The sequence below is a fragment of the Gopherus evgoodei genome, chromosome 6 (genome assembly GCF_007399415.2).
Source record: "Gopherus evgoodei ecotype Sinaloan lineage chromosome 6, rGopEvg1_v1.p, whole genome shotgun sequence".
Lineage (NCBI taxonomy): Eukaryota > Metazoa > Chordata > Testudines > Testudinidae > Gopherus > Gopherus evgoodei.
The window spans coordinates 20,955,840-21,100,018 of record NC_044327.1 but is presented as its reverse complement, the minus strand read 5'-3'; the positions used below and the strand labels follow the sequence as shown (position 1 = coordinate 21,100,018).

The 144,179-nt window shown below is 40.6% G+C and overlaps 4 protein-coding genes across 6 annotated transcripts; 1 reads left to right on the top strand and 3 right to left on the bottom strand.

The window, feature by feature from the left end:
- Window positions 1-4,722: 4,722 nt before the first annotated feature.
- On the bottom strand, window positions 4,723-39,843 carry CAAP1 (caspase activity and apoptosis inhibitor 1). The gene is made up of 6 exons (XM_030567013.1): window positions 39,553-39,843; window positions 37,415-37,615; window positions 35,044-35,128; window positions 32,941-33,019; window positions 13,731-13,804; window positions 4,723-6,304 (listed from the first exon to the last, which is right to left on the bottom strand). Exons 1-6 carry the CDS (start codon window positions 39,682-39,684, stop codon window positions 5,967-5,969), a joined length of 909 nt encoding a protein of 302 aa, XP_030422873.1. The 5' UTR covers window positions 39,685-39,843; the 3' UTR covers window positions 4,723-5,966.
- Window positions 39,844-47,196: 7,353 nt separating this feature from the next.
- PLAA (phospholipase A2 activating protein) lies at window positions 47,197-75,776 on the bottom strand. Its single transcript, XM_030567038.1, has 14 exons — window positions 75,494-75,776; window positions 69,310-69,503; window positions 66,326-66,426; window positions 66,106-66,226; window positions 65,602-65,769; window positions 64,233-64,368; window positions 63,551-63,720; window positions 62,658-62,815; window positions 61,476-61,695; window positions 59,840-59,908; window positions 58,987-59,061; window positions 57,597-57,698; window positions 53,912-54,076; window positions 47,197-47,930 (listed from the first exon to the last, which is right to left on the bottom strand). The coding sequence occupies exons 1-14, from the start codon at window positions 75,640-75,642 to the stop codon at window positions 47,365-47,367; spliced, it is 2,394 nt and encodes a 797-aa protein (XP_030422898.1). The 5' UTR covers window positions 75,643-75,776; the 3' UTR covers window positions 47,197-47,364.
- A 440-nt stretch (window positions 75,777-76,216) lies between these two features.
- IFT74 (intraflagellar transport 74) lies at window positions 76,217-141,596 on the top strand. Of its 3 annotated transcripts, none has more exons than XM_030567176.1 (20): window positions 76,217-76,305; window positions 81,548-81,688; window positions 83,020-83,155; window positions 86,413-86,461; window positions 87,267-87,365; window positions 87,554-87,614; window positions 91,906-91,965; window positions 93,385-93,446; window positions 104,361-104,499; window positions 105,406-105,468; window positions 107,236-107,379; window positions 108,122-108,162; window positions 117,568-117,647; window positions 122,883-122,936; window positions 125,701-125,798; window positions 128,155-128,281; window positions 132,049-132,212; window positions 133,267-133,392; window positions 137,309-137,369; window positions 140,571-141,595. In XM_030567176.1, exons 2-20 carry the CDS (start codon window positions 81,572-81,574, stop codon window positions 140,684-140,686), a joined length of 1,797 nt encoding a protein of 598 aa, XP_030423036.1. In that variant the 5' UTR covers window positions 76,217-76,305; window positions 81,548-81,571; the 3' UTR covers window positions 140,687-141,595. The 3 variants fall into 3 exon arrangements, with proteins under 3 accessions (XP_030423036.1, XP_030423038.1, XP_030423037.1); XM_030567177.1 differs by having other exon boundaries at window positions 76,227-76,264; window positions 140,571-141,596; XM_030567178.1 differs by lacking the exons at window positions 137,309-137,369; window positions 140,571-141,595 and adding an exon at window positions 136,789-137,300.
- On the bottom strand, window positions 95,265-103,479 carry LRRC19 (leucine rich repeat containing 19). The gene is given in 5 exon segments (XM_030567179.1): window positions 95,265-95,593; window positions 97,017-97,211; window positions 97,477-97,981; window positions 99,794-99,894; window positions 103,437-103,479. Coding segments are annotated over 5 exon segments (1,173 nt in total).
- Window positions 141,597-144,179: the final 2,583 nt, after the last annotated feature.

The window sequence follows — 144,179 nt, the reverse complement described above, 5'->3', positions numbered from 1 at the left end:
CTGCTACACATTTCATGTGTGATCTTGGGCAAGTCCATTAACCTCTCTGTGTCTCAGTTCTCTCTGTTAGGTGAGTATAATGCTATTTCCTGTCTTACTTTCTGTCAATCTAGATTAGAATTTTTTTTAGGGCAGAGATAGTCCTAGGGCTTCTGTACAGTTTTCGTATTGCTTTAACTATAGTTGTTTGAAACTGGTATAGTTAAAGCAATACAGACCCCTAGTGTGGATGCAATTCTCCTGCTATAAAAAATGTTTGTACCAGTGTACCTTATTCCTATATATTTAAGGGAATAAGTTATGTTGGTGCAAGGCATCTTTATAGTAATGTAACTACCTCCACACTGGGAGTTGTGCCGATTTAACTATTTTGGTTTAAAAACATATCTGTAACCTAAATAGTTAAATCTGGTACAAAAACTGTAGGCCAGGTTTTACCATACCTGTACAGTGCATAGCACAATGGGCCTTAATCTCAACTGGGGCCTGTGGTAATCTAACTTGGAATATAAGTATATAAGGAACTCCGGACTCCAATAGATAAAGTGTTAAACCCACAAAGGGGCAAATTTAAGTTTAAATTCAGAGTAACTATATAAAGGTGGGTGATTTACATCACTTTAGCAGAGCAGAATTTAGCCTTGTTTACTAGTTCTTTCTTCTGATAGCTCAAATTCACCCACACATCATGAATAAAATTAGGCTGCATGGAGCCACAAAATAGAGGGAACTGCAATTATATAGAAATAGAAACTTTTACAAGCTAAAATAGTTACCAAGAGCAACTTTGCAGGGCCACCAGATGCAAAAAGCAAAAATTCAACTTTTAATTTTGACAATAGTCCAGGCAGATCCTATGGAAAGGGAGAGACTCTTACCATGTATTTAAAAAAGGGATGGTCTACCATATGAACATGCATTTTTTAACAGAGATGATTACTTGTCTTCTACAGTTTAATAACCATGCAATATTTACAGTTATGCTCTTTGGTTCTTTCTCCCTCTGACTAGAGTCAGTTTGATTAACTGGTATGCAACAAAAGCCTTTTTACAGGCTTCAGATTTTCTTTCACCTTTTATGTATCCAGTTTACATATTTTAATATTAATGGCAAGAAAGGACCATAAAACATGAGACTTGACACAAAAATTGCAGTATTTTAACATTTAAATTTGGCTGTAAATAAGGTAACCATAATAAACTTTTTTCTCCACATATTGCAGATTGACTTAGCAATAAACATGAAGGTTTATATTACCGTGACTAAACTGCAGGACTTCATAATCAGTTTTTAATTTGGTATTTGTGCTCCTAAACTCATGTTCCTTTTCTTCACGTTTCTGCATCGATGACTTAACCAGTTCATCTCTCCTCCCTACCAAATTATCTCTTGCAAAACTCTCACCTGCAATTATTTTACATCCATAAAATGGACACAATGCTTACCTACGTCAGTGATCTTATAAAGCAAAAGCAATGCTTGTAAAGCTTAGTAGTGCATATAAAATACTATGTCTGCTACTAGGTTCTGTGTGCAAAAGCCACTTTTTTAAAGAAGAAACAGCTTTGTTTTTTAAAACCTTAAGATACTCACACCATGAATGATATAATGATATAAAAATTAGTTCGGATGAGAACCTTTGTAGTTTGAGCTGTGCTTAGCAACAATGGGCATACATGATCTTTATAGTCCTGAATGATTTCAGACCTAATTAGCTGAGTGACGAGCTGCCCGACCACAGCAGCAAAGAACTGTAGGCTTCCCTTGCTGCTGCTGTTCATAGGAGTTGTACTCTCTTGAACTGCAGGCAGGGCACCCACAGTCAAAGGGGCCTCCCCCTATAGAAAGAGTGTTCTGGTTCACCAGTTTGGTATGATTTGGAGCAGAGTGCTTAATATGGAATTAACAACCACCACATTACAATGAACGCATTTTAACCAAGTCATCTATGTGGGTGACCTGCTTTTTGTGTGCGTGCTGCTTTTCTAAATCCAATGAAGTAAACTGATGTTAGTCATCAAACCTTTAACACATTGTGATTAATAATAATAATTATTTCAAACAAATCCTCCAAGACTATCGTTTCCCAGCATTTTAGGCAAAACATTTCCTTGCAAGAGCAAATACTATAATAAAAAGAAAGCTACAAACAAATCTGAATTGTTCAGTGGAAAGGCCTGTCATTTTTAAGAGAAAAATTATATTCTGAAGTCTAATTATTGTTCCCTCTATCAAGTCACCATAAAAAATACATTAAAGCCTCTCACCAGGAATAATTGGTACTTTTGACTCTCTGGGGAGTTGCACCTTTTTATTTATATACTACAAATATAGTCTTGCCAGCAAAGAGAAAAAAGGAACTCTTAGGGCAGCAAAGATTCATTTTAATAAACTATTTCTCTGGTCCTCAGAAAGTTGAAGCAGGTCTTTTCCTTAATAATGACCAATGTCCAAGCTTCCACCCTACTAGGCTATGATTTTTTTTTTTAAAATCCTGAATCAGCTAAGGCTTCCAACTTGCTAATCAAAAAAACAATGTAAAATTATTTTAAGAGTATTCCATAAATAATTCAGAACTGTATTTTCCAAACCAATTGCCATGGCCTCCAATGTGAAATACTAAAATTATATTTAAAGAGAAAAAACACATGGAGACATTTAAAAGTGAAATAAAATATGGTCTAGTATGCATTTAAAATACACTGAATAGTTTAATTGCACAGTGAATAAAGAGAGGATGAATCAATGCAGAAGCCTGTGTAATGCGGCTGATATATATCCCTAAACCATAGCAGCAACAGCTCAGTATCCAAAAAATGAATTAGCCCCTGAGTAATCAATCACATGTGGTCTCTTTTACAATACACAAAAACAATCAGGCAATTATTTCTTTGTAAACATCTTTATTTAATTTTCCTGGAACCCTTCCTCTTCTTTTTCATTTCAAGTTCAATTATTTACCTTCTTTATCACATGCATAGTAAACCTTTTTCTCTGTTGTACATTAAACAAAAGCTCAGACTATGGGATTTCTTGCTATAGACCTTGAAATAACCATCTTTAAAATTAAAATATCAATACACCATAAACTGAAGCCTTAAAGGTGACCTGAAAAGCCAATATGAAAATGCAGTTGAGCTCAGAAATCAGTGCTTTAATGCCTTCACTAACCAGACAGTGGGAAAACTGAGTAAAGCAGTATTTTAAGTTACCATTAAAGAAGGAGTCATCCCTGGAACTACTCCTGGCAGTACTTCCTGGTTTTTTAATAACTCAGAATGCATCACTGATACCATGGATTGTGTGTGGAAAGTTGAACCTCATGGACTGAACGCTCTAACCAGTCAGATCATAACTGACTACCTTCAGCATGCATTTCTGAGCTTAAGTCAATTTACATTTTGGCTTTGCAGAGCTCTTCTGAGGTATGCCCTAGTCAGCAAAGTTTGCTCTGTGAAATAAGCTCTCATGGTTCGATGGCCTGGCAGATGTATCCTGGAAGCCATGGGAGTTGCGGCATGGAAGGAGCCACCCTTCCTGTGGTGAGGATGTGGTTGAGGAGTGCCAGCAGGTAAGGGAGGCTGTGAATCCATAAACATTTGTCAGCACACAAGCTGATGGGGTGCAGCTATCAATCTCATCAACAGAATGAACGGTCATGTGATCAACACAGACCCACAAGAGATTAACCACTGATATATTACCGTTCATTTTTCTCCAGTTTTAAGAATAAGATGTTTTATTGTTTATATTTTCTGGGCTTTTGTCAATACTATGGAGAATAGCAGGAAGAATTGGCAAATGCAAACTAGAAACAGATAGCAACAGGAGCAAACACTAAGGATCAAGTTCTCCTGTCAGTTATACTGGTGTAATCTTGCAAGGTATATGTGGCTGCACTAGTATAACTTAAGAGAATATCCCTACAGGTGAGATGCTCAACTGCCATGCAAAGGGGCATAAATGAGGTATTCAATGCCTTAATTGTGGGAATTATACATTTACAGCAATAGAAAAACAAATAGATTTTATAGCAAAACAACCTCACTCTCCTGTGACTTTACAGTCTAGGAAGCTCCCAGGCAGATCCAGGTCTCACCTGCTGTCCTTCTGCCATATCCTTTTTCCTCATCTGCAAAGAAATCCCAAATTCCCCCCAAAATAAGATAAAATTACAGCACTAGAGCCTGACTTGGTAAGCAGGATTCTTTGTAGTAACTAATTGGTTAGGTCCATTCTCCCTCACACATACATTCTGATGAACATCCTCCAGCTGCTACGTATAGTAGATAAAAGTTAGGGTCATCAATATGGTGACTAAACCAGATGCAATTCACTCAAGCCTCTTCTGCCCTTTGAAGAGTACTCACCATAAGAATCCGCTCAACTGCATTTAATAGTGTCCTTATTTTACAAGCAAATTTATTGCTGCAGTAGGTTGGTACTATTTTAAACAACAACAACAAAATTAATCCTGCTTCATCTTTAAGACCACACAAAAAGAACTTGCTACTAAAGTCAATGCCCGCATATTTACCAACTAAGGGAAGCTCTTTCAAGTCCTGTTAGAGCATTCTGGGCATTGTGCATCACTAAAACAAGGCCTGCAGATGTAAATAATGGAAAGCATTTCAAATACAGCATATAGGAGTTACTAGTTTGTTTTCTTACTATTTAATAAACATCTCATTTGCTTATTTACATAAGAAGCAAACAGAAAATTCAATATAGCAACAGGTAATGAACCATTTATTTTATTTAACAAGATTTAACAAGAATTAGACTCACACCTGGGATGTGACAAAATCAAAAGTTTCTTTTAAATATACTTTCAATTATAAAAATAGCACCACTTCTAAACAATCAAAATTAATTTGTTGCAGTTACCAAATTATAGGAAAACAAGTTGTATAAAAACAATTATTTCTAAAGAAACATCCTTAAAATGAAGAATGAGTTTATGATTTTTGAATCCTTACAAAAATGCATAAAAATAAATTACACCGTCTTTCTAGAAAGCTATTTACAGGGTAGCTGAAAAGATTAAATCAGTTAAATATCAAAAACTGGAGCTCAAAATCAGAATTTTTTTAAGTTTCTGATTCGCTGCATTATCCAATCTCACAAGATGATGTGCTGAATTAACAAAATCTCACAATAAGAGAAATAAAGCATTCATTTTCCTGTTTTCAGCTGAGATGTACATGATAAAGTAATTGTGGGAGGAGACTAGCCAAATAAAATGACCAGCAGTATAAAAACACCTACTAGCATAGTTTGTCACTGGAATTACTTTCTCTAACAATAATTAACTTAGATTGCTTACTGAAAAAAATTCTTCTTAGCAATTTTAGCTCTCTAAAAATTAAGCATGCTGTTAATCTCCCAAAGTAAATCATCATTCAATTTTAACTAGTTCATTTATATTCCTAAAAGCTGGGGCCCAATGAGAAATAAACATCTCAAATCATATCAGAGTGTTGCAAGCAGATGTGAGCACTGTCACGCTACAGAAGACCTCTTCAGAATAGTACCTTTTTAAGAAGCACATGGAAATCAAGTTACTTAAATTGCTAACAAGTTCAGGAGGAAAAAAACCCAAACAAATTAGCAGTTTAATTGCTAACTACAGAAATTATGAAGAACCTACAGTGTTAGTTTAACCTTTATTAAAGGCACCCAGGACCCTGGCATAGATCTATGACTTCTTCCCGATTCATGTCAAGTGATAACCCAGCAAAAAGAGACACTGATCTAGTGCAGTGTCAAACCAATCCATTTGTATAAGTCACAGAAGCAGCATGCCAAAGGCAATGAAAACCAACTATCAACAATTTAAGGTCAGGATACACAAAAGGGTTTGAATGAGGAATGTCATGCCCAATCCAAATGCACTGTAGCACTGAAGAGAACAGACATCACACCCTTCAAAAATAAAAAATATTAAAATGAAGCAAGCTTAGGGCTATTTTTTTACATCGCCAGCCTTCATCAGAGCCTTAATAGCCCTGGCCCTCATCTCAAGCTCCAGGAGCTCCAGCTGCTGTGCTGATGGCTGAACATCTTCTGACGGAGCAACAGCCAAGTTTGCTGCTTTAGACTCCTTTGGGCTTGATTCTGCCAACCCCAGTATCTCATTCACGCTTTTCTCAATGTCCTTCTGAAGGTCATCTATCTGACCAGCTCCACTTCTGACAGCACTTTCTGGCACATCTGGACTCTCCTCTTCATTGCATGGGCCTTCTATGTCACTATCATATGCATCTGCATTTATGCTGAGGACATCACTATCTTCTCCCTTGCCTGTAACACAAATGTAACAAATAACCATGCAGTGCAGGGAGCCGAACAAAAATTTCCGTTTCATCTTAAAAAAAAACTGCCTCTGCATAAAAATGTTTCTCTTCAGATTCAGAATATGACAAAAACCATCTCTAAATTACAGACAAGTATTTTCTCTTCTTTTCCCTCCCCCAACTTTTAAGACTGATCTAATTTAGACAAGTTTTAATGCAATTTTTATTCCAATTTAGAAAAAACATGCAATATACCAAAGCAGCAGTGCCTGAAAAATTTATTCCATCATATGGAGTTACATGACATTTTTAATTAGGAAAATAGATCATAAGGTTTTATATTACAATGAAGCTTCTGCATTACAAAATCAAAGTTGATGTGGGGAATAGTTTATTATTTTAGAAGTAAATTTAATTCTCAAAATGCAGTTTAAAAATACTTTGATTACTTTATAAATTACCATAAAGGAAAAATACCAAAGCCAATGAAGATGGGGAAAAAAGTCATACATTACAATTATCTAAGTCTTTTAGTGAAGTATTTCAGATGGATTTGGGTCAGCTCAGTAAAATTATAAGAGAAACGCTGGTGATGGTTTTTATTTTTCATTAACAGCAGGGGTTTATTAGGAAGAGTTTAATTAGAAAAAGCAGTATAGTAAGTAAAACTAGCAGAACCTCCATCACCAATACTCACAACTTCACTGTAAAGAGAGAGATCCTATCACTCCTGACACCTTGCCCCTGCAACTACTTGGGCATCGTTTTTCTTTGGATACACTTTGATAATATTGCTTATTGCTTAAAATAAATATTTTTATTTATTGAAACAAAATGGCAAAATTGCTGATTCCAGGGGTTCAAGAGTGGCTCCTGGTAGGGTCATTATACAATAGTTAAGGTTGTTAATTCAGAAATAGTCTTAAAAAATGAAATTATAGATTTAAATAACTGCATTTTAAAAATACAAATGACTTCACTGTGTACTGAAGATATAAGGTAAACGGTACGTTCATACACAGTAAGGTCCTGTACTGCATAATGACAAAACAAAATGATAGTTTTAGAGCATATCAGTATTAGGATATAAACATCTAGATAGCATAAAAATGCTTAGTAATTTTCCTTTTTTAAAATTAGCCTTTTGCCAACTGCTTTAAAAATGTTTTCTTTCCGTGGATGACTTTTAAGAATTACTAGTTTTCTCCATCTGTTCTTTTAGCTCCTAAATCTCAAATCTCCAAGGCTGGGAAGCATTATTGATCTGCCAGTATTGCTCATCAACAACAAAGCCACTGATATACTGGAAACCAATGCAGTACTTCCTCTGTGAATTGCTGTTCTTGGACACCAGGCAATTTGAGTTTTACTAAAGCTCAGGTTATAAAGAATACATTGATAATGAAGTGTAATACAGCAGGGAGCCAGGGTTTGATGCCTTTAACTAATTGTCTTTGTATCTCTGGGATTTTCCCCAAGATGCTCACATTTAATATTTTATTGTTGCAAAACTTACAGAAAGGATTTTGCTAATCATTCTAAATACTAATGACAATTCCCTTGAGAGCATGTTTTAGTCCCAACATGAACCATTCTCCCTCTCTCTTCAAATAACAGCACAGTATGCATCTTTGAAATTTTAGAAGTCTGTCTTTAGAGATGCTTGTTCATATTTTGGTGCCTTTGGTTGTAAAGCATATCACCAGAATGCAGTTACATGGGTGAGAGGCATTTCTGGAAAACAGGAAGAAGAACTGAAAAACTCCCCATACCCATAAGAGGCCATATTCCCCTTGAACTTTGCACAGAATTCCTTTCATTCGATGAAAATTCTATGTGAAGATTAACAGGTAGGATATGGACAACTGAAATTAAAATGTCTGGTTCCAAAATAAGTTTAAGCAACAAATTTTGCCAGAGATCATTTTTTCCTTTTAAGTGAAAAAAAAAACGCATTAGAAAACTCTACCCCTTCTATGAAACTCAGAATAAATGCTTTTTGGTGTGTGTGCATGTTTTCTGAGGAGCATGGAAGGAAAATCTTTAGAAAAACATATTTTTCTTGGCTTTTATGACATAACTTATCCTGAGAAGGTGAAAAATCAATATTGAACACCAAGAAAAGTATATAATAAATGCACTTTCCTTGCTTAAAAAAAAAATGGAGGCGGAATGGTATTTCATCCAAATACCTAATCAACAATAAGTTTCCTTAAATTGTTTTATAAGCACAAGAGGCATATTTAAGATAGCCTGGGTTTTATTTACCCTAAATAAAAACTTAAATCTGAGTGCTGGTATAAAGAGAGTTCAAAAGAAACATACACATCCTTAATTCTGGAATTTTGGTCCAGATTTAAGAAAGCACACAAGTCCCTATTTGGGACTTAAATGCTGTCCAAAATAGGGATGCTTTCCTGAATTGAGGCCTTAGCTACTCAACACGTGCAATCCCAGATTTGTAACATCAACTACTGAACATGGATGCAAGCACATACTAACACATAGGTAAACAGCATACGATGTATAAAGCATACACACAGCCACACGTTTCCAAGATCAAGATCATCATAAATTTAGTTAGGTTTGGGAAAATTGGTCAAATCCCTATAAACTCTCGCTTCTGGAGATTAGCATTGTTGATTGCGTTGATATATAGGATTTTTGATCTGTAGCACTTATTAGGTGAATTCTGACTTTTTTTGGAGTAAAATCTGGTTATATTAGTTAAAACAGTTTAACTCTGTGAAAATGTATCCTCTTCTGTGGCCGTTAAAAAAGCTAATGCAGTTTTAGGATGCATCAGGCGAGGTATTTCCAGCAAAGATAAGGAGGTGTTAGTACCGTTATATAAGGCACTGGTGAGACCTCACCTGGAATACTGTGTGCAGTTCTGGTCTCCTATGTTTAAGAAGGATGAATTCAAACTGGAACAGGTTCAGAGACGGGCTACTAGGATGATCCAAGGAATGGAAAACCTGTCTTATGAAAGGAGACTTAAAGAGCTTGGCTTGTTTAGCCTAACCAAAAGAAGGTTGAGGGGGGATATGCTTGCTCTTTATAAATATATCAGAGGGATTAATATTAGGGAGGGAGAGGAATTATTTAAGCTTAGTACCAATGTAGACACAAGAACAAATGGGTAAAAACTGTACACTAGGAAGTTTAGACTTGAAATTAGATGAAGGTTTCTAACCATTAGAGGAGTGAAGTTCTGGAACAGCCTTCCAAGGGGAGTAGTGGGGGCAAAAGACATATCTGGCTTTAAGACTAAGCTTGATAAGTTTATGGAAGGGATGGTATGATGGGATAGCTTAATTTTGGCAACTGATCTTTGATTATCAGCAGGTAAGTAGGCCCAGTGGTCTGTGATGGGATGGGATCTGAGTTACTGCAGAGAATTCTTTCCTGAGTGCTGGCTGATGAGTCTTGCCCACATGCTCAGGGTTTAGCTGATAGCCATATTTGGGGTCGGGAAGGAATTTTCCTCCGGGGCAGATTGGCAGAGGCCCTGGAGGTTTTTCACCTTCCTCTGCAGCGTGGGGCATGGGTCACTTGCTGATGGATTCTCTGCAGCTTGAGGTCTTCAAACCACAATTTGAAGACTTCAGTAACTCAGAAATAGGTTAGGGATTTGTTATAGAAGTGGATGGGTAGGATTCTGTGGCCTGCTTTGTGCAGGAGGTCAGACTAGATGATCATATTGGTCCCTTCTGACCCTAAAGTCTATGAGTCTCAACATGGAGGAGTTTGCAGTAAGCACTGATATATAAGGCTCATCAGTCCCCTACTAACATCTTCAATACCACAGAAGTGATGTTATGATCATAAAATTGGAAGGGACCTCAGGAGGTCAATCTAGTCCAACCCCCTGCTCAAAGCAGGACCAATCCCCAGACAGACTTTTGCCCCAGATCCCTAAATGGCCCCCTCAAGGATTGAGCTCACAACCCTGGGTTTAGCAGACCAATGCTGAAACCACTGAGCTATCCCTCCCAATGTGTTTGAGGTAGTTTGCCCTGTCTCTAAAATGCCTTCATGGCAACCTCAAAAACTGCATTTTTACCTTAGATGCAAGTTTCACTCATCCGCTCCCTGCCTACAGAAAGGGATCAGTGGACTCTGAACAAAATCTTACTAATTTTAACTTCCCAGAAAGACCACAAGGAATGGGAATCATTAAGATTAAGGAATGGAAATTCTTCTGTCTTGCTACGAAGCACCAGTCCATGTTTACGTAGCACGACTGCATTTCCATGGGGCAAGAAAAACTGTATTTGAGGAGCCTAGTTCAAAGTTCAAAAGTTAAACTCTGAGCATGCTCAGTCTTACTGCCAATCTTCACTTTGGAACTGATCATAAGGAGGGGGTGGAAAAACCTGAACACTACTAACAAATTGAGTCATTCATTCCTGTCCCAATATCTGTATAGAATAGGGAGCTGCCCAGCCTTCAGAGGTACAGGCTGTCCTGGGTTCTATCGAGAATTAGGAGTCTCCATGGCAGCATAATACACAGTAATCACACAACCACTGGCCTACAAATGTTGTTTAATTAGCCGATGAGCTTCATTTCCCTCTTTTGCCGTTGTAATTTTACACAGTAATAAAAGTCTCAGATGGCATTTTTCTCATTATCTTTTTCATTTAGATAGCTTGTACTTATTCCTTCAGCTACAGTTGTGAAATTCATTTCAGCACACTTAATTCCCTTTTTTAACCATATTTTACTCACTTCTGCTTAGCCTGCTTTGTTTTCTACCTCTTTTTTTCCTGTAGCATCATAGGCTCCAGCATGGAAGAAGAATGATTACTAAGTTATATTTTACAATTTATGCCCATATTCTCAAAAGCTCTTTAAAGCTAACATCTTGAGAAGTGCTGCTGTCATTGCCCAAAGCCATCATGATACTGTGGTTGATAAAGTCATAAAAAAGGACAATGAAGCAATCACCTGCAGCAGTCATCAATTCCCTGAGATAGCACAGAAAGCGTGGAAGAGGTCTGCAGGAAATCTGTCAATTCCGAGGTCATTCCATATAGTGCAACAAGCAATATTTAAAGCGTTTCTCACAAAGTCATGGCATCCTGCTCCTAACAATTGTGTGGCTTTTATGACATTCCTGCCTCCTCCCTCCATTTAAATCCCCTCACTAGCTACTTCAAAAAAATAAACCATTTGCAAAGCAGTTGAGATAGGACTCAAAATTGTGAAATAAAAGTTGCAGGAAGCAAATAATATTGGCTCCTCATAAGAGGAATACAGTTCATGAGAATCTGCAGCATTTACTGATTTTAAACTTATTTCTGACATTACTATGTATAGTACGTCCCAATGAAAATAAACAGGCTGAGATAGAAGCAGCTTTAATTCTAGCGTCATATATAAAATAATACTGGCAGTTGTTACACAGTGTTCATGAAGTAGCCATGTTAAAAGAGAAGCTGATGCAGGTTAAAAGCAGCTTCCAACATACAATAGGGAATCAAAAGTACATCACTATCTGTCTTAGTATTTTACCCAGTGCCCATCACAGCAGTACATGAATGCTTAACCCAGTGCATTTCTGTCTGTCCTAAAAAAAACAAAGACCCTAGAATCACCAGAATGATTCTATAATGATTGATTCCATAGTGATAATGAAAAGCTGATTTTGTACCTGTCTTTCCTGGAGGATACAAAATAAGAAGGCTCATCTGTCCCCACCTGATCACCAATAGCTGCCATATTGGTGCGATCACACGAAATACTGGCTTGTTTGTATTTCTACTCTCAAAATTTGGGATATCAAGAGTATTGCTCAGTTTGCACTTGAAGTACAGAAGCAGCTTTCTTTTAGATAAGGCCCTAAATAATCACTGCCTTTAAAGAGATATGCACAATACAGGCTTTTCCTATGTACAGTTTGAATCTGCAAAGTGAGTAGCACTTTCAGCAACATTCACTTTAAGTGAAATGAACTGAATTCAGCAAAGAAAGATCTTTGGCAGCAAGTTGTAAAGGGATTATGTCAAGTGGTGGAATGCCAACTATGATCACACCAGCATCAAGAAAAAGGAATTTGAAAGAATCCAAAGGAAGGTGATCAGTATTTGGAAAGATTTACATCCAGAGAGAGAGAGAGAGAGAGAGAGAGAGAGAGAGAGAGAGAGAGAGATGATCAAAGTTCCTGTTCAGCTAGATGGCCAGAAGTGAGAAGCAGGAGAGTGGGAGGGCCTGCAGTCTTGCTTGCCCTCTGCTATACTCCCTTCTCCCACAGCTGAGTTATTAACTGTGCTCCTGCAGAGCTGCAGTAGTGCTCCCCTAGCAACAAAGAGCTCCAGTCCTGCAGAACTCAGAGGGGCAGGAGAGGGATGGGAACCAGGATTGCAGATCCTCTGAACCAGCACACAGCCTTGGAGAAATCGGGTGGCTGCTTATTTTGAAAGTAAAACTCTACTGCCATCTCTTCTCCTTCCGCTGGACCTGGGCTCAGTGAAGAGGCTTTAACAATACCTGCTGGGAGCAAGAAGAATGCCTATAGGAAGGCAGGACCCCACACAGAGTGTGATACTGAGAACTGCATGGACCCCACACTGAGGCAAGATTTGGGTTGGTTTTCAAAAGGTTTGTTTTTTGCTTATAGCTACTTGTTTTAATTTATGGATCTGAAGATTTGCTTCTGCTGAAAACTGCTTTGTCAGTTCATCCCACTAGTTAACAATGGACTTACAGTCTACTTCAGGACAGTTACTATTATGTTATTAGGATTTGAAGTTCTGGAGGAATTAGGAAGAGCAATGAATGGCTAGTTGCTTATACAACAGATTTACCTAATCTCTTGCTGCTGCAAATGGTTATCATACTGAACGGATTTGACTGGCAAAGCGAAAAGATAGCATCAACTTCATGATAAAAATACACTTCCCCAAAATCTTTTAATTTAATTTTTCCTACGAAGCCTAGGGAAGAAGCAGGAGGATCCTAAGAAGATCCTGGTTTACTGATCCAGCACCAGTAGGGTCTAAATATACACAAAACCCACCAAACTCTCTTCTGCCACTTCAGATCACTATGGGTACAGTGCAAAATTGAAGAGTGGGGAGGACTTTTGAATGTTAATATTTCAGCATGAAGGAAACAAATACCTCCATGTCATTCAAAAGAACATTCTGCTCCTACTGGAGCATCAATGGGAATTTTGATTGCTCAGCACTTCTGAAAATTAGGCCCATGTTTTGGATTTTGTTTTTTTGTTTTGTTAAAAAAAGTGATTAATCATTTTTTCATTTCTATACTGTCTAGGTGGCACAGATCTCTGGGAGCACTTGATTCCACTGAGGATGTGTCACTGTTATTATTACTACCAGTTCAAGTATCCAAGCTGACAGTCACTGACTATTGAAACTGATCACTACCAAGAATGCAAGACTTCAGCTTTCTCTAATACATACCTTGTTTTGACTCCAGGCCTTCCAGTTTGCTATCTTCCCTCAGAGAAGAAGTAGAATCTACATTGTTGTCTTGTCTGGAAACAAACAAGAACACATTTTAATTTGCACACTTTATTATATAAAGTGAAGAGGACTGTTTCAAAGAAACATTTCCTTTACATTAGCATGTAGTATTTGTTGATAGCCTGAATAAGGCAGGTTCTGTATGAAAGAGTTTACATATAGTTTATAACTATTTTAAGCACTTTACAATGCTATAGTATTTTTCTGCTTTCCTCAGTGACATACAAGATCAAAGTTAATTATCTCATTGCACTAGTCCTACAAACGAATAATCATAATTGGCAGTATCTTCCCAATATGAGTTGCTTATTTGCAAAATGCAGCATAAACTGTCACAGGCAGGAATTTCAAAAATCTAGTTTCAGTTGCATTCAGGGGATATTTACTGTTTACTTTTAGAATTAAGTAGCTATTTTGACCCTCACCAGAAACTAATGTTACCACTGAAGAATTGCTTTTAAAAAGCAAAATTCAGCCAGACTACTGACCTGGGTTCCATATCTATTTTCCCTACCTTTAAAGAGTCACCTTTTTTTAATTCTAAGATTCCTACACCCTCCCCCTCTAAGGTGTCAAGCCTGGAATTACTTCATGTTGCACAGCAGCAAACAAAAAATAGCCGAAGAGCCATGGAAACACATTTGTGGCCTATCTCCCTACAATTTTCAAATGACATTATTTATACAAAGCAGGGAAGTATAAATGAGAGATTGTTAGATGCGCCTGAAAAGGGCAGACACTGCTTACAGCAAGATCCTGAAATCATAAGAGAATCCAATTGTTGAGTTTAATGAGCATTTGGGCAGTAAAATTATTTTATATTCATCTACCCAATTTCATACCTCAGCTATTTTCCTGTCTAAAGTTTGTGTAGTATGTATTATATTAACATGTAATCAAAGCAACCAACCTGCTTGTAGGTATTAAATCGGACCATAAAAAAAGAGATAGTATTATCATAGATCTTACCATATTCTAATTTCACAGTTTCAATACTCAAGACTTAGTTACTTTTCAACTATGGCCTTATATAAGTTTTTTCTTAATAAGATGACTGCAGACCTGTTTTTTATTAAATAACACTGGGCTACAATTTTTGAGAAGTCGTCTGCTTCAGAGATAAAATGTGCTATTTATTATGTATTTTGATGTGCTGAATTCAAATATGACAATTAAAAACTGATTGGCTACTGTTTCTAAGATATTTAAGTTTTTACATTTTATGTCTATGGATATTGTGTAGATAGTAGAGTTTTAATCATAAATTATAAACCTAGGTCTTTTCATGTGTTTATGGTTGCTTTACATGATAATATTTCACCTGTCCTGTTCATGTAACACTTTAAAAATCAGCAAAAGGGTTATATAACTAAAATTTATTATGAAACAAAAGGCAAAAAACTATTATGTATTAGTCGTATTCAGTGTCTACTCGGCGCTTCTTGGCTTGTCTCTTGTATTCATTAAATGGAGCATCTCTTGTCACTGTCCAGCAATAGTCTGCAAGCATTGATGGGCTCCATTTGCCCTGACAGCCTGCCAGGAGATTCCACTGCTGTAGTCTGGAGCCCAACAGCTCTGCCTTACTCTTGGGGAGTTCCAAATCCCTGACAAGGTCATTCAGTTCACCTTGTGGTATGAGGTGTGGTTCAGAGGAGGAGGATGGGAGAAAATGGGGGTCCTGTGACACTGATGGTTCAGGACCAGAAGTTTCATCCTCTTCCTCGTCTGACTCAAGTGAGAGTGATTCTGGTGCATCAGGAACCGGCAGTCCTTCTCTGTGGGGTACTAGGCGTATAGCTGATGGAATGTTTGGATCATGCACAGTCCACTTTTCTTCTTTGACACACCTTTCCCAACTGGAGGCACCATGCAGAAGTAACAATTGCTGGTATGATCTGTTGGCTCTCTCCAAATCATTGGCACTTCAAAAGGCATAGATTTCCTTTTCCTGTTCAACCACTGGCCAAGATTTCTTGCACAAGTGTTGCAGCATATGTGTGTGGCCCACCTCTTGTCCTGATCTCCAATTTTGCAGCCAAAAGAAAGGTGATAGGCTTTCTTAACCAGAGTGATTATACTGTGCTTTGTGATGCAAAAGTCACTTCACCACAAACATAGCAGAAGTTATCTGCACTGTTCACACAAGAATGAGGCATCTCTGCTCACTTTGGCTAAACAGAAATGTGTCCCTTTGCAAAATCAAACACTGACAAATAAGAGAGCACGACACTGTATGATTTCTAGAGCTGATATAGGGCAATTTGTTCAGCAGAGTGATGTAAGCTTCATTATGATAGCATCATCCATGACTTCTAGGAATAACATGATGCAATTCATATCATGTATGACGCAATACCAGCTTCAGATTGCAGCATTCATTGTTTTGCCTAAAAAGCAAGTACTGTCCAAACCCAGTTATAGATTTATTCATAGATCCAGTCAAAGATGTATTTTAGTCATTTCTGGTTTAAATTGAGATCCCTTCCCTTTATAACTCACTTATCCTCCGCCATTCCCAAGTCAAGGGTCGTATATACTGACCCAATAGCATATCTTGAAAACTAGAGCCAATCAACAATTTTAAGCATCATTTTCGTTCTCAGTGACCCAGAATTAGTAAAGTTGGACTACATTTATTTCAGAAGCATTTTGGCTGTAGAGCAGTGTAATCACAGATGCGTTTCTGTTTAGAATGTCAGGCTAATAGAACAACTGGGAGGGAATCTCTTCATTTTGTACAGTGTTTCTAACCAGCCCAAATTTTCTACACACATGCAAAAGAGGGTACACCTATTTTGATGGCTACTTTCCTCACTAGTAGAAGACATTGTAATCAATTCTGATTGGCCCTCCATTTTTCTCACAAGTTTGCACACAAAAGCATGCATATAGTTATCACAACCATGCAAACAAATGCTTAGGAAGGTGACTGGGCATTTGCACACACAGAGGCAATAGTTACTCAAAAAACTGAATGTTTGGCTTGATAGCACACACCCACTTTGACTTAACCTGTATCTTTTGCAAGAGACTGGGTGAGGATCATGCATTTCCTTCCTTTCTCTCCAACTTGCTGAAGCTGGATGAGATGTTATTCCAAATAGCAAGGTTTCAATTCTGTTGGGCTCTCCATTTCCAGCAGAAGGATGGCAGAGCGGGTAGAGATAAGAAAGAAAAGAGCCCAAGTGGGGAAAGAGCTATGCTGAACAGGGAGCCTGTTTATGTGAGCTTCCCTCGTCCTAGGAACCATCCAAATGTTTCCCCACAGAATGACTTTTGCTTGTCTCTGGAAGGTCAGACATTTCAGGCTGTATTAGCTCTTAGATGCTATCTCCAAAACCAGAAATTCTAAGAGAAAATTAATTTTGCTTTTAATGTGACCTTTTAAACATGTGAAGCAGGTTCTCAGACTTTCCTTTCTTCCTGCCCCAGCCTCTGGCGGTGAGGAGGGTGAGGGTTAAACACAACCCAAAAACTTGCCCTCTTCCCTACTACCAAGGAGAGGGAGTGACTGGCTGTTTCCATTGCTGATGGCAATGTTGCTCCTTGGCAAGCAGCAGGATCAGCTCTGACACAATCAAATAGTTTTCAGGGGGAAAGATGCCAAGCAGTAATAAAGCTTCAGCTGCCCTGAGTCTTAAAGCCAAAATATCATTCAAGAATCAGAATCACCCCTTTGGCAGCAACCTCACAGCAACCCTTTATTTGCTTTAAGTATAAGTAGTAGAAATAGCTATATTTCTTTTTACCTAACCAAAAATAAAGACTTTTCTGTCAATTGGAAATTATGTAGCAAAACCTGCTGCAGAATGTGTCCCTGATATTTAGACAATATCAACTGTTTTAGGAAAGAAGGAAAGAAAGCATCCCTGCTGTAAAGACCACCTGCTGTCAAACAAAAAAAAGGGGGGGGAGGTGTCCCTAAAGGCAATCTTTTACACCACATTTTATTTTATCATAATATGTGGGGTTTGACTGGATTGCTGATGAAACTTCACCGGCTGGATTTTAATAAGTAGGTGTTATGCACCATCTTGTGGCCACGCAGTGGCAGAGCAGTCTATATTTGGTTTATTTTCTTAATATTAATAAAAAGAATTCAAATACATAAGGACTGTGAGCCAAATTCAGTCACTCTTAATTTACACTGGCAGGGCCGGCGCTTCCATTTAGGCAACCTAGGCGGTTGCCTAGGGTACAAGGATTTGGGGGGGTGGCATTTTGCCACCCTCAGCGGCAATTCGGTGGCGGAGGGTCCTTCCACGCTCCGGGTCTTTGGCGGCAATTCTGCAGCGGGTCCTTCACTTGCTCCGGGACCCACTGCCAAAGTGCCCCGAGGACCCGGAGCCGCGGAAGGACCCTCACCCGCCTCCCCCCCCCCCCCGAGAACTGCCACCAACGATCAGGAGCACGGAAGGACCCCCACCTAGGGCGCCAAAAACCCTGGTGCCGCTCCTGTACACCAGTGTAAAACAGCAGACACCCAGCAGCCAAAAGCAGATACAAAAGTGGGGCGAACCTCAGTATATCCCCTAGGTGTGGGGAACAGGAGATGTGCTGGATTTAACACTAAGGCAATGCCTTGGAGGCTGTAGGCCTCATAACCTCATTTTCCATATCAACCTTGGCTAACAGGTGGCTGCTAAAGTCTGCAGTTCCCTGTGCCTCTTGGCTGTTAGGAAAGAGAACAGTCAGAATCAGGGAGTCAGAGTCAGTGCTAATCTTCAAAGTCAGCCACAGAGCTCTCCTGCCCTCCTTTTTCAGCTGATTCCTTCCTCACCCTTCCAATTTGGGTACATTAGCTCCTCTACTTCCATTTTTCCCTTGGGTCTCCTTGCCATTCCCTTGTTTTGATGGTGTTCTATTCCAGGACCCTCTACCACCACAATAACACCTTCCCTCTTTTGCTGCTTGCTGTTGACAGCAGCTGCAAAGTGAAGCTTACCTAATTCAATGGTTTTCATCTTGTGGTCCATGGATCCCTAAGGGTCTGCAGACTGTCTAAAATTTCCAAATTGGTCCACACCTTTATTTGAATTTTTTTAGGGGTCTGCAATGAAAAGAGGTTGAAAACCCTGGCCTAATTCTTTTAGGCTGCTCATCTCCTTCCTCTGCAATGATAAAGAAGGTAAATTTACAAAAATTAGGGCTAGTCTACACTGGCAACACTAAAGTGCTGCCACAGCAGCGCTTTAGCGTGGCTTGTATGGTCACGGCAGAGCACTGGGGGGAGAGCTCTCCCAGCGCTCTTAAAATAAAAAAATCCACCTCCATGAGGGGCGTGGCTCCCAGTGCTGGCGCACTGTCTACACAGCGCTGAATCTTGCTGCGCTCAGAGGGCTGTTTTTTCACATCCCTGAGTCAGAAAGTTACAACACTATAAATTGCCAGTGTACAATTTACAGGCTTCCTTCTAAGGTAGTAAAGGGCTTCCCATGCCCATCTTTCCTTGGCAAGGCTTGAACAGGTATTTCAGATTTTCTTCTCTGTTTCACATAAGAGAATCAAGCTTTACAGAACAAAAATTAATACATACACATCATCTAGATATTCCTCTTGGAAGAAGTATCAGAGAAGGTGGTGCCCCCCTGCAAGAGGACGATGACAGATGAAATAAATAATAAGCACTAGTTATGTTACAGAATTGGACTCCAGACTGATCTGACTTACTAGGCCAAGGTTTCAAGACCCAAAATTCAGCCTACAAAATATGTCAAAGGGTCACATGGGAGGTTCAAGGTGTGTGTGACAGGGGAAGGGTTCAGGAAGCCCAGGGTGTGTGTGTGACTGTGTGCACGTGCGCAGAGATTACCCTGCACTCACCCTCTCAGAGTTCCGGCAGCTCTGGCTGGGCTCAGTTGCGTGCACTGCAACCTGATTCATGGGCTCTCAGTGCCCAAAAAGAATGAGAACCACTGCAATCGAGTCTCCTTGGTACATACTGAGAAAAGTCAGAGCCTGATTTTGAGAGGCAGACTCATTTTGCAGGCATGATTTTGTACTTGCAATTAACTGTGCCTGTAATTCAATGCCCTTCAATCACTAGTCTCTGTGATTAACAAATGGAAACAGGCTGTTAGACATCTATGGATTTTTGGTGCAGTTGTGCACGTGGTTTGTGAATATAAAATTAAAGGACGGGTGATGCCCTTAAAAAAAAAAGCAGGGCCTAAGTTTTGAGGAACTGTATTTTCTTGCATGGAAAACTTAATTGCAGTGAACAAGTCTTCTGTATTATCACAGTGGTCTGTGAATTACTAATAAAAATCAACATATTAAACATCAGTGCTGGAAATACTAGGTATAGTCCCTACCAGCATTATGCACTATGCTCACGATTACTTGCACGATCCGGTCCTATATTCAGATAATACAAAAATTCACGGGGGCCAACTAGTATTACAAAGTTGTAACCAAAACCGATAGTTCTTTAGGTTTCAAAAACTATATTAACAGTATTAAACACTGCAACTGAAATTTACAAATTTGTTTAAGCAAGAGAGCTTCTTGTATAAAAGGGACAAAGCTCATTTTTAAAAATAGCAACATACAACTGTTTCTGATTAAGGAGCAAATTTTTATAAATTTACCAAAATCCCTGTGGTTGACATTTTCTTTTAACGGAAAGTCCAAGATACGTTTTTTTACATTTTACATTAGAAAAGGCATAACATGAAACAGAATGACAAGATGTGCCTCAGTAAATTTGGACAAATGCAAAACAAGCTACAAGTGTCAGACTAACATATCAAAAGCCTTGTTTTCTTGTGTTCTATATACTACAAAGTAAAAAGAAACAAAGGATATTACACTGCTTACAGCTTTTATATGTTACCTGTGTTCACAAACAAATCTGCTTCAAGTCCTGTGTTTCTGAAAATTCTTGAACTGCTTAACAAATTACAATGCTTTCTAGTTTACAACTTGTCTTGGAATTATAAGTTAATTTAATACACTATACTAGATAAACTTTTTAAAAATAATCTATTTCATCAAGTTTGAGGGGTCAAATTCTGTGAAGATGAACAATTTTTTTCTTAGTATGATCACAGAGATAGGGGGTCCTATACTAGACTACAATAGATCCTTCTCAAATAACAATGCGAGATTTATATCAACTTCCAGGGTTGAACAAGCACCTTAGGTAGCAACCAAATTTTTAGTTAGTAAAGTTACTGTTGTACGCTGCATCACAGTGGGGGGAAGTAAGCACTATACTCTCCCTGATTTGTGCACACAAATGTAGAAACTATGCAAGCTAGGTGAACAATTGCACAACAACCTTATTTGAATAATTGGCTCTAAAATGCCATCATTAAACTCAACAACCCATGTTATTTCAGAAAGTCTCTGAACTGTGGAAGACAACACTATCAGTTACACTTGATTTCCATTTGGCAAGTTTTCTTTCTTTGCAACCATAAGTACTATAATTTTTTTTAAGTGACCACTTCAGATTCTACAGAATCTGATTGGCATGAAAGCTGGTTAAATATCCTACATAGGACCAGGGATGGGTGTCTGACACTAATGTACTGAGTCTCAAAGAAAATTATAAAAGTATAGCATATCAGAGATAGTGCCTACTATCCACAATTCACTAAAGAATTGTACTGGACAACCAGAGAAGGCACCTTCACCACCCATGCTGGGAGAACAGAAAGGAAATGAACTAATAAAAGGGTCCATCTAAAGATCGGAGATTGCTGTTAACTTCCTAATGAAAACTTCACACAATGTCCTCCCAGTAACTAGAAATAGGAGTCCATTTAAACAAAAAAACAAAACAAACCAAACCAAAAGGATTATTCCCCAGTTTTCCCTTCCTTCCTTAGATCAGAAGCTCAAGCCTCCTCAACATCTGATATGGTTTTTATCTGGAGGTAGTACTTATCTGATTGACAAGAGCTACTGTATTTGGTGAGTATTTTCTTGGTCTAAATCCTTTTATTTTGTATCTCCTTTTCCCTTCCTCTGTCATATACAACTTCCTCCTCACCTGCACATTCTTCCCCACTCTTATTTGTCCTCTTGCCACCTGCATATGCTTTTCCCTCTTCCCCAATCACTTCAAAAATTAGATGTAAGTAATGATTTGTGTCCAGTACAATAATTGTTTCTAGCATCTAAAGCCAGGCATGATACAGATGTGAAGCCAATACACTAGACTACATACAACTGGACTCAGACCAAGACAGAGAACAGGAATGGCATTAGTGATGCAGATGGTAGATATCCTCCTGTCAATTGATGGAGGGCAGACATGCATCCTTTCTTCTGGAGCTTTGGGTAGCATTTGACACAGCTGATCATGAAATGTAGTTGTCATACATGACAGAGGTGGCAGAAATCCTGAAGAAATGTACTAAAATCGTTTGAGTCCTTCCTTTAAGGACATACCCAAAGGATAGTGATGGAAAACTGCACCTGTAAAACCAGACGCCCTCACTTGCCAAGTCTCACAAGGATCTTTTTTTTCTCCTGTTTTAGTCAATATTTACATATAACCACTAGAAGCACGGGCAAGCAGGGTGGATAAAAATCAATGATTTATGTTTTTTTTTCCTCAAAAAGCATTTTATCAAAAAATCAAAAACATTAAATTGATTTTATATAATCAAAAATTGAATTTTTTTATTTAAATTTAATTTTTTTGATAAAATGCTTTTTGAGGGGAAAAAACCCTATCTGAAGATAGTTTTAATTAAGATACATTATAGCTCAAAGATATCTCATCATGGAATAAGAATTATAAATTCTAATTCTATAGTATGAGACAATATATTCATGTAATGTTTAAGAAAAGTTTTGTATATGAGTTCCAATAGTTCATGGATTAGGGACCCAACCTTATGGAATCCCAGGGCCTTCTGTACAGATTTTTTAGGTTAATCTTTCCATCTATCCAATGGGACTCAGTGCTCAGCTTAGAAGATACCATCAGAGATGCTTAGTTTTGCAGTTCTCAAACTCTGCATTTGTGTCTCCAGAGATAATATGCTTGTTAACAGCAAAAAAATGTTTTTAAATAAATAAATAGATAGAGGTGAGAAATAACAGACCTCAACCCTATTGTCCTTCTGCAAATTTGTGAACATAGAGTCAATCCCTTACCTCTCTCTAAAAGTGAAAAGTTTCAAGGAGTTCATTGAATAGAAAATTGTTGGGGGCAGAATAGATCTGGACAAGGAGAAGAAGTCTGAAGATAAATGTGAGAAGGGAGGGACAGGCAGTAGAAACAAAAGTGAAACTGTTTGAGCTGCGTATTCCAAAACTCTTGAGATTTGAGCGTAGCCTTCATTGATTTGAGATCTACCATACTATTCTCTCACTAGAAGGGAAAACTTATAATGGCAGCAGGCCGTAAGAGAGACCCAGTTGGGCAATATTTTAATTAAGTTCCTCTACCTGTGGTTAAGACAGGCATGCAAGCAAAATGTAAACAGTGCAACAAAAAAATGCCAGGCCTGGTTGCCCAAATGAAACAACATAATGAGACGTGTTCCTTCTCAGGAGGAAGCTGCACTGAAGATGATGAAAGAAACATGTCTGAACACGCAGGATCTTCAGGTGGGTAAACTTTTTTATTTCATACTTCTTAAGGACTTACTGTCTTCCTTCTGGACTATTATTGAACTCTCATGTTTGAGCAAAAAATATGGTAGTCACTCTATGGTACTATCATTTAGATGCAGTTGTGATAAAAAATAAATAGCTGAAATAGGCAGATCTTCCTTTTACAATTTCACCTTTAAAGTAGTACTGTCAGTGAATGCAATGAGTAATACTAAATGAGCAGTATGGTAATAATAATTAAATAACTGCATTGACTTATTTTGTTTAGGCGAATCCATCTTCAACATATAGGATTCTGAAGACTATCCACCTCAAGATCACCATGATTTTCTATAGTTTCAGAGTTATCTGCCAATGATAGGGTTTCAGTCACATCATGTATGTCACATAGCCATAGTATATCACCTGTAGCAAAAAGGAAAAAAAAAATTCCATAATCCAGAAAAAAAACAGATACATTTGTGATAAGAACCAGCAGATTACAAAAACAGGTAATTGATGAAAAATTTCCCGGTTTGTTTATGCAACAAACTCTCCTTTCTGTAGGATTGAGAATCCACACTTCATTAACATGGTTCAGTCATTAAGACCAGGAGTCAGTCCACCCAGCAGAACAGATGTCGCAAGCAAATTGCTGCATAAACTGTATGAAAGAGAAATTGAGTAGTGTGCAAAAGGTCTAGAGGGTGAAACTGTTAACCTGCATGTTGATGGGTGGAGCAATATCCACAATGATCCTGTGTGACAACAGAAGAAGGGAATATTTTCCTTACAGAAACAACTGATACATCAGGAAATGCGCACACAGCACAGTACTTACAAGAAGCAGCAGTAAAGGCTATAACAAACTGTGAAAAAAAATTCAAATATTTAGTACGCAGCTTGGTCACAGACAATGCTGCAAATGTATCCAAGATGAGACGTAATTTAGAGGAGAGTCCCAAGCTAATAACATACGATTGCAGAGCTCATTTGATGCACTTCCTCGCTAAAGACTTCAGTGTTCCAGAAATAAAGGCTAATGTTGTTGAAATTGCAAAATACTTCTGTAACCACCACTTTGCAGCAGCTGCTCTGAAAAAAGTGGGAGGAAGACAAGACGTGCGATGGAATTCAGCAGTGGACTGTTTTGAGCACTATATGCAGAACAGGCCTAATTTGATGACAGTTTGTGAACAAAATCATGAAAAAATAGATGGTACTATCACAGCCAAAGTTCTCAACATTGGACTTAGGAGAAATGTTGAACACATGCTGAGTACCCTGAAGCCTATTTCTGTAGCCTTGAACAAAATGCAGGGAAATAGCTGTTTTATTGGTTATGCTGTTGAAATTTGGAAGGAACTGAGTGAGATCTTAAAAAGAGAAATATGCAATAACAGAGTTAAATTACAAGCATTAAAAAAATGAATGGGACAAGCACTATCCCCAGCTCATTTTCTTACAAATATTCTCAATACTCAGTACCAGGGTCAAACTGTAACTGCTGAAAAAGAGGAGTTGGCTATGACATAGACATCCAGCAATCATCCCTCCATAATGCCAACTGTAAGAAACTTCAGAGCTTAGGGTGAACTGTTCAAGAAATATATGTTTGCTGGTGATGTTTTAAAGAAAGTCACACCAGTGAACTGGTGGAAGTCACTTAAGCACCTGGATTCAGAGACTGTTGAAGTGATAATCTCACTTGTAACAGCAGTAGCTTCTTCTGCCGGTGTAGAAAGAATATTTTCTTCCTTTGGACTAATTCATTCCAAATTCAGAAATTGTTTCGGACCTGAAAAAGCAGAAAAGCTTGTTTTTCTCTTCCAGATTATGAATAAACAGGAGAATGAAGGTGAAGATGACTGAGTTACCTGCAGAAGCCAATATTTTAAGTTTCTCATGTTGACCTGGCTGACAGTCTATTTATTTTTTGTTTTTTAAATATTTCATTTAACTATTTTAGTTAAAAACAAGGTTAACAAAAACAAACCTGATTTTAAAAAACTTGAATGTTTAACTAAATTAAAAAATTCATATGCTTGTTTTGTTAAAATATTACATTATATGTCTGCTGTTGAAGAAAAAATTCCAGAATACATAACGTTGTTTTAGTTAAATAAAACAATTTATATGTTGGTCTCATGATGTTCTCCTAATACAGCATGGCAAGAAAACCCTCCAAATATTAATGATTAACCTGTTGAATTGGAGATATTTATTAAGTCATTGGGAGGTAAACTATCTGCTTCAATTACTTTGGTAAATGAAATAACCAAACAATCAATCATTTTCTGATACAGCTGTAAAACTAATCTGAAAAGTTTTCAAAATAAATCATTTTAAAAATGTATAGTGTATACCTTATAAAAATGAAACCTACATCTATCTCTGAGTTGTGAAGAATATGTATTAAGGTTATAACACACAACAAGAATGCACTTTTATGTAGAAATCCATGATTAAATCGAGTCTTCCTGACTAGTGATTTAAATCATGATTTAAATCAAATCCACTCTGCTAGCAAGACATCATGGGCTCAAATGCCAACAACATGCAGATGACACACAGCTCTATCCATCCTTCACAATATAGGAAAATGGTTGACTAACATATATACATATGCAGGCTAGCCAGCATATCAATGTATGTATTATCCGTATCATACACATACAGATAAGTATGCATTAAGCACCATAACGTTAAACAGAAATACTGTAACAATGATATAGCCTAAACTGACCAATACCATAACTCTGTTCAATATTCTAAGTTCCCAAAACTCCTTGCTGAGGTAAGCATTTGACATAAGCAGATAGGAAACTTATCGAAATCAAGATACATTCACTCTATATCTTAATACAAACCAGAGAGGTAACTTCACAGACCAGGATGTGGAATGCTAGTATCCAAAACCAACATAAGGAAAACAGAACAAGTTAAGGAACTGGCACAAAGTAATGGATTGGATTTTAGTGACATGTAAATAAAGGTGTAATTTTGGGATCACATCTTCTCGTAATACAAATGTAACATTACTGCACAAGACAGCTTCCCAGACACTGGTATTGTATAGAACCCTTTTCCTGTACTATATTATTGGCTTACAGCAATAAACCAGACTGATATTGGTTATTTGGCCGCTTGAATAAATTTCATAAGGAACCAAAGTGTAGGCAGTCATCTAACTATACAATTTAGCAACATATCACCACCATTGCTATCAAGTTAGGTCAGTATTGGCGGAGATCAGCTCAAGGATGAACAGCTGGTTGAACCTAAACCAAAGCAAGAGGGAGGTTATGCTGACTGACCGAAGAAAACAATTCAAGATTATGTCACAGTGCAGTCTCCTCTGGTTGAAGACACATACTCATAACTGGTCAAGTAAGTCCTGAGTTTACAAATGCTCATGGACTTCTCTGCAACTCTATGCTGTCACACTCCAACATCTGCAAAAAACATATTCTACCGCTGAAGGCTGGCCAGAAAACTAAATCTCATTCTGACAGACTATCACCTGACTTCACTGACCTGCCCACTGGCCTACAGCAATGGAATCTACCCGGACAAGGACGAAGCAATCAGTTTATGGGAAACTCCAACTTGTACAAAATGTAGCAGTGCACCTCATTGGCAGGAGGTAGGGGGGAATATTAAGTGGGAAGCTGTTTATGAAATGCTGGATTCCCCCCTACAGTTACGAGGTATGCTAGGAAGCTGTTCAAAAGGCAATAAGTAACTTGTATCAGAAAAGGGATTTTATCTAATACAGAAGTGTAAAGACTGAGGTTGAGCCTATGGTTGTTTTTTGCATAACTTGTACATGTTTGCTTTCTTTTTCTATTTCATCTTTGAATCTGTGTTTTTTCTATTAAATAAACCTTTTGTTTATTTTTACTCCAAGTCAGTCTCTGTTGTGCAACCAGTGTGGAGAGCCAAAGTAAGTTGGTATCTGGGGGCTGGTTTCACACCTTTGGGGGTGACAAACCAGGGGGAACAGTCCAAGTGTCCGTTAGTTAAGAACTCAGGGAGGATGGATTTGGGGAGACTCAGGACAGGAAGGTCTGTTGATGTCACCCTGCAAGGAGTAAGTAGGCTAGGGGAAGTTGAGACCTTGTGCTCGTGGGTAGGCACCTCGTGTCAGAGATCTGAGCCACAGCAGTACAGTGTTATGGCACCTGAAGATTACAGAGCAGATGACAACCTCTTACTGGTCTGGGTGATCTCTAAAACATCAACATAAGGCAGCACATCCATTAGAAAAGAAAAAAAAAAAGATAAAAATCCAAAAGAAATATAAATCCACATGAAAGGAAGAACCACGTGACAAATCTTAGACACGATGTTTAACGCAATTGTCAAGGTTCCTTCCCCACTCTGAACTTTAGGGTACAGATGTGGGGAACTGCATGAACACCTCTAAACTTAACTACCAGCTTATATCTGGTCTCGCTGCCACCATCCAGATTTCTGAGTTACCTGGAAAACTCTCTTTCCCCCCAAAACCTTCCCCTCCCTGGGTAGTCTTGAGAGACTCCTCCACCAAGTCCCTGGTGAACACTGATCCAAATCCCTTGGATCTTAAAACAAGGAGAATTTAACTATCCCCCCTCATTTCCCCCACCAATTCCTGGTGAGTTCAGATCCAATCCCCTTGGATCTTAAAACAAGGAAAAATCAATCAGGTTCTTAAAAAGACGGCTTTTAATTAAAGAAAGAAAGGCAAAAATCATCTCTAAAATCAGGATGGAAAATAACTTTACAGGGTAATCAGATTCATAGAGCCCAGAGAAACCCCCTCTAGCCTTAGGTTCAAAGTTACAGTAGCAAATAGAGGTAAAATCCTCGCAGCAAAAAGGAACATTTACAAGTTGAGAAAACAAAGATAAAACTAACACGCCTTGCCTGGCTGTTATTTACAAGTTTGAAATATGAGAGACTGGTTCAGAAAGATTTGGAGAGCCTGGATTGATGTCTGGTCCCTCAAAACAAAGAGTACAAACAAAAGCCTTCCCCACACCAAGATTTTAAAGTATCTTGTTCCCTTATTGGTCCTCTGGGTCAGGTGTCAGCCAGGTTTCCTGAGCTTCTTAACCTTTTACAGGTAAAAGGATTTAGGTGTCTCTGGCCATGAGGGATTTCACAGTATTATACACAGGAGGGCTGTTCCCTTCCCTTTATAGTTATGACATGCTCCCCAAATCACAGATAGTGTTGGACAGCCAGTTCCACACTGCCTGTGATTTCTTCCTGGAGCTCTAGGAGAAAACAGAGTTAACACATACACCTTTAGACATACTACTGATAATATAAAAATTAACAATAGGTCCCATATTCCAAGAACAATTTTTAACCAGTTGATTCTGGGAAACTTTCATGGGAGAGGGCATCAGTCACTTTGTTAGAAGCTCCTGAAATGCGTTGTATTTCAAAATCAAAATCCTGAAGAGCTAAACTCCACCGAAGCAGTTTTTTGTTATTTCCCTTGGCAATATGAAGCCACTTTAGCGCAGCATGGTCAGTTTGTAGTTGGAAATGCCGTCTCCAAACATATGGGCGTAGCTTTTCCAGAGCGTACACAATGGCGTAGCATTCCTTTCCACTGACTGACCAGTGGCTTTCCCTCTTAGATAGTTTCTTGTTGAGAAACCCAACAGGATGGAATTCTTGATCCGATCCTTTCTGTATTAAAACTGCTCCCACACCACGCTCGGACGCATCTGTGGTTACAAGGAACAGTTTGTCAAAGTCTGGGCCCTTAGCACAGGGTCAGACATGAGTGTTGCCTTAAACTGATAAAAGGCCTTTTGACACTCATCAGTCCACTGAACTGCATTTGGCTGTGTCTTTCTGGTAAGGTCTGTCAGTGGGGAAGCGATTTATCTGTAGTGTGGTACAAATCACCTGTAATATACGGCCAAGCCTAGAAACGATTGGATCTGTTTCTTTGACTTTGGGATAGGCCACTTTTGGATAGCATCCACTTTGGCCTGTATGGAGTTGATAGTTCCTTGACCCACCTGGTGTCCATGATAAGTCACTCTGTTTTGGTCTTTTTGACACTTTTTAGCCTTAACAGTTAGTCCTGCCTGTGCTGGTAGTTAAGCTTAGAGGTGTTCATGCAGGTCCCCACATCTGTACTCTAAAGTTCAGAGTGGGGAGGGAACCTTGACAAGTTGAGAAAACAAAAATAAAACTAACACACCTTGCCTGGCTGTTACTTACAAGTTTGAAATATGAGAGACTGGTTCAGAAAGATTTGGAGAGCCTGGATTGATGTCTGGTCCCTCTTAGTCCCAAGAGCGAACAACCCCCAAAACAAAGAGCACAAACAAAAGCCTTCCCCCCACCAAGATTTGAGAGTATCTTGTCCCCTTATTGGTCCTTTAGGTCAGGTGTCAGCCAGGTTTCCTGAGCTTCTTAACCTTTTACAGGTAAAAGGATTTAGGTGTCTCTAGCCATGAGGGATTTTACAGTATTGTACACAGGAGGGCTGTTCCCTTCCCTTTATAGTTATGACAGCACTACAGGAAGGAGCTCTGATGCCATGATGATGGGTGCAGTATAAGAACCTGAATAGAATACCAGTGAACAGAGAACAGGTGCTAATAGTACTGCTCATATCTGATGTGACTAGCAGTACTTATGTCCCAAATGGTATAGCTCAGCATCCTGTTCTAGGGGGATAAAGGCCAGCTGAGGATAATGTGTCTGGGTGCAGTCCTGTATCTGGAAGCAAAATATGTTAAAACAAAAATAAATCTTCAAACTCTTAAGCTTCCAAAACAAAACCAAAGGAAAACTGCATCCATGAGAGTAAAGTGACCAAAAGCCTATAAGCAGTTACTGATTAAAAGCAAACATGTTACTCTGAATATTTCCACATAGCAATGAAAAAACCCACACAATTACAGTTCTCACAGCAAAGATAACTTGACTGCATTACACATATAGAATATATATGATTATTAGTTAGTGGTATCCACTATATTGCGCCCCCTCATCTATCAACACATAGTGATACTTCAAGAAATAGCCTGAGACACCTACTCTGGGCACACTCAGAGAAGGCAATTCAGGAAGAACATTGTTTGGAAGGCCTCCAGGCTTCTACAAGATGTTGTGAGAACACCACCTGGGTCCTCTGCAGCCTCCAGATGCCCAGTAAAAAAGCATTCTTACAATTCCCCAGAACCTATTACAGGACTAAACTGGGGAATCAGTACCTGCTGAAGGAAAATAGGAAAGCAAAGTGGGGGACTGACAAGCAGCTGAAGAACTCACTTCTCAACCTCAGTACAAGGAAGAAACAGCTAGCCAGCTTTATAGACAAATACTAGTTGACTGGCTCCCTCAATTAACTGTACCTAATTTAGCAAAAACCTTGGAATGTCCCAAATCCTTTGGCTTAATGGTGTTGTATTGTAGAATAGCAGCAAAGAAGCAAACAGTGTTGTAAATAGTATATTAAAGATCTGATATCTGCATATTAAGACACTGCACACAGCTCTGAAGCTATGGAACAGATCATTAACCCCTGCCAGCCCAGATGCCCCACCGCAGCAGGCCCCACCGCCCAGCTCTGGGCCTCACTGACCAGCGGGATAGGCCATCGCGGTTTAATCGGTTAACCGTTTAAACATTTTAAATGGTATTTACATCCCTAGAAGCCAGAGGTATCTGCTACTCGACACTGCATACCCAGCTTCTGTTTTTGACCCTCTTCCTCAGGAACTTATTACAGTGTTGCTGCTGCTACTCATAGCTTTGTCTGTCAGAGTTGAAACTAGCAAGATTCTTGTCAGTTTCACTGCTCCTCACAGGGTTCTGTGTCCCCACAGTGAAAACTGACAAGACTCCGCAAGAATATTCTTGCGTTCTCTCTCATCGTTTTGTCAAACTACTGCATAATAACAACTGGCCAATGTCTTCAGCCTTCAGAAGACTGCACTATGGTGATCTGATTTATATTTGGCTCAAGTATGGAAGGTTATCTTCACAACCATAAGGGCTGAAGAATCTCTCTCTTTTAAATTTGAAGTATAGATTCTGCAGAGGTTAACAGGGGTATTTCCCTGAGAAAGCTTCCTATGCTCTACGAGCAAACTGATTTTGCAATCCCTTCAGACATACACTAGCTAAAAATGATTTAAAAAATATTTTTTCCCCTTCATATTTTTATTTTTACTGTTTTATTCACTAAGTGACGACAATTTTCCTCTTAGTTTTTTCCCCTCAAATCATTATTTTATTTGCATATATAAATACAATTTTTATTCAATTTATTTTGGCTGGAAGTCATGACTACCTGCTTTGAACACTAGTTTTGAAACACCTGTAAGCTATAGAACTACAATCCTGAATCTTGACAGAACTGATTCAGCCCTTATCTTTCTCAGATAGTGAGGTATACAGAACTCAGTCTATTAGCTCAAACCTTTAAAACAGGGGTCCCATCACATCTCCCCGCAACCATTAAAATCTTATAGCACTTTTCATAAGCATAAGACAATCCCTCAGTATCCTTGGCCAACATGATTCCCTCTTCACCCTAATGAACATTTCACTGGCTCTTAGCTAGATTTCCAATGATGGATGAAGGGACAAAGACAGCTTGACATGCTACAAAAGTGCTTAGCTCACTGACTCCCATACACGTAGGAGACACTTAGCACATCACAAAGGGTGATCAGCACCTCAGGATCAGGCTCACAGTTTGTAAAGGGCTTCAAGATTCATATGGGATGAAAGTGATATTTTCCTGGTTTTACTTTTGCACACATAAGTATTAATGGGTATTAGTGTTAACTGCAACACATGCATAGATGAAAATATTCCCCTAAATCAGAATTCTTTATAATGGCATCTTAAGTATACAAAGCAGCACAAAGCATACAAAAAAACCCACTAAGCTCTTACAACAAACACTAAGTAGTAGTCTGATAAGGAGTCTCATACAACTTCTGCAAAAAGGTTGAAACGTATTTCTATTCTAATCTATTCTTTTTAGCCCCGATTCCACAATTAGACCAGTGCAGGTGGACTTTGATGACTGGACAGTGCCACAGTAAGGCTGTGCATGGGTTCAAGGGTCCATCTGTGTGAATAAGATTGCAGAATCAGGGCCTAAGTGCTCATGCAACTCCCCTGCAAGATCTCTGTAGTTAATTTCTTAGCTAATTGGTAGAATTTTTGCACACCAGCATCATCATTCAGTAAGATATATACTGTTTTAGTGTCACACTAAGGCTAAATTTTCTTTGTATTAAATGAACAAAGCAATGGTTTGGTTTTGGTAGGACTAATTTATGGAAAGGAAATTATTTAATGGAAAGTGAGGGGCTAACAATTGTGAGGATCTGTCAAAGGATTTACGATACAACTTTGTTTTCAGTGCAGATAAAGTGTTAGTATGGGTTTGCAGAGTTGGATCCTAACAATATCACTCATATTGGCTTCAACTGGATTAGCCATTTGAGTAAGGGTCTGAGAGGGTATTGGGGCCTTTGGTGCTACTGTGAACCAAGTCAGAGGAAAGCAAAACCTCTTTCAAGGTTTTTTTGTTTGTTTGTTTTTTACTCACTGACTGATTGATTCAACTCCGCTCTTATTTCCACCACGGTCTGCATCTTCATCAGTATCAGAGTCAGCACCAGTCTCACCTTGAGGTATAAAATTTCAGCATATGAGATTACAGCCAAATGTTGCTTCCTACCTGCTTGGTGTTATCTGCAAAACTTAATTTTACCCAAAGTCAACAGTGTCGTTTTTCCAGTTGAAGGTGTTCTAAAATTACATTTACCCAAAAGAAAAAGCAATTTCTGAAACTGCTGCTGCCCATAGGCTGAGACTAGTTTGAACTATCTTTTGATTATCCATTAACGTATAGGAAAATCCAGCTTTGTTACTGTACTAAGTCTCAAGGGCAATGAAAGGCAGAGAATCAATTCAAGGTTCTCTGCATCACATAAGCTCCACAGTGAGCTACACAAGAGGGGTTACAGGTAGAACATCCACTCAGAGAACCTCTGCATCTCCTGCAATCAAAGGGGAATTCAACACTGGCACAGAAAAGTTAGCAATAAACAAGCCAATATTGAAGGGAATTTGGCAGACAGACCAGAGAAGGTACCGCTGGGTCTGAGCTAAGTATTATCTGTGAATACATGGATCTAGTAGCTGAGAGTCCACTAGTAGGGAGTGCAAAAGAGGCTGCAGACACTATTTCAGCTCATGGGTTTGAATGCAGCCACAGAGCAGCTACACATCAATCCTGGGGCCTGTGATGCAGCATACCCATATGAAACTCAATTACAACACACTAAACTGTGGCTTGCATCAAGTGCTTGTACAAGAAAATATGACACCGCATTACTTCCCAGCCCAGGCTACATACGAGTGTCACAGCAGAGGACAGAATAGCATACATGGGACTGCTATATACCTTCATGCATTGGGTGGGGGATTAGGTAGAACTATGACTCTATCCCAATGCATCAGTCAGCACAGCTGAGCTGGTACAACAGCATATGTAATCTGCTACTCATACATGACAATAGCAAATTATTTCCCTCTGTAGCAAGGAAAGAAGTCAAGTATCAGAGGGGTAGCCGTGTTAGTCTGGATCTGTAAAAGCAGCAAAGAATCCTGTGGCACCTTATAGACTAACAGATGTTTTGGAGCATGAGCTTTCGTGGGTGAATACCCACTTGTATTCACCCACGAAAGCTCATGCTCCAAAACGTCTGTTAGTCAATAAGATGCCACAGGATTCTTTGCTGCTTTTAAGGAAAGAAGTGTGGCTATTAATAGTCAATTCCCTTCCTGGTCTGTTCCTGGGACAGCAACATACTGCCCTTTGCTATGGGCTGAGAGAAGGTTCTCATTCTAACCCTATGACTTTACACAACAACCATGAATTTTACTTTAGTAGAACAACACTTTAGAGCTGGCCAAAAAAAGGGATGTTTTCCTGCAGAAAATTTAGATTAAAATAAAAAAAAAATCCATTTTTCTTTAAAAAATTTCCATGGAAAAATTATACTTTTTTTGAAAGTCTGATAACTGAAAACTTTAGGGTGAAAAATTTCTATAGAGAAAAATCAGAATTAAATATTTTGTGTTGGATCAGTTCAACTTTAATCTATGCCCATGCAGGAAAATTGCAGGGGCTCAGGAGGTGGCACTTTGATGTCAAATCAATACAAAAGAAAAACACGTTAATCTGAAAGTGTCAAAACATTATACTTTTGGGATTTTTTTTTTTAAACAAAAAGCAGTTTTTCACAGAAAGACACTTTGCATGAAAAAAGTTTTTTTTGTCAAAAACCCTATTTTCCATCAAAAAATTGTTTAAACGTTTTTGAGCAACCCTAGATATATCACAGCAGATGACATTGGATAACCACATTTTTCTATCACCAGGTATTAACTTAAGAGCTATTGTCTTATTACATATATTTTGGTTTAAGTATGTAGAAAAATATATTTAGCCAGATTATTTTAATTTTTTAAAGTACCAGAAGTTTATTTCTTTCAAGTTATTTATTTTAAGAAATTTCTGAGGATGCAGTGGTTTGATATACAGAAAAGACCTATCTTTAAGGTAGATTCCTTTAACTGGGCACTGTTGTACCATTAAAGATCAAAATCTGTAGAATTTACCATAGGAGAAAATAGTTCTTACCTTCAAGAATCTTCAGGAGTTTTTTCTCAGATAGAAGTTCTAACTGATCCAGGCAAAGCCTTTTGATTTCCTCCATGGAACAATTCTAAGAAGACCGAGGCAATAAATTAAAACAAAAAAATCCACATTTGTAATCCACATATCTGAGAAGCATATATGCAAACCACAATCAACCCTCCACTCCTATCAAAAATTAAATAATTGTTGTCTTTAAAGTGAAAGAATCTGAAATCATTGAGAGATGCAGATGAATCAAATCTGAAAAGTACTTTCTCTCTTTGTCCCACCTCAAAGGACTTTTGAATTCTTGCTGAGACCGGATGATCTTCTCTATCCTCTCTGATACAGACAACCACCTTTGGAAGATGAACTGCAAATATAACATGAATGTTCCGGCCATTTCAGCTCTACCTGCTGCATGTTCTCATTAACCAAACTAGCAGGGATTATGTATATCACTCAAAGTTTCAGTTCCTCTCCTACAGTTCATGCAACATCCAGCTCAGACAGCAGCTCCTTTTTTGCTGTGATGCACCTTTCTGAGATGTCATAGCCATCAGATAACTACAAAGGAGCAATATGACAGCTTGGGGTGTGTGTGTGTGTTCAAAGTTAAGTATTTAACAACAATAAAAAAATAAAAACTGACAAAATATAAAGATACAATTTCTGAAAAACTACACAATATTAAGTGTCTGTTACCTAATTCTCCTGTAGATTCTATGGTCGCTGTGACATCTGAACAAAGTGCAAGCTAATGAGTCATTATGGAGGAGAAGCTGGTAATATGAGCCTTGAGCATAAACAATGCTTACTCCACAGGCTCTGTCCCTAACTAGTACCTGAACCACAAAGAAGTATAAATTAGTGCCACCTTCTAGCTCAGGCAGTAAAGCCTTATGCTCAGAGGTCCTGGGTTCAATTCCTGTTGCCAGTGACCCAGGGGCATCAAGTTATGTAAGCAAGATAGGATGACAAGGATCTGAAAAGTGAGTTAAAAAGAAGAGGATACAGGTAAAATGTACTTAACACTCTTCATGGGTAGTTAAATGAAGCATTTAGTCCATATTACTGAAGTGCATGGAATTTCTAGCTCTTTTGTGTTTCTGAATGCTAGCTACCATATTTCCTGATAAGGATAAAAGTCCCTTTAGAATAATCGTTATTATTTTCAATCACAGATTATTAGAACTGCAGGCACAGCACAGGCTTACACACAGTTTTGTTACTGTACTTCAGTCCCTGTGGCAACAAACAGCCCTGCAAGGATGACATGAGGTATGTGTTTTTGTGTCTGCTTATCCTTTTGTTTTAAACTCATTACCTTAATCTTGCTCAATACTTCAGACTGGAAAACTGTTCCTTTAACCTTTTTAGGTCACATTAGAAGATGCACACTCCCAGAATAATAATATTGTTTTTTAAAGGAAACGTACTATCAAACCCTTGACTAATCTAACCCTACAGGACAACAGACATTTCAATTCTAAGGTTTTCTTCAGCAGAGGCTGCGAGTCTCATCAAATTGTATGTTTTTATTTTCTTTAGTTTAAACAGGAATAACATTCCTCCAGGATGAGCATTCCAAATTGATTTTCACTTGTGACCTAGAGGACTAGAGCTCAAGCAGATGACATAAACCAGGCATTCATTCTTACAGAATGTTCTAATAATAAATTAAGAGTCAGGTCTTACTGTAACAGCTGTGGTATGACAAAATTATGCTCTATTACTGTTTGTTTTCTTTCCATACCATAGAAGAGCTTAATATCATATTACAGAGAAAGAGGAAAACATTTAAATAGTTTTAGAAATATAAAAATCAAGTCTCATTATCAGTCAGCTCAATTTTAAGAAGTCTATACACAAAGCAGCTCTTCAATCCAACTATGAAATGCTGTCATTTCTATATACCACAGTGATGAGCATAGTATCAATACTTCAAATATTTTAAGTACAGCAATGTCATAACAATGCATAGAAATACTATGCAACAGTTTAAGACATGAAGTGAATACCACATCAAATTGGAATTCTAGGAGGAATTTAGCGGAACAGAATAAAATTAGTGCATTTGACTAATTTAATTTATTGGGGTTAACATGCCCATCCTCTTAAAAATATTGCATAGGATCTTTAAATGACAAGTTTCATGTCTAAACTTTGTGAAGACTCTGCATAAGAGTGAAAAAAATAAAAACAGAGAATTGCATCCCAGTGGGAAATTATTAAATTAAAAATTTCATATAACTGTTGCACAAAAGGTATGTAGGTTGCTGTAATATACATGTTGGAAATCCACTGGACTGACCTCAGGCAAACAGAGCTGTTCAGCCCTGCATGTACTGAAGAGTTAAATATATTTCAATACCTTCAAAACATCAGGCAGCATTTTCTGCAGTTTCGTCTCCCCTATGACACAGAAGCACTGATGAAGCATTTCTTTTTTGTCTGCAATGTAGAAACTAACTGGTTTTAGTGACACACTGAGGTCTAGTCCACCTTCTTCTATGTCGCTGTGCTCTTCAGCTAACTCCTCTTTTTCTGCAGATGGCACAGTACATTTTATTTCCTAAAATTAAAAGATATTAAAATGCTTGGAAAAATAAAATTAATAAGTCAAGAAAGGAGGAAAGATTTTACAACAGTGTCTGCCTCAATAATACAGTTTTTACTATAAAATGTTTAAAAGAATGCTACAAATGAACATCTTGTATTTCTGGAATGTTACAAACCTTTAAGTGCTTTATATCGTAAGACTGTGAAAGTTACATGAATGCTCTTCAAATGTGTAGGCTAAACATCAATATCCCTCTAAAAGAGATGGTTATTTTGGCTCATCCTAGCAGTCTGAAAGACCATAAGGCAAAGAGCTACTTTGCCACATAATCTGAATAATATATTTGGAAAAAAAACAATAAAACTTTGCCCACATGGCCATAACTGGACTGCTGTATTCCCTGAAATTAATGGAAAACAAAGGGAGAGATGTTTGGCAGCACAAAAAACAAGTCTGATGTAAAGTATCAGAGGGGTAGCCGTGTTAGTCTAGATCTGTGTTAGTCTGGACTCTTTGCTGCTTCTACAAATCTGATGTAGTTAATCACAATTAGGGTACGGCTACACTTGCAGCCGTACAGCGCTGCCGTGGGAGCACTCTGAAGTGCGAGTGTGGTTCCAGCGCTGCACGTACTCCACCTCCCCGGGGGGATTAGCTTACAGTGCTAGGAGCCACATTCCCAGCGCTGGGGCAGTGTTTACACTGGCGCTTTACAGCGCTGTAACTTGTAACAAGTGTTTTTTCACACCCCTGAAAGAGAAAGTTGCAGTGCTGTAAAGCGCCAGTGTAGCCAAGGCCTTAGCCTTTGTAAGACTACTGCTAATGACAAATGTCTTGCTGAAACACAACAGCTTGTGCATAGGATTTTGAGGGCCAAGTTGTTTTTCTTTTTAAGAAAGGATGGAGTAAATGTTATGACAAGAACATGTATTGGCCAGGGGAATGGGGTACAGGAAAGGCTTAGAGATTCCCCCAGAAATTTCTTTTCATGTAGCCCTCCTTACCATCAAACATTAAAAATTAGCTAGTAAGCATGAAACTGCTTTCCTAGAATTCAAATCTGTAGATAGTAATATACACATTTTGGTCACCTCTAAAACTTGTCCCCCACTAATTTCCCATGGGAAAAGTTATGCAGCTCACCAATACTCAGATTAGCACCACACGGGTTCTGCACTTTATTCCTTCAGCAGGTTTCTATCTGTTTGCCTTTTCTCTATTCTACATTTGTCTCTGTTCCCTTCTATTTTTGTGTTGTGCGTAAAACACTTCTGAGCTTGAGACAGGAGTTATTTTTCCTGACTCGAAGTAGTCATGTTCTTTTTGAATCCAGCACTTCACAGTGGCTTTAATAAGGAACTGTCTGCAGGTGCACTACAGGGAACGGACTAATGTAGCTGCCTCAGATCCAGCACTCCAAGAGCAGCTGGCAAGGTAGGGCCACCCCAAAGGGAGTGGGAGCAATGCTACCCTGGCCATGGGGCTGACCTGGGCAGTGCAGAGGAAAGCGGGGGCAGATCCATGCGGGGTGTGGGGGGTAAGTCCAAGCCCAGCTCTCGCTCAGTTGCTTTCCTGAGATAGGCCATTCCCCCTTGTTGCCGTGGCTCGGGCTTTAGCAGAGGCCCGTCGGGGAGACGTTTTCATGCCGCGTGGGTTGGGCTGGAGCACAGGGGGAGCTTCCTGGGCAATGTCCCGTCGGTGGGCGCTCTGCTCTAGCCCACGCAGGAGTTAGGCGGGCAGCCCCGCCGCCCGTGTCACGCTAATGACAGACTAGTCAGACTAGTCGATCCCACCGGGTCCTTCTGGCCTCCAGCTCCATGAACCAGACCGAGCACCCGCCTAGCCGGCCCCGGCTCAGCACCACCGGCCCCGCCTCCCCCCCTCGGGAGCACCGCCGCTTCCGCTCGCCCGGCCAGGCCCCAGGCCCCGGCCACGCTGCGGGACGTTACCTCCAAGGGGCTGTAACTGGACTCGGTACTTCGCCGCTTCCCCTCGGTGCTCCCCGCGCCCGAGCCCCCGTCTAGGCCGCTGGAACGGGAGCGGCGCCGCTTCTTTTCCTTGGAGGATTTGCGGCCCGGCATCGGCCCGGCCTCACGGCGGTTGGCGCCGCGTCCCGTCCCCCACCAACGGTCACAGTCCACCCGCTGCGAGTCGCCGACAGAACATTTTTCACAACGCGCGCACCGCCGCCCACCCGCAGCCGTCGCGGGTTGATTCCATCACCATGACAACGGGCGCCTGGCGGCTCTGTGGTGACGTCAGAGCCGGGGCATGTGGATTTCCGGCGCTTAGTGGGGGGGGGTGAGATTTCCGCTCCAAGTACTTCCGGTGGGCGGGGCTGTGTGCTACGCCTATGACCTGCCTGCAGCGACGCACCTTGGTCAAGGCTGCCCAGCATTTCCCCCAGGACCTGCTGCAGGCTTCCCGCGAGCTGCCCGCTCCCTGGCAGGGGGCAGAGTGTGACCAGAGGCTGCAGGCGGCTGCTATGCGATGTAGCACGTTAGGCAGAATCATAGAGTAGCAGGGATCTAAGGAGGTCATCTAGTCCAACCCCTTGCTCAAAGCAGGACCAATCCCCAGACAGATTTTTACCCCAGTTCCCTAAAAGGCGCCTCCCCCATTGAACTCAAGCCTGGGGTTAGCAGGCTAGTGCTCAAATGTGAAGTGGGGCTAGTGCACACCAAAGAGAAGGCCCCCAGCTAAAAGTCAGTATAGAAGCCAACATCTGCTGAAGGAGAGTAGGGGGAAGCTAGGGGAGTTGTTAGTAGCAAGAGGGATGGCATGGGGAAGTATTCTGGGATTTGAGTATTTGTCAGAACAGTAGGGTGCATGGTCATATAGCCTCCTGGCTGTCCAACTGCTAGCCCTGCTTGTTTCCCAGCAGCATTTTCCTTCTTACTTTAATAGGGAAGTTAGATCCAGCTGCCTCAGTGAGCATCTTTCCACCTTCTTTTAGTGAAGATGCAGTTGACTTTGTAGCCTGACAAATAGCAGATTAAGTCAAATTCTGCAGCTGTACTGTTTGGTGCTTCTTTACTGTGTTCCAGAGATACCAGAGACCTGAGTTGCCATACTGCAAAAGGCAGAGATGGATGGATGGGAAAATGTTCCTAAATCAATTATATGGAAACTGGAACAATGTCAGAATAATCATCTAGTGTGCCTGATAAGGTTCTGACTTTCCTGACAAAGCAGCATGTTGAGGCAGCCTGCATGGGTAATATTAGGAGAGGGAGAGAAACTCCACAGATGAACAACAATCATCAGATATCTGATAACTGAATGTACTATTTGCATATTTAAAACTTCTCTCTCTTTCTGTGGAGCATTCTTCAAAAAAAAAAAAATCTCAGGTGGAATAAGCACCTTACCTGGATGTTTTTATAAGAAAACAGTTAATATTGACATATAAATAATTGTGATTAATGTAGGATAAATATTAAATTTAGCTTAAGTTTGGTAAAGGAAATGTTGTAAAGAAAGAAGTGTTGTAAAGAAAGGCCCTGACTAGTAAGAACAAGGATGACCTTGAAAATAATGAGTAAAGCCAGAAGGAATGAAGTAGACAGGATGTCTGGTTCAAAGAATAACTAATGAGATAAGCGGAAGTTTCTAAAAAGAAGCCCTCTGACTGATAGGGGTTGCTACATATCGTTTTAAATAACACAAAAGGAGTATGTCTTAAAAGGAGCCAGTATAAACCTTCCCACCCCAAATACTAGTGTTATCTTAAAAATAAAGTCTATGTGAACCAAGGTACAATGGAAAAATTGTTGGTCAGCAAGGAGGAGGGGAGGAAAGGCCTGGGAGGAAAGGAGGTTGTAAATCTTCTCTACCTTAAAAGTGGAACTAAAGGTGACCTGTCTCAAATTGTTTTTTAGCTGAAGTCAGGAATTGGCAGTGATATCATTTGTTTGTGAAAGGATATACAAAATTCAGAAGCGGAGGGGTCTTTGTCAGACCCTACCTTACCGTGAGCACACAGAATGAGATGGTTTTCCCTAGGTCTGGCCTATTTGTAAATGTCTTGATCACATGCTTATGAATACTTTGTTGTTGGATGTAGTGACTTATTTTTAGGCTGTTAGGCAATTGTATAATTGAGCGATTGTATAAAATACCACTTGGCCTTGGGTTTAATAAAGGAATTTATGGTTAAAATAGTGGCTGGTGGTCTACATTAATTTCTAATATTAAGTCCAACAATTAGACAACACTCAAAATGAATACAGCAGTTCACACAATGTGCTATTATTTCAATGTTTGGGTCCAGATAACGTTGCACCGGTACACATTTTCAAGCTTATCTTTGCAACCAGAAAATTTAGAAACACTCCCTCTTCCCCATGAAAGTATAAATTTGATAGAATGCAAATATCAAAACTGCACAGATGCTAAATTCTACATAACAATGGCCATGCTGGGTCAGGTCAATGGTCCATCTAGTACAGTAGCCTGTCTCCTGAGAGCCGCCAATGCCAGATGTATCAAAGAGAATGAACAGAACAGGGCATCTATCAAGAGATCCATCCCATCATTCAATCCCAACATCTGGCAGTCAGAGGCTTAGGGACACCCAGAGCATGTTGTTGCTTGCATCTCTAACCATCATGGCTAATAACTAGGGCCCTACCAACTTCATGGTGTATTTTGGTCAATTTCACAGTTATAGGATTTTAAAAATAATAAATTTCATGATTTTAGTTATTTAAATCTGAAATTTCAAAGTGTTGTCATTGTAGGGGTTCTGACCCAAAAAGGAGTTGCGGGTGGGGGGGGATCACAAGGTTGTGTGTGTATGGGTGGGGGTTGCAGTACTGCTACCCTTTACCTCTGGCAGCAGCGCTGCCTTCAGAGCTGGGCAGCTGGAGAGCAGCAGCTGCTGGCCAGGAGCCCAGCTCTGAAGGCAGAGCCACTGCCAGCAGCAGCACAGAAGAATGGCATGGTATGGTATTGCCACCCTTCTGCACTGCTGCCTGCAGAGCTGGGCCCTCAGTCAACAGCCGCCACTCTCTGGCCGCCTAGCTCTGAAGACAGCAGCACAGAAGTAAGGGTAGCATGGTATGGTATTGCCACCCTTACTTCTACGCTGCTGCTGGCAGGATGCTGCCCTCAGAGCTGGGCATGCAGCTAACAGCTGCTGCTCTCTGACTGCCCAGCACTAAAAGCAGCACAGAAGTAAGGGTGGCAGTACCGTGACCACCTTAACATAACCTTGTGACTCCACCCTTCACGACTCCCTTTTGGGTCAGAACCCCCAATTTGAGAAATGCTGGTCTCCCCCAGTTAAATCTGTATAGTATAGGGTAAAAGCACACAAAAGACGAGATTTCAGTGGGAGAGACCAGATTTTATGGTCTGTGACCGTTTTTCATGGCCATGAATTTGATAGGGCCCTACCAATAACCACTGATGGACTTCCTCCATGAATTTATCTAGTTCTTTTTAAAATCCGGTTAGTTTTGGCCTTTACAACAGCCCCTGGCAACAAGTTTCACAGGTGGATTGTACTGCATGAAGAAGTATTTCCTTTTGTTTGCTTTAAAGCTGCTGCCTATTAATTTCATTAGGTAACTCCTGATTCTTGTTATATGAGGGGGTAAATAACACTTTGCTATTCACTTTAACCACACCCTTCATCATTTTATAGACTTCTGTCATACCTGCTGTCAGTCATTTTTTCTAAACTGAATAGTCCCAATCTTTGTAATCTGTCCTCTTATGGAAGCTGTTCCATACCCTTAATTATTTTTGTTGCCCTGGAAATGTAGAACTTTGATTTCTAGCAGTCCTGCATATCATCTTGTTACTGAGTGTTTTCTTTTTGTGATGTTTAATAAATAACCAAGTCCTTGTAGAATTATTGGGAAACTACCATTGACTTCATTTAGTTTTTGGGTTAGTATGGTTGTTAGGTTTTTTTATTTTAGAGAGAGAACTCATAGTTAAGATTTACTAAAAAATAAATTGTGACAAAGTCACAGGCAACAAACAAAAATTCACAGGAGCTTGAGAGTAGTCTGTGACTTCACTAAAAATAACCAGGGGCCAAAGCTAGATGGGGGGAAACTGACAGGCCAAGCCCCAGCGCCATGGTGGGAGGGCACACAGCCCTAGCTCCACCAGCCACAGCAGAGGAGGGATGCGCATTTGCAGGGGTAGGGGCACATAGTCCCGGCTCCAATCCCAGCCACAGGTGAACAGCCCTGAGCACAGGCCAAGGAGGCGTATGGCCCTGGGAAGCTGCGAGGGGAGTGCACAGCCCCAGGGAACTTCAGACCAGTCAGCCTCACCTCAGTCCCCAGAAAAATCATAGAGCAGATCCTCAAGGAATCCATTCTGAAGCACTTGGGAGAGGAAGGTGATCAGAAACAGTCAACATGGGTTCACTAAGGGCAGTCACAGGGCAGGCGCACGGAGCCCCAGCTGAGGGGCAGCGCACATGGTCCCGGCCATGGGGCAGGGACACGTGGCCCCAGCTCCTGGCCCAGCTGCAGGGCAGAGGAGCACGTGGTCCCGGCCACGGTGCAGGGGCACGCGGCCCCAGCTCCAGGCCCAGCTGCGGGGCAGGGGAACATGTGGTCCCGGCCACGGCGCAGGGGCACACGGCTCCGGGGCAAAGGAGCGCATGGTCCGAGTTCCAACCCCAGGTGCTGGGCAGCAATATATAGGATGAAGCTGTCTTGACTGAGTCAGTGCCTGAGTTGATGAGACGACACTAACAAAGAGAGAGGCCTGGTGACATTTAGTGAGGCTCAGTGCAGTTGAAGCCAAGATGCAGTCGACTGTTCAAAATGTTTACAAGAGAGATCATTACAGATTACTGTATCAAATTATTATGGTTTATAGAAGAGATAGCACCTGTACAATTATTCTATTATGAAAAGGGATTCTATAGGATAACACTGCAAAGTTCCCATCAAGGTTTATCTCTAAGTTTAGATTTCCCTCTCTTTCAACATAAACAGCATGACTGACTGCTTTATCCGGCATCTGATTGAGATTGGCATGGATGAGAGTCAACTGTCACTAACAGGTTTCAGAACGTTAGCCGTGTTAGTCTGTATCAGCAAAAACAATGAGGACTCCTTGTGGCACCTTAGAGCCTAACAAATTTATTTGGGCATGAGCTTATGTGGGCTACAGCCCACTTCATCAGATGCATGGAGTGAAAATACAGTAGGCAGGTATAAATATACAGCACATGAAAAGAGGGGAGTTGCCTTACCAAATGTGTGTGTGGGGGGGGGTGTCAATGCTAACTAGGCCAATTCAATCAGGGTGGATGTGGCCCATTCCCACCAGTTGACAAGAAGGGGTGAATATCAACAGAGGAGAAATTACTTTTTGTAGCGCTAACGAGGCCAATTCAAAGAGGGTGGATGTGGCCCATTCCCAAACAGACTTTTCCAGCAACTTCTTGGCAAGTGCTGGGAATAGGCCACATCCACCTTGACTGAATTGGCCTTGTTAGCACTGACCCCCACACTTGATAAGGCAACTCCCATCTTTTCACGGTGCTGTATATTTATACCTGCCTACTGTATTTTCACTCCATGCATCTGATGAAGTGGGTTATAGCCTACGAAAGCTTATGCCCAAATAAATTTGTTAGGCTCTAAGGTGCCACAAGGACTCTTCGTTATCTCATAATACTTAGCTCTACATAACCCCTTTTCATTTTAAGATCTCAGAGGATACCATTATCCCTATTTTACATACAGAAAAGCGAGAGAGAGGTTAGGGCCTAGATCGTCAAAGGTATTTAAGCACCTAGCTCCTACTGAAATCATGGGCACTAGGCACCTAAATACCTGAGGATCTGGGCATAAGTGACTTTCCTAAGGTCTTATATGAAGTCAGCTAGCAACTCACTGCTGCTGGACCCAAACCAACTGGGAGCACAGCTGCAGCAGAGGAAGAAGGTCCAGTGGTTAGGGCACTAGCCTAGGATTTAGGAGACCCGTGTTCGCTTTCATGCTCTACCACAGACTTTCTGAGAGCTTGGACAAGTCATGTGTCTTCTCTGTACCCGAGTTTCCCATCTGTAAAATAAAGATAACAACAGTGCCCTAATACAAGTGGTGGTGTGAAGATTGCCACACAGTCTTTAATGTTATCATCAGAAAATGCTGTGATGGGGACCATATAAAATACCTAAAACAGACACCAGGGCTTTTTCTATAATTCTTATCCCTCTCCGTCTACTCAATTCTACAAATGCTGTGCTCAAACACAGGAAGAGAGTATGTCCTGAAGAGCTTAAAGTTTAAAGCTAGGATTTTCAAAAAGAACTGGTGGGAGGCAACCAAATCCTACGGAAATTCAATGGTATCTGGGCACTTAAACTCTGAAGCTCTTTGAAAACCCCAGTTTAAGAAAGCTGTTCTTGCTCCCTGCGTTCCTTGAGGGCAATTTCTCAAGACAATTTCCTTTATGCAATGAAACAGTGAAAGGCTAATCTGTTGTCCATAACAGTGTTCCGATGCCTGGACAACCCCTCTCACTGATTTTGACCCAGGACAGATGAAACACAAAGGCAAGAGCCTAGGGCAAAGATTTTCAGTAAAAGATTTTGAGCAAGGCTCCTAAACTCATTTAGGAATCTGAAAAATTCAGCAGAATGTTGAGGACCCAACATCTTCGGCTCAGTACCAGGACAGGGAAGCAGCATTTGAAGTGGCCAATGAGCCTGCTCTGCAGACCTTATGAGTAGTGCTTCTCAGTCCTTGGAACAGAGAACTATGCAGGCAGGACAAGAAGCAGAGCCCAATTCCCCAGCCGTTTTTATTTTTAATTGCATCACTCCACCTTAAAGTCTGGGTATATCATTTGCTATTTTATACTGCACTCTTATAATGAATATAGCATCTTTCATTCTGAAGGATTCCACAGAGCTTCACAGACTTCTGATCCTAGAAAGACATACTGCTGAACTTTATGCACAGGTAGTCAGTGGAGCTATTCCTGAGCACAGAATTAAGCACATGTAAGCCTTCATAGCATCAGGGATTTAAACTGTTACACAAACATAACATGAAGGTGGTCTCTCATATCACCAAATCACTCACAGTAAGCTCAAATGTCATTTACAGACATTTGCAGCCCCCAAAGAGCTTCCCCCCTCACCTCACTGGGGTTAACATGCTACAGTTTTTAACCATGTACAGCAACACCACATTCAACAGTTTAAGGAAGTGAAGAAAATTACAAGGGAAATTTAAGTAGGCAGAATGCAATTAAAGTTAATCTCAGGATTCTGGCCAAGTTCAGACCTCAACTCTGACAAGTACCATCGAATCTTTAACAGTCACATATAATCAGAATCTTAGGTTTTGTGTCTGTTGGCAAACAGCACCAACAACAGGCACAATGCTTCCCAGTATCATGCTGAAGTACTATTTTCAGTGCTGATTCTAAAGAGACTGACACATACTGAATCAACATTTCCTTGTTTTTTTCCTTCCTACGTTTTCCTTCCAAGTACTGACCTGATTTGACCCTGTTTAGCTTGACAAATTTAATGAGCTCATCACTCAAGACAATATATAGTTCATACCAGCGTCTCATGTATCCCAGACAGTAAAACATAATTTACAATCAGTGCAAAAAGTTTTTATTAGGTTTTTCCACTCATGACCAGTTAGATCTTCATCCAATTTGTAATTCTCCCACAGTACTTTTTCAGTTATATTCAGTCATGTAAAATATGAAAAAAAAAATTCACTACATATTCCTAGCTGCCCAAGTGCTAAAAAAAGTTACAGCAGATTGAGGACAAACCTACAGCATTCACTTACTTTAGCTGGTTCTGATACAGAGGCATATTTTTTAATTTGAGAGTCAACTCCTAGAGACTTGGCTAATTGCACAGCATTTGTATCGTCACTGATTAGCGTCCCAAGAGCCACAAGCAGTCTAAAAATGGCTTCAAGGTCTTGAACAACTTCTATGACTATGCTGATTACTGACAAACACTGAGCTTTTCCCTCAATGTTATTAACTTTATGTAACCAAACAGCATAGTTCAATGTCAATGTGGCCAGTGCGATGTGAATGTTCTTATTGCCTCCCAATTTCAGTTCTATTGCATGTGACATTATTGTGTCCCTCTGTGACATCATGAGCCTCTGGCCTGCCTGGCTGACAAAACAATTGCAAAGAGTTCTAAGTGCCAGTAACTGGTTTGCCTGCTTTCCGTTACGACTCAGATATTTTAGGAGATGGCTGCTGAATCGTATGCTATCCTTTTCACTGCAGAAATTCTCATTCATGCTGGGATGCCTGATAGATAGTCGAAGAATGTCTAATGCTGGGAAGACAATATCTAAGAGACAAGAAAAATATTTTAATGCATTACACAGATATTGCATTGTCTGTAAGAACTCTGGAGAGCTTTCCTTATATGCGCAGATCTGTACTCCTGCTTTTGAAATGAGTACTACAAAAGGAACATACAGAGAACAGTTAAGCTTCAGATAGACCCCAAGTGCCTAAACCACAAGTACTCAAATATGCAGAAATTCATATCAAAACCAAAATTGTGTACACAGCCCCAATTGTACAAAAAGTTTCAGATGTCTACCAGAGAAACTTTGCTGCCATGAGTATTAACTTCAGATACAGTCAGAGTGCTTCCAAGACACTTGTAAACTATCATGTCCAAAGAATTCAGTGTGACAACATTGAGAAGACAGATACTTCACATGCAACACGGCTGCTTCACAGGTGTTAACTTTTTCAATGTAGCCCACATCTAAATAGCAAGCATATCATGGGCAACCTCCCATTCCAGATCTCATAATGTTTTTGTGACCACTACAGCAACTGTCTACGTGGAAAAGGAAAATATTTAGTGTATTTTCAGATGCCCACACTACAATATGTTTTTTATCCAAATTAAAAAAAAAATGGAAAGGATGCCATCAACTTGAAACCTAGTCTGTATTTCTAAAGTAAGCTTAAAATATGAATAGTTTCAGGTACTACATCTGCCTCCTAGCTCATACACAAATATTTGTGGCTATAGAACTACTTAAACAAAAAACAAAAACAGCAAACATTGAACAAGGGAAACTGACACTACCAAAACAGGCTATATACAAATGGCAGACAAATATACAACTTTAAAAGGACATTCCTCTTCCCCCTCCACCCCCAGTAGGCTGTTAGGATAATCTTGGGTGTTGTTTGTAACAGTTAGTGAAAGATTTCAGGCAGAAATGTGATTTTTAAGTTGGCACAGTCCCTTTCATTGTGCTGTGAGCTACTGATCTTCATTTTAAAATTCCCGAAAACATCTGTTCTGTTCCTTTCTCTCTCCTATACATGCTTTCCTGCCCCCAAAATCTCCTCTTCTCCCCTAGACACTTCCCTGCACCCACACACCCCTGAACAAGATGTCTAAAGTGCTAAGTAGTCCAGGCAGTTAATTTCCTGGATATGCTGCCCAGATTCATCTTCCCCTGGACATTCTTCCCTCTCTGGTGGCTGACAGCTCCAATCCCACTGATAAAAGCAGCAAAGAATCCTGTGGCACCTTATAGACTAACAGACGTTTTGGAGCATGAGCTTTCGTGGGTGAATACCCACTTCCTCAGATGCATGTAATGGAAATATCCAGGGGCAGGTATATATAGGTGTGCTAGCAAGCAAGCTAGAGATAACGAGGTCAGTTCAATCAGGGAGGATGAGGCCCTGTTCTAGCAGTTGAGGTGTGAAAACCAAGAGAGGAGAAACTGGTTCTGTAATTGGCAAGCCATTCACAGTCTTTGTTCAATCCTGAGCTGATGGTGTCAAATTTGCAGATGAACTGAAGCTCAGCAGTTTCTCTTTGAAGTCTGGTCCTGAAGTTTTTTTGCTGCAGGATGGCCACCTTAAGGTCTGCTATAGTGTGGCCAGGGAGGTTGAAGTGCTCTCCTACAGGTTTTTGTATATTGCCATTCCTAATGTCTGATTTGTGTCCATTTATGGATCCTGTTCTTTACCTTTTTAGCAGCAGGGCTCTTTTTTTATTTATTTACTTTTTTTAAACCATCAACTGCACCTGGTCCTCCTCCTCACATGCAGCTGTTCTTACAGGCACACAGGCTCTTTGGAATGAAGAGACTGTACACCTGTAAAAGCACTAGAAACATGTAGGTGTCAGCACTGATCTCCCACATCTCTATAGACTATAGTATAGTTAACTGCTGTGTTTCACAACTGTTATGAATGATTTACCTAACGTAAACAAATTCATATTAAATCTCTTAAATGTGATTTAATTGTTTTAAAAAGTTAGTTTTCTACTTAAAACATCATGTTAGCATTGGCCTGATATAAGGTTAAATTTTAAATTCAGTTTCCTCTGAGTTCAGCATACACAGTGCACCCAATTGATTTACACAGGCTATAAATCTCAACCTGACTAAAGAGCCACTCTCCACTACGGTGAGTGCCGCATTAGGGGGGCTGTGTTGTGAGCTGGTGCGGTGAATATCCGAGTGTCTGTCTGCTGTGCCCATTTGTTTGACTGGTACTAGTTGCAGGCACTGTTTGACCATGTGCTTGTTTGTTTGAAAAGTGTGAATTGGGAGTGATTTGTTCCAGGTGGGCCTTGAGTGGTTGATTGGAGGGAAGGCTTTCAGCCAGGGCAACTGCTTTGAGCCAGCAGCCTTATAGAAAAGCAGCCAATTGGGAACCGAATGAGCTGTGAACAGAGGAGAAGCAAACAGAGGCAGTTTGCCTGGGGAGATTTCCCACAGAGTTTTGCCTTTCAGGCTTCTGTGAGCAGTAAATACAACATCTGAAGAGGCTGTTAGAAGGAAGACAATATGGATAGTGAGCGATCAGCTGTTGTGACCTGCATAGGATGTGCCATGTTTGTCTTTCTTCCAGAGGATAGAAATGACTGTCTGTATAAGTACAAGCTTGTCTCCGTATTGGAAGAGAAGGTTAAAGGTCTACAGACCCAAGTATCAACCCCACGTTGCATCAGAGATGAAGACTTTCTGTATAGAAGTCAGTGTTTGGTACTGCAGGCACAGCATGCTGAGGAATCTGAAATGGCAGTGCAGAACAGGGAAGAAAATTGGCAGTATGTGACTTCCAGAAGAAGAAAAAGGAGAACCCATGTACCCCCAATGCAGAGAGAAGAAAAAAAAACATTCAGGTTCTCTGCACAGATACTATGGCAAAGAATGGTTTGGAAGAGTCATCTCAGGGAAGGGATCAGGAGGAGACCCCATCGACCGGAAAGCATGGGTTGCATTGTCCTAGGGATGGGGAGTGCCACGACCACCATTCCCAAGAGGAAGAAACAGGTGGTGGTAGTGGTTGAGGACTCCCTCCTAAGGGGGATGGAGTTATCCATCTTCCATCCAGACCAGGAAACTCAGGAAGTGTGCTGCTTGCCCAGAGCTAGAATTCAGGATGTGACGGAGCGTCTGCCAAGACTGATCAAGTCCTCGGACCGCTACCCCTTCCCACTTCTCCACTTGGGTCCCAATGATACTGCCAAGAATGACCTTGAGGGGGTCACTGCAGACTATGTGGCTCTGAGAAGAAGGATAAAGGAGTTTGAGGCACAGGTAGTGTTCTCGTTCATCTTCCCCATTGAAGGAAAAGGCCCAGGTAGGGATCATTGTATTGTGGAAGAAAATGCACGGTTACGCAAGTGGTGCTGGAGATTCTTTGATTCTTTGACCATGGAATGTCATTCCAGGAAGAATTGCTAGGAAAAGATGAGATCCACCTAACGAAGAGAGGGAAGAGCATCTTCACAGGCAGACTTGCTAATCTAGCGAGGAGGGCTTTAAACTAGGTTCACTAGGGGATGGAGACCTAAGCACTGAGGTAAGCAGGGATCCCGGGAGGAAACACAAGGAGGAGGGTGCAACGGGAGGCCTCCTGATTCACACTGAGAAAGTAGGGCAATCAGCTAGTTATCTTAGGTGCCTGTACACAAATGCAAGAAGCCCGTGAAACAAGCAGGAAGAATTGGAAGTTCTGGCACAGTCAAGGAACTATGATGTGACTGGAAGGACAGAGACTTGGTGGGGTAATTCACATGACTGGAGCACTGTTATGGATGGGTATAAACTGTTCAGGAAAGACAAACAAGGAAGAAAAAGGGGAGGAGTTGCACTGTAAGTAAAAGAGCAGTATGACTGCTCGGAGCTCCAGCAAGAATCTGGAGAAAAGGCTGTTGAGTCTTTGGATTAAGTTTAAAGGCGAAAGCAACAAGAGTGATGTCTGGTGATCTATAACAGACACGCACCACGACAAGGAGGTGGAGGCAGACAATTCTTCGGACAAGAGAAGTTTCCAGATCACAGGCCCTGGTTCTCAGGGGGACTTCAATCACCCTGACATCTGCTGGGAGAGCAATACAGCAGTGTACAGATAATCCAGTAAGTTTATGGAGTGTTGGGGACAACTTCCTGGGGCAAGGGCTGGAGGCACCAACTAGGGGCCGTGCTACTCTTGACCTGCTGCTCACAAACAGGGAAGAATTGATGAAGAAGTGGGTGGCAACCTGGGCAGCAATGACCATGAGATGGGCGACTTCAGGATCCTGACAAAAGGAAGAAAGAAGAGCACCAGAATAGGGACTCTGGACTTCAGAAAAGCAGACTTGGACTCCTTCAGGGAACTGATGGGCAGGATCCCCTGGGAGGCTAAAATGAGCTGGGGGAGGAGTCCAGGAGAGCTGGCTGTATTTTAAAGAAGCCTTATTATGGACACAGGAACAAACCCTCCTGATGTGTAGAAAGAATAGCAAATATAGCGGATGACCAGCTTGGCTTAACAGAAAAATCTTCGGTGAGCTTAAACACAAAAAGGAAGCTTATAAGAAGTGGAAACTTGGGACATATGATTAGGGGGGAGTATAACAATATTACTCGAGCATGCAGGGGTGTAATCAGGAAGGCCAAAGCACAATTGGAGTTGCAGCTTGCAAGGGATGTGAAGGGTAACAAGAAGAGTTTCTACAGGTATGTTAGCAACAAGAAGGTGGTCAGGGAAAGTGTGGGACATTTGCTGAATGAGGGAGGCAAGCTAGCAACAGATGATGTGGAAAAAGCTGACGTACTCAATGCTTTTTCTGCCTCGGTCTTCAGAGACAAGGTCAGCTCCCAGACTGCTGCACTGGGAAGCACAGTATGGGGAGGAGGTGAGCAGCCCTCAGTGGTGAAAGAACAGGCTAAGGACAGCTTAGAAAGCTAGACATGCACAAGTCCATGGGGCTGGATGCAATGCATCTGAGGGTGTTGAGGGAGTTGGCTGATGTGTTTGTGGAGCCATTGGCTTTTATCTTTGAAAACTCGTGGCGATCGGGGGAGGTCCCGGACGATTGGAGAAAGACAAATATAGTGCCCATCTTTATAAAAGGGAAGGAGAATCTGGGGAACTACACTTGGAAGAGAGGAAGATGATCAGAAACAGTCAACATGGATTCACCAAGGGCAAGTCATGCCTGACCAACCTGACTGCCTTCTATGATGAGATAACTGGCTCTGTGGATATGGGGAAAGCAGTGGACATGATATACCTTGATTTTAGCAAAGCTTTTGATATGGTCTCCCACAGTATTCTTGCCAGCAAGTTAAAGTAGTACGGATTGGATGAATGGACTATAAGGTGGACAGAAAGCTGGCTACATCGTTAGGCTCAATGGGTAGTGATCAACAGCTTCATGTCTAGTTGGCAGCCAGTATCAAACGGAGTGCCCCAGGGGTCAGTCCTGGCTCCGGTTTTGTTCAACATCTTCATTAATGATCTGGATAATGGGATGGATTGCAGCCTCAGCAAGTTCGTGGATGATGGTGGGAGAGGTAGATATAATGGAGGGTAGGGATAGGGTCCAGAGTGACCTAGACAAATTGGAGGATTGGCCAAAAGAAATCTAATAAGGTTCAACATGGACAAGTGTAGAGTCCTGCACTTAGGATAAAAGAATCCCATGCACCGCTACAGGCTGGGGACCAACTCAAATATTGGTACACCTATTCACTTCCAGTTGGCCAGTTTCAGTTTAGTCCAATGAGCTCCTAAAATGCATTCAGTGCAGTTCTGGACGTTTACAGAGTAGCTTTGAACATCTGGGTTTAAACAATGGCAGAATGACATGCTTTTAAGTGAAACAATCGTGAAAAATTTAAGGCACCATAATGCAAAGTTAATTACTTCCCTTCCTCAAATAACTATGGATGAATATTTGGAGGGAACAGATAAACTATGGAGGAATAACTCAAAGGAAGGGATAGATGAAGAGGAGCTTCCCAATTATCTCCTGCCCATCCATATAATGTGTTTATTTCATACCTTCTGGCCAGTTAATGGCTTTCCACAAAGTTTGAAGTTGTTGTGCTGTTGGTGTTTCTAAAGAGGTATTACATGTTACAAAGAGTAACTTTTCTAGGAGTATCAAATCATCTTCAGTTAGCTTTTGTTCTTCAGGTGCGCTTCCATTAAGTTCCTTTAGTTTACCTGTGCAACCAAAAAACCCCAAAAGGTTAGTCTGTGCCAGTTGATTTTCACCACATGAAAAATACATACAAAGCACTTTCCAGAGAATCTCAAAGCATTTTAGAAACATCGAGCCCCCACTATTTTCACAACTTTTGTTCTGTAGATTTTTGAACACAAATTGTTATTTTGCTTGACTTCACAACCTTTCTAATTCAGTTTTTCACAAGTGGCTATTTTTCATGATCGTCATTTCCACAATCACCCAACAAAGCTGAGGTACAATCCCAAAATCTGGATCCTTGATTCCCTGCTCTAGTCACAACATTCCATGATCCACAGTATCTCTAGAAAACTCTTGTCCCAGAGAAGTCTGGACTTCCTAAGCTTAAGTTATAAAAACACATCAATAATATTAGTTCATATTTTATCATTTTGCACTTCTCATTAGGAGACTTGACATTACACACTCAAGAATGTTCAAGAAAGCTGATTACAGAAGTAAGTAACACTGCTGCAAATTTTCAAAAGTAAATAAAGTGTTTTAAAATGGGGGGGAGATTTTGAACTCACATCTATAAGGTACTGAAATATGTCAGCTGAAGGTGGTAAAGGATCATATCACAACAAATTGATTTTGAGTGTTTATAGCTGATCCCCCCACTCCCTCCCTTACCTTTTGATTATCAGGGTAGCTAAGGTATGGGAAGGCTGGGTAATTCAAAGTTAAGATGAGTCAAGATGCGCTCAGAAATTATTGAAATCATCTTAATATGCATACTTGCTTGCTAAGTGCCAAGGAACACGTAATCACCTTATGATTCAAAAAGCCTTTGAAACTAAAATTAGTTTCAACTATGCTAATTTAAGGACAAAATGTTTATTATATATAATATATTCCAAAATTTTACAGTTTGCCACAAAGTTGATCCACTGATGCATATACGCCTACCAAAGGTCACAAATTCCAATTCTATAGAAAAGTACAAGCAGGAGTACCACTTCAATTCCTACTACCCTTTCTTGTCAAATTCGTAGCAGACAATCAATGGGAAGTCCTGGAAGGATGGGTTGATGGTCTATCTTGAAAAAAATCCTATATTAAATTTGTAGTTGGGGGTTCTAGCCCCCGGAGTTCCATAATCTTATCATTTGAACAATTCAGTCACATAGGGCTAGTAGGAAAAACTTTCCTGGGTGAATGACATCAATGTTTGCAGAATCTAAGCTTATATTTAAAAAATAATAATAATAATAATAATTCTAGCCCTTGTGGATACAAATTTCAGTTCTCACAGCTATTACTGGAAACCGTATGGGCAGCAGTTAAACAAGTTAAAATTAGTCAATTTCATTCTCCATTATATAGGGAAAAATCTAGGAGTAATAGCAGAGGCAGGACTGGAGCTATTTACTAAAGAGAACTCCCCACAAATGAAGGCATGGGATTAGCAGAGACCACCACTACACTCAAGCAACCAGCAGCTTATAGAGTTAGAGGAAGAATGTGTTCTCTTTACCATAGGCACGTGAAGTGGTGGTGTGGGGGGTACTGTAGCATCCCCAGGTTTTATGCAGGGCAGCTGGCCCCGCAGCCCACTCCCCAGCCACTGGTTCCATGCATAAAACTGGGGTTGTTTCCTATGCCTATGCCCTGCTCCTGGCCCTCTGCCTGCACTCTGCTCCCCAACCTCTCATCTCATCTGGGGTTCGGGTCCTGGCCGCCAGCCCCAACCCTACTCCCAGGCCTCCATGCCCGGGGCTCCACACCCAGCCAGGGCTCTGCTCTTGGCTCCGCTTCTGGCCCCACACCTCGTCCCTCTTATCCCATCTGGGTCCCCCGCTCCCAGAGAGACAGCCCTGCTCCCAGCCTCAGGGTGGGACAGAGGGGCGGACAGGATTAAGGGGGCTGGTTTTCAGCACCCTCAGTACTAAAAATGTTCCAGCGCCACTGCTCTCTACCCTCTAGCAGTCTGGGTTTGGAGTTCACAATGATCAGATATTTTCTAGTACTGAGTATAAAACAGGGAACACCAGGAGGTGGTCAAAGCACAGCACCCTCGTAGTAAACCCAGCACCCTTCATTTTCGAAGCAGCTGGGGTAAGGTTGCGGGCATGTTGGCCCTAGACAGTGGGACTCTTCATTGTAGTTCAGTCCTCTGGCTATTGGATATTTGGTACATTTTCAAGCCCCATAAAGTGGGAAGATGGGGAGAGGGTGATAGTGAAATGACGAATAAATGTGGGAGGGAAGGAGAGATTTTACATTCATAAGCTCTTTAAGGTAGCACTAAGTAATCCCGTAAACATGTATAGCATCTCATTTTGAATTACTATTATATCAAGTATAGTTTTATAGAACTCCCTAGGTACAGAAAATACAGACAAAAAAAGAAGGGTAAGAGATTTTGGGGACAGATGAGATACAGAAAACATAGGGAAGGAAACAGAACTAAATAGCAAATTATAAGTGGGGAGGGTCAAGGGAGAGTAAGAAAAGTAAAGTGACGGTGAAAACAAGCACTATGATCTATTACAGCAAAGAGAAAGAGTGGAGTCAAGGCAGAAAAGGAAAAGTCTAACAAAAGCAAGGTACATTTACATGAATTCAGTGGAAAGTTTGTTCATGTAAATTACAATAAAATACTGTACACCAGTTGTTCTCAACCAGGGGTCCGAGGCCCACTGGGGGACCATGAGCATGTTTCAGAGGGTCCGCCAAGGAGGGACAGTGTTAGACTTGCTGAAGCCCCACTGCATGGGGCTGAAGCCTGAAGCCCTATCACCTGGGGCTGAAGACAAAGCCTGAGCAATTTAGCTTTGCGGAGGGCCCTGTGGCATTGGGCCCCATGCAACTGCCCTGCTTGCTACTCCCTAATGCTGACACTGGCTTTTATATGCAGAAAACCAGCTGTTGTTGCACAGGTAAGCCGTGGAGTTTTTATAGCATATTGGGGGAGCCTCAGAAAGAAAAGGGTTGAGAACCCCAGGTGTACACGACTGTTTTACTTCGTGTGTTACGCAGGATGTCAGACTAGATGAGTATAATGTCCCTTTTGGACTTGGTCTAGGAAAGTGCAGGGGACATGACTACCTGGGATATTGGGTAAATTTATCAAGTCCTGGCTCTACATTCAAAATCAAAGGATGTTCTCCTGAAGCCAGCAAGGGCTGGGAGCACTGTGGAGTTTTATCGCAACAGAGGGAGCAAGACTTGTATCACTCAGAATCACGAATTCAGTGAGCAAAATCCCCCAAAAGAGCAAGAATAGGCATGCAACACTTGTATTACAGGGAGAACAAAGTAGATATTTTATATAAAAGAAAAATTATTCCCCTGCGAAATCCCAATCCCCCACTGTCTGGATTTTCAAATACCCTTCCATATTGTAGGTCTGTCTGGAGCTGTGACTGAAAGATATCAATTGTGCATGACTACAAGATCGGAGATGTGGTAAAAAGTAATGAAACTTCCTGGAGGGGCTGAGAAAGAATGAAGAATTAGTTTAATCAAAATTAGATTCAGGAATAAAAAACTCACCCAATATTTGTGTCGGGTTGGCCTGGTCAAAAGTGACAGCTTCCTTCTTTGGAAAATAAATATTTTCAGCTTTAGCATTGGTTGCTTGATAAGCACCTCTTCCTACACAAGGTAAAGATATTAGAAATTCAACAGAATAGTGTTTGATAACAAGTAGTAACTTCCTTTCAGAAAGTTAAACTTGCTAGCTATATGTTTCTGTATGTGCTCCTCCTGAAATTTATCACTAGTTATGTCATTAGTACTTACAATAGTTACAAAACCAAAAGGCCATAATTATAAACAGAATTCATTCATAACTGGATTTTTTCCAAATGCTTTCCTACACAATAGCAAGTGCATAACTAGGATTTCATTGTAATCCAAACAAATATCATTCAGTTCACAATCTTTCCATTTATTTAAATATTCCAAGATCAGAAGGGACAATTGTGAACAGCTAGTCTGACTTCCTATGTAACACTAGCCACATATCTCCCCCAAAATAATACTTAGAATTGGAGAGTAGATATACTTGACACACAAGTATGGACAGTCCAAATTTTAATCCACAAAAAAACCCTTTATCTTCACTGTGTCATTTTCACAATAAAGAGGCAAATGATTTAGGTGGTCTGCATGGGCTACACCTAAATTATTTGGAACTGAAATTTGAGAGATTTCTTTGGAAAGGCAATTTCCCCTACCTTAGCAATGAATTATCAGATTTGACCTATTACCTGTGATGGATTTGCTAGAATTACATTTGAAAAGAATAAACTCAATTAGTAGAATTCACTTAGCTATTTAAAACTGAATATACACCTCTATCCCGCTATAACGCAACCAGATATAACACAGGTTTGCATATAGCGCAGTAGCAGCGGGTCTCGCTGACGATTTAAAGGGTCCAGGGCTCTGGCTGCTGCGGGGAGCCCCAGGCCCTTTAAATCACCGCTGCAGCCCTGCCACTGCTACCCTGATATAACAGCGTTTCACCTATAACATGGTAGGGATTTTTGGCTCCCCACGACCGCGTTATATCGGGGCAGAGATGTACCAATTTTTCTGGCTGGTGCTACTGACACCATCTTTATGATCTGAAACCTATTTAACATACTAATAGAGTCACTCTTATAGTCCTTTAAGGGCAGATTAAACACCACATACTTTGATGTTTCACTGCACGATTCCCACCAGAGCACAGAATAGAGATATACAAAAGATGAAAAAAGTTTCTTCCATTTTTCCAATAAATTTCAGAGGGTGAACAGGCTTCCTTTTACTACAGCTTTGAAAACAACTGAATTTAATATAAAAATCTCATCTCAAGCAGAATCTTTTAGTGTTTAAAGAGAAGCTGGAGTGAAAGATTTGTAATGCTTTTTTATTTGCAAGATGAAGCCCTTACCAGTAAATGGATCAACTCCCCCACTCAAAGGAGCTACCACATTTGATGCAGAACCAGGGACATAGCGACCAGCACCTAAAAGATGGCAAATGAAGTATTACATGAATGTATACCACAGCAAGGCAAGTAAAAAGATAACTAGGTTTTTCTGCTATTGATGAAATTATATCACACAGTCACAATATCCGTATACTCCTTAAAGTAAAAAGGTTATTTTTAATGAAATAAAAAAGTTATCCTCAGCATGTCACACAGTTTGAGGATTGTGCTACACTGTGGTATATTAGCTATGTCCTGTTTCTTCTAGCACAAAACTAGAAATTAAAAAATACAAGCCAAACTGATCTTTCTCGAGTGCCAAGTGATTGTCTTAACCCCACACCAACAGTTGTGGTCATGACCCTGCTAATTTGAAAGTGTTCTATGCTCTTACATTAAGACAGTTTTCACTCAGATAAAACCAGAGTAGTAAGACATGTAAAATTCTACAGAAAAAACCCAACCCCTAGTTGGCCAAGTGATTTAACAAAAGTTTAGCAAATATGAGGGTTAAGCACCTTGTTTCCTCTGCAGCTGGAGTGGTGGTACACTGTAGAGGACAAACTGAACTGTGTGAGGTAGAAGAGGGAGCCTCATATCACTTCTCCTCACAGTGGATTATCACAGCAGAGGAGTCAGTCTGGTCAATCTGAGTCAAGAGGAGTCAATCTGATCAAGATTGCGGCCCCCCAAAATACAGGGATAGGTGGAAACTTAGTTCTCTTTGTTGGCCATTGGTTGGGCCTGAACATGATAAAAACCCACCTTTTGATGCCTGCCAGAGGCATTAGAACAAAATCAAGTTATGTAATACCTGTAAACGGATCTGGTGCAGGTACAGCATTGGACCCAGATGAAGAGCCCGGAACATAGCGACCACTGCCTGTTAAGCAGTAAGAAAAGGAAAGCCAGTTAATTTTCTTATGTTGATAATAACTTCTACTGAAACTCATTAGTCTCTGCACTGGTCACTCTTCGGATGGCAAAGTGGCTCAAAATGAGGCTGAATGCAGTTTGTGCCTGGGGCGATAAAGATGTTTTCCAGGGATTATTTTTTGTTTTGTTTCTAAAGAAAGTTATGAAGAAACACATACCATACATATACACACACTTTCTAGTCATCTAACCAAGCCAACTAAGCATTTGTTTCTTTCCTTTAAAAAAGGTATACATTCCTACACATTTGTTGTGACCTTCAGACTCCTAGCAAGTTGCCAAATCAGCCATCTATGTTGCAAAAATTAAGACACTCTTGGGTTAAAATCATTCCATTTAGATTGAGACACCAGATTTGCAATGCATCTCCAAAAGGAAGATACTGTTAAAAGTCCTGCATACAAAATTATGTCTGTTCACTGAGCTTGACTACCATCAAGAAGTCAGCTCCATGTATTTAAAAAAAGGACAATGTTAAAAATGTATTTTATTTTTAAAATAAAATTTAAGAAAGTTTCCTTGCTACTACCACCACGTATGTAGTTTACTTTTTGTTCTTCAATGGGATTGGAAAATGCACATACTAGTCTATCCTATTTAGGTTCTGGCACCTTGTTCATTACCATCTGAGCACTTTCTAGACTTTCAAAAGGCAAACTAGGTGAGGTAATGTCTTTTATTAGACTAACCTCTTTTGGTAAAAGACAAGCTTTAGTGCTTACAAAGAGCTTTCCTTCAGATTTAAGTAAACAGAAACACTAATATCTATCAAGCAAGGTTCCTCTCCATTCTTCCCCAAGGAATTAATTGCATGTGTATGTTCTTACTAGTTATTTCAACAGTTCATAATCAGTTGCATTTGATTTTCATAAACTAGCAAAATGCTGAAATAACACATTGCAGGGTAATGTTTCAATCTCAATAGAACTTGTAACTGAAATATAAAAGAAAGTGCTTTTAAAAAAAAGTCTGACTAGAAATACTAAGTAAAAACAAAAATGTGTACTAAGATTCCTGAGAGCTTTTTAATTTAAGGTAAAAAAAAAAAAAGGATATGCTGCCTTGAAAAGCTTTGTTCCTATTACTGATTATAAAAAGGAAATTGAAGAGTAAGTGACTAATTTTTTGTTGAAGATTCAGTTTAACAAAAATTGCAAACCCAACAAACCAGTTAAATTAGTAACAATTAAACAAAACATAATGGAAGTCAATTCAAGTCAATCAGAAGCTAGATCAGGCAAAGCCCCACAGTAAATCAGTGTCCTGCTATACAAGTACTGGAAATTGAATTTGGAAGCTTAGTGGGATCATATTTGCATGGTAATAAACAGAATGCTTTCCCGGCATTCTGCTAAACTGCTGTTCCATATTTGTCAATGTGCCAACTATATAAAAATATGTTGTATGCTGCAGACAGAAAAGAACAGGCACCTTACAGTTTGCAGTTTTAATTCAGAAAGATATTAACATTTGAAATCTTAAAATGTGCAAAATAGTTAATTTTTCCCTTTTACCTGTAAAGGGATCTGAAAATCCAGTGTCTGTATTCCCCAGCATTTGCCCTTTGGTGTTGTCTATAATAAACTTGGCCACCTGATCCAGAAACATGGCATTTAAATCATTCTTCTGCAGGAAATTGTATGCAGTCAGCCAGGGATCATCACTGATGTTATATGGCAATTTGTAGGAAGGCCCATTTTCATTCACATCAATAGTGAAAACATAATCGTATTCCTTTAAGTGGAAGTAAAAATGGAAATAAGTCAAAGGGGTGTCATCACATATTTATCTACAGACACATCAAATGTGGACTGCATGAACAGTACAGGCAAATGATGCCAGATGAAGATTTCTGGTTTTGAGAACATGAATATCCTTGTTATCAGATTTCATTAAACTGTAAAATATAGTACTCTCCTATGCTGGCTGCTTGTCTAAATATTTTATTTTAGAAAATACTGGACACAGTTAAAACACAAGTGTGGGCTAAATTAGCAAGTTTTACCATGAATGGAAGTGATGGTTTCCCATAGAGTGCAGAGATGTTCCTTTTGAAAGGGTCAAAGAATAGGAAAACTGAAATCACACTTCCGTGTGTGTGACTTTTAGAGACAAACTAACACTAAAAATAATTAAGCAGACATATCACATCAATTCTCATGAACAAGTCTGGCCATCTACAAAGGCTGCAGAGGTTAGAATAGATCAGATGCACTATAAAATGCAGTCTTGAATGTATGTGTACATATGTAGCATGACAAACTAGTGACTTTTTCAGACATACAACTACAACTCCCATTGAAGTCAACAGAAATTGCAGGTACTGAAAAGCAGGCCACAGGATAATCAAAATCTAATGAGGCATTAGCAATAAGCAATAAATGCACAAGAACTCAATCCCAAATAGTAAATTAAACACTGCTTAGAGTTTATACAGTTTTCCACATCAGCTAGTTGACGCCAGCAAATGTATTTCAGAAATATTAAGGTATACACTGTAGACAAGTACAGTAACTAACATTTCTGCTTCTAAATAAGAGATGTTTGTTAGCCTAGGATCTATAATGAAGTAATGACAAGTACTTAACTTATTTAAGAGTTTATTCCAAATAATGACTGGAGTAATGTGAGGTTTTTTGTATGAAGAGTTACTAAAACATCAATACAATGATCTAAGAAAAAAAAACTTTACATACCTTTCCTTCAAATAAGACCCTTCCAGATGTTTGCTGTGTTGCTCCAGATGATCCAACCACTTCACCAATCTTGATCCACCTCCCTTCACTAACACTCCACTGATAGGCTTCAACTTTCCCATTATCTCTAATTAGTCGTGTCTGCCCCTCTCTGGTTCCTTGAAATAAATAAATAAAAATTTTTAAAAAATTGCATAGCTAGAGAGAACTAAGATAGTGAAGAAGCTTCCAATGAGAAATAAGAATGTTTCCAAGTTAAAAAAAAACAACCTTCAAATTTGGCTCACGTTTTTACTTCCTGACTGGGGTGGAGTTGGGTGCGGGTAGATGTGTTTGTTCACATCTTCCTGCTTAAGAGCTATCTAAATTATCACTGCTTCCTTCATTTCACTTGGCTCCATTCTTTTCTTATAGGGATCTTCATTTTGAAGTAAGTAAATTTAAGACTAAATTTTGATGCAGTTAAGACAACATCAGTTCTATTTCAACATTCATAGTTTGAAAGTGTTAAGTTTGTTTTGTAACTATTTTTTCTTTTTTAGGAAAACAATGCCGTATCAAGTTGTCCCTTACTGAATCACATTGTTAAACAAAAACTGCTGCACTGTTGCATAATAAAGCCATTAAAGGGTCATCATAAATGTAATCTGTTCTATTTCTATGAAGTGATAGACGAATATCAGTTAAATCCTCAGAAACAAAATCTTTTATTAGAGGCATAACAAAGTCTCCATAACACCAGTGAACACAGAAGAATGAAATTTTTATTGTTAAAGAACACAATTTAAGTGATCAACAAAACCTGCTCCATCCCCAGGAGAGATGAAGCTCCTGATGCTACAAAACAGAGCTTTATTGTTGTGTTTTAATGAAACAGAAACTGAAGAAATTACCAGGTTCTTTTAGATGTTCTCTTCCAGGAAGATCATCAGCATTAATGTCTCCTAAATCATTAGTGCTGGGGTCAATAGTTGCCTGGGAAAGTTCATTTTCAAAAGCTTGAATCTCCTCAGCACTTGCTGTGCGCTCCAAAGACTCTGTAAATACTCTGATAATCCCATCACTGAATGAAGAGAAATACAACACATTTAAAAATGTAATCTCCATCATCTAATATGTCAAAGTGGTTATGTTCCTGGTACGGGATAAAGTTATTTCTAATATGAATTTATGTCATTTGTTAATTTTAATAGGCTAAAAACCAGTATCTGCTATATAAAAGATACGGTTCTCATGCTCTCATTCTATCACAAAAAAATAAGCAGACAGAGTAGAGGTGCCTTGAGGCAGAATACTCCTATCAAATGACTTTGGTACAGAATAACTGCTAGCCTATCCATAGTACTGAACTTTAAAAACCAGCCACATTTCCAAGGTACTATTTCTTCTGACGTTCTCAGAATAGTAAAAGTGTTCTATGAAACTAAGAAAATATAAAACCTCCATCAAAATAAGAAATTTTATCCTGGAGCAAGGCACTTCTCCCACACACAACGATGCATATAATCAGTTTGACAAAGTGTTTTCCAAATTTAGCTCACTATATATTATGCAGACAGAGTGAAGTCTGGATACCTTGCACCAACCACGATGTCACCGTTGTCTAACACACAGCAGCTCCAAACAGACTGAGCTGGAAATCTGATTATCTGAGCACATTCCCCTCGTTTCCAGATCCTAAGTGATCTGTCCTCTCCAGTGGTTACAAAATCTGAAAAGACAGAACATACAGAAGTTTAATATAAAAACAAAGATAAAAGGTACAAAGTAGCTTCCTGCAAGTAAATACTTTACAATTAAATGCTTCTTGCATCTCCTTAAAGAGGTCTACAGGGAAAGAAGGATAAAATAGTCATTACTCATCCTTCTTTCTGAAAAAAAGTGCTAAAGTGTGTAAACTGGTGGGCTGATCCACTAGGCGGAGAAGGTGAAATTATACTCTAAACAAAAGCACAGTTCCAGTTCACTTCTCAGGGCTTTATTAATAAAGCTTAAAAAAACCAACACAGTCTCATCACCAGCAAGCCATTATCTTCCCTGGGGTCTGCAAGACTTCAGTCTTCACAGCCCTCCCTAGCGGAGGCTTTCCGCCAGCTGGCTCCTGCAGTTGTCCCCTTTGAAGGCCTTACAGGTGCAAGAAAGTCCCCTCCTAGGTCTTTCCTGAACCCTGGGCCTCTGCCATCTGCCCCTCTGTCTAAGAGGCAGCAAACCTCAAATGCCATTTACTGTTGAGTGCACAAACTAGGAGAAACATGTGACCTACTACTACATCTGCCAGTTTTAAAGGGTACAAGGACTGTAACAAGTGCACTGAGATACGTGCATGCCCCCCCGGGGTCCCGTGCTCTGTTACAGTGTTTTTGGAGCTTTAGTTTTCATCAAGTGTGCAAACATATTCTATAGATCATATAAAGGTCTTCTGATTAACACACAAACCTGAGAATCAACTTCTGTAACCTTGGACAAATCACAGTCCTGAGCCTCTGTTGTCACATCTAACTCTCAGATATGTAGTGAAGATTACATAATTAACATTTGCAGTATGCTCTGAGACCCTTCTGCAGAAGTTGCTATAGGAATATTAAGTATTGTCTCTAAGACTATTGCTATGTATAAGTATCATTTTTGCACTATGCTATGGTACTGATAGGCAAATGGCAACCCGGACTGAAATCCTGGCCTTGTTGAAGTCAATGGGAGTTCTGCCATTGACTTCAGCAGGCGAGGATTTCACCCAATTCCCAGGACCTTTTGGCTCAAATCTATTTTCTGAACAGTTTTGAACCCAGATGTTCAACAACATTTCTCCTGCAGTGACATGTTTACTGTCCAAACTGAAAAAATACAGAAAATAGAACGCTGATGAAAGAACTCAGATTATATAATGGTACCAGAACTACCATTCATTTTGAAAAGCTATTTTACTTCGGAAGAAAAGTCTTACCTTTACAATGAGGGAAGACAGATATGCTGTATATATAATTTGTATGTCCGTAATAAATTTGAAGACACTCGCCCGAGATCTGCCACCTTCGAATACTGGCATCATTAGCACAGGAAAGAAATTCTGTGTCACTTAAAATCGCTAAACCTCTCACACAATCTTCGTGTCCTTTATAAAGGAAAGGAAAAGGTTTTATGAACAACCAAATATTGCGTTCAGCAGCAGCTTAACATATCAATACCTTATTTTGCAATCTCATTTCTTTATCCTAGAAACTAATATTTAATAAAGAACCAGCTATAAAAAAAAAATCTTTTGCTGAGCACTTTCTGAAAATCAGGCCTCTAACATGTCTCAAGCTGGGTACTCAAAAACCACTAGCCACTTATGAAGATCTTGGTCTAAATAGTAAGTTACTTGAATCCATTACATTTTCACAAACAGGAAGTTGATTTATAAAGATGTCAGATTAGAAAACACTCTTAATTTTACCCAAACACTTACCATTGAATGTTCTCTCGCATCTGCCTGCTTTCCATAGTTTAATACTTTTGTCAGCTGAACCAGTCAACATTAATCCCTGCTCAGGCAATATCTTCACTGCCCATACTGCAGCTGTGTGACCCTGTGAACAAGAACAGTTTTAGAATAGCTAGAGAACAACTGAATTTACAAAGCTGTTCAATTATTCATTATTTGATATACTCATGAAGAACTACTATACCTGTAATGTCATCATGCATTTGTCATTCAGCCAGACTTTAGCTGTGGTATCCCATGAGCCACTAAGCAATGTGCCAAATTTCCCAGATGAAAGGCTGCAAACTGGAAAAAACATTCAAATCAGCATTGACACATTCCTGTCCTCTGCCCCTTTCTTATTTCAGTAACATATGGAAGGAGATTTTTCTTACGTTAGCAGCACATATTCATGGAAGATAATCTTTAAAGTTGTTTCCAGGGCAAGCTTTTGGTCCTTTCCTCTTCTACTTTGGAAAGGGAATTTAGCATTCCTTCAGTTACAGTACTAACTAGAACTAAATTCTTCAGAGGATATCTCTGTGACACAGAGGACCACTGGAGCCGGCTGGCAAATGGTACATTGTTCTGTAACAGCAACTCCTAGCAGGCATGACTGACTTACTACACCTAGCACACAGCTTTCGTGGTATTTATCCACAAATGATGTAATGTAAGAGCTTAAATGAAAACAAGCATCACACTGATAATTAATGTCATTGTGAAATAGATATATAATGAAAATATGTTCCTAAAGTCTGAATCTAGACAGGGCTCACAAACAGATTTCTGCCAGACAAAAGATTGTATATTCACCTGTCTCGGTTCACACATAAGTTAAGCACAGTAAGCCAATACAATGCAAAACTCAATTTACACATGAAGTCAACAGGGAGGCAATACACTAGAGACTGAATCATAGCAGGAAGTAAACGAACAACACATTTACATGTATGAAAATGGAATCTCAACCAAACTTGGTAGGAGACGCTGCAAAAGGACATGGGGGGGGAAAAGGAAGGGAGGGGTGGCAAAAAGGCTCTAGACAGGAGGTTAGTCTGTTAAGTTTAGCCTCTACAAAGCATGTATTGATTTGATTTTATATGTAACCCTTCTGGTTTCATTATCCTTACTCTTAAAGTAGAACTGCTGCATTATGAATACCTTAAGAACGGAGGCTGTTCATAACTCTGAACAAAATATTATAGTTGTTCTTTCAAAAATTTACAACTGAAGATTGACTTAATACAGCTTTGAAACTTTACTATTCAGAAGAAAAATGGTTCTCCTCCCCCATTCCTTTTTTGTAGTCGTTTACATTTAAATCAGTACTGGATTTTTTTTTGGGGGGGGGGGGAAGAGAGGGTCTCTGCTGCTGTCTGATTGTGTACTTCCGGTTCCAAATGAGGTGTGTGATTAACTGGTCAGTTCTTAACTCAGAGTTTCTACTGTATGTCTTAAATCTTGATTTTTGACGATAAATTTAGGATTGTTTTCAAGTAGATCTCAGTGCTTTGGTATTGCACAAGGAACTGATCCCAAGTCAAATCATTCAAGCTGATGTATCTACTGTACCCTTGGGGACAGCATACCTGGTATTAGTAGGACAGGATAAGGGCCAGAACACAACAGGGGAACGCTTCAAAGTCTTGGGTCTGGAGCAGGGGTGGGCAAACTTTTTGGCCCAAGGGCCACATCGGGGTTGCGCAACTGTATGGAGGGCCACACGTAAGGAAAGCTGTGACTCCCCAAAACAGCCTGGCTGCCACCCCCTACCCGCCCCCCCCACTTCTTGCCCCCTGACTGCTCCCCTCAGAACCTCCAACCCATCCAACCCCCCCTGCTCCTTGTCCCCTGACCGTCCCCTCCCGGAACCCCCGCCCCCTATCCAATCCCCCTGCTCCCTGTCCCTGACTGCCCCGACACCTATCCACATCCCCACCCCCGACAGGCCCCCCTGGACTCCCATTCTCAACCCTCCCTGTTCCCCATCCCCTGACCACCACCCCCAGAACCTCCACCCCATCCAACTACCCCCTCCTCCCTGACTGCCCCCTAGGACTCCCCGCCACCTTAACAGCAGCAGGAGCTTGCAGCCGTGACACCCAGCCAGAGCCAGCTGCGCTCCCCACACTGCCCAGTGGGAGCAGCAGGCCAGAGTGCGGCCCGCACAGCAGCGTGGCTGCAGGGGACGGTGGAAAGCGGGGGAGGGCCAGGAGCTAGGCTCCTCAGCCGGGAGCTCAGGAGCTGAGCAGGACGGTCCCATGGGCCAGATGTGGCCCGCGGGCCATAGTTTGCCCATGTCTGGTCTGGGGTATACCTACTGTTAACCTCCAAGGCAACATAAGGGTTTACATAGCCCAGAGATTAATTGGGTAGGTAACAGACTGGAGGTGTCAGGGAGCTGACTCTCAATTAAGCACAAACAATTCTCTCTCATACTGGAGTCAGGGAGAATAACACAGCAGCAAAACACGTCTGGCTGGCACTGCGAGGGGGTGGGTCCCCAAACACCTACACTGAAATTTTATAGCCCCGCAACCCAAACCCTTCAAGCCCAAATCAGCTGACACAGGTCAGCCACGGGCATGAGGATATGTCTACACTGCAATGTAAGCCCAGGGTTTGAACTCAGGCTCAAGGCCAACCCCCCTTCCATCTACACACAAATCACTCTAAGCCAGGGCCTGGACCCAAGAATCAAGCCCTAATGCTTTGCAGTGTAGATGCAGCCCCATTTGACTCATGCTCTGGGAGTCTTTCAAAAGTATTCCACAATCCCAGGGCCAACTTTCTTTGTTCCCTGGACAGTCAAGTTTGGAGCAGGGCTCATGTTTTTTTAACAGCTTGTCAAGTCCCAAGTGCGGCTCTACTTCAATACTGAGGCTCCTAGGTGATGCCACAACACAAATATTATTAATCCACATAAATAATTATACATTATGATAGCTATGCCTTGCTCTGTTGAAAACATGAGAGTTACTGTGACTAGTTTATCAAGAATCTGGATTATACAAAACCTGCTGATAGCCATATCTGGAAGTAATTCCTCATGGAAAAATACTAAAGAATTCTAAGTCTTACAAAAGCCACATTTTATGAGCCATATTTTATTTTAACCAAGTTAAAGACAATTTGCATTAGTTCCAGTTTTTGCAAGGGGAATTACAAAACAAGACCTAAACTTACCAGTGTTTTTGTGACCCTTAAGGACATAGAGTGGAACTGTGTTGTCCAGTGTGAAGATGCAAATATTATGGTCATTTCCACCTGTTGCAATTAGCCCACGAGGATAGATGTCACTTGAAGGTATGATGCATACACAAGATACAAAATTGGAGTGGCCTCTCATACAATGCATTTCAGTAAACCCCCTGTTAGGACTAAACAGACATATAGATCAATACATTTACATTTACAGAATAATAAAATAAAACAAATTTAATTTAAGCTACAGAATGCACTTTATATTCAAAAACTCTTGGACTGATCTTTATTTATTTATTTGAGAGAGAGTAGGTGTATATATATATACAGAGAGAGAGAGAGAGAGAGAGAGAGAGAGAGAGAAGGCAATATTTAATAATATTTATTTATTTACAAATAGCCTAAAGGAGTCAAGAAGTAAAGCCATTACTTCTATAATATTACACACAGAACAGAAGGATTTTTCTTGATAAAGATTTTTGAATGTCAAGTATTTTACTGAATCCGATGTATATTTTTTAAAAGTAGTGAAAAGCATTTACACAAGCAGAAGATAAAATCCTAAATGATTTAAATAGCTACAGAAATTGAGACTAATAAATTCAGAAATAAAGTTAACTTGATCATATTTCTTAAAATCTTACTGATTGCCACTTAGTACTGACAAATGTTTACAAGTTCCCTCCAAAAATCAGATTTTTTCTTCCATTCTATTTAATACTTATTAAGGCCCATGCTGCAAATGGGAAGTTTACTACTTTTCAATAATTTGTGTGTTTCCCCTCCTACACATGCAGTTAGCTTTTTAAGATTCATTTTGTAATATCCCCTTCATTTTATTTTACATCAGTTTCCCTTATTATAGTCAGAGTGTGGGTTTAAATTGTTTCCATAACCCATCTGGTTACATTTAACAATAATATAGGCTTCCTGAGACAAGCCTAAGAAAAGCAAATCTTTGATGTAATAATATAATCTATCAAATAATGCAATATTTTAATCTAGTATCTAAAATACCTTGTGATCGCAAGTCAAGATTTCTGTAATGCATCATACAACTTTTATGTTGCATTAATAGTTCTGTTTTGAATTTTCAAGGTTTTTTTTTATTTTTTTTAAGAAAAGATTATTCTTCTATAACTAATAAGACATCAATCAGCAAGTTATTTATGCTTGTGTCATTAGAAGACTTGTGCCAGCTGGCAAAAAGCTGTCTGTTACTACTGCAGACTAAGGCCCCAACCCTGTAATTGACTGTGCATGGGCAACAAACCTCCTCCTCTTTCTTGTTCCTCTCCCCCTCCCCAATGTGAAGGACAAGTGGCTTCAACGAGGGACTGCCTGAACAAAGTCTTTCGCTGGATCAAGGCTTAAGTATGCACTTTCATACTCATGTTTAAGCATGATTAAGTATATACCTTTATAACCATGTATGAGCACAGGTGAGGGCTTGAAGACTACAAGAATTTTTAATGAATCTGTAAATTCAGGGGTTGTACCATATGATTGGAGAATTGCTAACATAGTTCCTATTTTTAAGAAAGGGAAAAAAAGTGATCCGGGTAACTACAGGCCTGTTAGTTTGACATCTGTAGTATGCAAGGTCTTGGAAAAAATTGGAAGGACTAAGTAGTTAAGGACATTGAGGTCAATGATAATTGGGACAAAATACAACACAGTTTTACAAAAGATAGATCGTGCCAAACCAACCTGATCTCCTTGAGAAAGTAAGGTTTTTTAGACAAAGGAAATAGTGAATCTAATTTACCTTGATTTCAGTAAGGATTTTGATATGGTTCCGCATGGGGAATTATAAGCTAAATTGGAAAAAGGTGGGTAAGAAACTGGTTAAGGGGAGACTACAGCGGGTCATACTGAAAGGTGAACTGTCAGGCTAGAGGGAGGTTACTAATGGAGTTCCTCAGGGATCAGTTTGGGGACCAATCTTATTTAATCTTTTTATTACTGACCTTGGCACAAAAAGTGGGAATGTGCTAATAAAGTTTGCGGATGACACAAAGCTGGAAGATATTGCCAATACAGAGAAGATTTGTATAACCTTGTAAACCAGAGTAACAGTAATTGGATGAAATTTAATAGTGAAAAGTGCAAGGTCATGCATTTTGGGATTAATAACAAGAATGTTTGTTATAAGCTGGGGATGCATCAGCTGGACGTAACGGAAGAGGAGAAGGACCTTGGACTATTGGTTGATCACAGGATTATGAGCAGCCAATGTAATATGGCCATGAAAAAGGCTAATGTGGTCTTGGGATGCATCAGGTGAGGTATTAGTACCACTATACAAGGCACTGGAGAGACCTCATCTGGAATACTGTGCGCTGTTCTGGTCTCCCATGTTTAAGAAGGATGAATTCAAACTGGAACAGGCACAGAGAAAGGCTACTAGGATGTTCAGAGGAATGGAAAAACTGTTTTATGAAAGGAGACTCAAAGAGCTTCGCTTGTTTAGCCTAACCAAAAGAAGGCTGAGGGGAGATATGATTGCTCTCTATAAATATATCAGAGGAATAAATACCAGGGAGGGAGAGGAATTATTTAAGCTCAATACCAATGCGGACACAAGAACAAATGGATATAAACTGGCCATCAGGAAGTTCAGACTTGAAATTAGACAAAGGTTTCTAACCATCAGAGGAGCGAAGTTCTGGAACAGCCTTCCAAGGGGAGCAATGGGGGCAAAAGACATATCTGGCTTCATGACAAAACTTGGTAAGCTTATGGAGGGGATGGTATGATGGGATAGCCTAATTCTGGCAATTAATTGATCTTTGACTATTAGCGGTAAATATGCCCAATGGCCTGTGATGGGATGTTAGATAGGGTGGGATCTGAGTTACTACAGAGAATTCTTTCCTGGGACTCTGGCTGGTGAGTTTTCCCCACATGGTTAGAGTTTAGCTGACTGCCATATTTGGGGTCAGTAAGGAATTTTCCTCCAGGGCAGACTGGCAGAGATCCTGGGGTTTTTTTGCCTTCCTCTGCAGCGTGTGGAACAAGTAACTTGCTGGACGATTCTCTGCACCTTGAAGTCTTTAAACCACAATTGAGGACTTCAATAGCTCAGACATAGGTTAGGGGTTTAATACAGGAGTGGGTGAGTGAGATTCTGTGGCCTGCATTGTGCAAGAGGTCAGACTAGATGATCATAAATGGTCCCCTCTGACCTTAAAGTCTATGATTCTATAACCTGAAGAGCTAAAAAACAGATTTTTGAAGTTTTGAACAATTACAGGGTTGCAATTGTAAGCATCTCAACCTACAAAGTGCCTGCTGTAATACTGTTTTCTTCCACTTTCTGATTCGGGGTTTTTCACAGCTACACTATAATTGGACAAAAAAATTTACTTTGAAATAGTCATTTTAAAAGGAATGTCAATGAAAAAGTCACACTTCTATCTAAAGGTTTTTTGTTTTTCTTTTTTAACCTAGAAGACACACCTAATATTAAAATAAATTAGAGATTAAAGGAGAATAATATTTCTATTTTTAGGTTTGTTTACACAATATTTGTCCGCTCTCTGTACACAGTTTCAAGACTTCCTCCGAACAGCCAGTCTAGCTGAGAAAAACAGTAATTCAAAATATAAAAATCTGGCAAACTACAAAAGTTGGCAGGTACTGAACCTGAAACAACTTTAAACTCAACTTTCCAGGTATTGTATGCAGCTGTCTCCTACCTCCTTGAATGTCTCAGATGCACAGGAATCAGTGAAAATGTTAACATTCCAAAGGCTCTCTTATAACAATCATGATCTCCCCCCCACCCGTTCCATCAGCTTCTCAAATGCTACAAGTAGGTTGAAGTCACAAAACGCACAATAGTGGAAGTCACAATAGTTAGCTAAACCTCTCCTCCACCAAAAAGTAAAAGAATAAAGGGCTGCAGCAACCCCAGGTGCAGCCAAACATTTGTATATGATAGTTTATCCATTGATCCCTTTACGCTGTACCCCTATAATTTCCTGAAGTGGACATATTGCTATTACCCACATTGTGATCACTAACATAGTGGAGGAGAATTAAAAAGAGCTGTCATATTCATTTGGAAGAAAGGACAATTCCCTCCTTTGTGATATAGTTTTTAGGAAATTTTAAGAGTCTATCCCTCCAGTAATACAGGCTCTCTATACTTTCCCTCACGCAAATCACAGTTTTATATGACAGCCTCCTGGCAAAATATTCAGATGAACTTGTTAATTGCTTCTCTTTCCACTCTCTGTTAGAAAAGAAAGTGCATACCCACTAAATCAGGAGTCAGCAACCTTTCAGAAGTGGTGTGCCGAGTCTTCATTTATTCACTCTAATTTAAGGTTTTGCATGCCAGTACTATATTTGAACGTTTTTAGAAAGTCTCTTTCTATAAAAGTCTATAATGTATAACTAAACTATTGTTGTATGTAAAGTAAATAAGGTTTTTAAAATGTTTAAGAAGCTTAATTTAAAATTAAATTAAAATGCAGAGCCCACCAGACCGGTGGCCAGGACCCGGGCAGTGTGAGTGCCACTGAAACTCAGCTCACGTGCCACCTTCGGCACGCGTGCCATAAGTTGCCTACCCCTGCACTAAATCAAGGATATGTTTTATAATTTTAAACTATGCATACAGTAGGAAATATGTTTTGCTGCTGCCCCAAGTATATACTACAATCAAGGGTCAGCAACCTTTCAGAAGTGGTGTGCCGAGTCTTCATTTATTCACTCTAATTTAAGGTTTCGCGTGCCAGTAATACATTTTAACATTTTTTAGAAGGTCTATTTCTATAAGTCTATAATATATAACTAAACTTGTTGTATTTAAAGTAAATACAGGTTTTTTAAATGTTTAAGAAGCTTCATTTAAAATTAAATTAAAATGCAAAGCCCATCAGACCGGTGGCCAGGACCCAGTCAGTGTGTGTCACTGAAAATCAGCTTGCGTGCCACCTTCAGCACACGTGCCATAGGTTGCCTACTCCTGACTACATAGCAGTACATCTACTGATTATAACAAAGGACTGGGAATTAGCTCTCAGTTTCAATTTCTGACTTGCTCTCTGAGTTTCAATTCAATGACTCACAGTGTGACCCTGGCAAGGCTACTTAGAAACAAAATTGTACAGCTGTTTGTAACACCTAAGATTTTTATAACTGAAAGCAGTCAGCAAAAAGGTTTATCTTTCTTTTTCGGTTTGTTTTGCGCATTGAACTGTACTTTGTGTATAAGCAGTGTCAACGCATACAATATCTGTATATTCAGTTTCTAACTTGCTGAACAGACCATTGTGAACACTAAAGAAAGCAGAAATACCCTTTTAAAAAAATCTTAAAATTTTTAAATTTTGTTCACAGAACACTGACCTGTCAAAAACTTGAATGACTTTATTTTTAAAAACTAAGTTTATAGTATCACTTTTCTCTTATTGCTTCAGTAAGCCCATCTATAAACAGGATTCACACATTTATGGGAGCGATGGAAAAATGTAGCATCTGTACAGCACTCTGAGCTATTGAGATAAAATGACCTATTAGAGCATCATTCCCTGAATTCCTCAGAAAGTAGACACAAGGAGTACACTTAATGATCACTAACAGAGCAGCTAGCTATCCAATTCGAACAGACTCTGCACAAAAAGCCCTAAAAACGAGCAACCACAAGCCTGCTCACTCCACAGGGTCGTTATGAAATTGAGAGATTCACAAGGTGGTTAGAAAAAGCACCGGGCAAGCCGCTAAGGCTGTAATCTATTTTTAAACAGACACACATGCATGTAAGTAGCAGCTAACGCCAGCCACAGAAAGAGCAGAGAGATTATACTCCTTTGCACTCAGATTCTGAACGCTTAGGGCCAAATTCAGCTGTGAGCCACGTACCCCTAACTCCCAAAGTGAGGAGCCAGGGAAGAGTTTGGCTCTTAGAGCCAAGCAGGAAATGTCAGAGCTAGTTCTGGGGTTGGCGGAGGCACAGGTGCCTCTATTACAGCCTGGGGCAGGCTGGCTTAAAGGAGATCCTCATATTCGTTCCCCCGCATGCCTGCTGTCGGCGCAGCAGAGGACTGGGGGGCGCGGGCCACAGGGAGCCCAAGCTGCTGCTGCTGCTTCTAGGGGGAAGCGGAGCCTGGTCACCCCACATGCCCCCGAAGAGACCGGTCCCCGCAGCACTCACCCGTCGGGGGCCCACAGCCGGGCGGTTCGGTCCCGGGACACAGACACGAAGCCGCCCGGCGGGAACAGGCCGTGACTCAAGCCCCGCACGTCCAGCTCGTGTCCCGCCACGGAGCAGCGGAGCTGGTAAGTGCCGCCCGCGCTCGCCATGGCCGCGGCTCTCCGCGCAGCTGGAAATCTCGTCTCAGCCCGGGAAAGCCGGCGGGGAGCGGAGGCACCGTAAGGCGAGACCCTGACACAGCAACAGCAGCCCTCCCTCCGCCGGAAAACGTCATCAACAAGTGCCGGGCCGCCGCCCCCAAGGCCATTGATCACATTGGAGGGGTGGAGACTGCATATCCCGGCATGCGCAGCGCCAGACAGAGAGGAAAGACCAGGTCGGAGAGGGCGCGATGATTGCTGGGAGCTGTAGTCTCAGTAGATCGCGTAAATTAGAGCCGGCGCTTAGCATGCTGGGATTGGTAGGCCCTTATGAGAGCCAGAGCGGAAACCTTTGCAAGTTGGGACTTGCGCAGTGCCATGTCCTTTCCCAGCACCTATCTGTGCTGAGATTCCTGCGGGCCGTCCCCCCTCTCCCTTTAGTGGGGCAAACTGTGTATTCTCAGCGGCGGGTGGGGCGCGCGTTCTCTCTCCGGGCTGTTGGAGGCGGCGGGATTTCGGAATCTCGCGAGAGCGAAAGGAGCGCGGTGGATGACTGGCTGCTGGAGCTGGCGGGGCGGGGTTGGTCGGTTGCTGTGATACAGGCGGCGCGTGGGGACGGGTCGGCTAGGAGGTAAATCGGCTCCAACTGGCTGTGGAGAGCGGCCGACTCGGGTGAGACCGCGGGGCCGGGATCCAACCGCGGCTCGCGCTGGGGGCCCCCTCCCGCTAGGGCGGGACCCCGCGCTCCTGCCTGGCGTTCAACCGCTATGGGGAGAATCGGGCCCGGACCCGACTCTTCCTGTGACCGTCCCGGGAGAGAGCCACCTCGCAGCGCCATCCCAGTGCCCCTGCGCCGCCCCCCGTGCCCGCCCCCAGTGCCCCGTGCGCCGCCCCCAGTGCCCCGTGCGCCGCCCCCAGTGTCTGCCCCTAGTGCCCCTTGCGCCGCCCCCAGTGCCCGCCCCTAGTGCCCCGTGCGCCCCCCGTCAGTGCCCCGTGCGCCGCCCCCAGCGCCCGCCCCTAGTGCCCCTGCGCCCCCCCCAGTGCCTGCCCCTAGTGCCCCGTGCGCCGCCCCCAGCGCCCGCCCCTAGTGCCCCTTGCGCTGCCCCTAGTGCCCCGTGCGCCCAGTGCCGCTGCGCCGCCCCTAGTGCCCCTTGCGCTGCCCCCCAGTGCCCGCCCCTAGTGCCCCGTGCGCCCCCCGTCAGTGCCCCGTGCGCCGCCCCCAGCGCCCGCCCCTAGTGCCCCTGCGCCCCCCCCCGTGCCTGCCCCTAGTGCCCCGTGCGCCGCCCCCAGCGCCCGCCCCTAGTGCCCCTTGCGCTGCCCCTAGTGCCCCGTGCGCCCAGTGCCGCTGCGCCGCCCCTAGTGCCCCTTGCGCTGCCCCCCAGTGCCCGCCCATAGTGCCCCTGCGCCCCCCCCAGTGCCCGCCCCTAGTGCCCCGTGCGCCGCCCCCAGCGCCCGCCCCTAGTGCCCCGTGCGCCGCCCCCAGTGCCCGCCCCTAGTGCCCCGTGCGCCGCCCCCAGTGCCCGCCCCTAGTGCCCCTTGCGCTGCCCCCCAGTGCCCGCCCCTAGTGCCCCGTGCGCCCAGTGCCGCTGCGCTGCCCCCCAGTGCCCGCCCCTAGTGCCCCTTGCGCTGCCCCCCAGTGCCCGCCCCTAGTGCCCCGTGCGCCCAGTGCCGCTGCGCTGCCCCCAGTGCCCGCCCCTAGTGCCCCTTGCGCCGCCCCCAGTGCCCGCCCCCCGTGCGCCCAGTGCCCCGTGCGCCGCCCCCAGTGCCCCGTGCGTCCAGTGCCCCTGCGCCGCCCCCAGAGCCCGCCCCGAGTGCCCCTTGCGCCGCCCCCCAGTGCCCGCCCCTAGTGCCCCGTGCGCCCAGTGCCGCTGCGCCGCCCCCAGTGCCCGCCCCTAGTGCCCCGTGCGCCCAGTGCCCCTGCGCCGCCCCCCGTGCCCGCCCCTAGTGCCCTGTGCGCCCCCCGTGCCCGCCCCTAGTGCCCCGTGCGCCGCCCCCAGTGCCCGCCCCCAGTGCCCCGTGCGCTCAGTGCCCCTGCGCCGCCCCCAGTGCCCCGTGCGTCCAGTGCCCCTGCGCCGCCCCCAGTGCCCGCCCCTAGTGCCCCTGCACCGCCCCCAGGGCCCGCCCCTAGTGCCCCTGCGCCGCCCCTAGTGCCCCGTGCGCCCAGTGCCCCTGCGCCGCCCCCAGCGCCCGCCCATAGTGCCACGTGAGCCCAGTGCCCCTGCGCCGCCCCCTGTGCCCGCCCCTAGTGCCCCGTGCGGCCCCCCGCCAGTGCCCCTGCGCCGCCCCCAGTGCCCGCCCCTAGTGCCCCATGCGCCCAGTGCCCCTGCGCCGCCCCCAGTGCCCGCCCCTAGTGCCCCGTGCGTCCAGTGCCCCTGCGCCACCCCCAGCGCCCGCCCCAGTGCCCCGTGCGTCCAGTGCCCCTGTGTTGCCCCCAGTGCCCGCCCCTAGTGCCCCGTGCGTCCAGTGCCCCTGCGCCGCCCCCAGTGCCCGCCCCTAGTGCCCCGTGCGTCCAGTGCCCCTGCGCCGCCCCCAGTGCCCGCCCCTAGTGCCCCGTGCGTCCAGTGCCCCTGCGCCGCCCCCAGTGCCCGCCCCTAGTGCCCCGTGCGTCCAGTGCCCCTGCGCCGCCCCCAGTGCCCGCCCCTAGTGCCCCGTGCGTCCAGTGCCCCTGCGCCGCCCCCAGTGCCTGCCCCTAGTGCCCCGTGCGCCCCCCGCCCAGTGCCCCTGCGCCGCCCCCAATGCCCGCCCCTAGTGCCCCATGCGCCCCCCGCCCAGTGCCCCTGCGCCGCCCCCATCCCCGGTGCCCGCACCCCCCAGCTCCGCCCAAAGTGCCCGGTATGCCACCCCTAGAGTCCACACCCCCCAGCACCATCCCTAGTGCCCCAGCACTGCCTTAGTGCCCCTCATGTACCGCCTCCATCCTTAGTGCCCACACCCCCCCAGCGCTGCCTCTAGTGCCTGGTGCACCACTCACATCCCCAGTGCCCGGTCCGCCGCCCCTTGTGCCCCCATGCACCGCCTTCACCCCTAGTGCCCCCTCCCAGTGCCATCCAAGTGCCCGTGCGCTGTCCCTAGTGCCCGCCCCTAGTGCCCCGTGCGCCCCCCGCCCAGTGCCTCTGCGCCACCCCTGTCCCCAGTGTCTGCACCCCCCAGCACTGCCCCTAGTGCCCCCATGCACCGCCTCCATCCCTAGTGCCTGCACCCCCCCAGGGCCTCCTTTAGTGCCTGGTGCACCACTCCCATCCCCAGTGCCCGCCCCCAGTGCCTGGTGCGCCGCCCCCAGTGCCCGCCCCTAGTGCCTGGTGCGCTGCCCACCCAGTGCCCCTGCGCTGCCCCATCCCCTAGTGCCCGGTGCGCCGCCCCCAGTGCCCGCACCCCCCAGTGCTGCCCCTAGTGCCCCCATGCACCGCCTCCATCCTTAGTGCCCGCACCCCTCAGCACCCTCCCTAGTGCCCCCATGCACCGCCTCCATCCTTAGTGCCTGCACCCCCAGCGCTGCCTCTAGTGCCCAGTGCGCCGCCCCCATCCCCAGTGCCCCTGCTCTGCCCCTATCCCCAGTGCCCACCTCTAGTGCCCAGTGTGCCGCTCCCAGTGCCCGCACCTCCCAGCACCGCCCCTTGTGACCCCATGCACCACCTCCATCGCTAGTGCCTGGTATGCCACCCCTGGAGCCCACACCCCCCAGCACCATCCCTAGTGCCCCAGCACTGCCCTAGTGCCCCCCATTCACCACTTCCATCCCTAGTGCCCCTGCGCCACCCTTAGTGTCCCACCCACTAGCTCCATCCCTAGTGCCCTCCAGCACTGCCCCTAGTGCCCACACCCAACAGCTCCATTCCTAGTACCCCCAGCACTACCTGTAGAAGCCCCTGTCCCTATCCCCACTCTAGTAACTCCCATTGCCACCCCTGGTGCTCCCTAACAGTCTCCATAGCCCAACCACTTCTCGAACCCCTCCAGTGCCACCCCTAGTACTCCCCACAACTAGGGTTACCAATTTTGGTTAATAAGAACGGCCATACTGGGTCAAACCAAAGATCCATCAAGCCCAGTATCCTGTCCTCTGACAGTAGCAAATGGTAAGTGCCCCAAGGGGAATGAACAGAAAGGTTATCACCCAGTCGCAGCTTCTGGCAAAGAGAGGCTAGGGGCACCATTCCTGCCCATCCTGGCTAATAGCCATTGATGGTTCTATCTTCCTTGAATCTGTCTAGTTCCCTTTTGAATCCCATTATAGTATTGGCCTTCACAACTCTGGTAAGGAGTTCCAGAGGTTGACAGTGTGTTGCGTGAAAAAATACTTTCTTGTGTTTGTTTTAAACCTGCTGCCTATTAATTTCATTTGGTGGCCCCTTGTTCTTGTATTATGAGAATGAGTAAATAACACTTCCTTATTTACTTTCTCTATACCACTCATGATTTTATAGACCTCTACCATATCCCCCCTTAGTCACCTCTTTGCCAGGCAGAAAAGTCCCAGTCTGATTAATCTTTCCTCATATGGAAGCTGGCCTATACCCCTAATTATTTTTGTTGCCCTTTTCTGAACCTTTTCCAATTCTAATATATCTTTTTTGAGAGGGACAACCACATCTGCACACAGTATTCAAGGTGTGGGCATACCATGGAGTTATATAGAGGGAATATCTTATTTTCTGTCTTATTATCCATCCCATTCTTGATGATTCTCAACATTCTGTTTGCTTTTTTGACTGCCACGGCACATTGAGTGGATGATTTCAGAGAACTATCCACAATGACTCCAAGATGTCTTTCTTTAGTGGTAACAGCTAACTTAGACCCCATCGTTCTTGGATGTATTCCTGGAGATTTCATCACATGACATGATCTTTAATTAAAGATTAATCTTTAATTCCTGGAGACCCCAGGCCAATCCTGAAGGGTGGGCAACCCTACTCTCACACCTGTGTCACTCCTAGTACTCCTTAACAATCCCCACTGACCCTAGTGCCACCCCAGTACCCTAAAGCTCCCAGCACTATTCCAGTACCCTTTTGAATTCTCCCCACACTCCCAGTACCAGCCCATATTCTCCCCACAGCCCTAGTACCTCATCTTTCCCAGTGCCACCCCAGTATCAGCGAACAGTTCCCATAGCCCAGGGATCAGCAACCTTTGGCATGTAGCCCAGGCCAGTTTGTTTATCTGCCGCGTCCGCAGTTTTGGCCGATTGTGGCTCCCACTGGCTGCAGTTCGCCACTTCAGGCCAATGTGTGTGGCGGGAGGTGGCAGCCAGCACACCCCTCAACCTATGCTGCTTCCTGGAGCCCCCATTGGCCTGGGTCGGTGAACCGTGGCCAGTGGGAACTGCGATTGGCTGAACCTACGGACATGGCAGGTAAACAAACCCTGGCAGGCCCCATGCCAAAGGTTGCTGATCCCTGTCATAGCCCATCCACACTTGTATCCCCCACAGCCCCCAGTGCCAGCCTGTATTCCCCCACATACCGCAGTGTCACCTGTAAATCCCCCCTCAACACTAGCATCCAATACCCCCATCCTTCCTGTGTCACCCTGGCTACCCACCCATCCTCCTAATAGCCCCACTGTAATCCACACGACCTACAGTGCCAGCCCTTATACTTCCTTCTGCTCCCTGTATTCCCCCACATTCCCTGTGCTGCACCTTATACTCCCCACCCACTCAAGTATTTCTAGTATTCCCACAGTACTCCCTATATACCCAGTACTCCCCCCAGCATCACCCATTATTTATACTCCCTGTATACCCTAGTACCACCTTACATCCGCTACACGTTCCTCACACCCCTCAACTGTCCAACACCCTCCATTCCTCTCCCAACACACAACAGGCTCCCTTAGTAATGTAAAGGATCCTTACTAATAAAGGATCAGTTCTAATTAAAGGACATGAGCGTCATATGTTTCTTTCCAGAGAGAAGTTTAAAATAAATAGAAAATGGCAAGCAATCACAAGCCACCTACAGCACGTCCTACTTCAAGAGGAGTTGGGCTCACAGCCAGGCCTTCTTCATCCTTGTTACGGACGCCATCAGCAGCCAGAATGGGAACAGGGGTGTGTTAAAGTGATTTAATATGTTTGGTTTGAATGTTTAGATTTTATCCTGATTTTTCTCTCCTGAAGACTTGTGTGCCAGCAGTAATTGTAATTGAAGGTAGCAGTTTGTAGTCTTTTTTGGTATTTCATATTTCTTTCTTCATTCCAAGAAGATTTGTCTGTTGTATGTTAAAGAAGGTGGGTTGGAAGCTGTTATTGCCCTATATTGGATGAAATATGTCTTTTAGAATCACAAGTAGAAAAAGCAAAAAGATCTGGTTTGTTAGAGAGGTGTCAAGTCACCCTTCATCTGTTGCCTTCCCCTATGATTTTGTTCATGTCATGGGAATAATTTACACTGGGTCTTCAGATTGCCTCTGGTCCTTTTATTCTGGTATGGCCTGCAAAGGCCAAGTAAAGGTCAAGACCACAGTACTTAAAAGATTTCTGGATCTACAAGCTTAGTGCATCCCACATCTGGTATCCTCAAAGGAGCAAAATGCATTTTGCAGAAGTCCTAAGGCATCTGCTGATGCACTTTGGGACTAGAATAAACAGGTTTGGACTTTCGCTTTCACAGTTCAATCCATGGTTAGAAAGACTTGGCTCTTCCCTAACAGTCTGTCCTCTCCAATCAAACTAGAAACATTTGTTTGGAAGAGCAACAAATTATTCTTCTTTAATTTATGCACTTTTTGGTAGCCAGTAGGCTAGTTTTAGCCTACACCTCTGTTGAAATAGGAGATTTTAATAAAGAGTAGCTGATTTCAATAAAGGGAAGCATTATATGTGAGGCCCGAGAATGAGACTAGTATGTTTTTCTCCACACATAAGTAGAAACCTGAGCTTTATGGAGATTTTGGACAGGAAAATCAATCGTGCTATACCTGACCATTAAAATAACAGTCTCACTGAATCGATTTTTTAAAATCTAATGTGGGGGAGCGGGAAGGGGTGTTATTGGAACTAACTGCCAAAGGATAACCACACAACATGATAAACAGAACAGTGGGAATTCAATTTACACTACCATTTTGGCAGAGGTCAAACCTGAGGGAGAAAAAGAACATTGAGAATGCAAATAAAATAGCCTTGAGTCTCAAAAACAAATATAAAGAGATGTCTGTGCTAGAGGTTTTGATTTGATAGTATAGTATTTAGATTTACTTCTAACATTTTTGGTATAAATTATCACCTGCAAGAAAAATACTGCTAAAGATCTAATGTACTAAGTAAAATACGTAGGTTAGTTTCTAATTTTTAGAACAGTCCAGACAAGCTTTTAAATGTTCCTCTTAACAACCACATAAATATAACAACTGGTTTATTATTCTATTGTCTTTGTCTAGATGCCTCCTGGTACATCGAGGCCTGGTACTCGTGGTGGTCTCCTAGGTACTGGAGGGGTGTTGTCATCTCAAATTAAAGTTGCAGACCGTCCAGTGACACAACAAGGGTTAAGTGGAATGAAAACTGGAGTGAAAGGTATTTTAATATATGAAGAATTCTTATCTTAGTACAGGAAAGTGTTTTTAACACTGTCAATGAAGCAATACAATTTGGGGAAACTGGATGGCAGAGGAACTTTTATGGCTCTAGTGTCTCTAGTTGGGACAGAAACTTGAAATTTGGCAATGAGATAGTCACTAGGTCAGACATGTGCCTTTTCGAGGTCCTTGGGCAGATTTGGCAGAATGTATAGGGATTTAAAAATATGGCTTGCACGTATTTGAATAACGGCCTTACTGTATTCTGTTCATATTATGCAAGCATAAGGATGGGTGTGTATGGAATTTTAGCCTTTTCTCAATGCATAGAAAGTTTGATGTTCATGTGGAATTTGGAGCTTTGCCTTATCTATATGATCTACTAATGTGCTTATTGAATGAGGCAAGAGGGCAAATGAACCAGTCTCCAGAGTACACATCTTGTGCAATACAGAGGGTCTTACAAATGTCTAGAAAATAGTTCCATGTTATTGAATGTCTGTGTTTTATCAGTTTTTCTCTTAGCATAGTTTCCATTTGGAATATCTGTAGGTTTTTAGAAAGAAAATTAAGGTTGCAAAGTGAAGCACTCAAACGTCTGCTTCTTGTGCTAGTGCTTTATGATATGCTTTAATTATGCAAACGTGTCTTTTGTGTATTGAATGAGGCAGGGTTACATAGTGAATGAATGAATTATCATGTGATTCCATCTCTCTTTTTAGGAGAAATTCTTTTTTCTGTTACCACAGTGAAAATTCAGAGTGACTCATTAAATGGACATACTCTAAATTTACATTGCTGTAATTGAGAACAAATTTTGGCCCTCAGGGTACAGGATGAATTGCATGTAGTGATTATAGCCCTAGTCTAAGGACTGAGAAAATATATTGTATCTTGAGTTTGATTATATTTCCTTATTTACAACCAGAGAAAGATTTAGTTGATAAAGATCCTAACATCTTTAATGCCAAAGGAAAAATTCTGATAGCAAAGTCAAAAGTTTCTTATCTGTGTATAAGTAGATTTTACAAGTTCAGAGAAAATATGTATCTTTAAAACAATCTTTAAAATCTCTTTTATAACTTCAGGTTATTCTTATGATTCTTTATGAATCATAACAATAAGAGTTCCCCGAATTTGTGAAGCCTCAGAATAAGGGACACAGGGCAACAATTTAAATAGGAATCCTAAAGCATTTCAAAACATACAGAAGTGAGTCAATCTAATATCTGTGTAAGACTAATGCAAATTCGTTAGATGATTTGGCGTCTTCAATGTTTTCTGTTAGTTTTAATATTCTAAAATTTCAGGATTTCATATTATTCTCTATAGTTTCCATTTTATGATTCCATAGATTATGTATAAAAAGGAACTCCAGTAAGAGACTTTATACTTTCATCCTGATCTTGAAAATTTTAATTTTATTCTCCAGTTATTTTGTAGAATGTTCTACATTATCTACCCTCTTTTCTAATACCCCAATTTTAGAATGCACTAAATCACCACTAGTCAAATAAGTCACATTTTGACTCGAGGACATGGATCACAGAAAGCGTGAAAGTTAGTGAGGTATCTGAAATTTTTTCCAAAGAAGAGTAATAGGGAGATTTTTTTTCCTCTCAGCTGAACAAATTGTAATGTAAGGACCTACAGCTAATAATGATTAGGGAGGGGAGAGGCAGACTAATGAGTCCGTCCTTCTACTATCTTTGCTTTTAGAAATCTCAGAAGTAGCAGACTACTCTATGCCTGAACAGTACTTACAGTATTCACATCTCTAGGGTGACATTTGAAAAAATTAATATTAAAAGAAGGCATAGATTGAGTCTCCTTCCAGCACTGCAGAACAATATTTAAATACTTTACTATACAACAAATGTGTATACAGTTGTAATCGCATTGATCTCACCCACAATTGGACTATGGTTTGATGTCAGAAATACAGCTCCAGGGCGAGGGGACTTTAGATGTCCTTCTTCGAGGTAGTGGGTTACAACTGGAACTGTTGCTTTTATTCTAGGGTGTTCAGTTTAGGTCTCAAAATTCCTATCACGACTGTCCTCTCAAAGACTCCAATTTAGCTATGCCCACTAAGCATTGGGAATAGCAGGGACAAGATGAGGGTGAACAGGAACTATTTGCAACTCATCATACCTAAGGCTGATTCTATACCAGCCCAGATCGTAGCATTGTTTAGAGGTCCTGTGTCATGTGGCTATGGCTCCAAGGAGGTTGTCACAGCAACCAATGATATCTGGGGCACAGCAGTGCTCTCACCATGTTACCAAAATATCCGCTATGTTGGAGGTGGCTTAGAGTTGGTGAAAGCCCGATTGGCTGGATCAGCTGTCTTTACAGTCCATTTGCTGTTGGAATGGCCCAAAGGGGCCATATTGTAGAAGAAAATCTATCTTAGAATCACCACTGAGCAGGTGAAAAGAAAGGGCAGGTAAATAGCAGCTAGATTTACAGTAGACTGTCACCTCGAGAGAGCCCGCTGATTCATATGTCACTTCTTTGTGCTGTGCGGAAAATCTGTTTTTTTTGTGTGTTGTGATGTTTAACCTGTGGAACTGGGAGAGAGCATGTGATGCACTTCAAGGTGATTTCAGCTTTGTACAAAGAGTGAAAAGAGATACAGCTCAGGGCAGGGAGAACCTGTGTTTTTAAAGGACTCATTCAGCCTGATGGCATGGCTGGGCTGGTACAAACTACAAGAAAAGTCAATCAGAGCTTGGGAGGCTGGAGCAGCATAAAGGAACCAAATCTAAAGGATAGAGGAGACTAGAACAGCATTGGAGCTGAATGTGAAATTCTAAGCTTAGCTGAGGTGGAGAGTGTAAGGAATCAAAGTGGGGTTGACACTCTATCGCTGAATTAAGTGTTCCTATGATGCTTTTTAACTTGTATGTCTTTATTTTTAATATGTGCTTGGTTTTTGTAGCGAACACACACATTAGGGAAAGTTATAGCAAGTTTTCCTTAAATCCTCCATATCTTTTTAGGATGAAGTCACCCTCGTGCAAAGTTCATCTCAGAAAATTTCAGTTGCTTAAGTAATCTAAATCCTCACCAAAACCTAACATGCATCTCGGATTTCATCTGTATTGATTGAATAAAGGCTGTATGAGGACATTCTGAAGGTGCTGGTTCTCTGTTTGGAGTATAACTTCAACTCATCCTTTGTGAACTTAATTTGTGTCTAATTAAAACTCATTCTTTTCTAATAAAATGTTTCTTGTTCTCTTTTGTTAGGTCCTCAGAGACAGATTATGGATAAATCCTATTATCTTGGACTGCTTAGGTATGTTAGTGACAACACTTTTTCAAGCTGTAGCATAGTTAATGTCTTCTCCCTCCCCCCCACCCATATCAAGGAATGAAATACAGCAGCATAAATGGATTAGGTTGGTTGTTCACTTATGATGAAATACTTCCCATTATAAGACTTCCCGGGATGAGGAGGGCCTTTGTAGATCCTCTATCCTGGGGTACGTTTCACCCTTAATTCCAAGAATAAATTTGCTAAATTAACATATTTTTTTATTATTGCCCTAAATATCTTATAAAGCACTTTGTTATTTTCAGTCAAATTTCTGTGTTGGATGGGCACTCCTAAATCATATCCTCTTACATATAGAGGGTACCCATGTTGTGAAACTGTTGTGGGATAGGGTGACCAGATGTCCCGATTTTATAGGAACAGTCCCAATTTTGGGGTCTTTTTCTTATATAGGCTCCTATTACCCTCCACCCGCTGTCCTGATTTTTCACATTTGCTGTCTGGTCACCCTGTGTGGGATTGTTCTACTGGAACAACTGAACAATTCTACTTTACAGTTACACCAAAGGGGAGAAAATACTCTTAATTTAAATAAAATTAACTTTTTATGCTATCCTTCTGCTTTATAACTGTTTAAGAGTTTATCCAAGGTAGGAACCCTCTTTTTTTATTTCTTTAGCTGATCCTAGAGCTGTTTGAGACAACCTGTAATACAAGAGAGATGCCTTGAATACATACATTTATAATATAGTATTAGTTTTATCCTACAGTATTTTAGTTGTACATTTTAAACATACAAGTAACTTTTTGTGTTTCTTTTCTATAGAAGCAAAATAAGTGAACTCACAACAGAATTAAATAAGCTTCAGAAAGAAATAGAAATGTATAACCAGGAGAATTCTGTCTATCTGTCATATGAAAAGAGGTGAGTCATGTTGCGGTTAATGCAATGTTAGCATAGCCAAGTGCCTTGTCAGGACCTTATCTTTTGTTATATCAGATTTGAATATCTGTACTGTGCAACCTACAGAACTATAAAAATGGATACTTGTTCTAATTTTGTTTGTATAAAACACTTAATCTCATAAACTTGAATTTTTGTTCTTTATCTAGGGCAGAGACTTTAGCTGGTGAAATCAAAGAATTTCAAGGTCAACTAGCAGACTACAATATGGTATGCTATGGTTAACTGTTTCACACTGGATTTTCCCCCCCATTGCTTTTGCATGGTGAACATACTGGTTTTAACCTTCAGTATTTTTTTGTATGACATTTCTCCATTAGAATGATTTACTGTTTAACACTGCTTTAATTCACTTATTAAAAAGGAAACAAATGCTTACCTTGTTGTCTCATAAGGATATTTACGCCCACACATACATTTTAGTGTTTTTATGATTAGACGCAACTTCCTCTTACAATATCAGGATTTGATGTTTATTACACTATATCATTGGAAAAAATAATTTCCTTTGGCTTTTCAGTGAAGTCTCTGATTACTTGATCAATGACCCTGATGATAATTTGGGAGTTGTTAATATATGATCATAAGTACAACCATACTGAATCAGACCAATTATCCATCTAGCCCAATATCCTGTCTTCAGACAGCGGCCAGTGCCACATGCTTCAGAAGGAATGATCAGAATGGGTACTTTTGAGTGATCCAGTCCCTGTCATCTAGTCCCAGCTTCTGACATTTGGAGATTTATGGACACCTGGAGCATGGGGTTCTGTCCATCACTATCTTGGCTAATAGCCATTAATGGACCTATCCTCCATTATCTATTATTTTTGAACCCAGAAGTCTTCACAATATCTCCTGGCAACAGGTTTCACAGGTTGACTGTATTGTATGAAGAAATACTTCCTTTTGTTTGTTTTAAACCTGCTGCCTATTAATTTTATTGAGTGACCCCTAGTTCTTGTGTAATGTGAAGGCATAAATAACACTTCCCTACTCACTTTCTCCTCACTATTCATGATTTTTTAGACCTCTCTCATATCTCCCCCTTAGTCATCTCTTTTCTAAGTTTAACAGTCCCAGTCTTTTTAATCTCTCGTCATATGGAAGCTGTTCTATACCTCTTATCATTTTTGTTGACCTTCTGTGTTCTTTTCCAATTCTAATATCTCTTTTATGAGATGGAATGACCAGAACTACACACAATATTTAATATGTGGGAATACCATGGATTTATATAGTCTCATTACGATATTTTCTGTCTTATTATCTATCCCTTTCCTAATGAGTCCTAACATTCTGTTAGCTTTTTTTTACTGCTGCTGCACATTAAGCACATGTTTTCAGACAACTGTTCATGATGACCCAAGATCTCTTTCTTGAGTGGTAACAGCTACTTTAGATCCCCTAATTTTGTATGTATAGTTGGGATTATGTTTTCCAATGTGTATTACTTAGCATTTATCAACAATGAATTTCATCTGCCGTTTTGTTGCCCAGTCATTCAGTTTTGTAAGATCCCTTCGTGACTCTTCACAGTCTGATTTGGACTTAACTATCTTGAGTAATTTTGTATCATCTGTATATTGTGCCATCTCATTGTTCACCCCCTTTTCCAGATTATTTATGAATATGTTGAACAGCACTGGTCCTGATACAGATCATTAGGGGACCCCGCTGTTTACCTCTTTCCATTGTGATAACTAACCATTTATTTGACCCTTTGTTTCCTGACTTTTAATTAGCTACTGATCCACAAGAAGACCTTTCTTATCCTATGCTTGCTTATTTTGCTTAAGAGCCTTTGGTGAGGAACCTTGTTAAAGGCTTTCTGAAAGTCCTGTACACCCTTGTCCACATTCTTGTTGACACCCTTAGGAGTTCTGTTAGATTTGTGAGACAGGATTTCTCTTTCCAAAAGCCATGTTGGTTCTTCCCCAACATATCATGCTTCTTTTTGAATCTGATAATTCTGAACTTTCATGTAGTTTCAACCAATTTGCCTTTTGCTGCAGTTAGGTTTACTGCCCTGTAATTGTCAGGATCACCTCTGGAGCCTTTTTTAAAAATTGGTATTACGTTAGCTATTCTTCAGTCATCTGATTTAGAGACTGATTTAAGTGATAGGTTACATACCACAGTTAGTAGTTCTACAGTTATATATTTGAGCTCCTTAGGAATTCTTGTGTGAATTCCATCTGAGTCTGGTGACTTATTACTGTTTAATTTATCAATTTGTTCCAAAACTTTCTCTGTTGACACCTCAGTCTGGGACAGTTCCTCATATTTGTCACTTGAAAGGAATAGCTCAGTTGTGGGATTCTCCCTCACATCCTCTGCAGTGAAGGCTGATGCAAAGAATTCATTTACCTTCTCTTCAATGGCTGTGTTTTCCTTGGGTGCTCCTACAGCACTTCAGTCATCCGGGGTCCTCACTGGTTGTTTGGCAAGCTTCCTGCTTCTGATGTTTTGTTTTGTTTTTTTAATTGCTGTTATTTTTTTGTCTTTAGCTAGTGTCTCTTCAAATTGTTTCTTGGCCTGGCTTATACTTTTACACTTGACTTGCCAGAATTTATGCTCCTTTCTATTTTCCTCACTAGGATTTGACTTCCAATGTTTAAATTATGCCTTTTTGTCTCTAAATTTCCCTTTTACTCTGCTATTTAACCATGGTGGCATTTTTTTGGTCCTCTGACAGTTTGTTTTTTTTTATTTGGAGTATATATTTAATTTAAGCCTTTATTATGGTGTTTTTAAATAGTCTCTGCTGTTTGCAGGCATTTCACTCTTGTGACTGTTCCTTTTAATTTCCCTCATTTTTGTTTAGTTCCCTTTTTTTAAGTTACATGCTACTGTGGTGCGTTTCTTTGTCTTTTTTTGCCCAACAAGGATGTTAAATTTCATTACATTATGGTCACTATAACCAAGCAGTTGAGCTATATTCCCCTGTTGCACTAGATCCTGTGCACTGCTTAAGACTAAATCATGAATTGCCTCTTCCCTCATGGGATCCAGGACAAACTGCTCCGAGAAGCAGTAATTTATGGTGTCTAGAAATTTTCTCTCTGCGTCCCTTCCTGAGATGACATGTACCCAGTGACTATGGAGCTAGTTCCCCTACTACCTGCTTTGTCATTCCTATACATTTTGTACCCTGATTTTTAGGGTCCCATAGATTTTCTTCATTCCACCAAGTTCTTGTGATGCCTATTATATTAATAGCCTCATTTAATGCCAGGCACTCTAATTCACCCATCTTAGTATTTAGACTTCTCACATTTGTATATAAGCACTTGTACATTTTGTCAATATTCAGTTGCTTGCTTTTATGTGTTATATTTAAATGGGGTCTCTTATGCTTTGCTCTTCCTGACTAGCTTCTACCTGTACTTTACCAACTTCTTTTCTATCCACTTTACTTGGATGGAGAGTTCCCCCTTTAATAAATTCATCCCTAAGGGATGTCTCTATCCAAACTATGTTCCTCTGCACCTGTCAGCTTTCCCTCAGCCCTTATCTAAAAACAAAAACAAAATCCTCTAAACCTCTACATGTCAGCAGTCTGGTTCCTTACATCTGATCACCTGTACACTGATACTTCCACTACTTAATGTTACTGTGTTATCTCTTTCAGTACCTTTATATATCTAGACATTTTTCGCAATAGTCTACAACTTTATTGTACATGTGCATCACAATATTGTGACTTTAAAAGGATTCTGTCCAGTTGCCTAGACCTGAAATGTTAGTTACTTTAAAATAATTTCTATGTGATGTAGAATGCCTTCTGTGTTCTAAGACCACAGTCCTTAGGGCTGATCTGTGGGGGCAAATAGGATGTGTTTTGAGGAATTTTATACTGTTTAATGCTCTAGTTTACTGTTTTAAAAAATCCCAAGGAATAACCTATGCTTGCATAGAATCATAAAAACAGTGTTTTCTATTGGTTGTGTAGTAGTAGTTGCCTAACTAACAAGCACTATTTTGAAGTGTGTTCGTAGCCATTGTTAAGTTTTTAAGAAATTTAAGCTAATTGGACAGATACATTTTGTTTCAAATTTGAAGTAAAGTTGAAAATTAGCCTTTCTTTCTCTATGTCCGTAGGAAAGGACAAAATCAGTTAAGAGAAAAATATTTTGAAGCTTGTAAGAAGGAGAGGGAAACCAAGGAGAGTATTTAAAAAAAAAAGAAGAAAATATACTGATATTATTATTAGTAATCAACTTTGCTTTGGATGTGAGAAATCAATACCGCTTCTGTAATATTAATGTTATTTATTATTAATTTTCTGTACAGAACTTGTAAGAATTATGAAATATGAAGCTTACATGTAGTATATTAAATTTTCTAATTTCAGATTTTTGTTTGCAATACCATATCAGTCGCCTCTTTTGTAACGTTTTCCAAGAGTGACTTAAGAGTTTTCTAACTTCTTGTATGTTTCTTTAATGTGATTAAAAAGAACAGAGCATTAACTGTCTGAGCTTCTTTCTTGTTTCAGTTAGTGGATAAACTTAACACCAATACAGATATGGAAGAAGTGATGAGCGATTATAATATGGTAAGAGTTTGAGGATTTGCCATGTTAATGTAGCACTTACAATAAATATATATATATATATGCATTACAACTTCAGTACTTCAAATGTTCGTGCATATGCATGGTTTTGTTCACCTAAACAGTCTAATGACTGTAATGAGATTATTCAGGTGAGTAATACTAGGCAGGTATGTAAGAGTTTGCAGGGTTGAGACGCACATGACTGCTTGTGTGTGTTGTGTTAAGTACACGTGTAAGTGTTTGGAGGACTGAGGCCTTAGTTGTAGAATTGTGACAGCATAAAACTCTCTTTTGTCTCTAAGTTTAGCAAACACTTTATAATTTGTTTTCCAGAAACAGGATTGATAGGTTTTAAAAAATTAAATAGATGAACAGTTTCTGTTATAAAAAACTCATCAATGTATTTCTTATATGTTTTCAGTGAATCCAGTTTTTCTTGCTTCCCAAGGAAGTGCGTGTCTAAAATTTAGATCTTTAGTATACCCTGAAAACACTGCATGGGATATTAAATGTGGTGTCCTGGCATCCCAAATTCATTGTGTTAAAATACTGTGGTTGACATCCTAAATGAACATCTGTAGAGCTACAGTTATTGAAAGACTGACTAAACCTTTTCATCCAGCTGTTTTGACCATAATGTTGGGGCATCTGTGTTGGTCAGTGACAAAGTTGCTCTTTGAATCATCCTCAAAGCCCAATGATATTTCTCTATTTAAGATAAGAATGGTATGTCTCCCAACCCAAGGTACCGATATTCACATATATCACACATTATGTGGGTGGAAGGCACAGAAAACTAATCAGCTGAGACGCTGACCACATGCACCAATCTTCCTTGTAAAATTCCCCAGGCTCTTGAGTTTTTCTTCATGCTCCTCCACGCTCTACCCTTCAAGTGACTCCAGAGCAATAGTGCATTAATGGGTCTATGGTGTGTTCAGAAGCAAATACATATCAGCTGAGCTTTCCCTTGAAGTTCTTTCCTAATTTCATACGGGTTCCTCCAGGCACCAAGACTGCACCAGTGCTCACTGTGTTCATAGTCAGAAGGAACTTTTCTTTGAAAAGAGGCTTCCAGCAGCCTGAGAAGCCAGTGAAGATATTTTTATCCCAAGTGATCCAACCCGATTATTAATAAAAACACTGATATGCAGTTTCTGTGATTACAGCTCCCATTCAAATGCAGGCTTCCAATGGGAATTACAATTACAGAATTCATCTCTGAAGCATCAGATAGGCCTGTGGGGTAGGAAGCCACTGCTATTCCTTCCCGTCTCCATTCTGGTCTTCCTTTCCTCTCGTTCATTCAAATGTGTGTATAACCTTGGATGAATGGATAGGGTTTATATTTTCATTAGTGGCAAGTATCTTTTCATGCAAAAAACTGTTCCCACTGATTATTGATTTTTTTTTTAACAGCTAAAAACTCAAAATGACCGGGAAGCTCAGAGTATTGATATAATTTTTACAGAGAGACAAGCGTAAGTACATCAAATATCAGAAAATTGAATTTTGGCATAAAGTAGCTTATTAAAATGGGTAAGACTGAAGAAGTGATCTATTGATTGGGGGATTTTTAACTCAGAAAAATATTGCCTAAGAGGTGAATGTATGCTCTACAAGCATTACTGAATAAAGTTTGTAAGAACTAAAACTTCAGTCACAAAGTCAACTTTTTAAAGTACAGAATAGTCCTAAAGTACATTTAGAATATTGTTTCAATGCCTTTTATTAAAGAAGTTGATTTCTAATTAGCTGAAACACATAATGGGTTTGTTCTCTAGCCAATCAGAAATTATCAGGTCAATAATTGTACAGGCTATACTGTCACTACTGCATCTGTGTTCATTAAGTATTGCAATTAAATATGTCATTCAGTACAACAAAAGTGAAGCTATTTAAAAGAACATTATGTAAGAATCAGTGTCTCCTTTAAAAACAAACACTTTGTTCTTTAACAGCTTTTTGTTTCTTCGAGAGTGCTTATAGTTAGTCTGACTTCCTGACTGAAACAAACAAATGTTATCATAGCTATCATAACACAATTAAAATGAGTTATTTACTGATTTCTAAATACACTAAAAATGACCACATAACTGCTAACTGTTTTATAAATACACCACAAGTTTTTGTAGTGTGTTTGTTTTTACAGTTGGTGCCAATTCTGTCCTCATGCATGCATAAATCAATAGCATTTGTTCCAGTGGGTCTATTTGAGTATAGATTTGGGCCATTAATGTTTCAAATCTTGTTTTTTATATAATGTAAAGGTCTTGTGACTTTAAAAGTTTAATCAAAAATTATGAAAAATGTGGAGCATTTTGCTGTCCACTGTATTTTATAAACACTTTTGTGAAATAATGTGAAATACATTATTCTTCTAATATTAAAAACAAATGTCTATTTTCTCATTTACCATAAATTATTCCTTAAATAAAATTATGTTTTACTATGTCTCAACAACCTGATTTTAAGAATATTTGAAAATCTTGAAGAGATTCATCTACCTGCAGTTTAAAAACAGAAATGTCTCAGTGTTTTCTTTAAGTTGCTAAAAATATGTACTGCATTGGCAGTTTTCAAATATTCATAATGTTAACAAAAAAGACATCAGGCAACAATGGCATTAGATAAAAAGGTGGTTGGTTTATAATAGTGATAATTTGTCCTTGGATGCATTTAAATGGTGGAGGTGAGACAGCATTTTTGTTTTGCTTACTCAAACAAATATTTTTTGTTTATGAATAAAGAAAACTGAGTTTGGCTTCGCTGGAAAATCCCAAGTGCTCTAATCAATGTTTTTAGTTTTGCCTAGTGGATAGAGCATTGAATTGAGACTCAGGAGACCTGGGTTCAATTCCCACTTCGGCCAGTGGCCTCCTGGGTGACATGGGCATGTCACTTACCCACTCTGTTCCTCGGTTCCTGGCTGTAAAACAGGGGTAATGATGCTACCTTTGTAAAATGTTCTGAGATCTACTGATGAAAATTCTATATAAGAAGTAGGTGTTATTTTCCCCCAGTATAATCAAACAGTGAGATTTTAGTGCTATACATACGGAGTATATGTTTATGTGCTTTGAAGTATCTGTTACTGTGGTAATACATACACATCACCAGATTTCTTACCTCTACAGTTAATACAACATGTGCCACACATTTGTCCAAAAGAGAGAGATTGAGAGCTTTGAGTTCTATCTGTGATATAGACTAGAAATATTTATATACAAGATTTTGAATGGATTGATCCTATATAATCAGCTATTGAAAAGCCAAATTATCATCCATTATATAAGAATTTAGACCTCTTCAGTTAATCCAGGGTCGTCTATATATTTATCCTCAATAAAGCCATCCTCGTCAAGTACAAATGTATGAGTTTGTTCAAATACTGCAATGGAATCTTGCTCATTGGTATTTGATATTGATGGGAAAGTGCTCAGATCAGTTGTGAACTCCTTGTCAAACATTTCTGGTTCATATTCTTTCAGACGACGGTGATTGTAGCTGATCAAGTAGACGTACCACAGTGGGAATTTTATGGCAATAAAAATCAGTAGTGAAGTGCTTAGGACAAACACCAGAACACCCAGCAAAAAGACCCAAGTTTTGCCAAGAGGTGGAGAACCTTAAAGAATACAAAATAAAGTAAAATCACTTTAAATTAAATATCTTAAACCAAAATAACCAGCTCCTTGCATAATACCCAAAAGAACTATGATATTAATTGCTTCATGGCCCAATAAGGGACTCATGAAAACAAAGTGATAGAAGAATTCTTGAGACTCTTTGTACAGCATTAATAGAATAGTAATGTTTAGGCAACCAAAATCTCTGCACTGAGAACAAACTTTTTACGTGCAGGTACCTAAGTCCATATTTTCACCCTCTAGATACTCAGAATGTGCTGTGTGGCCAAGTTTAAACAAGTAACTTCTTTTCAGGGCTGAAGGTCTATTGAAATGTTCTGGGCACATTCCATTAATTATTATTCAAATTTTAAGTGAACTTTAGATTCATCCCTGGAATAGGACAATAGAACGTGTAATTGACTTTCATTTTCATTTTCAAGCTTCAAGCTGACATGGTTGCTCTCTAGAACATCTACATCCAGATAGTCACTTTTTAATTTGCTTTCATTTTGCACATCTCTCGAGATATATTTCCATTATGATGAAAATCCCAACAGATCATAGCTGCCAAGAATTTTTATTTGCAAATCTACCCTGTGTGTTCATAGTGCTGGCTAGTGTCCAGGGAATTATGGCAGCTGCTGCATCCTAAGGGATTTTGTGGCTGTGCTGGCCTCCTAGGTATAAAACGATCCAGAGATTGCCATCCCTTTCTCCCACTTCAGTTACTCATCCGTCCTATTGGTCTCTTTGTGCAGAGGAGAGAGAGTCTCAGGAGCAGGAAGTGGAGCTGCTACTCTGAGTGGGAAAAGGCAGGGGAGCAGAATCATTTGGCTGGAGGATGGGTCAAAAGGGAGAGGAAGGGTATCAAGTGGGAGGTGGAGGTGGTTCAAAATGGGAGACCAATGGTGGAGAAAGTGGTGTGAGTGCTCCTTCATGTTTCCAGTAAGGACAGTGTGAGAACAGTCATGGTGCCCTCCCACTGAACACACCAGAGGTTAGGGTTAAGGGTATGGGTAAGTAAATCAGTAGACCTTGTTTACATACCAAGAAGAAAACTAAAAATAGGAAGGAGCCTGTTTCAGGCATAGAAGATTGTGAGCGGTTTAACTGGGTGGCTTGCTTGTAGTTCATTTAAAATACAAACACTCGGATGGTTATTTGAACCTCAAATCTTCTCACATCATTAGTTTATAGATATTGTTTTACTGTATTCCATAATGGAGTTCTAATTCAGGTCAGTTTTGAGCTCCTGATAAAGTTAAACATAACATAAATTCCACATAATGTGAACACAATATTTCTGTGCCTCGAAACACAGCAATCCCCATATCCCTAACTTATTTGGAGAAATGTCCCATAGCACTAGTATTGGACAGTGCTATTATGAAGTATTAAAATGAAACATCAATACATCACCTGGATGTGATGCATTGCTCCTGATATTGTTGTTTGAAGAGTTGAGAGAGGATGTTAAAATGGCAGATGTGGAAGGTGTAGTGATTGCTATAGAACCTCTTCTTGAGTCACAATCAGCTTTTTGGATAGGTGCTGTCTTGATAGAAGATTTGTTCCAGACATCTGGATATGCACACAGAGTGTCATTTTCATGTTCTGAAAGTATAAATAATAAAAAGGTAATGAGAGATTATATTTATAGGGTCTGTGCAGCACTGTAAGTGAGATATTGTGATATATAAGTGAGGTTCATTATTAATTAACAGTATTAAATCATATTTTATACATAAGGGCAAGCTGGATGAGACGCAACCAGTTAAGACCAAGATAATGCCGCTTGATTGGAGAGAAACAAACACTGCAGAGGGATTACTTTTGTAAATATTGTAATGTCCTGAATGCTGCTGTTGTCAAAACTTACCCATTGTCACGTTTGAGGCATTCAACCATTTCTGTAAACTGAGCAGGCCACAGGAACAATTCCATGGATTTCCATTTAAAGTAATCAGTTTAAATGATGCTTTTACATCAAAGTACTTCAACAAATTGTCCTGTAGACTCAAAATCATCAGTTTTTTTAGTGATGTAATTGTGTCAGAATCCAACTGGGATATTTTGTTATGATTTAGATACAATATGGATAGTTGATTTAGGCCTTTAAAGGCTGCCTGTTCAATTGTACTGATATAATTACTACTAATATCTAGAATTGTGAGTTCTGACAGATTGCAGAAGGTATTATTATGTAGCACAGTAATGGCATTTTCATTCAGATAGAGTTCAGTCAAGTTAATAAATAGCTGCAGAACCTTTTTGTCAGTATCATTTAAAGTAATGTTGTTATTGCTAAGATACAGTTTAGTAACATTTTTACTTAGGGAGGTAGGGATAGAAGAGTAATTCTTTGCAGATTCCTCACAAGTGACCTGTTGAAGGGAGAGAGAAAAACAATATAAACAGAGAAAATTACAAATTATTTTCTAGTAAAGAGGGTTGTTGGTGAAGGAGAGAGAAACAGTAACAAGCACATGCAGTGCAAAAAACCCTTGTAACCAAGTGTACCAACTCTTTGAGGTCCAAAGGAAAGCCGTCCTGGGCCCGTACTATCCTATTCCTGATTTTCTTAAAAATATACTTGTGGGATATACTGAGGTGGTGGAAATCATCTCAGGCTTGTCTACACTACAGGGAAAAGTTGATCTAAGCTATGCAATATGTGTTACATTAATAGCATAACTCAAGTCAAGGTAGCTTAGATCTACTTCCCGTGAGGTCCACACTATGCAGTGTCAAGGGGAGATGCTCTCCTCTAGGCTCTCGTTACTGTTCTCGATCCGATGGAGTACAGGAGTCGACAGGAGAGTGATCTGCGGTCGATTTAGCGGATCTTCACTAGACTCGCTAAATTGACCAACGATGCATTGATCACCATGCACCAATCCCCCGTAAGTATAGACAAGCCCTTAGTGAAGCAGTTTTGGAGTGTGGAATTCCAAGACATGGAGGTGTAACTCCCCTCTGTGGTGAGGGGGTGAAGCTGGGTATTAATGACCAAGAGCAATTAGGAATGTAATGTGAAGTTTTGGCCAGGCCTGATGGGAAGGGAGTTGAGTATAAAAAGAACTGCCTTCCTACATAACCGGAAGATCCCTGAAGAAAGGTGTAGTGACTAAATGAAAGGAAGGGGGCAAGAGTTTGAGAATTAACTCCTTTTTGTTTTCTCTTTATTTTTTGTTCCATATGTGAAGATATTTATTTTAATAAGATTTTCAGGCAGATCTTTTGCAGAAGGATTGAGTTCTCTAAAAATTAAATCGTTATTGCAACCAAGGCACTTAAACTAATTTGGTTTTCTGGGTTGAAAGTAACCTACCTGAAGTCATCTCAGCTCTGAGAGCCTACTGTACTGATTTTATTCTGCATACCAATTAGTACACTGAGACCTGTTTTATTTTTACAAGATGATGGATTTCTCGTGTGTGTGTGTAATTTCCTCTCCCACAGGTTAGTGCAAAAGATAAATAGCAAAGTTAGTTCTAGATGTGTAGGCAGTGAGTCACTTTCTTAATGTAAACAAAGTAATCAATGTAACAGTAGTTTAATCACCTGACTGTCCATCATGACACCCAAAATGTAAGTACAAGAAGGAGGAAGCAATTCAATTAAAATTCTCTTTGGAAAGCGTGAGGTGAAAAATCAAATTCTATTCTCTTATTACTATTATTGTTTTCAAAGGCTGTGGGGCTGACTTTGTGAAGTGCTGAACTCCATCAACACTCTTGACTTTAGTGGTATTTGAGGGTGCCCAGCAGCTTGCAGGTTTTTGAGCTTGCTCCAAAACTGAATGAAGTCAGGGAAAAGACCATTGACATCAGTGGGTTTTGGATCAAGATCAGAAAACATAAACATATCAAACATGTTTGAAATTCAATAAATTACAAAGTGCAGCCTTGTCATAATGATTTGCATAGGTTTATTGTGCAATTAAAAGAAAGCCATGTTTATTCCATTTCTACATGCTTCCACCATCAGGTTGTTGAATCTCTCTCTCTCTCCAGCTATAGCTCTATATAGGCTTTGTATATATACACCATAAGGTATTGAAGTGGTTGAAGATGGGACTATTGTTAAAATACTTAATGTATTTGATCTACAAGGCATCTCCTCTAATTTCTATGGATCTTCTACAAGAATGAACAAAAATTCAACAGATTCGTTTATATAGTTATAAAACTTACAGAAAGAGAAGTAATATTGCAGTCAGTCGTGACTGGATTGGAAAATAGTGCACCAATCCAGATCATTAGCCAAGGGATTTTCATGTTCAAAATCTAGGAGAGAGAATATTTTTGCATGTTAGGGCCAAAATTTAAGTTGCTATATTAGTAGTTTAAAGGCATGCTTCTGGTGAAGATGGTTTTAGTAATGTAAACAAAAGTGTTGATTTATAGTTGAAACAAATGATTCATCATAACTTACTGTGTTTTTCTTACATAAATATCCCCAAGAGCCTAAATAAGACTCTAATTGGAGAGAAAGATGTGTTTTAGCCAAAATAGTTGCAGCTTTTATTGAACTGAGCCAAACCTGAAACCAACCAGGCAGCTTTTGTGCAGTCGATCAGTATATGTGATGACCAGCACAGTCAATGGAACTCATAAACTATCTATTATTCATGTCATAGGATAGCCCCCTATGCACAGACCTATTCATCTATGCTTTGGAGCTAGGTAACCATGGCGCTCAACATGCTGTGTTGGGGTCTTTGAACAAGGATGTGCCCTATCTATTGGAAATCATGAGTGCTTTCCTTACAGAGGCTATTCGTTTTAAGATTAATCTACCTCAGAAATTATGCAAATGACATCTGGTCCATCTGCTCCTTTGAATCAGGGTTGATTGGCAAGATATAGCCACCCATCAAGTAATAAAGTAAAAGTGAATGCAAACCATGTAAGCTGTATTAAAGGATACATGCATGCAGCATCTTTGGATTTTCAAGAAAGGCAAAAATCCTGTGAGGCAAAATCACCAGAAATGGAGAAATAGGATTTGGCAGGAAAACTGCACTTTGGAAAAATTTACTTTATCACCCCTTAAGGAAGTTGAATCTAGGCTCCTTCAGACACATGCAGTGCAAATTTAGGGACTAGGAGTGATCAGGTTAATTAAAGACCAGTAAACCTTACATCTCTACCTGCAAACTGGTTGAAACAATAATTAAAAATAGAATAATAGAACATCTGGAAGATCATGATATAATGGGGTGTAACCAGCATGGTTTCTGCAAAAGGAAAATGTGTCTCACTAACTATTCACAGTCTTCAAACTTGGTAGTACGGTTGCGGATAAAGGAGAATCAGATGAGATAATTTATTTAGACTTTCAAAAGGTCTTTGACATGGTCCCACACAAGAGGCTGCTAAAAAACCCTAAGTAGTCATGGGTCAAAAGCTATCTAGGAGACAGAAAACAAAGAGCAGGATTAAATGGCCAGTATCCCTCATGGTTAAAGATTCACAGCAGGTCCTCTGTTTAATATATTTATAAATGGGCTGGAAAAGGGGAGTGAGCGGCAAGCTAGCAAAGTCTGCAGATGACATAAAGTTATTTAGGTTAGTCAAGACCAACGATGACTGTAGGAGTACTTCAGAGAGACTTAACCAAGCTAGGTGAATGGGCAACACAATTGCACCTGAATTTCAGTGTTGATAAGTGTAAGGTAATGCACAGTGGAGGAGAAAAAGTTAACTCGAGACACCTTACAGGGTTCTTCTATGTTAACGTATAAACCTTGAAAAAGTATCTAGAGTCAACTGTGGATGGCTCAGTGAAGACCTCTGGTCAACGTGCAGCTGCGGTCAAAAAAGCAAACAAAATGTTAGGATGCATAAAGAATGTGATAATGAATATGGATAATATTATAATACCTTGATATAAATAATAATATAGCCTTATCTGGAATAATGTGTATGGTACTGTTTACCCCAATCTAAAAAGATATTGCAGAATTAAAGGGAGTTCAGAAAAGGGTGACGAATATGTTAAGAGGCATGGAAAAACTCATATGAAGAGAGATTGAAAACAGTGGAATGCTTTACCTTAGAAAATAGATGAATAGGAGGTCCCTTCCAGTCCTATGATTCTATGATTTTAATGTCTAAAAAGTTATTTTTAGCACAATGGTCAGTGGACCAGAGCTGGAAGATTCGCTGCCAGATGCAGGTTAAACATACCCCAAGAGACTTTTCAGCATCAGAATTCTTTCTTAAAGCTATGTCTCAATTCTTCTCCAAGCTAGTTAAAGGAAGCCTTAGCCCATCTCGTACATTATAGCAGGCCTAGCCATTGGCAAACGTGCTTGCTGGGCACATTGGCTAATAGCTCTTTATCTCAAATAGTACTTTTGATCTCTTTTACAAGTGTGGGCTGCTGACCCAACCTAGCTAGTTGCTTGTCTGCCTCCCTCAATCTGTCCCTTTAGGAAGATGGGGATTGCTCTCGCCAGTTGAGTATCTCTACTGTTGTTAGAAATGTACATCTACTAGAGTCACTCCACATGCTCTATAGCAAGGGTTCTCAACCATTTTCTTTCTGAGGCCCCACAACATGCTATAAAAATAACTGTTTTTCTGCATATAAAAGCCAGGGCCGGTGTTAGGGGGGTAGTAAGCAGGACAATTGCCTGGGGCTGCACACAACAGGGACCCCCCAAGAAGCTAAGTTGCTTAGGCTTCAGCTTCAGCCCCAGGTGGCAGGGCTCAGGGCTCTGGGCTACACTCTTGTGCAGCAGGGCTTTGACTTTCTGCCGTAATGAGTCTAACATTGGTTATACTTGGTGGATCCCCAAAAACCTGCTCACAGCCCCGCAGGAGGCCCCGGACCTCCTGGTTGAGAATCACTGCTGTATAGAAACTTTCACTTATAAGAATGTAAGAATGGCATACTAGGTCAGACCAAAGGGCTGTCTAGCCCAGTATCCTGTCTTCCAACAGTGGCCAATACCAGGTGCTTCAGAGGGACTGAACAGAACAGGTAATCATCCAGTGATCCATTCCCTGTCGTCCATCACTGCAGCATACCTGAGATATGTGGGTTTATCCCCACCCCTAGGGAGGTCAAGCTATTAAAGCAGTCCTGACTCAGAATTTTATTTCAGTTTGAAAAGGGGAAACAAATCTTTGCAAGTTGCTAAATGGTGAAAATTATCGAAGTTGTTCAGTACATCTGAATTAAAGGGATGCTAAACTCAATAAATCCATTTCTGTCTAAAAATGTTCCTTTTCTGATCAGTCAGTTTCTTTTGCAATGAAAAGACCCATATAAACATCAACATAAGAGCTGAAAGATAAAGGATTATTAAAAAAATTCAACATATACTATTTGAAGGATGATCTATTGGAAAATAATTTTTAAAAAATCTAGTCTATTTGCAAAAAACTCAGGTGGCAGCACATAAGTATCTTGACATTCTCCTATGATCTGAGCTCATAGGTGCTTTCTTTGAAAATGTTTTATAAATGGCTTTTTAAGATTTTTCATTTCATAGGGATGTGTTCCTTTACACGTCCTATATTAGTTAAAAACAATAAAATATGCAGTTTTCAAGAATAAATTGGGAAGAAATGTAGTTTGTAAAATCAGAAAATCTTTCCTTTCCAAAAGACTACGGTTGTTTTTTAATCTTCTAACAAAGCATAATGCAGTAGTTTGGCTTGTGAAGGGTTCATATTGATTGAGGAACCCAGAACGTCTGTAATGTATGAGCTATTTCCAGTCTGACAGCCAAATTATATAGACAAAGTATTTTCCCACACACTTACGATATAAAGTTGGTTTTGTAAAAAAATTCCATAAAATTATCTTACCTTCTTTCTGTTTTTTTCTGAGAGAGCATATGTATAGTTGCGTGTTTCCTGGGCATTAAAAAGAAGTGATGTGTTGCAACAGCACTTTACTTTATTTTCAACCTTTGTACTCAGTGAACAGGCAGGTAGCTAAAAATAAATAAATAAAAGACTAGAACTTCCTTAGCAAAAGATTGACTAGGTTGAGCAATTTCTTATGGTCACTTAGGTTTATTTGGATCTACAGCCAATAAGGAAGTCTGGTAATGATATGTTTAGGCCTCATAATTTCTGATTACATAGGAGAAATCAAGTTAAAATATTGCTTACACAAAGGATGAGTCGTGATCAGTTAAAGAAACTTAGAGCAGAGATTTATTTTGTAAGTGGAATTTAGTCATCAAATAAGTAAAATCTTCAGATCTTTACAGATGTGCACATTTTTAAATGAAAATTCGTGGTTTGCAAGCCTCATCTTTTAGTTTGCTAATTTGTATATAATGGTGATGTAACTGAAGCAACTATCTCTAGTAGTAGCTTAAATCTATCATATAATCCCTCTTTATTTAGGGGGAACATTGTATGATATGTCAACATTCAAAAAATTACTTTATGATAGGTTTGATCCTAAAGTTGTTTTATGTTCAAAATTCACATTGATTTCAGTGCGTTAAACTTCTGTAAGGACAGAAGAATCAAGTCCAGTGTTATACAATGTGTATCATATATACTGTATTTCAAGCAAAAAAATCTACAGTAATGATGCACTTATTTTTATTGGCTGGAACATATTTATTTTATTCTGGGGAAAGAAGTTAGTTGTATATTTTTTGTGTGAAATTAGATTGTTTCAGGAGGTACAAAGCATGGAATGAACAGCTTTGTTTTATGAATAAAAAGTATAAGTAGTACCTAGAACAAGTTACAAAAATATTCTTACTTTCCTCTGTTATTACAGCAAAGAAAAGTTAATTCAAGCAGTGGAAGAAGATATTGAGCGTGAAAAACAAATAGCTGATGACATAATAAAAAATATGTCTCAGGAAAATCAAGCTAAATACATGGAGATGAAGGCTACAAATGAAAAACTGTTGCAGGTGGGTTTTGTCATATTGTTTATTTAAGATGTATGTGAAATTAGCTCCATGATTTCCACTGTATAGTTTGGAATACTGAAGAATTTAAGATCTGATTAATTTAAAAGGAAACTTTCAGCATTATCCCCAACATTTCAACTTTGTGCTAGTGCATGACAATCAGAAAATGAAATTGACTAGAAACAAAATAATACTTAGCACTTTCCACCTGTAGATATTAACGTGGTTTACAAAGGATAAACCATCCTCATTCTCCTCTGTCATTAATCTCATTTTACAGATGAGGGAAATAAAGGTGTAGAGGTTAAGGCTCTGATCCTGCAAACAGTTAGATGCTTAACTTTAAGCACATGAGTAAAATTAAGAACAATTATAAACTACGCAGGATCCAGACCTAAATGACCTGCCCAAGATCACACTGCAAGTCAGTGATAGAACTGAGAGCAAAACCCAAGATTTCTAATTCCTTATCCACTACAATAAATGCCTGATATTTACATAAATGAAAATGACTGCAAAAATTAAACTTAGATTTTTAAAATTCTTTCAGTTTCAGTTATCTAAAGTTTAACAAAAGAGATAAGGATGTTTTTAAAATATATATTATTTTTTCAATGGACACTTTCCCTTCAAAAAAAAATTAATGAAAGGGGACAATGGTTCATAAGTATAGCCAAAATACAAGTAACAATGATATGAAGCTTATTCACAAAGACTCCGGTACTGGAAAGTCAGTGAAGCTCTGCCTGGAGCTGTTTAGAGGAAGGGGTCATAAGCTATTCACATATACTTAACAAACAACTAAATGTTCTACAGCATTTGCAGGTATAAAATGTGTAGAATAGAGAAGTAAATCCTCCTCCAGTGGTAATTGTTACCTAAACTGTTCATGCTTGTTTTCTTTAGGAATTAGATGCTCAACAGCAGGAGCTGGATGGACTAAATATAAAGGAAGACACTCTAGGAGCTGTATGTATGAAGATAAATAACTGATCTGTTTATCTTTGTAAATGCAAAAAAAAAAATCCTACATCAACAAAATAATCACAGTATATTTTTGTCTGTAACTCTTTAACGGCTTGATCCTGCACCCATTGAAGAAAAGGGCAAAGCTCACATCTATTTTAGTGATGCAGACTCAGGTCATTCGTTTGCATAATTTTATTTTTATCAAAACCAAAACCCCACCAATTATGATTTATAACTTATTTTTGCTAGGGGTCAGGTAATCCGATAACTATATTTCACAGCTAGTATATAATACATGTGAAATATAGCTCAGTGATTATATCATAGATGTAGACTAGCATTTTTGAAAGTATTAAGAAAGTCACTCTCTTTTTATGCTAATAGAGTGATTATTTTTTTGTGTGGATCCAAACATCCGGGAGAATAGAATTCCATCAACAAGCAAGATCAGGATTGTAACACTGTCCTCCTGTGGCCACTTTTCTAGCCTATGTGCTGGAACACCAGATGCAGTCCTTCCAAACCCCAACATATGAGCTCAAATCAGTGGTCCCCTCCACAGTCACTTATTTTGATCTGATATTGGTGCTCCACTGAAGGTGATCATGCATGGTAATTTGTCCCACTCCAATCCCTGCAGAGGCAGCATAACACTTACGTAGCATGCAGGGGCTTGCTTGTACTCTCTAGTGTGAGCTAAATTTTTCCCATGGTGAATATATACTGTGCTGTCACTTAACTGTGTAGTAGGCCTGTGGCTTTCCTCCATGTTTTCCACTGCCTTGGATTTGCTCCTCAGAAAGAAAACAGAATGTATTTTACCACTAGACACTCTAGCATTCAGGATAGCAAACTCATATAGCTATGGTGAAGTTTCCTTTCTAAACTCTATTTTTCAGTTACCCTTAACAGTGTCAGATGTATTCTTTTGTGACATTAGAAATCAGAGAATTACTTTTAATTTTTCTCTGAATATATACATCAGATCACTCACAAACTCTTCTCCCCAGACAGTTGAGAGGTTTGCAATTTCTCCTTATGACTCAGTCTTCTTTAATATGTGCATGAGTGCCTTCACCTCCCACTTTGAAAGAACTGGCCTAAATACCATAAAAGGAGTTGTGCTACACACACACAAACAAATAGGTTTAATCCACTGAAGTTGGACCTGCATTGGTCTAATGGGGGAATATCCACCCAAAAGTGTGGATATGATGTAGTATATATCCTCAGAAAACAACAGTTACTGTGAAGTAATTTCCTCTTCTCTTACTTTCACAGGTCAGTGGCACAGATATTTTGACAACCCCTTCAAATATTAGATCTTTTGATGTGTGCATGTGGCTTGATATTATAATGAAAATGTCTTGACTGTGCAAGGCCTTTCTGCCCCTTCCCCCATAAAAGTTCCTTAACAGAGATTATCTTCCAGCAAAGAAGGAGCAGAAATGTACTTGGTAAATTTGGAGCTCAATTAGGGTAGACCCTCATAGCAAGACATAGCCTAATAAAGAACCGAGATAGCACTGAGATGCTCAGAAACTGTGCTTAAGGGCAAGATCCTAGACAGCTAGATTATGTGGGTGGTCCTTTGTACGGACTTCACTTTACAGTTGCCAAATAAACTTGTTTCATTAACTATGTGAACTTTGCTAAATAAAAATACAAGCACTGCAACAATTTCTCACCTACTGGAAATGTGTCTAACCAGTAAGTGTTTGTTTGTTTGTTTGTTTGTTTGTTTGTTTGTTTGTTTGTTGTACTCAGGAAATAGCACATTCCCAGGTAAAACAAGAGGCAGTGCAGCTGTATGAAAAACTTCATGGGCTCGAGGAACATCGGGATCAAATGATTGCTGAGGACAAGAGTATGGGATCTCCACAGGAAGAAAGAGAGAGATTACTGAAACAGGCAGGAAAACAAAATGATTATTACACCTTTTGTTTAGAAGGCTTTTTTAATTCAGTGTTTTTTAAAGAATGAAAATGTTAAAATTCTAGGCTGGATTCTCTGCCTTGATTCTGGCCCTTTTTGCTCTTTGAGCAACACAGTGGGGCTGGAACCTGGATTAAGAATTATCTGGTGGGGTGGAGCTCTCAGCTAATGTAAAACTGTCAGAGGCAGCTCCTGTTCTAATCACTTTCACACCAGTTTAGAGGGCAGGTCAGGATGGAAAGGGAGCACTCAGGGGCGGGGAAATTGGATTCATTTTCTTTAATATCTTTCTAACTCAAGACTAAAAAGTTTGGGAAAGATGAGCTGTCTTATTCATTAAGGACCCGGCCTTGCAACCTTTTCTGATCTGAGTAATTCCTACTAACATAAATAGTCTGATTAATTTAAATGAAGCTGTTTGCATGCATAAGAAGTATTCATGCGAGTAAGTGTTGCAGAGCATTAAAGTTTAAAATACATATTGGGAAAGAAGAGAAGCACTGGGAGGTAGCTGAAATGATGACATCACTAAATGATAATTCAGCAGAGCAACCACTGTAGAAAAATGATTTCCAAGCAGATCTTTGGCAGGCTGAGCCTTCATTCCTAACATAACTGAGTTAATCATTTGGTTTTGTGCATCTTTTAGATTGCTTCTCTCTTTTTTGTCTTTGAATTTATTTCCCGTGTTGAAACATTTGTTGTTCATTTTTTATAGGTTAAAGAAGATAACCAGGAAATAGCAAGTATGGAAAGACAGTGAGTACTTATGTTGTATTGCTCTTATAAGCCCCACTCCTGCCAGTGGGTCCGCACATTATAAGAGAAGTGTCTGAGCGTAAGATTAGGAGCCAAGCTTTACTTTTCATTCTCACACAAACTTCTTCTGTGAAGTTGAGCAAGTCATTTATCCTGTTTGTTATCCTGCCATGAGAATTAGTTAATATTTATAAATGATAGATAAGTGTTGCTTGTAGCTGTTATTATTAATAATCTACAGTAAAATTTAAGTAAATTAAGTTGCTAAAGTATTCTATACATATTATGCTTATACTCACTAAAGCTACTGTATTTGAAGAGGTCTGTTTTGGGACCGGCTCTGTTCAATATCTTCATCAACGACTTAGATGTTGGCATAGAAAGTACGCTTATTAAGTTTGCAGACGATACCAAACTGGGAGGGATTGCAACTGCTTTGGAGGACAGGGTCAAAATTCAAAATGAACTGGACAAATTGGAGAAATATTCTGAGGTAAACCAGATGAAGTTCAATAAAGACAAATGCAAAGTGCTCCACTTAGGAAGGAACAATCAGTTTCAAACATACAGAATGGGACGAGACTGTCTAGGAAGGAGTATGGCCGAAAGAGATCTGGGGATCATAGTGGACCACAAGCTAAATATGAGTCAACAGTGTGATACTGTTGCAAAAAAGCAAACGTCATTCTGGGATGCATTAACAGGTGTGTTGTAAACAAGACACGAGAAGTCATTCTTCCGCTCTACTCTGCGCTGGTTAGGCCTCAACTGGAGTATTGTGTCCAGTTCTGGGCACCGCATTTCAAGAAAGATGTGGAGAAATTGGAGAGGGTCCAGAGAAGAGCAACAAGAATGATTAAAGGTCTTGAGAACATGACCTATGAAGAAAGGCTGAAAGAATTGGGTTTATTTAGTTTGGAAAAGAGAAGACTGAGAGGGGACATGATAGCAGTTTTCAGGTATCTAAAAGGGTGTCATCAGGAGGAGGGAGAAAACTTGTTCACTTTATCATCTAATGATAGAACAAGAAGCAATGGGCTTAAACTGCAGCAAGGGAGATTTAGGTTGGACATTAGGAAAAAGTTCCTAACTGTCAGGGTAGTTAAACACTGGAATAAATTGCCTAGGGAGGTTGTGGAATCTCCATCTCTGGAAATATTTAAGAGTAGGTTAGATAAATGTCTATCAGGGATGGTCTAGACAGTATTTGGTCCTGCCATGAGGGCAGGGGATTGGACTTGATGACCTCTCGAGGTCCCTTCCAGTCCTAGAGTCTATGAGGATCTCTTGGTGTTTACTTTAGAAACTCAGCTGTTTTTAAAAAAGTCTCTGAGTTTAAATTTAGCTAGCAGTCTCAACCTGGAGACCTTTTTAAAAATTGTTTTAAATTATTTTTAAAATGTTTTTCCAAAGTTTAAAATATTTGACTGGCTTGCTGCTGCGTTGATATGCGCTGTATAAATCAAAGGTCCATGAGACATAAAAAAATAATTTATATGCTTGCTTCCATAATTTAAAACTGATATCATAACTTGTTTGAATACAAGTATTTATTGCTACAATTAAGCCCTACAATGCAAGTTAAATATTGTGTAATCCATATTTACGCAATAGGTAAACTGTTTAAAGTAGGGCTGTCAAGCGATTAAAAAAATTAATCGCAATTAATAGTGCGATTAATCGCATGGTTAAACAATAATAGAATACCATTTATTTAAATATTTTTGGCTGTTTTCTACATTTTCAAATATACTGATTTCAGTTACAACACAGAATACCAAGTGTACAGTGCTCACTTTATATTTATTTTTGATTACAAGTATTTGCACTGTAAAAAACCAAAAGCAATAGTATTTTTCAATTCACCTAATACAAGTACTGTAGTGCAATCTCTTTATCATGAAAGTTGAACTTACAAATGTAGAATTACATACAAAAAAACCTGCATTCAAAAATAAAACAATGTAAAATTTTAGAGCCTACAAATCCTACTTCTTGTTCAGCCAATTGCTCAGACAAACAAGTTTGTTTACATTTGCAGGAGTTAATGCTGCCCACTTCTTGCTTACAGTGTCACCTGAAAGTGAGAACAGGCGTTCACATGGCACTGCTATAGTGGTATCGCAAGATATTTACGTACCAGATGTGCTAAAGATTCATATGTCCCTTCATGCCTCATCTACTGTTCCAGGGGACATGTGTCCATGCTGATGATGGGTTCTGCTCAATAACAATCCAAAGCAGTGCGGAGCGATGCATATTCATTTCCATTATCTGAGTCAGATGCTACCAGCAGAAGGTTGATTTTCTTTTTCGGTGGTTCAGGTTCTGTAGTGTCCGCGTCAGAAGGTTGCTCTTCTAAGACTTGTGAAAGCATGCTCCACACCTCATCCCTCTTAGATTTTGGAAGGCACTTCAGATTCTTAAACCTTGGGTTGAATGCTGTAGCTATCTTTAGAAATCTCACATTGGTACCTTCTTTGCGTTTTGTGAAATCTGCAGTGAAAGTATTTTTAAAATGAATAACATAGAATCATAGAACTGGAAGGGACCTCGAGAGGTCATCTAGTCCAGTCCCCTGCACTCAAGGCAGGACTAAGTATTATCTAGACCATCCCTGACAGGTGTTTGTCCAACCTGCTCTTAAAAATCCCCAATGATAGAGATTCCACAACCTCCCTAGGCAATTTATTCCAGTGCTTAACATGTGCTGGGTTATCAGCAGTCTCATCTGAGACTGTTATAACATGAAATATGTGGCAGAATGCAGGTGAAACAGCAGGGGACATAGTGTTCTCCCCCAAGGAGTTTGGTCACAAATTTAATTAACGCATTATTTTTTTAAGAAGCGTCATCAGCATGGAAGCATGTCCTCTGGAATGGTGGCCGAAGCATGAAGGGGCATATGAATGTTTAGCATATCTGGCATGTAAATACCTTGCAATGCCGACTACAGAAGGGCCATGTGAATGTCTGTTCTCACTTTCAGGTGATATTGTAAATAAGAAGTGGGCAGCATTATCATTTGCAAATGTAAACACACTTGTCTGTCTTAGTGACTGGCTGAACAAGAAGCAGGACTGAGTGGACTTGCAGGGTTCTCTGCTTTGGTACATAGAAGATGGCACTATGTCTGCTGGCACCAACAGCATCGACTGTTGTAGTGCCGGTGATACTGGCACCAACAGGGTCAGGAGGTCCCTGGCAGTTGCAAACATGCATAGGAGCTCCTTATTGTAGTCCTCTGGGCTCCCTCAGAAGGTCTAACCGATTGTTCAGGAACTGCCCTTTGAAGGATTCTTGCTCTTTTAGGAGCAGACACACTAAGCCCGTGGGTTAGAAGACTTGAGGGCAACATTTAAGTCCCTGGGGTTGTACACCCTAACCCTTTTCAGGAAGCACTTCATACCTCTGTAGCCCCTCCAATATTCTGCATCAGCTGTCCAACAGGAGCTGTGGAGAATGAAGACTAGAGGCTATAGGTGTAGACCACCTCCTCTTTCTACCTCCACTTCAGTGCCTGCCCACCTAGACATCCAGGGCGTTCTAAGCAGGCATTTTGATGGGAAACTCGAGGACAGTTCCAGGATGCCAGACCAAATTTTTCATTTGTTTGCAAACTGCCTTGCCCATCTCATGGCACTACAACCTGTGGGTGTTGAGCACTGTAGAGGTGGGATATACCTTCCAATGTATTTCCTTCCCACCTTCACTCTCCATCCTTCTGCAGGGGCACCTCTCACAAATAACTTCTGGTCCAAGAGGTTCAATATCTTCTTCAGGTAGGAGCCATAAAGGAAGTTTCACAGAATTTAAGAAGGAAAGATTTCCATCGTTATTTCCTAATCCCGAAAGCCAGGGGAGAACTCAGGCCTATTTTAGGCCTGCATCAGCTCAACAACTATCTCAAGAAGATTACATTTTGCTTGCTCACCTTGGCATCCATTATTCCCTCTCTGGATCCAAGAGACTGATATGCCACCCTCGATTTAAGAGATGCCTACTTTCATGTGTTGATATACCAAGGGCACAGAAAGTTCCTCAAACTCATAGTGGAGTACTCATATTGCCAGTTCATAGTGCTTCTATCTGCAGCTCCTTGGGTGTTCACAAAATGTCTGGCTGTGGTAGCAGCGTTCCTCAAAAGATTAGAAGTGCAGGTCTACCCTTACCTGGATGACTGGCTAATTAAGGGCCAGTCCCAAGCTTAGGTTATATCCAGTGGTGCAAGTAAAATCCATGTCTTACCAGTACGGGGAGGGCCCCCACTAGCTAAGGGAGACATGTGACCCTCCATGTGACCCCCACCACCTCCGGGGTCCCCACGCTCTCCACGTCCCCTCTCCACATCCATCCCATGTTTCCCAGGGCAGGCGGCTCTATCCTCCTCCTGATGCACTGGAGACAGGGCTGGCATGGTTAAGGCTGGGGGCTAGCAGTACAGCCACCGGAGGAGCTGCCGGTGTTCTGGTGCTGCTGCGCCTCCTACTAGGGAAAGAAGCAGAACTCCCAGCCCCGCCCCCTGCCCTTCCAGGCATGGAGCTGTGTCTCCATCCTTCCTTGTACTACAGCAGCAGCTCTGCCGGAAACTGAGCTGGGGGATAGGGTTGGGGGTGGTACAGCGCTGGTGGAGCTGTCAGCATTCTACTTCTTTTCCCCGCTGCCTTTCCCAGTGGGGAAAGGAGCAGAACCCCCAGCCCTCCTGCTTCTGTGTCTTTCTGGTATGCTGTCCCGGCTATAAATAGCTTGCCAGTATGGCATACCGGAGCATACCGGCCTACTTGCGCTGCTGGTTATATCCAGCATTCATCTTATTCAGTCAGCCTTCAAGGCCTTAGGACTACTGATCAATGCAGATAAATCTATCCTTTGCCCATTGCAGAGGATAGAGTTTATAGGGGCTTGGAGTCTACCTAAGCTAGAGTTGACAATCCAATCTATTTGATCTCTCATGACAGTACTCAAGATTCATTCAATCCAATCACAACAGTCCAAAACTGCATGAGACTCCTAGGGCACATGGCCTGATGCACATATGTAGTAGAACAATGCCAGGCAGCACTTCAGATCCCTTCAAACATGGCTGCCGCAGTGTACTCGCCAAACCGTCTACATCTGGACACTGTGCTTATGGTACCTTCACAGGTTCTAATTTTGCTGAATTAGTGATTGAATCCTATCAACTTTTGTATGGGTGCCTCCTGCGCCCTCAACCATCAATGACTCTGGTCTCAGGACTCAGATGGCTCTAGGATGGAGAGCTCACCTGGAGCTCTGAATTCACAGTCTTTGGTCCTTGACAGAGCTGGCTCTTCATATAAATGTCAGTGAGATCAGGGCAATTCGTCTTGCCTGTCAGGCTTTCCTACCTCATATCAGGGGAAGAAACCTGCTTGTCCTTCTGAACAACATTGCAGCAGTGTTTTACCTGAACAGATAAGGAGGAGCCCAGTCATCCCTCCTGTGTCAGGAAGCAGTTCACCTATTGGTATTTTGCATAGCCCATCTAATCAACTTCAAGGCCACTTGTCTTCCAGGGGTGTAGAATAAGCGAAAAGATCTCCTGAGCAAGTCTTTCTCCAGTCACCATGAATGGTCTCTTCACTCGACGTAGCCAGAGGCACTTTCCACGAGTAGGGGACTCCCCAAATAGACCTATTTGCAAACAGCAGAAAATGTCACCAATTCTGCACCCTACAAAGCCACAGTCCAGGTTCCATTACAGACACCTTCCTGCTATCCTGGATGCGAAAGCTTTCTTACGCTTTTCCCCCAATCCCACTCCTACACAGAGTGCCACTAAAGAGCAAGCAGAGTCACACAGGGATTATATTACTAGCCCCAGCATGGCCCCACCAACCCTGGCTTTCCACTCTACTGGACCGTTCAGCGGTGTAAGGAGGCGCCCTGGCTCCACGCCGCGCCTGAGAGGGACGAGCCAGAGCAGGTGCCTCAGTGGGCAGAGCCACCACCGCCTGTCCCCGCCCCCCGGAAGTCCAGGGGCGGGACAGGAAGTATAAAAGCCCGGCCCAAGCGCTCAGTTGGCGGCTGGCTGCTGGAGAGGACAGACGCTGGAGCCCGAGCTCCCGCTGGACCCAGCCTACCCTGTGCTCACTACCCGGAGGAACGCTGGCCTGACTTGCCTTGTGCTTGGTATCCGGAGGAGCGCTGGCCTGACCTGCCCCGCGCTCACTACCTGGAGGAACGCTGGCCGGACTTGCCTCATACCCGGTACCCAGAGGAACGTCGGCCTGACCTGCCTTGCGCCTGGTACCCCGAGGAGCTGCCTGAGCCTCCCTACGACCGGTACCCGGAAGAACGTCGGCCTGACCTGCCTTGTGCCCAGTATCCTGAGGAGCTGCCTGAGCCTCCCTACGACCAGTACCTGGAGGAGCCCATGGTCTGGGACTCCCAGACGAAGCTGGCGAGAGACAGGTACCCAGAGAGGGGGAGGTCGGAAGTGGCCCGGGGGTAGCCGACCCTGGTTTGGCTCCTGAAGAGCCTGAACCCATGTCAGTGTGTTTCGGCCAGGATCCCCACTGACAGCAGCGTGCCTTTGCCGCTGCTAGGGCCCCGGGCTGGAACGCAGTGGCGTGGGAGGGACTGCGTTCCCCCTGCCACCCTCCCAAGGGTGGCAGACTCCCCCTCTCCCTGGCCTGAGGAGGTCTTCTGTGTGGACCTATGATATACTGTGTTTGCTCAGCCTGCTGGAGGCCTGAGCCTGAACTGCTACTGCCCCGCCCTGCCCAAGGGCCTGGGCTGATATACTGAGTTTGCTCAGCCTGCTGAAGGCCTGAGCCTGAACTGCTTACTGCCCCGCCCTGCCCAAGGGCCTGGGCTGATATACTGAGTTTGCTCAGCCTGCTGAAGGCCTGAGCCTGAACTGCTACTGCCCCGCCCTGCCCAAGGGCTTGGGCTGATATACTTTGTTTGCTCAGCCTGCTGAAGGCCTGAGCCTGAACTGCTTACTGCCCCGCCCTGCCCAAGGGCCTGCGCTGATATACTGTGTTTGCTCAGCCTGCGGAAGGCCTGAGCCTGAACTGCTACTGCCCTGCCCTGTCCAAGGGCCTGGGCTGATATACTTTGTTTGCAGACCCTTTATTCCCTCAACGCCTGCTGAGGGGTTAGGCCTACCTGGACTGCTGTTTGTAAGGAGGCGCCCTGGCTCCCCGCCGCACCTGAGAGGGACGAGCCCCGACGCCGCCGGCTTACAAGTGGCAACTCCAGTCTTGCTCCCATTGCACCAGATCTGGTGTCTCAGGACCACAGTTGGCTGCTTCTCCCAAACCCGTGAACTCTTTTTTTTTTTAAAAGCTCCATGGTTAAATCCCAAAGAGCAGGCTTGCTCGCAGCGAGTTCACCAGGTAGCAGAAAGCCCTCCACCAGAGCCACTTGTCTATCAAAATGGAAGTGTTTCTCTATCTGGGTTTGTCAAACCAGAGTTTCATCGATTCATTCATCTGTCCACCAAATACTTGCCTGTCTCCTGCACCTGAAACAGCAAGACTTAGCAATTTCCTCTGTTCACCTGGCAGCAATATCAGCTTCCCACCTTCACGTGGATAACTGTTCTGTTTTTTCTAATGACATGACAATTAGATTCCTTAAAGGCTTGGAAAGATTGTACTCTCAACTAAGGGAGCCCATTTCCTCTTGGGAAGTGAACTTAGTTTTGGCTAAATTTATGAGACCGCCATTTGAGCCTCTTCTTAGAGGTTATACGTGCTGCTTATACTACACCTTTCCTGGAAGGTGATCTTCCTAATTGCTATCACTTCTGCCAGGTGGGTCTCCAGTCTGCGCACCCTCACATCCAAACCACCATACACAGTCTTCTTTAAAGATAAGGTGTACTTACGCCCTCATCTGAGGTTTTTGTCTAAAGTAGTTTCAAATTTTCATATCAGTCAATTTACTTGCCCGCATTTTAGAGCGAACCACATGCAAAAAGGAGTTCTGCTTCTTTCCCTGCTAGGAGGCGCAGCAGCACCAGACTACACACATTAGACAAGCACTGTCATTCTACATAGACAGAACCAAACCATTCTGGTAATCCACCTAACTGTTCATGGCCATAGCAGGCAGAATGAAAGGTCTTTCGATCTCCTCTTAGAGAATTTGATCTTGAATAACTTCTTGTATCTGCCCGTGTTATGATCTGGCAGGCATCTCTCCTCCAGACAAGCTGACTGCCCACTCTACAAGATGGCAAATATCCTCAACAACATTCCTGTTGCATATGCCTATTTTGGACATTTGGATAGCACCAATCTGGTCACTGATACACACTTTCTTCTCCCCTTCTCTACCATCACTCAGTATTCAAAAGATGATGCCAAATTTGGTCGCTTTATATTGTCTGTGCATACATAAACTCTGATCCGTCTGCCTACTTAACTGCTTGGGAATCGCCAACAGCGGAATGCACATGTGCAATCACTTGAAGAAGAAAAAATGGTTACTAACCTTTCATAACTGTTGTTCTTCAAGATGTGTTGCACATGTCCTTTCCACGACCCACCCTTCTACTACTCTGCATTGGAGTTTCTGGATGGAAGGAACTGAGGGGCTCAGGGTCAGCTGGGCCCATCAGCAGAGGGTGCTCAAGCCTTTTCGGCAGATACCATTGCGGGAAAAAGTTTCTGGCGACTCTGCAGGGGTATGCACACACTAAGAGTGGAAAGGGAAAGGACATGTGCAAGACATCTCAAAGAACAACAGTTATGAGAGGTTAGTAATCCTTTTTCTCTTTAAATCTCCTAGAAACTATAGCGTACAATCTTATTTAAATATTCACAGTCAGGGGCATTTTATGGATTTCTTTTTAAACTGGGTAACCAACATTTGATTGGCTAATAAGTTGCTTAAACAGAATTCCTGGTAACTAAGAAAAACGATAATTGATAAAGAATTATAGCTGAAGATTTACAGAAGAATTTCTGAATGTAATGTAATTATGTAATCCATTTGATTATAGTCCACAGTGTTTTACATTTCTTAATTAATATTGTTATACAGAGAATTTTATTTAAATAAAAATCACTATTTCCTGCTGCGTTATGCCTTTTCTTGTCTCTCTGTAAAGTTGTGTAACAACCAACAGAGGGACCCATATAGTAACACAAAACTGAACAAGAACTGAATCATTGCAGTGATTATGTTTGTTTCACAAAGACAAAAGGGTTTTAGTCCAAAACCAGGCAGAAACAATGTGTTTAGTACATTGAGAGACCATGGTGAGGGGTGCCATCCAAATGCTTGTTATAATGACAATAACCTTACTATTCTATTATTATTTATATTAGTAATACATTCTGTTTACTATTTTTATTCTGATCCTTCTCTTCATACTGCCTCTTAAAAGCTAACCATTTAATAGCTGCAAATTTTATTATTTATTATTAGGCTGACAGAAATAAAAGAAAAAATCAACCATTTTAATGATGTCATTCGACGACTTGACATGGATCTGGAGGAGCACCAAGGTACTAGCACCAAATTGAAAATAGAATCTAAAGAACCTTTAAGTTTGCATGTGGTTTGTGTGGTTTTGCAGTTTGCAATTTGGGATGTCCTAAAACTCTGATTTGCATCTGCAACTATCTTTTGTGTAGCCTGATCTGGAAGGGCACAAACTTCAGTTTGTAGATATCCAAAATAGTGAGTTCCTTAAATTGGCTTGAGGCCGGAAGTGTGGTTCTGGTCAGTTAAATAACTGTATAAAAGTAGCACTTAGTGCACTAGTCTGTTTCTTCTGTGTTGCCCCTATCGTTTCTGCATGGCTTCTTGAGAAAACAAGCCTTTATTATTGGCACCACTGTAAAAGTCGTATATTACCAGAAAAACAAAATACTGTATTTTTTTGTAGTCTTTGATCTCTGAAATATTGTCAGTTAGTTTGGATTTTGGAATGTTTATTCCTTGCAATGAACAATGTATAATGTGAAACATGAAAATGGAACTAAATTCTTCCTTTGAAGTGTCAGATGTTTCAGCCCTGGCCAAGGAGCAGAATAACAACTTGATTGACCAATGCTTTGATCAAATATGTCGGATCATACATTTTCTGTCCCTCACAGTCTACACAGTAGCTCATTCCCTGTTCCATAGCAGCTGGAGATAGTTTGACTTTGAGCTAACAGTGGTCCATCTCTGAATCAGCTGTGATAGGGTGGTCCATCTTTGAGTGATTGCTTATTGACTGGCACTTAGTGGTAGTGGGCTTAATGAGTTACTAAGCTCACCCCAGCTTTAAAAGGGGCTTTCTAGCCTGACTTAGAAAGAGTCCTACTCTAGCTTTGGAAGACTTAGTGTAGGACTGAAATTGGCTTGAGAGCCTGGCTTAGGCAGAGGCCTGTTCCAATTATGAGAGATTCAGTTTAGCCAGGGAGTCTAATCAAGGCTTGTGTAGCTCAGTCCAGCTGGGGAAGCTTAGTTCGGGGAGATGCCCATATCAGCCCTGGCAAAATTCTGTTCACCCTGGAAACTCAGCCCAGATAAAGGCTTGTTCTAATTCTGATGGCTCCTTCTTTGACTGGGAGCTGCATTATTATGATAATACTGCAGGAGTCTTTGTAACAGAAGTTATTTTGCTTCCTATGAGACCTTTAAATTAAAATATGTGTCTATGTGTAAATAAATACAATATTTTTAACTCTCCTGAGTATTTTTTCCTCTTGAGAGGAGGCTCAGCACACAATCTGACCTCTAGTTTCTTCGAAAGGACAATAATTATACTGATATTGAGCCTAGCTTAAACAATTGCATAATACTTGCTGTTTCTCTTCTCCATCTCTTGGATGACATTTTGTTTCTTATTACTGAAATGTAACATTTTCGTTGTTTCCCAGAGAAATAGCTTGTTGTTGGAAACATTTATTTATTATTAATTTCCCTTTTCCAGATAGCAGTAAGAGCTTTACTATTTTGCTTTTATTTTTCTTTTCATTTGGTTTCCAACACTGTTATCTTTGTATCCTTGGATGAGTGTAGAAGGTAAGAAGTGAATTGCTGCTTGGTTTATAGTTTACCAACAAGTGCATAGCAACCAGTCCTTTTCTTGCTAGTCCCCCATTGCACTTGCTCTGCTGCCATCATTTCTTTTGTAAAGGCCTTTTTTTGAAAGAAGTGTATGAAGTACATTTAGTAGAACTGCTGATACCCTGATACCCAGAATGGTCAGTAGAAGATAAGTATTTACATGCTGAATGAGACTACCTTGTATTTTTATCTGATAGCCGATAATGTTTCCTACAATCTCTGTCGAATCAGAAGTGTATTGGGCACTGATTTGTTCGTTCACTGTGGGGACAGAACCCACCTGCTCTAAATTGTCATAGCTCCATGGAGCGACAACAGTTTACACCAGCTGAGAATCTGCTCCTGAAATTTATTTACCGTATTTTTTCTCTCCTCAGCTTTTTATCTGTTTAAAACATCACTGCATGACTACTATATTTTTGACCGGGAAAGTAGTGATTATATAACTTGTCCTCACAATCTGTACTTAACCTGGTCCTTGTCTGTAAGTTATAGTCATTTGAAACTTTTATCACCCAGACTTTTACAAGGTAGACTAGAGGCTGATAGCACTTGAAGTTAAGCACATGCATATGTGCTTTGCTGAATACGCATGAATTTACGCATGTGCTTAAATTCTTTGGTGAATCAGGGCCAAAATTCTAATCATTGCTAACAGGAACAGCAGCTGGATAGCACAAAAAGAAATTTCCGAAACAGTAGCTGAAATAGTCATTCTCTCTCATTGTGCTCTGAACTGCTGCTGACTTCTCCTGCCCATTTCTTGTGTGAATGTTGAGAGCCAAGGTCCTTCTTGTAAAAGCCTCTTATTAGAGGCTTTTAGTGGGCCCTACAATGGATTTGAAAAGTAAAGCAGTGCTGTCCAGAGGTGGGTGGGAGAATTGCTCAGTAGTGAATTAGAGCACTTAGCAAACTGATTCAAACACAATAGGAAGAAATTAGGGCAAATAATGTTATTAGTGGTTAGGATGTAATTTTTTCAATGTACTTCTGTTCTTGGAGCTCAGTACACAAGCTATCAGTGCAACTGGGACTATGTTAACTTTGGCCCCAAATTTAAATTTTATATAAATAAGCTTTTTATAAAGCCTCCGTTCAATAGCAACATTTCAGAAAATGAAAATGAAAATTACAAGTGAAAACAGTTCATTTTATACAACTAAAAATTCCTTTGCAGCATTTGAAATCCAAATATTTCACCACTAAAAAATGAAAGTAAAAGTGACTGTTATAAACAATGGTAAAACTGACTTCATTGATTTTTATTGTCCAAGCAGCGAAGCAAGTAATTGGGGTTTTTAAAATTTTTACTTTTAATCATCCAAAATAATATAGGTTTAAAAAAAAAAAAGTCCACTTACAATATGTGACTTGTAAGTTGGCAGTGACATTTAAGTGACCAGTCACAAGCTCCTAATAAATCAGATTTCTGGAATGTAGTCTGCAAATGAAGTTTAAAGTACGTTATTGGTAAAATAATTCAAACCTTTGAGCTGAACTTATTTATACACTATGTCAAGTATCAGAGGGGTAGCCGTGTTTAGTCTGGATCTGTAAAAGCAGCAAAGAGTCCTGTGGCACCTTTTGTACTCTATGGACATTTTAAAACTAGTGCTATAATTCTTTCAGATTGCTTACAGTGACCTTAACATGCTAACCATGTAGAATGATGCACAGTTTCTTGCAAGTGGAATGGACTTCATGTTGCTAATTTACCCTGTATCATGAAAGGGAGAGTCAGCAAGAAACAAGGCCACAGCTGCAAGGAAACTCAAGGAAAATCACTGTCCCTCAGAGGCCACTGGTTGTGCTTATTGTTTATATGCACTAGATAAAAAGGAAAGCAGAAAGGATGTAGATGTAAAAGACTTGGGGGAAAATGTGCTTGCTCAGTTAAATCTATATCCAGCTTTTCCTTTCCTTCTGTGCTTTTTAAATGCTCCGACATATGTTGAAATTAGTGATAAAACTGACTTTCAAACTGGGCACTTATTAAGTTAAGGCTGCCACAACATGATGAACTTGCCCCATCTTCTTGAAATTGTGCAGCATATATAGTAAGAGTCTGCCCCGTTCTGAGACTCCTTAACTGAAGACTTCTTGTAACCCAGTATTTAGGTACAAAGGTAGCTTGAGGTAAGGCCATCATGGTATATGTACTGATACTGTCACTGTTCAAAACATTCTCACGATCTTATCTTAGCAGTATTTTAAACAAATTTTCTTTACATTTTGTTCCCATGCTGAAGTGAATTGTGGTACCTAAACCCTGCTCACATTGGACTAAATTATGGCTTGCCACAAGCCCTGAATGAAGGGAAGCACATAGCTGGACTACTTTAAGAGCAGACTAGTAACTAGACTGTGATTCAGAATCACAATCTGATCTCCAATTTCCCCTTCCTCCAACAGGGTGAATAATCTGCACCAGCCCTAAACTCTGCTGCTGCTGTTATTATTTATTTGAATTATTACCAGCACAGCTATTGTGGTTGGGACTCTGAGTGTGGAGCCAAAGCTCCCCACTAATTGCTTGTTTACTCAGCCTGCTTGAGCAAGAGAAGTCAGCCCTGTAAAAGCTGCTTCTTCTTCTCCCCCCCCCCCCCGTGGCCACTTGCAATATGAGTAGTGAATGCAAGGAGTGCTTTCTTCCACTCCTGCACAGGTAAACAGTGAAAGTTACAATCTGATCCACATGATTTAAATAAGAGGTATACACAATGAATTTGACCCTCTGAATAAACATTTATATAGTCTAGAGCGTGTTTAAAATATTTAAAAAAAATAAAGTTTAATTAATGTACACAAATTTGTCAGGAAGGGAACTTTTCCTGACTTATGCATTCAAATTCTCAGCTTAATCTTATCTTAACATAGCTTTACCAACCACCACCAGTAAATTGCTACACTGTAAAAATCTAAATGTACATACTATGCTTTCTACAGGATATTCATTTTCTTGCCTGTGACTAATGCAGTTGAAATCCAAATTAGGGATGAAGTAGAACCATGAGTTAGTTATTTAAGACCATCCTAATGTGTGACAATATAAATGGTGTGGGGTTTTTTGTTTTATCTTACTTTATTGAAGATTGCTAACTTATTAATATCCAGAAGGCACATCACAAAGTAATCTTGACTGCTGAAAGCCAGAGAAACTGGCATCACTTCCCAAATCTTAAAAAGAAGTGCAGAATGACTTAGTTTGTCAGTCGACATAGCCTAATTGCACAAATGTGATTTTTCCAACACTAGAAAGTGAAACACTAATATTCTAAAATGTATTGGCCCTTAGTTAAAAAAAAATCTGCCAACTAATACAATTTTAAAAAAATATTTGGGGCATTGTCCAATTATGAGGCACGTAACCTCTATCCCACTATATGTATTTTTTAAAAACCCTGAATATTACACTGATGATGTATTGTTATGCTGATTCCCTTTTTTTGAAATGTGTATAATATGCTGTTGATTGACAATGATTATAGTGAGACATGTAAATAACATACAGTCCAATCCTTTTCTGCTTAAGTATGCCGAATTCATGTTTTAGATAATCGAAGTTTTGCCTACCTAATCCTGCTACAGGATTGAGTTAATAAAAAAAGACCTATAAAAACACAATGTAGAGTTCGGAGCATTGATGTTTTGGAGTTAAATCAATGTTACGTCTCTTGTAGGGGAGAAAAATTTGAAATACAAGGAGCTGAAGAAGAGAGAGGAAAGCATGGACAGTAAGTTGTTTAATACAGATTAGACTCCTGGACTGCCAAAGCACAAGGCTTTTTGGATTGTCAAAGCACAATTTATTTGAACCCCAAAACTGTTGACCTGCTGACCACTTGTCTGAAGACCCTGTTACCTGATTCAGAGATGCCTCAGCACAAGGTAACTGATACTGCACATTTACAGATGATTGGAGCACTTTTCCTGGCTCATCATCTGGCGTTTAAGATTTCAGGAACACGTTTTTACGAGGTAAAAGCTAGAATAAAAAAGAATTTTTAAAAATATGCTAAAATGAAAGTTAAATGAAAATGTCATCGAGTGCCCACTGGTGGTCTGAATAGGAGCAAAACTTTGAAGTTGTTCTGAGAATCAGAAACTACAACTTTAGTACGTTTTTACTTATTTGTCTAAAATGAGTATCACTAAAGCTCTCTGACTTTCCAATGAGGTCTCATGACATAGAAGCCTCAGCAGAGGCAAAGTGAGGGTGCAAAACATATAGGGCAAAAATATATTTTAAAGGGTATCATATTTATTAGAATGTTTATAGAGCATTATAAATATATACAGCTGTTTACAAAGCCAAACCAGGAACTTACAAGAGCTTACCAGCAGATTTAGACACGTGCTATATAGAAAACTAGTTTGCATGAAAGAAGGCACTGTTGGTGAGATTGGTATATATAGACTTTGCCAAAAGAAAAAATTGTTTAAGGAGTGTTTAGAATGACAAGAGCGAGGGTACGCGGTACACAGGAAGAATAGAATATAGCACATTAGATTTTTTTAACTTTTAGGAGAAAGCACTGTCCGTTAGATTGAAAAAGTGGTCATCTTGTGAATCACTGTTAGGTTTGGGGTAATAATTCCCTAAATCCACAACTTAAGTCAAAATATTGTAAAATATTTATATCATACATACATGGACAGCCACTGATGCCTTGGATTTTGTTCCTTTAGAGAATTAGTATGGAAAAGGTTTACTGTATACATCTTTGTGTTGTAATGATCTCTAGGAACCCATTTAAAATGTTTCTTTCTAAAAGTAAGTTTATTTCATAATTCCCATTTTTCCATTCCCTCTGCCTTGAACCAACTCAATATTTTATAAGTTTCAACTCTCTTTCTAAAATTGTGGAGAGAAAATATTTGTGAGGATTTTGTGGGGCAGAAACGATTCCTGTCTGATATCCTGAATGACATTTACACATCTTCTTTGGACAGAAATTTGTGGCTCTAAATCTAGTAATTAATACTTCACTCTTCTTTCCTCTGCTATGTAACATGCCTGGACACACATGCTTATAAGTCTGAGCAGAGTCCAGGCCCTGTCTCTGGGTTTCTAGGCACACTTGCAGGTTTCAGATTCCCATTCTAACACCCCTTTCTGACGGTTGAGGCCCCCCGTCCAGCTGCCTAGGCCATGAAACTGTCAGCTCCCCAAGATTCCTCTGTTGCTTAAGCACACACTTTCGCAGAGCTCCAAACTTGCAGATGTTCTGGGCTATGTTTTACCTCTTCAAGGACCAGTGATAGTTCAAGCAAACGAACACAGGCTTTGCAAAGGGATCCAACATAATTACTCTTTACTTCAGACAGCCCAAAAATCAGTCAAACAGCTATACGCCATTCCCTGCCTCAGTTTCCTCACCTCTCTTGAGCATTCTTTGGGATTTTTTCAGAGTCCTCTAGGATGTCACGGGTTCCCCTCTTGCAGCTTATGGCTTCTCCTTCAAAACATGAAGTCCGTCTAGCTGACCCCTGCAGTCACTATCCTTTAGCTTCAAATCCTGGCAGGATCAGAGTGGGAAAAGGTCCCCTCTACTACAAAAGCATGCCTCTTTGTTCCTCTCTTCTGCCTCAAGCTTCCTTTGTCTATCTGATCAACTCAGTCTCTGTATTAAATTAAATTTGATGAGAAAGCCATAAGAGAGGCACAGACGGGGCTTGAGGAGGAACACAACATGGTCTGAGCAGTGGACAAGGAAGAATTTTGCTCCTGTGTTCTGAAATACCTGTAGGGGAGTTAAATGACAATTGAGGAGACTTAGAGTACTGAATGCCTTTTCTCTTTGTCTCTCCTTAAGGATTTTCTAGTGAGCTTTCACTGCATTGTCTAAGTGCTAGACTTGTGATATGTTGAATATAAAGCTAATGAGTTTGCTTTGCAGAAATAGTTTTAGATGCATGGTAAATAGTAAAATGGAGACTCTCTAAAGTTATTTGCATTGTCCCAGTCTCCACCCTTCTGTTGTTCCTCTTTAATTTTATAGACTATTAGCCAGAAGCATACATCTTGAGTGAACAATTGTATAAGTACCAAAAATGCCAAAAACATACATCGATATGGCATCATTCTAAAAAAAATGGGACTGGAAAACTGAGGGAAACCTCTTCCACTTAACTCAGCAAAGAAATGTCTTAAATAAGCAAGCTGTAATTGATTTTATTTTTAAAATGTGATTATTTCTCACTTGTTCCCATCTTTAAAATTTTAACAAAATGGTAAATAGTAAAATACAGATTGAAAAAATAAAACTGCAAAGCTGCTCAGACCCCAGAATTTATTAAGCATGAAATTACTTGATAGAATATTTTATTTAAATTGAAGTATATTTAAATCTTAGGTCTTATAAGATACAATTTTGTAAAACTACAGTGAGGTATTTTTATATTTGCTGTTGAATTCAGAGTAAGTACAGTCATAATGTAGAACCCAAAATGTTAATGTAAGCAGCAGCCTCCCTTATCTTGTTTTTTGTTCCGTAGACTTTCTTGAGACTTTTGAAGAGATGAAGACCCAGGAACTGGAGCGGAAGGCACAGATAGAGGCCACCGTTGTTGCACTGTTAGAGCACTCAAGTAGGGTAAGTGCCTTTCTCTGTCTCTGATAAATTAGGCAGTCATAGCCTCATGAAAGACATTGAGGAGATTAAATAGAACAGCGCTGATTAAATACTATTCAGCCCAATTATTGGTGTAATTATCTTCCAAACAATAAACTGATGCCATGTGTTATTGTAACAAAGTAAAATGTATTTAATTACTGTTGTCGTCTCTGTCACTGTTTTGAGGGAAATTTTACAGTTAATAAAATCAGATATTTGTGACCAGAACAAAAGAAAGTCTTTAGCATTGCTATAATCCATCACTATGAAACATGGGAGAATATGAAAACTAAGAAATTTCATTGTTTACTAGTTTATCTAGACCAGGGGTGGGCAAACTTTTTGGCCCGAGGTCCACATCTGGGTATGGAAATTGTATGGCAGGCCATGAATGCTCATGAAATTGGTGGTTGGGGTGCAGGAGGGGGGGGGGTTGAGGGCTCTGGTTGGGGGTCCGGGCTCTGGGTGGAGCCAGAAATGAGGAGTTCAGGGTGTGGGAGGGGGATCCAGGCTGGAGCAGGGGGGGAGGAAGTGGGAGGGGTAAGAGCCTACCTGGGGGTGCGGGCTCTGGGTGGGGCTGAGGGGTGGGGGTACACTGGGCTGAGTGTACACTGGGCTGAGACTGAGGGGTTCGGAGGGCGGGAGGTGGATAAGGGCTGGGGCAGGGGGCTGGGGCGCGGGAGGGGGTCAGGGTGCAGGCGCCAGGTGGCAGTTACTTCAAGCAGCTCCCAGAAGCAGTGGCATGTCCCACCTTCAACCCCTATACAGAGGTGTGGCCAGATGGCTCTGCACACTGCCCTGTCCACAGTCACTGCCCCCATAGCTCCCATTGGCCGCAGTTCCTGGCCAAAGGGAGCTGCAGGGGCAGTGTGCAGAGCCCCCTGGCTGCCCCTACATGTAGGAGCTGGAGAGGGGACATGCCGCTGCTTTCAGGAGCCGTGCAGAGCAGGGCAAGCCCCTGACCCTGCTCACTGGCTGCGGCGTTGTAGCAGGGCAATCCCCGGACCCCACTCCCCAGCGGGAGCTTGGGGGCCGGATTAAAACATCTAGAGGGCCAGATGCAGCTCCCGGGCCATAGTTTGCCCACCCCTGATCCAGACCAAGTCTGAGCATCATAAATGAAGGGGAGGATTCAGTCACCTCCTTTAGATTATTTTCCATATTCTAATTTGTTATTTTTAGGAAATTTCGTCTACCTAACCTATTAAAAGTATTTCTGGAGTTCCCTTCTGTATATTTCTAAATTATATATGCTTCTGGTGTCCAGCTAGAATTTTCCCATTATCAATATCATACTATTTTTTTTTCCAATTCTCCCCAAAATAAATCTTCCATTTCTTTGATTTTGATTCCTTTGGACTATTTGTAGAGGATTGTCATAGGCATCTTTTTAGCCAAGTATTATTTTGAATAAATAGTGATTTACCAGCTCCTTGATACTGTGCTTCAGCATGGTGCCCCATAACTTCAAATTATTTTACTAGGAAGGTTGCTTAAGTGTTGATGTGCTGCAAGTCCCATGACACAGGGGAATGAAATTTTCCTTGTAGTTAAGCCCCTACTTGAATCACAGGATGATCTTCAAATAATTGTGACTGGAAAATAGCAGAAAAGTAATAATTGACCTTTATTAATAGCCATAATTTGGAAAAGCAGAGTAAAGCTATTTGTTTAAGAAAAATTTGCTGGAACAATATTATGTTATGCCTGCTAATTTTTTTTGATAGCCAGACATTTTGCTGCAGCTGTATTACATTCCCTTAAAAAAAAGTGACTGGTACAATATAAAATTCAGAAGGCTAAAAGTCCTAACACAACTGCAGTAGAAATCGAGTCAAGTTATTTTAGCCTTTTACATTTTACAGGCATTGAATGTTAGTGTGGTACTAATTGCATACTCAGAATGTACATAAAACTGTGGACTACACAAAGTAAGCTAATTAAAATCAAAATTGTAGGGGAAGCCTAGTACTGCATGATCCACAATTTCTGCAATATCACAAATGAAGTAGGGCTTTATTTTATAGTACAATGACTCTACAAAGGTGAAGTATCTAAAGCAATGTCATTTAAACATCCCTATTTCATCCTCAATGGTATGTCAATACATCAGTTATAAAAGGAACACAGTTCAGGTTGGCAGATCTGAAATAGAAAATTATTATATTTAAATAGTCTCAAACTATTTAAAAATATTTTGTCCAAGGGCGTTGTATAAGAGTTAAGTCATAAGTGATGTACTAGCAGAGCTTTTTTCTTGCTTTCCGGTGAACACTCATAGCTGCAAAGATATCAAATGTTCTAATTTACTGTTCTTATTTCTGTAAATGAACAGAATGTCAATCGTATGAAACAGATCTCCTCTGTTACCAATCAAGAGCTGAAGATCATGCAGGAGGACCTCACTTTCAAATCAAATGAAATGCAAAAATCACAGAGCACCGCTAAAAATTTGAGTACAGGTGAGGCATATAATGTATGAATTTGCAAATTCCTTCCTTTTTAAAAATAAAATAACATGAGAGTCATAGAATACAAGGTTGGTGATGTTGCATACCATGTATGCTAAAACACTGTAGCTAGGGCAAGTATGAGCTTTGGATCTGGCCCGTGGGATTGTCACCCCTGTGACGCCATGGGCCCCACGCCACTGCTGGAAGTGGCCAGTGCCATGTCCCTGCAGCCCCTGGGGGAGGAGGGACAGAGAGCTCCATGCACTGTCCTTGCCTGCTGATACCTCCCCCCGCAGCTCCCATTGGTCAGGAGCAGGGAACCACAGCCAATGGAAACTTCGGAGGAGGTACCTGCAGAGGAGGGCAGTGCGTGGAGCCCTCTGCCCCTCATCCCCCAGGGGCAGCAGGGATGTGGTGCCAGACCAGCAGGAGGCTAGGGCAGGCAGGGAGCCTGCCCTGGCCCTGGTGCACGCCACTGCCACCCTGGAGCCGCTCCAGGTAAGTGGCACCGGGCCAGAGCCCACACCCTGAACCCCTCATGGCTCTCAGGCCAAAAAGTTTGCCCACCCCTGAGCTAGGGTGAGAGGCAATGCAAACCCTGAGGGATGTTATCTTCTTTTGGTGCCTTTATATAATACCTGTTAGTGCTAACACAAATGATATATAATTCATCATTAGAAGACTATTTCTCTGACTATTAGCAATAACTGATTTTCTTGTTTACTTGATTTAGGACATATTAAGAGTGCATTTTAATACTGTGTATAGCACTTCCCATTGCATTAGTAGGACTTTGCTTTATTTATTTATTTTGATTTATTAGCAACTGACTCAAACTCTAGGCTCTTCATACATTTTAAAATAACATGTAATAGAAAGTAGTAAAGAGTCGTGCAGTGAAATAACCATGAAAATGGACCCTATAATGTTGCTTATACTTACGTTTTGTTAGTGCTTTTCTAAGGGTATGTCTATGCAGCAAAGAAAAACCTGCAGCTGGCCTGTGCTAGCTGACTCAGGCTCGTGGGGATGTTTCATTGCTGTGTAGACTTCATGCTTGGGTGGAACCTGAGCTCTGGGACCTTCATACCCTGCAAGGGTACTAGAGCCAGGGCTGCAGCCCAAGCACAAAAGTCTACACAGCAATGAAGCAGCCCCATGGACTCGTGGCCTGGAGCGGCGAATCGGCTGAACCTGTAGATGCGGCAGATAAACAAACCAGCCTGGCCCACCAAGGGGCTTACCCTGGTGGGCCGCGGGCCAAGGGTTGCCAATCCCTGCTCTAGCTGCTGCGTAGACATATCCCAAAGAGGATTCCTGGCAGCTATAATGTGAATGACCCAACCTTGCCTTGTAAATCATCAAAATCAAATTTTCAGGACTTGATTCCGCAAGCATGCACATTTGTAACTTAAAACACAAAAATATTCCTGTTGACGTCAGTGGGACTACTCATATGCATAAAGTTAAGACTGCACTAACATTAGATATGTGAGTAAAAGTTTGGGAATCAGGCCTATATTTTCTAAAAGCAGAGATTTTTTTTTTCTTGTGGTTTAGTGATAGTGATCTTTATTTAATTCTTTATTTCTGCTGGTTATAGTGTTGTTATTGTCATAATCTAAACCTTTGCCAGTATCATTACTGTTTGAGCAAGGTTTTCCTTGTTTGATTACTGAAGGGAAGCTGCAATAATCATAAATCATTTTGTTTGGTGACTACCACAGCTTGTACTTGCTACCAATTTTCAAAATAGGCTTCTGTGTTGTGACTGCAAAATATGTATCTGCAAAGAAGTAATTGCTGTGCACTAAATATGATGTTAATTGCCTGTTTTCCATGTGCCTCCGGATATTTTGTAACAAATTTATTTGCAAATACATATTTTACAGTCACAACATAGGTGTCTATTTTGAAAAATTAACCCTTGCACTATAGGGCAAGATATGAAATATATTTTTCTTATGAGCATTTTAACTAAGCATATTTATTATTTTTATTTTACATTACGATAACACCCCAATGGTGCTAGATGTTGTAGGGACATTGTATGAAAACAAAGTTTCTTTCTTGAAAAAGTTTAGAGTCTACAATTTAATCAAATAATTTAAACTATTTATAAAGAAAATTCCTGGAACTGGGCACCACAATAAAGGTTCCCTAATAAACATAATAGGGACTCTTTTAAAGTATAATGATTGTACAATTCCCCTTCCAGTTGGAGTACCTCCCAAACCTTGAAATATAGTACAGTAATCTGCAAAATTCTCCTATTGGTATTAAAATGTGGATTTCCAGATTTTCTTGCCACCTCAAAGATATAAAAGGCCATCAGCAGAGTCCTTTTTTTAAAAAAACAAAAAAGGAAACTACAGAGAGTAAACAAATGTGCTGATGGCATCGTTTCCCAGAAACATTTTCCTGGGTCAAAGCAGTTTGGTCTCAGACTTTGCTACTGTGTACACACTGCCTGCTAAACTCTGCAACTTAATGGCATATCAGAAGGAACTGGGCTGCATCCTCTTCCTGTCTTTTCCCCTAGAGAAGTTTTTAGTTTTTATTTATTTATTTACTTATTTATTTATATAAAAATAATGAGCATAAATTTTACCTTCTCCAAACAGCTTCTTCCTTTTTCTCTAGAAAGTGTGCTTGGATAGGAATATTCCTTAGCTGTCTACTCCAGCATTATCAGTGTACTGATATTGCATTACAGGAATCTTTTTCTAACATTTTTAGGATTTTTTGATTACTTTTATCCACCAAAAATGAATTTTAGTTGGCCCTGTATGTTTTATTTTTAATTAAAGCAAAAATCTTACCTATGCATTTCAATTTTGAGAAAATGCAAAACTACGTCTACAGATATTTTCGTCTAATTATTGTAAGCAGTTCACATTTTAAAGGTTTTTTTATCATCATTTATAGCATTTAGTGCTAAGTATGTGATTAAGCAAGTTCCCCATCTACCTTCTCTACACCATTCATTATTTTGCATACCATTGTCATGTCCTCTCTTATTCATCTCATCTGTAAAGTAAACAGTCTCTTACATCTCTCTTCATTTAAGACTTTATCCATGGCTTTGATTCTTCTGATTAACCATATTTGAATTCCCTCTAATTCTGTTTTATCCTTTTTGAGGTGTGGTGATCAGAACTGAACACAGTGTTCCAGTGCATTATGACCTGTTCAGTTGTGACATATACCAATTCTTATTATTCTAAGCTTTGGAATGGTTCCTCACGTATAAAGCCAATGTCCAGGGCAAATTTGATCCTAAATTTAGTAGTATAAAAACAAGACTCTTTTAAAAATGAAAACAGAAATATTTATATAATTAAAAAATTGAATGGAAACAGTTTAAAAATAAACAGATAGGCACTTGTATGGTTTGCAACCAACATTTTGTACTAATGTGCTGGTACAGTAAAACCTGAAATTGACAAGGAAGTAAATATTAACAAAAGCAGAATGGAATTACCACCCTGTAGTATCTCAGAATACCATTGTGTTTCCTTAGACTTAGACTCGTTAGTCTTGGGTATCTGTAATAATTGTATAATATCTTTTGACAAATGGCATTGTACGTTGGGCCAAATCCTGCTTACTTTATTCTCATGAATAGTCCCGTTGGAGGCAATGTGACTAAGGCAAGCAGGATTTGGCTGGTGCACTGTGTAGTAGAAAATTGGGAGTTAAATCTTTGTGCATTGGCTAATACTATCATGAAGAAAAGTTACTGTTGCTTATAACATTTGTTCCCTGTGTTCCAGATAGTCAAAGACTGCGAATGGACCTGCAGAAAATGGAATTGTTGGAGGGTAAGATGGTCGATGAACAGGCTTCTCTCAAAGAAAAAATTGAACAGATGACAAAGGACTTGGAGATGTACAATAATTTGCCAGCTCTGAAAGCATCAGGAGAAGAGAGGAAAAAGGTAATAACAGCAGTATCTGGTAGCACTACCTAGACAGGGACAGTACTTGGTCCTGCTATGAAGGCAGGGGACTGGACTTGATGACCATTCAAGGTCCCTTCCAGTTCTATGAGATAGGTATATCTCCATATAATACTTAGATTGTATGTTCTTTGGGCAGAGACCACCTTTCTGTTCCGTGTTTGTAGAGCACTTAGCACAATGGAACCCTAGGTCATGCCTGAGGCTCAATACAATACAAATAACAACAACATTGCCTGTGTTCGGAGCTCAGCCATTAATATTCTGAGACTGATATTTGTCATGCTATGTTCAGACAGAGTCTGGTTTATATCTTTGTTTTCAATACAATCTTGGGAAGTAATTTGTTTGAAGGCTTGAAGCAAATTGCACCAAATTCACCTCCATTATATTTGACAGAGTAATAACAATAATAACATCTAGCTCTTATGTAGCTCTTTTCATCAATACATCTCAAATTGCTTTACCAAGGAGGTTAGTGTCATTATCCCCAATTTACAGATGGGGAAACTGTGGCACAGAGAGTTGAAGTGACTAGTTCACTTAACAGGCCATTGGCAGAATCAAGAATAGAGCCCAGGTCTCCTGAACCTCAGTGCTTTGTCCAGTATAATTGCATGCTGTCATGACCTCATTTCTAGAATTAATATGAAAGAGACTGTGGACATCTGTGCCTCATTTCACATCAAGTATGCATTTTATCAGCTACATCTTGTTCACAAGTATTAAATGCAACTTCTCATGCTAAGTATTGGTGTAGTTTTTGTGATATTTGTAGAACAAGTTCTGAATTCTTTCTGTATACCTTCTTGTTTAGGGGGTGAAAAAAGAAAGTACCTCCTGGAAAGTTAAATGAAAACAATCGAACAGTTGGGACCACCAGTCCATAGTAAATTTGAATGAATTCCTGTGGGAGAGTAAAAAATCACTGTGGTGATGAGTATATTAGAAATTCTTAAATTCAAAGGAATTGGCAGGTTTAACTGGCAGTACCTTAAGGCCAGTTTGATCCATTTTGCATTTCTTCCTCTAGAAACTCCATGAGGAGAAAGAAAGGTTGATAAAACGTAGAGATGCCTTCAAGAAAATAATGGCACAGCTGAATGCAGAGTATGAAACACTAAAGACGCAACTTGAGGAAAATGAGACACATTCCCAGGTATAGTTCAAAATAGATGTCTCTTCGGTTGTTTCATTCCAGGTCTTGTGTTTCTCAAATTCATGGAACTATATTTGAATGAATCAGTTAGGCTTTTTTAGAGGAATGCATAGACTCTGGAGTAAGTTTTCAGCGCTGTGTATTGGAATTCCATGCCTTGTTTGTTCAGAATGTTAACAAACCCCCCTTCCCCAATCAATGTATTGAAAGCCAACAATTTCAAGCTTGTTGAGACCAGTCTTATGTCAAAAATGTGCAAGTCCGTTGTTAAATACTCATTTTAGTTTTGTTCAAAGTCCTCATTTTTCTTCTCCAGCCTTGCTGGTGCTGCTGCAGGAGCTCAGGATTAGGCTTGGCTTTTCTCAGGGCTGACTGGCAGGTGCAAAGAGGCCATGGCAATATGTTTTCTCCAGCCTATAAAATACTGAGCAATTTGGAGAGGAGAGATAAAAGGTCTTATAAGGGATATCGTCCCCTATTTAACTTATAGAAAATACCAACCTTTTGGAACGGTTTATTGCACTCCAAAGGCAAAAACACTAAATCACACTTAGAAAATGTTTTTAGGATCCTAGGATAAACATTATAATGGTTTAGCAGTACCAAGGATGAACCCCATCAGACATCATGGGGCATGCTGTTTCTGAGACCAAGTATCCTAGGAGCATTCAAGCCTAGAGAGAAGGCAAAGGCTCAGTTTTATGTAGTATCTTTTAGCTAATAAAAATAGACTCCAGGAAGGATTAATTTTGATTTTGTAATGAGTATGTAGCTTGTGTTTGGACCTGAATTGAAACTCCACCAGTTTATGCCTTTCTTTAGTAAAATCCCTCTGATGACCAACTACTCCTATGTTTAAAAAAAAACAAAAAAAGCACCTTTTTACTCAACAGATGTTCTCCTCACCTGTAGTCAGACTCACAATTTGTTATTACTTTTTTCTTCTGTTAGCATTGTAGAGCACAGATACGGCAGAATGATCTAGATTCCTCTCCACCTGCATTCCAAAGACAATTTTTTATTTGGCACAAATATTGGGTCAAATCCTATGATTCTTACTCAGATTATAGTCTTGCCCGAGTAAAGACTTTGGGATTAAAAATATTGTAATTAAAACCAAATTTGAACCCAGGATTATAAACACAAAAGTCTGGTGCATTAAAATAGTTTGCATTTCTTAAATTTTCCCATCTTTTTCTTTTTGGAAAAAGCAACAAAGAGTCCTGTGGCACCTTATAGACTAACAGACGTAGTGGAGCATAAGCTTTCGTGGGTGAATACCCACTTCATCAGACATTGCTTTTTATAGATCCAGACTAACATGGCTACCCCTCTGATACCTTCTTTTTGGAGTGTGTTCTTGTATAATTTGGCTTGACCTGCCTTTTTAGAGGAATCTGAAGAATAGAGACATACAATGTTAGTTTACTTAAAGTCCTGTGATTCTTCTATTTCATGCAATATTGTATCTGTAGCTATCTAGTAGAGATTTGCCTTCTGACTTAAAGCCTAATGAACACACGCATAATATTATCACTTGAGGGTCGTTCCCATTTAATATCTGTATCCTAGACTGAATGACCTCAAATGTTGAGGAGAATGGAATAAGATTATTACTATGTTCAGAAGGACCTTTTAAACAATCATCAGCATAACCATTCAGAATATTTTATGAAACATTGTTTTTTAAATGAAAGTGGAGAAACTACAGAAACCAAACTGGCAGAAGGTAATATTTTGCTTTTAAATGCAGTTTATAAGCCCTTCCTTCCCCTCCTCCCCTAACACTTTTCTTTCTCTTTTTGCTTTTTGTTCCCCTTCCTACAGACCAGCAAGGCTTCTTTCCCCCACAATAACTTTCATATACATTTTTATTTACACTGTGTTTCAAAAGTGAATCAGGAGGGAAGAGGCTTTTAAACTCTCCACCAACTTGGGAGTCTTCCAATATCCATACTACATACAAATAGATTACTATCATTTTCGCAGCAAGAGCTTTACTAACTGTAGAGATGGGAGGAAGGAGGAAAACAGGTTGGCTTTGAGAGAGAGGATGGGAACTAATTTCTCTTCCAGCCACAGTCTTATTGTGTTTTGGGGTTGTTTTTTTTGTTTTTATTTTTTCACTTTCATGTATATTTTGGATTTTTTTCTACTTCAGCTTTAGGGAGTAAGAAGCTGAGGTATCATCTTTATTGCTGGGAAACAATTTAAATTCTGAATACATGAACTAATCAGAATAGAGATGGTTGAATATATAAAGTAGAAATAACCATTCAGAGATTATGCAAATCTACAAACTGTCTAGCGTCTGCCAACTAGTCAGAGCACTGGGCAGTATTCAAACTGAGCCACTTTAATAAGACTACTCCTGGGAGCTGTTGAGTAAGATCTTGTCCATATTGATTATGTAATTTGCACACTGACAGCCAGTCAGGGTTCAGACAGCTGTTTAACTGGGATAAAAATGTGCAGCCATCAGTAACTGTACAGCATCCCTTCACTTTGATTAGCTGCAACTCTTCTGTTTCAGCATTATAGTTAAGAATGCTTATGTTCTCTTCCATAAATAAGAATTTCTCCTTCAGCGTAATTACCATATTCTAAAAAGAACTTTAGCTTGAAGGAAAGTAAAATCCCAAGACAACTGATTAGCCATTTTGCCAGTCTGCATAGCTATTGATGTACAGCGTACATCTTTTTTATATATATCAATCATACAGAAATGTAGACAGGCTTTATATGACTTGAGAGCTTACCCTTGATAAGATTGAAAACAGTGGCCTTAAAAGTATTTTACTATGTAGAGTGCATTATACAAGAAGCTGTATAAAAAAGTGCTGATCATTTTCTTCAATCTATATTATATTATATACAATATTTCAAATTCAGTTGTCTTTACTAGGTATATTGCATTTAGCAACACCCATAGTGGATGTAGTATGTAATTGATCACAAATATCTTGTTTTATAACTTAACAAACAGCAGAATTCATGTTTGCTTTGAACTAGGGATAAAAAGGATGTAGTATATGGATAGATTTTTCATTATAAAGATCATTTTGGTACTAGGTAGGGAAAACTGTAACACAGCATCTATTCTCAATCATTCAGCTTAAGAACTGCTTTTCATCCTCTAACATATTGGTAGCTTTCCTTTAAAATTTGGTTTTAGAATGATAATTTTCAACTTCTGTTTTTAAAAAATACCTTTAAAAGGGTTTACATACCTTGAAATAAAAAAGCTTGAATAGTAGCATCAGAAAAACAATTGAATATTATAACATTGTATTGTGAGGAATATAATATAATATCCACATTAGCTTCCTGTTGATGCTGAAAGAATTGAAGAAGTGCCAACATATAACCTGCATTCTTACAATCTTTTCACTACAGCTCTGCTCTTATCACAGCTTCTGGCATCAGACAGGAAATTCAGCTATGGAAATAAGGAAGTTTTTTCTGTACTGCTGTTGGGTCCAAGACAGTGTCAGGATATATTGTATCAGTGGTGATTTTGCAAACAGATCATCTTTCAGTGATATGAAAAGATAAGAATTCATATCTTCCTCCAGTGTTCATCTTCTCTGTGATGCTGTTATGATTGTTCAGAGATGACAGAAGTCTCAAATAATCATCTAGTTTTTCGTGTTCCATACCAGTTATAGTCAGTATTTTCATTTTTGTGCAAACAGCAGAGCAGTGGCTATGTGAGGGCTACATTTACATACATATATATTATGGGATATTTAAAAAATCCTTCCCAATTGTTTTCTTGTGTTGTAACCACGGTCTTACCAGTTTTGATAGAATGTGAGGTATCCATAAGACAAATTGAGAGGCTTTTTTCATATAAATGGATGTGCGTCTGTTTTCATTTGTGGCTGTTCTTAACAGTTTCTTTTTGTGTTTTCAGCTTACAAATTTGGAAAGGAAGTGGCAGCACCATGAGCAAAATAACTTTGTGATGAAAGAATGTATCCTTCTTTTAAAAAATGCTGACAATTAATACAGTATAGTAATTGACTGAGAAAGCCTTTTCCTCCCAAAAGCAAAGTCAATCAGGACAGTTTTACAGCAGGGTGAAGAAGGGGGATAATGGGTCTTGCAAATGTTTGTTCGGGTAGACTTTTATATGCAATGAAACCTGAAACTCATTAGGCAACCTCCAGCATTAAATGACTCCTCATAGTATTCCAAGCTTCCAGTATTTTTATTTGAGCACTAAAAGACCAGCTGTACATGGCATATTCTTTCTGCTGTGCTCTTGGTTTATCGCCCATTGGTTTTCTTCAGTGATTATTCTTACGCCAGCCGATTCTTATACTTAGCTTTCCAGCAAAGGCAATGATTTTTTTTAAATGTACATAGCTCCATAACTGTGTGTGATATTTTACAGTATGTAAAATACAGCTAACAAAACCCATAAAGGGCCAAATACTGCTTTCAGGTGTTTTTTCTCATTAAATGCAATGAGAGTTGCTTATGTGACAGCAGAATTAGACCCACACATACTGAGATAAAACTTTGCAAAAGCTAGTGGTAATGATACTTTCAAAGAACATTCATTGCAAAGGACTGCCATAAAATAGTTGAAAATGGGTTTTTAAACTAACAAAAGCATAGCCATTCTAAATGAGAGCTGACATTTTGTCCTTAACTTGCACTACTGTCCCTAGTTATTACAGAGATGTGAATAGTGCATAATCGTATATTAATTTTATTATCCAGGGACTAAAAAGTTACTAAAGTAAACTCCCTTCTTACAAAATGACTTAAAAACAGTACCATTGAAGAATTAGAGATACAGTGAGATCACTGTTATACCATTACAGCTCAAAATATTGTAGGTACCTAGAAACTTCAATACCCGATCATACCAGTGGTCTAGTCCATTGTCCTGTCTCAGATGGTGGATAATACTATATGTTTCAGAAGAAAGTACAAGAAAACCTGTAATGGACAGTTATGTAATAACCTGCCCACAGGAGAAATTCCTCCCTAACCCATGTCAGTTAGGACATATCTACACTAGAAATGCTACAGCTGAGGCTGTACTGCTCTAGCACTGTACTGTAGACACTTAATACTACAGCGATGGAAGGGGGCTTTCCATTGTTGTAGTAAATTAATCTCTCTGAGATGTGGTAGATAGCTCCACAAAGAATTCTTCTGTCGACCTAGTGGTGTCTACACTTAGGCTGGCTTAATTACATTGCACAAGGCATGACATTTTTCACAGTCTTGAACAACATAGTTAATTTAAGTCAACTTAACTTTGTAGAGTAGACCAGTCCTTTGTAGTTGTCTTATGCCCCATTGCATGAAAGTATCAGAGGGGTAGCCGCGTTAGTCTGGATCTGTAAAAGCAGCAAAGAATCCTGTGGCACCTTATAGACTAACAGACGTTTTGGAGCATGAGCTTTCGTGAGTGAATACCCACTTCGTCAGATGCAACAGATGCATCTGACGAAGTGGGTATTGCATGAAAGTTTATATTCCATTTAAAAAATTTTTTTATCTTATCTATTGTAAGAGTTCTCTTTAGTCAGCTAAGTAGCTATTCCTTTTATTTAAATCCTCCTCCTTGATCACAGTTATACTAGGGGGCAATGAATTCCACAAACCTATTGTTGTATTTCATTTTTTTAAAAGTCCTTGCTATCACTTTCAAATGATTGTGCGGAGAAAAATTGTGATTACCATTAAACTCAATTGTTTTTTTAAAACCTGACATGCAGTAAAATATACCTCAGTGAACCATGTGCTTGCTTTCTGTGGTTGAATACAATCGATGAAGGGTTAGTTTCAAATAGAGTCTGATTCTCCTTCATATACAAGATCTATTACCTCTGCAGATGCCCACTGTGAGATTCCGTACCCTACCACATGGCAATGGGTCCTATTTTTGTTTGCCCCTGTGCTTCCTCTTATTCTTCGGAGTAGAATCAGATATAATCAAGAAACCCCCAAACTCATAGAGGAGTGCTTGCTCTGCTCCTGGGCAAAGGATTTTATGACCTCCTGTATTGACAGGTGAGAGAACTTCTTTCTGATGGACTTAGGCCCAGAACAGCCTCCCAGCACCACATGACTGATCATTCCCTGATCAGATTCTGGGACTTCTTTGGCTAAGATCCAGAAGAGCCTCCTGGCATTACATGATTGGGTTTGGGATCCTTTCCTCCACAGGATATTTTGTCAAGTCAAGAAATCTTAGACCCTGACATTTTTAACCATCTGCCGTGGAAGAAAGAAGCTAACTATCAGGAAAAGTCTAAACACAAAAATTAAAACAAACACCCAAACCTCTAACTATAACCTTACACTAGAAACTACTTCTAAGTCAGACAATATACCAAGTGTCCAAGCACAGATCCCAAAAGATAGAGGGGTTGAGTTTCACGTCTGCTTGGCCTGGCAGAAAGAGAAGGAACAGTTGTCAGGATTAGGGGCTTTCATATCCTTGGTTCTAGAATGCTGGAACGCAGGGACATGCACACCCTCCCACAACAGGTAACTGCTTTGAAATGGATTCATTCACCATGTGGCAGTGAGTATAGTCTCCCAGCGTGGACCTGCAGAAGCAATACATATAGAGAACAAAAAGATACATCAGTAACTTTTCCAGCACATTTCAAACTTGTCTAAACAGTGCCCAAAAAGCTATGTAGATGTCCAGGATGGAGGGAGATGGGCTTCAGAGCATGAACTGCAATATCTACACAGCTGTTTTTAGCACCATAGCAGGAGGCCAAGTCTGTGGCCTCGCCTCTGAGACTTGCTGCCTCTTACTATGTAGATGTACCCTAAGTGGCTTGTGTGGACCCCGCTGTCATACACTGAAAATTCCCTAGTGCACATTAATGAAGTACTGTTTGAAACACTAGAGCCTAGAGGCTGCTGCTCACTGTGTAATGTACCCTTAATGCTCAATACGCTAGTAGGCACTGGAATTTATACTCCTCTCTCTGGCATGGGCCAGCATACTTCATAGACAAGCCCTTAGTGTGATACAATGGCTAACATGTTAAAGTGGTGTAGTTCTTTAGATACAATTAGTGCTTTGCCATTAGCTGCAAGCCTTGACAAGGAGACTTCTTGTAGTATAATTCCCTTATGATCTCTGATTAGGTTAGTATTTTTCTTGCCAGTTACTGTCCTTAACTCTTAATCAGTCATAGCGATAAAAAGTCAGGAGAGTGACTATCAGCCAGTAATGAAGAATGTGAGTAAGCAGATTGCAGAGTATAACAAAATGCTCATAGAGGCTTTACAGAGCACCAGGAACTGAACCCAGGCGCTTCCTTCCTGCTCCGGTGGACCCACAATAGGAGATGTCCACAAGCACTGTAGAACTCTGAACTGCTGAGCTGAAAACTCAACAGTAGCACAGTAGGTGCATTCAAAAAATGCCTTCAAGTTCCTGAGAGATTCGTGGTTTCAGCAGTTTTCTTCATTTTAAATATAGGGACAATCTCTGAAAGCTTTAAAGCCAGAGAAGACATTTAAAGTGAGCCCACTGGATACACACTCTGGATATGAAAATATAGTTTGCTCTACATAGTTAACTATTTGGGGCCTAACCCTGCAATCCTTACTCATGCAAAACCATTGGGGATCAGTACTGTAATCCTTACTCAGGCAAACCACACATAGAAGAGAATGGGAACTTTGCCTCAATCAGGACTGAACATCTGGCCCTTTGTTGTTGGTAAACAATTATCTTAACCCTTATTAAGATAGCAAACCAGATCCTCAGCTGGTGTGAATCAGCATATCTCTCTTATACCAGCAGAGGATACAGCCCTGTGTCCCTTCTGATCAGAAGCTCTTTATATATAAACTTTCACAGCGGGAAACAAAATGTAGGACTAATACATTTTAAGGCTCTTTCACTGTATTTTCATTTCTGTAAAGGGCACTATAATAATTACTGGAGCATCTCATTATTAAATGTGATATTTGGTAAGGGTATTATATAAGGAGAAATGTACAGTGAATAAAAACTTAGCTAAGGAAAGTTTTTTTTTCTCCATGCTGACTTTGTGTGGTTTTATGTTTTTCACCAATAAAGAAATTAAAAACAAAAGTTATTCATAATTCTTCTTTTTCTGAAGATATTGTCTTGTAGGATTCTCTGTCTCAGGTTTCATGCCTCCATGTTACATCACAGCAACAAGCAGCTCCAGTGTGATCAGAAGAATGTGTGAAATAGAGAATTCTACGTGGCTAGATCTGTCAGTACATTTTGAATCCTATTTATTCTGTATGGTGGCATTCTAGGATCCCTTAAAATAAAAGCAAAATTGCTGTTGTTACTTCCCCTTAGTTATTTTCTTCCTTTCCTACCTACAGTGTAATTATCTACTTCCGATTACCTTTCCTCCACCTGAGAGGTCAAGTTAGTAATGCCATTTCCTGGCTAGCCAAAAGCAGGTACTGGAGCCTGCAGACAGCTAAATGTGGACAGGGCTCCCAGCCAGACTCAGCTGATCTTTTACCACAAACAGCAGAGGCGGGGTAGGTAATTATTCTACTATCACAAAATAGTCTTACAAAGGAAGAGATAAAGACCCTGTCACTTGCACCTTATAAAACTAGACTGGACAGAAAATTAGGAAATATGCCAGGGGCATGGCATGACTTAATTAGGTCTTTTCCATTTCTTAATGTCTGAATCTGTGACTAAGCATGTTCTCTAGAGCATGAAGGAAAGTTACACGAAAAGATTCTTGGAAGGACCATGGTTTCCAAGCTCAGCTCAGTAAATCCTCCCACTCTCTGTATTTATTATATATAATATTTAGACAACATGCCAGAACAGGATTTCTATAAACCAAAATCTGTTATCTAGGGGAAATTCCCACTAATGTCTCTTCCTTCCTCTCAGAGTTTCAGCTATTCCAGTGAGAGTCCATTATTTGCTGAGATAAAGTTGGAGTCAAATATCCTCCCAGGTCAGATCTTCCTTAGCCAGTCACATTGCCTGCTGAATTCCTCTCAGGCTACAACACATTTTAATTAACAATGGAAAGAAGCCACAAGCGGAATAAACATACTCCCTGGAATTCCCTTTCGCTCTGTGCCCGGGGAACCTTGTTATACCATGGCACTTACTGTGTTAAACAGGGTGAGAAAGTTCCCAGGCCTTTGTTTTGTCCTTCACAGGACTTCTATCATAAACAAACACTGGCTCTAGCACTATATTCTTACTTTATTTTCCATGAAGCACTTCTGATTACTTGTCATCTCCTGAGGACCTCCCCTTCATACCTCTTTTAACACCTTAACCTCAAGGCCGCGGCCTCCTTATTTTTGGCATATTGCTTCTATAATTAACCCCTGATGAGTGAAGAAGAAAAGAATTGAACCTGTCAGCTCCCGCCTGCAGGGGCAGAGCACTAAGCATTAGGTCACAACTTCTTAATTCTTTTTATTTTTCCCAAGTGAGATTTTTAGATACAGTATCAAATACAGAAGCGGTGAGCAAACAGCACATGAAAACAATCCTGTTCAAACCATCAAAATGTAATTTCAGCAGGACAGGACTCTCACTGGGCATATCCAGAAAGGTCTGGTACTAAATTCAAATCTAGCTTTATGCATGGCTTTCACAGTGAGAGCACATTAGGTAGCAGCAGATAAACAGGCAATGGAATTGACATTTTAAACCTTTTCTGCTTTTCCAAAAGACAGGCCATTACGTTCTGGAGAAGTATAGGTATCTCAGATGTAAAAATACCTGCTGCTCAAAGGCAACATGGCTTTGAAGACTTCACCACTGCTGTGGTACTGTAGCTGTGGTTCTGGCCTGTTCCCCTCCTGATTGACGCTGCTTAGCAGTGAAGCTGATGGGCCTCCCTTTGGCAACTATTCTGTGCCTGTACCATACATAGAGATGGGCCCAGAAGGTCTTGCCCTGTTCCTTCCTCCATGTCTGTCCAATGCTGTACGCCCCTTGGTCTGGGGCTGTAATATTGTCTCCAGGGAAGCAATATTTCTGCTGTTGGAGTAAGGTCTTATTGGCATGCTCTCCCTGGCTGCTGCTCCTGGTGAGCATGTGGCTTTGTTTTAAATCAGCTACTTTCTCTCCTGGCCCTCCCAAGATCAAAAAGACAAGACATGTTGGCCTGATGAGCACTACCAACATAAACACGTAATCTTGGGAGACCAGGTACATCTGCACCAAACAAGTTCTTCTCCGAATGTTCCTGCAAACCAAAACTGCTCATACACATGTTTGCAAAGCAGTGAACAAAAAAGGGTACAAACAAGACTGAATCAAAATGCATGCTAAAAGTTGCACACTGTTCAGGAATATATTTTCCTCCCTACTTACCCAATCTGGCTGGATTTGGACTAATGGCAAAGACATAAAAGGCCCCATACTGTTACCCATCTGCCCCAACAGGATGCTATCTTTATGTAAGTCTTTTATTTAGTTCTAGTCACGTGTAACAATCATTCCGATCAGAATATGGATTTTTTCTCATTTCTCCCTATTCTACCTGCCAGTGATTATTAAACAATCTAATAGCTTCTCAACTCATGTTTTTTAATGTTGGCATGCTTTGTTTTAAGGTCAATGAGATTGTTAATTTCTAGGGTAAAGTCCCTTTTAATAAATTTCTGTGGTAAGATGCCTAAAAATAAAAAGTCCAAGTAATTAGATCTTAATTTTAAGAGAGAGGTCTAGATGAGGGAGATGGAGAAAGAAAAATAATCTCTTAGTAGTTCGTGGGGGGAGGACATCAAGGTGGCCACTTTAAAACGACACTAGCAAC

Coding starts and splice junctions, on each gene's coding strand:
- CAAP1 (XM_030567013.1), bottom strand. CDS start 39,684: ATGCCGGGCCGCAAATCCTCCAAGGAAAAGAAGCGGCGCCGCTCCCGT. Junction 33,020..35,043: donor ACTCCTGAAGATTCTTGAAG/GTAAGAACTATT, acceptor TTATACCTCAAG/GTGAGACTGGTGCTGACTCT. Junction 6,305..13,730: donor AGGCCTGGAGTCAAAACAAG/GTATGTATTAGA, acceptor TTTGTGTTACAG/GCAAGGGAGAAGATAGTGAT.
- PLAA (XM_030567038.1), bottom strand. CDS start 75,642: ATGGCGAGCGCGGGCGGCACTTACCAGCTCCGCTGCTCCGTGGCGGGA. Junction 66,427..69,309: donor TAAGGGTCACAAAAACACTG/GTAAGTTTAGGT, acceptor TGTTTTTTCCAG/TTTGCAGCCTTTCATCTGGG. Junction 66,227..66,325: donor AATGCATGATGACATTACAG/GTATAGTAGTTC, acceptor TCTTGTTCACAG/GGTCACACAGCTGCAGTATG.
- IFT74 (XM_030567177.1), top strand. CDS start 81,572: ATGGCAAGCAATCACAAGCCACCTACAGCACGTCCTACTTCAAGAGGA. Junction 86,462..87,266: donor TATTATCTTGGACTGCTTAG/GTATGTTAGTGA, acceptor TCTTTTCTATAG/AAGCAAAATAAGTGAACTCA. Junction 105,469..107,235: donor AGGAAGACACTCTAGGAGCT/GTATGTATGAAG, acceptor TGTTGTACTCAG/GAAATAGCACATTCCCAGGT.